General features: G+C 38.0%; 1 protein-coding gene across 3 annotated transcripts; it reads left to right on the forward strand.

Moving 5' to 3' along the window:
- Positions 1-9605: 9605 nt before the first annotated feature.
- ORC5 (origin recognition complex subunit 5) lies at positions 9606-91586 on the forward strand. 3 transcript variants are annotated; one of them, XM_047849609.1, is made up of 14 exons: positions 9606-9784; positions 13462-13554; positions 14672-14872; positions 24312-24386; positions 27773-27884; positions 33583-33713; positions 42365-42413; positions 42502-42592; positions 46503-46555; positions 47909-48021; positions 49146-49193; positions 55930-56040; positions 81631-81743; positions 90802-91586. In XM_047849609.1, the coding sequence occupies exons 1-14, from the start codon at positions 9713-9715 to the stop codon at positions 90845-90847; spliced, it is 1308 nt and encodes a 435-aa protein (XP_047705565.1). In that variant the 5' UTR covers positions 9606-9712; the 3' UTR covers positions 90848-91586. The 3 variants fall into 3 exon arrangements, with proteins under 3 accessions (XP_047705565.1, XP_047705567.1, XP_047705566.1); XM_047849611.1 differs by lacking the exon at positions 90802-91586 and adding an exon at positions 76956-76989; XM_047849610.1 differs by lacking the exon at positions 81631-81743.
- The last annotated feature ends 52593 nt before the right edge of the window (positions 91587-144179 follow it).

The following is a 144179-nucleotide window of genomic DNA, read 5'->3' on the forward strand; positions in this document are numbered from 1 at the left end:
ATTCCTTCTTAGTATTGCTTTCACAACATTCCTCAAGTTTTGCTATGAATTATTTTTGTTATCACTCAGTATGCAAAAATTTTTAAAACTGGTATTTCTTTGAGTGAAAAGTATGTTTTTATATTCTCAAACTTATGGATATTTTTTATCTTTTAATTATTAACATCTATTTTTATTGAATCGCAATGAGATCTTTATAATTCCAATGCTTTAAAATTTGTTTAGATTTGCCATGCCCTGGAACATGGTGGTCAACTTAAGTAAATGTGCTGTGTGTGCTTAGAAAGGTGAATTCTTTATTTTGTTGCATAGTTTTACGTATGTCTGGTAAATCAAGGTTGTTAATTATGTTTTTCAAACCTCCTATGTCCTTATTATTTTTGTCTTCTTAATCTAACAGTAGTTTAGAGAGGTTCAGTTGGAATCTCCTGCGATAGATTTGTTAACTATTCCTTGAATTTCTACCATTTTTGCATTTGACGTTTGATGTCATTTTAAGAGTTGTTTCATAATTTTGATGCATTAAAAAAGTTATAATAGGAAGATGGCGGCGTAGGAGGACGCTGGGCTCACTGCGCGTCCTGCTGATCACTTAGATTCCACCTACACCTGCCTAAATAACCCAGAAAACCGCCAGAGGATTAGCAGAACGGAGTCGCCAGACCCAAGCGCAGACGAGAGGCCCACGGAAGAGGGTAGGAAGGGCGGCGAGGCGGTGCGCACTCCACGGACTGGCGGGAGGGAGCCGGGGCGGAGGGGCGGCTCGCCGGCCAAGCAGAGTCCCCGAGTCTGGCTGGCAAAAGCGGAGGGGCCTGACGGACTGTGTTCCGACAGCAAGCGCGACTTAGCGTCTGGGAGGTCATAAGTTAACAGCTCTGCTCGGAAAGCGGGAAGGCTGGAGGACAAAGGGAGGGAGAGCTGCTGAGCCCCCGGACGACAGAGCTCAGTTTGGTGGGGAACAAAGGCGCTCGCCAGCGCCATCTCCCCCGCCTATCCCCCAGCCAAAATCCCAAAGGGAACCGGTTCCTGCCGGGGAAATTGCTCGCTCCGCCCAAACACCCCACTCTGTGCTTCTGCGGAGCCAAACCTCCGGCAGCGGATCTGACTCCCTCCCGCTGCCACAGGGCCCCTCCTGAAGTGGATCACCTAAGGAGAAGCGAGCTAAGCCTGCCCCTCCTGCCCCCGTGCACCTTGCCTACCCACCCCAGCTAATACGCCAGATCCCCAGCATCACAAGCCTGGCAGGGTGCAAGTAGCCCAGACGGTCCACGCCACCCCACAGTGATTCCCGCCCCTAGGAGAGGGGAAGAGAAGGCACACACCAGTCTGCTATGGCCCCAGCGGTGGGCTGGGGGCAGACATCAAGTCTGACTGCGGCCCCCCCCACCAACTCCAGTTATACACCACAGCACAGGGGAAGTGCCCTGCAGGTCCTCACCACACCAGGGACTATCCAAAATGACCAAGCGGAAGAATTCCCCTCAGAAGAATCTCCAGGAAATAACAACAGCTAATGAGCTGATCAAAAAGGATTTAAATAATATAACAGAAAGTGAATTTAGAATAATAGTCATAAAATTAATCGCTGGGCTTGAAAACAGTATACAGGACAGCAGAGAATCTCTTGCTACAGAGATCAAGGGACTAAGGAACAGTCATGAGGAGCTGAAAAACTCTTTAAATGAAATGCAAAACAAAATGGAAACCACCACGGCTCGGATTGAAGAGGCAGAGGAGAGAATAGGTGAGCTAGAAGATAAAGTTATGGAAAAAGAGGAAGCTGAGAAAAAGAGAGATAAAAAAATCCAGGAGTATGAGGGGAAAATTAGAGAACTAAGTGATACACTAAAAAGAAATAATATACGCATAATTGGTATCCCAGAGGAGGAAGAGAGAGGGAAAGGTGCTGAAGGGGTACTTGAAGAAATCATAGCTGAGAACTTCCCTGAACTGGGGAAGGAAAAAGGCATTGAAATCCAAGAGGCACAGAGAACTCCCTTCAGACGTAACTTGAATCGATCTTCTGCACGACATATCATAGTGAAACTGGCAAAATACAAGGATAAAGAGAAAATTCTGAAAGCAGCAAGGGGTAAACGTGCCCTCACATATAAAGGGAGACCTATAAGACTCGTGACTGATCTCTCTTTTGAAACTTGGCAGGCCAGAAAGAATTGGCACGAGATTTTCAGGGTGCTAGACAGAAAAAATATGCAGCCGAGAATCCTTTATCCAGCAAGTCTGTCATTTAGAATAGAAGGAGAGATAAAGGTCTTCCCAAACAAACAAAAACTGAAGGAATTTGTCACCACTAAACCAGCCCTACAAGAGATCCTAAGGGGGACCCTGTGAGACAAAGTACCAGAGACATCACTACAAGCATAAAACATACAGACATCACAATGACTCTAAACCCGTATCTTTGTATAATAACACTGAATGTAAATGGATTAAATGCGCCAACCAAAAGACATAGGGTATCAGAATGGATAAAAAAACAAGACCCATCTATTTGCTGTCTACAAGAGACTCATTTTAGACCTGAGGACACCTTTAGATTGAGAGTGAGGGGATGGAGAACTATTTACCATGCTACTGGAAGCCAAAAGAAAGCTGGAGTAGTCATACTTATATCAGACAAACTAGACTTTAAATTAAAGGCTGTAACAAGAGATGAAGAAGGACATTATATAATAGTTACAGGGTCTATCCATCAGGAAGAGCTAACAATTATAAATGTCTATGCGCTGAATACCGGAGCCCCCAAATATATAAAACAATTACTCATAAACATAAGCAACCTTATCGATAAGAATGTGGTAATTGCAGGGGACTTTAACACCCCACTTACAGAAATGGATAGATCATCTAGACACATGGTCAATAAAGAAACAAGGGCCCTGAATGAGACATTGGATCAGATGGACTTGACAGATATATTTAGAACTCTGCATCCCAAAGCAACAGAATATACTTTCTTCTCGAGTGCACATGGAACATTCTCCAAGATAGATCATATACTGGGTCACAAAACAGCCCTTCATAAGTTTACAAGAATTGAAATTATACCATGCTTACTTTCAGACCACAATGCTATGAAGCTTGAAATCAACCACAGAAAAAAGTCTGGAAAACCTCCAAAAGCATGGAGGTTAAAGAACACCCTACTAACGAATGAGTGGGTCAACCAGGCAATTAGAGAAGAAATTAAAAAATATATGGAAACAAACGAAAATGAAAATACAACAATCCAAACGCTTTGGGATGCAGCGAAGGCAGTCCTGAGAGGAAAATACATTGCCATCCAGGCCTATCTCAAGAAACAAGAAAAATCCCAAATACAAAATCTAACAGCACACCTAAAGGAACTAGAAGCAGAACAGCAAAGGCAGCCTAAACCCAGCAGAAGAAGAGAAATAACAAAGATCAGAGCAGAAATAAACAATATAGAATCTAAAAAAACTGTAGAGCAGATCAACGAAACCAAGAGTTGGTTTTTTGAAAAAATAAACAAAATTGACAAACCTTTAGCCAGGCTTCTCAAAAAGAAAAGGGAGATGACCCAAATAGATAAAATCATGAATGAAAATGGAATTATTACAACCAATCCCTCAGAGATACAAACAATTATCAGGGAATACTATGAAAAATTATATGCCAACAAATTGGACAACCTGGAAGAAATGGACAAATTCCTGAACACCCACACTCTTCCAAAACTCAATCAGGAGGAAAGAGAAAGCTTGAACAGACCCATAACCAGCGAAGAAATTGAATCGGTTATCAAAAATCTCCCAACAAATAAGAGTCCAGGACCAGATGGCTTCCCAGGGGAGTTCTACCAGACGTTTAAAGCAGAGATAATACCTATCCGTCTCAAGCTATTCCAAGAAATAGAAAGGGAAGGAAAACTTCCAGACTCATTCTATGAAGCCAGTATTACTTTGATTCCTAAACCAGACAGAGACCCAGTAAAAAAAGAGAACTACAGGCCAATATCCCTGATGAATATGGATGCAAAAATTCTCAATAAGATACTAGCAAATCGAATTCAACGGCATATAAAAAGAATTATTCAAAATGTCAATACTACCCAAAGCTATCTACACATTCAATGCAATCCCAATCAAAATTGCACCAGCATTCTTCTCGAAACTAGAACAAGCTATCCTAAAATTCATATGGAACCACTAAAGGCCCCGAATAGCCAAAGGAATTTTGAAGAAGAAGACCAAATCAGGAGGCATCACAATCCCAGACTTTAGCCTCTACTACAAAGCTGTCATCATCAAGACAGCATGGTATTGGCACAAAAACAGACACATAGACCAATGGAATAGAATAGAAACTCCAGAACTAGACCCACAAACGTATGGCCAACTCATCTTTGACAAAACAGGAAAGAACATCCAATGGAAAAAAGACAGCCTCTTTAACAAATGGTGCTGGGAGAACTGGACAGCAACATGCAGAAGGTTGAAACTAGACCACTTTCTCACACCATTCACAAAAATAAACTCAAAATGGATAAAGGACCTAAATGTGAGACAGGAAACCATCAAAACCTTAGAGGAGAAAGCAGGAAAAGACCTCTCTGACCTCAGCCGTAGCAATCTCTTACTCGACACATCCCCAAAGGCAAGGGAATTAAAAGCAAAAGTGAATTACTGGGACCTTATGAAGATAAAAAGCTTCTGCACAGCAAAGGAAACAATCAACAAAACTAAAAGGCAACCAACAGAATGGGAAAAGATATTTGCAAATGACATATTGGACAAAGGGCTAGTATCCAAAATCTATAAAGAGCTCACCAAACTCCACACCCGAAAAACAAATAATCCAGTGAAGAAATGGGCCGAAAACATGAATAGACACTTCTCCAAAGAAGACATCCAGATGGCCAACAGGCACATGAAAAGATGTTCAGCGTCGCTCCTTATCAGGGAAATACAAATCAAAACCACACTCAGGTATCACCTCACGCCAGTCAGAGTGGCCAAAATGAACAAATCAGGAGACTATAGATGCTGGAGAGGATGTGGAGAAACGGGAACCCTCTTGCACTGTTGGTGGGAATGCAAATTGGTGCAGCCACTCTGGAAAGCAGTGTGGAGGTTCCTCAGAAAATTAAAAATAGACCTACCCTATGACCCAGCAATAGCACTGCTAGGAATTTATCCAAGGGATACAGGAGTACTGATGCATAGGGGCACTTGTACCCCAATGTTCATAGCAGCACTCTCAACAATAGCCAAATTATGGAAAGAGCCTAAATGTCCATCAACTGATGAATGGATAAAGAAATTGTGGTTTATATACACAATGGAATATTACATGGCAATGAGAACAAATGAAATATGGCCTTTTGTAGCAACGTGGATGGAACTGGAGAGTGTGATGCTAAGTGAAATAAGCCATACAGAGAAAGACAGATACCATATGGTTTCACTCTTATGTGGATCCTGAGAAACTTAACAGGAATCCATGGGGGAGGGGAAGGAAAAAAAAAAAAAAGAGGTTAGAGTGGGAAAGAGCCAAAGCATAGGAGACTCTTAAAAACTGAGAACAAACTGAGGGTTGATGGGGGGTGGGAGGGAGGGGAAGGTAGGTGATGGGTATTGAGGAGGGCACCTTTTGGGATGAGCACTGGGTGTTGTATGGAAACCAATTGGTCCATAAATTTCATATATATAAAAATAAAGTTATAATACTTCAGGGCATCTCATTATCCTCACTCTTAAAGTCTGTGAGTAGAGACAAGGTTCCTTTCTAACCACTTTAACACCCCTGAATTATTTCCAAACACGATTACTATGAAGACTAACCAAGATGAGTACTGAGTAGAGTGTTTATAAATTTTAATGCAGCAGAAGACCAGAATGAACTCTAATGTAATGTAACAGGTGGTACATTAGTTTTCTACTGCTGCTGTAACAAATTACCACCCAAATTACTTTTCTGATAGTTCTGGAAGTGAGAAGTCTGAAATGGGTCTCACTGGGCTAACATCAAGGTTTCAGCAAGGCTGCATTCCTTTCTGGAGGCTCTCAGGAAGAATTCATTTTCTTTCCCTTTGCTGTTTCTATTTTTTTTATAAGTTATTTTTAGTTTTTATTTTTGAGGGAGAGAGAGAGCAAGGGAAGGGCAGAGAGAGAGGGGGACAGAGGATCTCTGTGAGGACAGCAGAGGGCCCTATGTGGGGCTTGAACTCCCAAACCCTGAGATCATGACCTGAGCCAAAGTTGGATGCTTAACTGACTGAGCCACCCAGGCGCCCAGCCCTTTGCTGTTTCTAAAGGCTGCTGCATTCTTTGACTCATGCCCCCATCCCTCTCATTTCGAAGCCAGCAACATCAGTCCAAGTGTTTCTCACATTGCCACATCTCTCATTCTCCTTCTGTTTACCTCTTCTCCTGACTCTTGTAATTAGATTGGGCCCATCTGCATAATGCAGTCTAATTGCCCCATGTCAAGGTCAGCTGATAACCTTCATTCCTCCTGCAAACTTAATTCTCCTTTGCCATGTAATCAATGTAACATACTCACAGGTTCTGGAGTTAGGTCAAGGCTATCTTCGGGAGACCATTACTCTGCCTATCACAGCTGGTAAATGGAAGGTGCAGAAGAGGTGGACATCATGCTTAGACTGAACTAGAGAGATTTATAATAAGTTAAGGTTAGAGAAGGTACATAAAATACAGCAATCTGCCTTAGTATGACATTGCTTTAAAATCTCCTTCATATTATGTTTTCTCCTAATATAAATGTGAACATACATAATTATTAATCAGTATTTATGTTACTAAAATATATTTATTTGGGGAAAAAATTCAATATTTGGTTTACTTTCAGATAATACCCTAAGCAATGTCCTTACCCACCTGGAGGGATTTTACAAAAGTGTAATGTGGTACTGAGGATATAATACCTAATTTCTTTCTTTTAATTATCTCTATACCCAACATGGAGCTCAAACTCACAACTCTGAGATCAAGAGTCACACACTCTTCCAACTGAGCCAGTCAAGCACTCATACATCATCCAATCTCTAAAGACCATGCTGGTCCTTCACATTCAAACTTCCTTACCAGTAAATGGCCAAAGGACCTAACAGTAGCTTAATTTCAGAGTAAACTGCCTAGATTTTAACCCAATTTTATTTATTTATATGCTTATTTTTTGGACAACCATTTATACTTTGAGTCTTCAAAGTAGCAAAAACTATTATACTAGACTGCTGAGTAAAGATGGGATGCCATATTTTAAGGCACAGAAAGCATTTTTGGAACTAAGACATTTGGGGCTTTTTATGATGTTTTACTTTAGCAAGAATTTTTCAATAGTTAATTTCATTAAGCAAATGTGGCTAAACATCGACTCTGTACTAGAACTCATGCTAGCTATTTGGAATAAGTCATTAATTAATTTAATACTTATTTATTAAGTTTCTACTCTGTACAAGGAACTTTTTTAGGTTCAGTTCCTCAGTGACCTTACATTTTAGTGAGAGATGGACAATAAACAAGTAAAATACATATTTAATGAGTACTGTGAATAAAAAAAAAAGGAAAAAAAAGGGGGGGGGAGTGGGCACAGCAGAGACTTAAGTGGTCAAGGAAAGCCCCTTAAGGTAACATGTGAGCAGAGACCCAAGTTGAGAAGTGAGCCACAGGAATAAGGTTGAGCAAATTGTCTAGGCACAAGAACTTGGAGCATGCCCAGAGAAAGCACGGGTGCATATGGTTGAAGGGAAGCAAGCTTCAAGAAGAAAAGCAGATAGGGGTACCTGGGTGGCTCAGTCGTTTAAGCATCTGACTTTGGCTCAGGTCATGACCTCATGGCTCATGAGTTCAATCCCCATGTCTGGCTCTGTGCTGACAGCTCAGAGCCTGCACCCTGCTTCAGATTCTGTGTCTCCCTCTCTGGACCTGCCCTTCCTATGCTCATCCTTTCTCTCTCTCTCTCTCTTTTTTTCAAAAATAAACATCAAAGGAGAGAAGCAGATGAGGTGAGCAAAGCAGTAGTAGGAAGGAGAGCAGGTTCTACAGGGGCTTGCACAGGGTGAAGATCTGGTGAAAGGGAAAATGACAAGGATCAGAAAAGGAGGATGACATTTTTCACAAAATTAGATTATCGCTCTAACAAAATATTGCGGTTTTCCATCTACATTAGGGCTTACTTCTAGTTTATCTGATGCCATGGCTAAATTCCACAACCATTATATGAGATTTTCTTTCTGCCTGATTACTTTTTAAACAACTAATATGTATTTTACTAGCCTGGGATGCCAGCATATCACAATGCATATTAGACTTCAGAATGGGATTGAAAAATAACCTGAAAGCACATTTTATCAGCCAATATTTTGGGACTAAAGCATCTATATTTGTTTGGTAAACAAATCATTTAGTTAAAAACTAGAGAATAACTAAAGATCCTTTTTGCCACCACAAGATTCTGACCATGATGTCCACAATTAATTCTATATACCAGACACGAAGTATATAACCTTTAAAAAAAAAAACACTAGTATTTTTGAGAGAGAGCGTAGGAGCAGCGGAGGGGCGGGCAGAGAATCTGAAGCGGTTTCCGCCTTGACAGCAGAGAGCCCTATGCCAGCCCCAACTCATGAACCACCCCCCTCCCCATCATGACCTAAGCCTAAACCAAGAGTCAGAGGCTTAACCAACTGAGCCACCCAGGTACCCCTAAGTATATAATCTTTTACTCCTAGCAATACCCCAGCTATTAGTATCCCCATTTTACGAAAAGAAAGTTGAAGTTCAAAATCAATGGTTCAACTTTTCCAAGGTCTCTCTCTGTTCTTAAGAAGAGTCAGTGGCCCCAACCTAGGGGTTTTAGGACCCTAAGTTCTCTTCTTCCACATTTGTTTACTTCTGTCTTTCATTTCCAAAATCATCCTGTATCTGGTTTCCAGTAGGTGTTCCTGGAATAAATACAGGTGAAAGCCTTATGCTAAAGGTAGCATTACTGTTGTTCCTGGCGTCCTCACCAACACACCTTGGAACTTCCTTCAGGAGGGAAAGGCATTGCCAGGTATGGTTTCAGGCTTGCACGAAGACTAGTAATTCCAAGTTGTATGTTCAACCCCATTTCACCCTTTCTTTGCACTGGAGACCTCTAATTTTGACACCCTCATAGGGGAAAAAAGGCCATCTTTAGCGATTATCTCAGTCCGCCTTCCTCATGCCCCTATAAGGAGAGGGGCCTCAGCTTCATGCCTGCCTTCTTTCCCTCGATGGCGCCTAAGGAACGAGAGCTCCTGGGACTCAAGGTTTTTGCAGGCAAAAAAATCAAAGCTACGGGGTCGCGGGTCCTTAGGAACCCGCAGTGCCCGTAGCTCCTTCCAGGCGTTTTTCGGTTCATCCATCCCCACGTGCTCTCCTGGCCTTTGGATGGCGAACACCTGCATACGAGATGCCCAAACACCAACAGTGCGCAAGCAAAACCTCACAGCTAAGAGGGAAAAGAAAGCCCCGCCGCTCGGACCTTGGAAGATGAGGGCGGGGTGACGTTTCGCGTGCGCGCTGCCGTCATGTCGACGCACGGGCACGCCGGCCCCGCCCACAACCTCGCAAGTCTGGTTTCCGGCGGGAGCCGGGACTGTGGGCGGAGGTGAGGCTGCGGCTTGGGTGCTGGAGCTGGACCTGGAGCTGGCTGGGTGCTGCGCTGCCCTGTGGTACTCGCCGGAATGCCTCATTTGGAAAACACGGTGCTTTGTCGCGAGTCCCAAGTGTCCACCTTGCAGTCCCTGTTTGGAGAGGTATTGTGTGAAACTATCTTTTCTCTTCCAAATCCCGGAGGCAAACGTTTCCGTGGCCTTGCGACATGTTCTAATTGTTTTTTAGTTTCGTGTTTGGATTGTGGGGCAATACTCCATATTTTTGCATTGAGAACAGGGGTTGTTGTAGGTCTATCCCACTCCTACACCCAAAGTAACTTACTAGTACCTTTACAAGAAAACGGCACAGGCAGCACCACAGGACGTTGGCCCAGGACGTGTTCGTTTACACACGCCACGCTTTTGAGATGGTTACCCCAAAGTAGCTACTGGAAGTTGCTTAGTATCTTACCCCAGCTGAACAAGACTTTATACAACAGGTGTATTTGCAGTGTTTTTTTTTTTTTTTTTTTTCCAAATGTAAGTTGGCCCGTTTCATTGAGGTAAATGAAGCCTGGATATAGGTGGTGGTTTGCAAGACTCGTGAGGGCCAAGGCAGTCTTCAGGTTTAAGACTTCAGTAACTTTTCCAGAATTGCAAAGCCTTGAGATCTCTGTCTAGAATTTTTGGCCAGCAGTTCAGGTGATGCTTGTGAGAGGAGGGTAAGTAAGTGCCATCTTTAGGAGGTAACGTTCACCAGTTCACAGTTTCATCTATTTGTTTTCTGGTGGCTTTTGGTGAGCCTTTTGCTTCAGCTTCATTAATTAGGCATGGAGTTAAGTTAATCAGACTTGGGTCTTATCTGCGAGGGGAGGAAATGAGAGTTTAGGCTTAGACTCATCCCTCCCTCTCAGCCATCTTCTGGTTTGCTTTCTTAAGTATTTGTATCCAACTAAGAATGTCGGGTGACAGTCTGAGTCTGTGAAGTATGGAAAAGTTCTTCTAAAGGTGCACAGTAGTTAGGGAGGTAAGAGGTCAATGACTGCATCCTCAGTTAGTATTCTGGTTATCATGCTTTCAGTTAGAGTTATCCATATCGTCACTGAAATACTTTCTTGGTTATGCTTTATGCATTCCTTCCTTGGAAGTGGTAAGCCCAGATCACCACAACTAGAAGCAGTCCTCTAGAAAGAGAATATTGGCCAACAGAGATGACTGGTATGGGTTTGGTGTTGGTCACAGAAAGGGTTTTGACCTTTGCGCTTACTACAAATCACATTTAACAATATTAATAATGGCCTTTTTTCAAGGTGCCGTGCATGTGCGAGATGCAAAAAACTGGAAAAAAACAAAACTAAACTAAAAAACCCTGGTTCATATTTCTAAGTAGATTTTTTATTTGCTCAGCAAATAAGTATTTACTGAGCCTCTTCTCTATATGAGGCACTGTGCCAGATCCTGGCCTGTTACAGTTGGTTAAGAAGATTTAAGCATGGCCATGAAAGGTTAAGTAACAGTGCAAGAGTTCAGTATAATTCTAGGTAACAATTGAAAGATGTTTAAAGGTGGAATATTACTAAGCCTTAAATAGTGGCTGCAGACCAATGTGGTAGGATTCTAGAAAAGGAGTGTTTTAGTGTAGTTTGGAAAAATTTTCCTGAACGATGTCTTGACGTTCTCTTTATAGGTATTTGGATAGTAGAGATGTTCAGCAAGCATGCATTTAATTCTTGGGATAGCATTTTTGAGCCAGTTAATTCACAAGATTGTTAGGTATAAACTTAAAGGGTTTGTATACTAAAACATCCATCTTAATTCTATTTTGGGGCTGCTTTTACCATGGAGATATGCAGTTAGAAAGTTTTTTCTGGGAAGGGTGCCTGGGTGGCTCAGTCGGTTAAGCCTCTGACTTGAGTTCGGCTCAGGTCATGATCTCACAGTTCGTGAGATCAAGCCCTGCGTCCGGCTCTGTGCTGACAGTGTGGAGCCTGCTTGGGGGGATTCTCTCTCTCTCTCTCTCTCTCTCTCTCTCTCTCTTTCTCTCTCTGTCCCTTCCCTGCTTGTTCTCTCTTTCTCTTTCAAAATAAATACTAAAAGTTTTTTAAAAAGTTTAAAAAAAAAAGGGGTGCCTGGGTAACTCAGTCCCTTAAGCTTCTGACTTCGGCTTAGGTCATGATCTCATGGTCTGTAAGTTCATGCCCCGCATTGGGCTCTGTGTTAACAGCTCAGAGCCTGGAGCCTGCTTCGGATACTATGTCTCTCTCTCCCTCTCTGCCCTCCCCTGCTCATGTTCTGCCTCTCTCTCTCTCAAAAATAAATAAACATTAAAATAAAAAATAAAAACAATAAAAACAACAAAAAAAGTTTTTTCCTGTGTAAATCTTAGTCCCTGATTTGTCTTGGAAAAGGAAATGTGTAACTTAGTGGCTAGTATGTAATAAATGTGACTGTTAATGCAGTGATGATGATGATCATAGAGACTCTACTTTCTTGTGGAAATTGCATCATCCAATTTTTTTGTGATTATTTTTTAAAATGATTGTGTCCCACTGGCCTATGAACTCTTCCAAAGCAGATTGTCTTTTAACAGGTATTTGTACTCTTCAATGCATTATTATAGTTTTCAACATTTGGTAGGTGTCTAATAAATGAATGAAACATATTTGTAGTATTATTGAGACCAATAGAAGGACGTTTGACAATCTTTACTTTTCACTAGGCACCTGACTCGTAACAAATTGCAGGAAGATCTTGGGACTATGTATTTTGAAATATATGCTATGTAGATTTCATCATTGTTTTATTTGATGAAATGTGTACATTTAGGCCAGGCTAAATGTAGTATGTATAATTTAAAAGTATCCTGTAAATTTTCCTAAGAACAGGAGACTCTTGAAATTCCTTCCAACTTTATGGGGCGCCTGGGTGGCGCAGTCGGTTAAGCGTCCGACTTCAGCCAGGTCACGATCTCGCGGTCCGTGAGTTCGAGCCCCGCGTCAGGCTCTGGGCTGATGGCTCGGAGCCTGGAGCCTGTTTCCGATTCTGTGTCTCCCTCTCTCTCTGCCCCTCCCCCGTTCATGCTCTCTCTCTCTCTCTCTCTCTCTCTCTCCCAAAAATAAGTAAATGTTTGAAAAAAAAAAAATTAAAAAAAAAATTCCTTCCAACTTTGTGATCATATATACTTATCTCCGAAGCTTTAAAATGTGCAGTGAAGTTGCAGACTGCAGGAGTATATTCTTTAAAGAGTTAAGATAAAAATGGAGTATGGTAAAGTTAACCTGGAAATATCTCTGAAATCTCCTGTAAATTTGAAAATATAAGAGTTCTTATATATGAACCTGCACAGTAATAAAAAGTATAAATACATATATACTGCATGTATAGCATATATATATGTAGTATATACTAAATATGCCAAGTATAGTTTTTCAGAAATTTTAATTTTTTTTTTTTTTTCCCTGAGAGAGAACATGAGCAGGGGAGGAACAGAGGGGGAGAGAGATTCCCAAGCAGGCTCCATGCCCAGCATGGAGCTTGATGCAGGGCTTGATCTCATGACCATGATATCATGAACACAGCTGAAATCAAGAGTCAGACACTTAACCGACTGAGGCACCCCAGAAATTTTAATCTTAATAGATAAAGTGCTTAATAGAGAATGTGCTTAGGATTGAACTCAAGTTAGTTCACAGTGTGAACATAGATCCAGTGTATGGTCATTGTTGAAATAATTTGGATCGAATATTTTACTTTACCATGAAAGCCTTTCTCCTGAGTAGATAATTGTTTATTTTCTGTTTTTTTAATGTATGGACTGATACTTGTCTTTTCTCTCTTAGAGACATCATTTCAGCTTTCCATCAATTTTTATTTATGGGCATACTGCCAGTGGAAAGACCTATGTAACACAAACTTTGTTGAAAACTTTAGAGGTAAGAATAACCCTGGGATCATGACCTGAGCCAAAATCAAGAGTTGGGTGCTCAACTGACTGAGCCACCGGAGCATTTCAGACTAAATTTTGTTTGGGATATTTTGGACTCTGGTTTGCAAGGGAATAGGGTAAAAGAGGCCTTATAAGAAGTATAAAGTAGCCTTAGTTACATTGTTACCCTGAAAGAGAAAGAAAGGCTTCCTTCTTGGTTGAAATTTGTGGAATGTCACTAAAAATAGTTATAGGTCCCATTATTTGTGCCAAATGCCAAAAGTTATCTTCCTCAGAATGATCAGTACTGCTTTTGTGATTTCATTTTGAGAACAGACTATATTTGTAAGCAAGTCTTTGTTTCCTTGTTACTTCTCGAATTACCTCCATTTTGATCTTTAAATGAAGAGCTAGCTTAATCCTTATAGGGGGATTACTGTGGTTTCAAACTCTTAAAATTCTTTTTGATCCAGGTTTGTTCATCATTAGAATATTACCTTAAAATTAGTGTGAAATTCCTACTAAGAGTTTTAACACGTACTTGGGGTTTTTTTGGTAAGAATTCTTTAGAGGGAAGTACAAGTTTGCTCTGAATCCTCGTAGGAAACAAATGGCAAATTCAAATAATTGAAGTGAGTTTAATGAAGATACTATTGTACAAAGGCTGAAGAAATGTTAAGGGAATCAATAAGGGGTGGTAAAGCACGGAGAGCTTTAGCCTTCCCTGGACCTGAATGGACCATAGGAGGGTGCTGTTACCAGCTCACAGCAAGAGCCGTAGCTTTAGATGAGGGGCTGCCAGGCTGAAGCTGTGGCCTTTGGTAGAAGAATGTAGCCATGGTGGAACTGTGGGCCACTGAGAGACAGGGTGTTAGGTAAGGGAATATTCATTTTCTATTACCGCTTCCTTCAGGCCCCTGGTTCTTCTCGTTGGCTGAATCCAACTGGAGCCAGAAAATATGAGAGTGTGAATGATATCGTCTGTAGTGGCTAGCCTCCTGGGACACAGAGCAGGTTGGGGAATGGTGGCGGGCGGAGAGATGTAGATCAGAAGGACAAGTGGAGAACATTGTTACTGGATATGTGTGTTTTCTGTTCTGTTTACATTTTGTTGTTGTTTTCAGCTCCCACATGTCTTTGTGAATTGTGTTGAATGCTTTACCTTGAGGCTGCTCTTAGAACAAATTTTAAACAAATTGAATCATCTTAGTTCTTCAGAGAATCGATGTTCTACCCACATAACCTGTGAAACATTTAATGATTTTGTTCGCTTATTTAAACAAGTAACCGAAGCTGAAAGTCTCAAGGATCAGACTGTATATATCGTAAGTAATTTAATTTCATTATATCATCTATTTGAAAACTGGTTTGTTTATTGGGTCAATTTCTGTATATTTGTTTTGAGTCTCATTATGTATAGCACACTGTGCAAGGGGCTTTTGGGATACAGAAATGTTTTAGATGTATTTTTTATCCAAAGGGAACTTCAGTGTAATGGAGGAGTTGTGACATATACTACATCTGATCATGTGTGAGTGTGGTAAGTGATAACCATGAGACGCAGAGTACTGATGAAGGCATATGTGGTCCAGCCTCATGAGGTGATAGCATTTGAGATAGACCTGAAAGGATAATTAGAGGATTATAGGAAGAAACTAAAGAAGGGGAATTGCAGATGTTAGGAATTATGTAAGGAAAGGCATGCAAATGCAGTGGAAGCCAGGGAATGAAAGTAGTCTGGTTTTGGTGGGTGATAATGTATGAAGGCAGAAAAAAGCTAGGAAGGTAAGGGAGGCAGAAAATAGAGTGTCTTGAAAACTACTAAAGTGCTCTATTTCATGTACTAGTTAGTGAGGAGGTAGTGGAGATTTTAGAGCAGCAAATATGTTTAAAATGCAAGTCATATTAAATAGATGGGAGGCGGTGAGCGATGACAGACTCAAGTCCAAAGGAATGATTTTTAGGCTTTTATAGCTGTTTAAATTAGAGGAAATTTGGGCCCGGACTAGACTTGGGGCAGAAGATGTAGAAAGGAATAAATGGAAGACACATCAACGGTCAAATTCTTCCACTGTGTACGGAGTAGGTTTGTGGGGAAAGATGAATCAATTGATTTTTGGTTGGCTAAGTTTGAATCGTAGTTGTTATATCAATGTGAAAATGATTAGCAGACAACTGAAAATGTGTACTGTTTCAGTGGATTTTTATAATACTTTAATCCTTTTTAAAAAAATGATTACCTCTGGAATTGGAATTAACTTTTAATATAATGCCTTATCAAAACCGCCAAGTTGTAAACTCCCTGAAGGGACCAAATCTTACAGATTCTTGCATCTCGCATCTCCTGAAATGTATAAAATAGTTCCTTCCACATTTTCATTTCGCTTATTTATTTATTCAGCAAATAATTACTGAGCACTTCCTATGTGCCAGGCACTGTTTTAGATACTGGAGATAGAACACAGAACAAATTAGAGTCCCTTGCCTTCCTGCAGTTTATAATATAGTTGAGGAAGATACATGAAAAGCAGGTTAATAGTAGTGTGTCAGATATAAAAAGTTAATAGAGTAAAGGAGAATCAATTGGGTGAGGGAGAGTAGTTATTTTTCTAAACGGAGAAGACAGAGAAGATCTCACTGAGATGATGGTAACTGAGCTGAAACCTGAAGGAAGTGAGGAGTAAGCCATGAAGATACGTGAAAAAAGAGTATTCCAGGCAAAGAGATGAACGTATGAGTACAAAGCCTGGAACATGCTTTGTGTATTCAGAGAATATTGAGGAGGCCATTGTGGTTAGGCTAGTTTAAGTAAGGGGGAGAGTGGTAATGTTGAGATCAAATGAAGAGTACAAGGATAGAAGCATGCAGACCAGCATTATGGGTTGAATTCTTTCCCCCAAAAATTCATATGGTGAAGTTCTCACCCCTGGTGCCTCAGAATACGACCTTTTGGAAATAGGGTCATTGCAGTTCTAATTAAGATGAAGTTAAGTAGTTTGGGCCCCTAATTTAGTATGACTGGTGTCTTTATAAAAAGAGGAAATTTGGAGATAAGACATGCACATAGGGAGGATGCCGCATAAAGATAGACGCTATGCTGCTGCAAGCCAAGGGACTACCAGAAACCAGGAGAGAGATCAGGAACAGTTCCTCCAGTACTACCTTTGGAGGAAGCATGGTCATGCCAACACCTTGATCTTGGACTTCTAGCTTCTGTAACCATGAGATAATAAATTTCTGTTGTTAAAGTCACCCTGTTGGTGGTGCTTTCTTATGGCAGCCGTAGGAAACTAATACAGCTGGTTCTGAGGCATTTATGATAATCTAGGCCAAACATCATGTTGGGTTAGACCAGACTGGTAGCAGTAGATGTGGTAAGAAATGGTCTGGAATATTTTGACAGAATTTTCTGATAGATTGAATACAGAGGAGAAGAGAAAGAACAAAGTTAATGATGACTCAGAAGTTTTTGTGCACTTGAAAAGATGGAGTTGTCATTATCTTAGTGGGATCTTGTTGGGCAGGGAAGGAGTGATCAGGAATTTGGTTTTGGGCATGTTAAATCAAGTACAGATGTTCAGTTGGCACTTGGACACTGGAGTCTTGGGTCAAGAGAGGTTCATTTTGGAACTACAATTTTGGAGTTATGAGAATAGAGGTAGTAGTCCTTTTTTTTTTTTTTTAATAAAAAAATTTTTTTTAATTTTTTTGAGAGAAAGAGAGAGCAGGGGAGGGTCGGGGGGGGGGGGGAATCCCAAGCAGGCTCTGCAGTTTCAGCATATAGCCCAATGTGGGGCTGAAACCCATGAACCATGAGAACATGACCTGAGCCAAATTAAGAGTTGGATGCTTAACTGACTGAGATCACTGAGACGCCCTTAGAGGTAGTAGTGTTTAAAGCTGGGGGGCTGTTAGCTCACCAAGAGGGTGAGTGAGTAGAAAAGAGGCGAGTCAAGTGCCTGAGTCTTGGGGCAACCCATTGGTTATGTGATGAGGAGGTAAGGAAAAACAAATGAGGACAGAGAAGAAATCAGTGACGTATAAAGAAAACTTGAGGAAGTTGCAGTGTTCTGGAAGTCTTGCTAGCCTCTCTCTTTCCTGGTCCTTTGACTAGGGAAACCAGGGTTTTGGTGGGGCTTTTTGGGCATATTTTCATTAGCCTTTCTGTGTTGCTGGCTTCTTCAGCTCTACATATGGGCTATGTGTGGCAAAACTCACCTCTCTAAGGTGAGTTGTCATTCCTCCGTCCTAGCTGGCCTGCCTTCTCTCTGCCTTTCATAACCCTGTTCGTTTTAGGTACAGTATTCAAGATTCTTAGTTTTACTTAGCAGGAGAAATAGGGAAAAGTATATACTTCATCTTCTCAGAGGCGAAAATATAATTTCTTTTAAAATGCAAGTGAATAAGTGAAGAATACAGCTACTACTAGTATAGTTTCACACCATTAAGTTGATTGATGCTAAAGCAACTCTAGTTTAACCCACCATTACTTGCACCATCAGTGCAAATATCAACATGGTGAAAAAGGCAAATAATATTTCAGTACTATTATGAAAATAGTTTTGACGTTGCCAACCTTTTGAAAGGGTATCAGGGACCACCCTTCCCACCCCCAGGGGGCCACAGGTCATACATACCTCAGAAACCAATGTTCTAAGAAATAAGTTGGTCTTTCAGTAAGATAAGGTAGGAGACAAGATCACTGGTGGAGAGGAATTTAAGGAATTAAGAGTCCATATCAGAAGGGGGTCATTAATGTGGGTTTTGAAATATCCAAAAAGTATAGGAGTTATATTAGAGAAGTGTTAGTAAGAAACTGTAATATTTAAAGAATGAAAGGGAATGACCTCAGTATATGTGGATGACAACAAAGAGAGTTGCAAAGCTGAATGTCTTTAGGTAGGAGGTTAGGTAGGAGGAAAAAATCAATACTGTAGAAACAGGGGCAGCTGGCTGGCTCAGTTGGAAGAGCATGCAGACTGTTAATCTCAGGATTGTGAGTTCAAGTCCCATGTTGGGTGTAGGGATTACTTAAATAAAACAACAACAACAAAAAATTCTAGGAACAGCCTTGATGAATAAGTAGGGCCCCACTCATTTTTTCAGATGCAGTGGATAAAAGTAGGTATTTAGTAAGTACTTGTTAATTGACTAAACATGAAGTGTGAAAAAGTTTCCAGGTGTTTAGCGTGGAACTTTTTTTTTTAATGTTTATTTATTTTTGAGAGAGACAGAGACAGAATGTGAGTAGGTTAGGGGCAGAGAGAGAGGGAGACACAGAATCCGAAGCAGGCTCCAGGCTCTGAGCTGTCAGCACAGAACCCGACACGGGGCTTGAACTCACAAGCTGTGAGACCATGACTTGAGCCAAAGTCGGACGCTCAACCCACTGAGCCACCCAGGCGTCCCTAGTGTGGAAAATTTTTAGGAGTACATTTGTAGACTGTTCAGCCTTCTAATATATGAATTGGTACGTTTCAATACTTAGAATAAAGAAAGGTGGGAGAGTATTTTCTAGTCAGTAAACCAACTTGCAAATCAAGCGTCTATTAGAGTGCTTTTGTGTAAATTATTAAGATAAATGTTTGGATCTGAATTAAAATTTTTTATCTCTCTGAATATTAGTTATCTGTCAACTGCTTTTGAAGAAGGATCGTTTATTAGAATATCATAAAATCATTATAGTGGGTTAACTAAATTAAATTAGAAGAATGAACTATTAATTTACTGCTTCAGCTTTGTGTTTTGCATTAAAATGGGCATAAAAACAGACCAGTTATTTGTATTAATCTGTGTCCTGGATTAGAGAGTTATTTAAATGGAGATTGATGGGGAAATTGCATAATTGCATAGTAGAGAAACTAATTTATAGCTTTTTAGCAGTAAATAATTTTAGCTTTATTTTGTCTAATTAGAAATGAGATATCTTAAGTTGATTACTCACATAGATTGTTTCAAGCTGTCTGTTAATTAATAAAACAGTTACAAAACAATTTGGACTACTTAGGGAAATAATATTATATTCTTTGCATTTTAATTTTATTCCTATTTTAAATTATCATAATTTCTAGTAGGATTTGTTAATAAAGTGTAAATGTTTTTTAAAAAAAGACCCCAGCTTTCTTTACTTCAGTTCTGAGAAGAAAACGCACGAGATAAACCTACAACATTTTGCCATAATAGAAAGCTAGGTAACTGTCATTATAACTAGGGTCATTTCAAAAAGACACAGAAGGTCACATATTGAAAGAATTAATATTGTTAAAATGTTCATAGTACCCAAAGCCATCTATAGATTCAGTGCAATCCTTATCAAAATTCAAATGACATTTTTCTCAGAGATAGAAAAAATCTTAATATTCGTGTGGAATCACAAAAGATGGAATAGCCAAAGCTGTGCGGAGAAAGAAGAAAAAACTTGAGGCATTATACTTCTTAATTTCAAACTATACCATAAAGCTATAGTAAAACAGTATGGTACTAGCATAAAAACAGACCAACAGAACAGAATTGAGAGCACAGAAATAAGCCTTCCCATATACATACGGTCAACTAATATTTGGCAAGAGAGCCAAGAATGCTCAGTGACGAAAGACTAGTGTCTTCAATAAATGGCAATGGGAAAACTGGGTAGCCACATGCAGAAGAGTGAAGTTAGACCCCTGTCTTACACCATTCACAAAAGTTAACTTGAAATGAATTAGAAACTTAAGTGTAAAAACTGAAACCATAAAACTCCTAGGGGAAAAAAAAAACAAAAAACCTAGAGGAAATGTTCGTTGGCAGTGGTCTTGGCAACAGCTTTTAAAATATGATACCAAGAGAGCAAACAACAAAAGTGAGAATAAGTAGGACTACACTGAACTAAAAAAGCTTATGCATAGCAAAAGAAATAATCACTAAAATGAAAAGGCATTCTACAGAATAGGAGAAAATGCTTGCAGTCATCTACTAAACAAGGGATTAATATCCAAAATATATAAAGAACTCGTACACTCCATAGCAAAAACAAACAAAACAAATCTGGTTAGAAAATGGGCAGAGGACCTGAATAGACATTTTTCCAAAGAAGACATACAGATGGTCAACAAGTACATGAAAAGGTACTCAACATCACTAATCATCAAGGAAGTGCAAATCAAAACCATGAGGTATCACCTCACACCTATTGGATGCCTATTATCCAAAAGACAAGAGATAAGTATTGGTGAGGATGTGGAGAAAAGGGAATCCTTGTGCACTGTTCTTAGGGGAAGGTTAATTGGTACAGCCACTATGGAAAAAACAGTGTGGAGGTTCCTTAAAACATTAAGAATAGAACTGCCATATGATTCCACAACCCAACTTCTGAGTGTATATATGAAGGAGATGAAATCAGGGTGTCAAAGAGATATCTGCACTCCCATGTTGATTGCAGTTTTATTTACAATAGCCAAATCATAGAAACAACCTAAGTGTCCATCAGTGGATGAATGAATAAAGAAGATTTTGTGTGTGTGTGTGTGTGTGTGTGTATGTATGTATGTGTGTATACATGCATATGTATATGTATATGCATACATACACATACATATACACACACATATACATATACATACATACAATGGAATATTGTTCAGCCATGAGAAAGAAGGAAATCCTGCCGTTTGTGACAACATGGATGGACCTTGAGGGCATTATGCTAAGTGAACTAAGTCTGGCAGAGACAATTCTATGTGGAATCTAAAAAGCCAAACTCAGGAACAAAGTAAAATGGTTGGTTACTAGGGACTGTGGGATAAGGGAAATGGAGAGATGTTGGTCAAAGAGTACATGCTTCTAGTTATAAGGTGAGTAAGTTCTAGGGAATCTAATGTACAACATGGTGATTATAGTTAATGCTATACTGTGTTATATATACTTGAATGTTGCTAAGAGAGTGGACCTTAAATGTTCTTGCCATGAAAAAGAAATGATAATTATGTGACGTGATGGAGGTGTCAGCCAAAGTTATGGTGGGAATCATTTTGCAGTATTAAGTGTATCATATCAACACGTTGTGTACCTTAAACTTATGCAGTGTTATATGTCAGTTATATTTCAAAGCTGGGGGGACAAAAAGGACCTAGAAACTAGTTTGAAGAGGCTTCCACTGGCCAAACATGGTATGGTTTGGCCATCAAAAAGAACAGTCAATTCAGTAGATGGAAGCACAATAGATGTGTTAAAATCCATGAATTCATAATGATACTAAACAAGTATATAAAAATCACAAAACCTCAGCTCATTGGTTACCATGAGAATTTCATTTACTAGGGCACTGCAGTAGGCTAAATAATGGCCCCTGAGGATATCAGGTCCTAGTCCCGGGAACCTGTAAATGGCCCCTTGGAAAAAAGGCCTTTGGAAATGTGATTAACTTAAGGATCTAGAGATGGGGAGGTTTACCAGGTTTATCTGGGCGAGCCCAAAATGCAATCACAAATGTTTGTGTAGGAGAGAGGCAAAGAGAGGTTTGACTAAACCACACATAAAAGAGGCGGCCAGGTAATGGAAGCAGAGGCAAACAGAATAAGTGAGAAACTGGAAGGTGCTGGCCTTGGATTATGTAGTGATGCAGCCACAAGCCAAAGAATACTGGCAGCCACCAGAAGCTGAGGGGGCAAAGAATGTATTCTACCTTAGAGCTGTTGGAGGGAGTGTAGCCCTGCAGACACCTTGATTTTGGCCCCACGAAACTGATTTCAGACATGGCTTCCAGAACTGTGAGAGAATAAATATTTAGTCTGTTTCAAGCCACCACATTTGTGTGATGATGTGTTACAGTAACCACAGAGGCACAAACTTATTTTGAAAGTTGGTAGATTAAAGGAAAGAATCAAGCATTTATCCCTTATGTCCTGTGTGGACTTTATTTCTGAGTAACAGATGAGGAGAAGTTCTTTCTAGAAAAATGTCCTCCAATAAATGAAGAAAGAATCCTAGAAAATTAGAGTGTTGCAGTCCCTAACAAAGTTCTAGATGTAGGCAGTGATCATCAGTTGAAATCATTTGGTGAAAGGCTGCTAGGGAACTTTATAATGGATGGATCAGGCTGACAATACCTGAAACTGTCAGTCAATCTTAACATCACAAGAGAGATAGTCATGTGTTGTGTACCTGCTGATGTGATTCAATAAGAAATATAGAGCACTGTTTGTGAAGTATTCTTGCCCGAAAGTTGAACCTGAAACTTATCAGACCCCTAGATTTATTGACTATTGTACAGGAAATATAGGGGATATAGGAACATGTTAAATGACACTACAGAGATGCCGTCAGCCAATTCAGAATATGGAAAAATCTACCCAACAGATGACCTGTTTACTTCAATGAATATATAACAGCAAAAAAAGGAAGGGTCAGGGGAAATGTTATAATTTAAAATTGACCAGAAGACAAACCAAATATGAGAATATTCAATGTATGAACCTTTTTGGATCCTGAATCAAATAAGTGAACTCTAAGGAGGCATTTGTGGGACAAATCGGGAAATTTGAATACTGGTTATTACATGACGTTACAGAATATTGTTAATTTTTTAGGCATGATAATGATACTGAGGTTATGTTTTTTTAAAAAAAGTCTTCACCTCTTAGATCTACATATGACATATTTACAGATGGAGTAGTATGTCTGAGGTTTGCTTTAACATAATCCAGCAAGATGGTAGAAGAGAAAAGTGGAGGTGGATAGAAAAAACAAAAAGTAAAACATAACAAAAAGTAAAAACAAAGGTTGGATTAAATAGATTAAATATTTTAGACAATGCTTTGAAGACTTTGATTTTTTTTTTATGGACTGATGGATGACTTCTTGAAGTAAGTTTTTTTTTTTTAACATGTTTTATCAAAATTTCAAACATATATAGAGAATAGTGTAATATATTCTAGTGAACCCATCACCCAGCTTCAGTTATTATTAACATGTGGTCACACTTGTGTCTTTATCCCATCATTGTTTCCTGCATCATATTATGTTATCCATAAATGAATATAAACATTCTATCTCTATATATCATATATCACCCATGAATATGTGCTAGAGCTACATATAATATGTATACTGTGTGTCTCTGGAAGATAAGTACCTTTTAAAATCATATAATCCCAATAGTATTATCATAACTGAACAAAAATTTAACTTTTATCAAATGTAATAAAAAATGCTTCCAGTTCTATGTCTTGTACACCTAGTGAGATATCCTTAGAGCATTGGTAATATACCTATAAAAGAAACTTTTTTTTTTTTTTTTTTTTTTTTTTTTAAATTTTTTTTCAACGTTTATTTTTTATTTTTTGGGGGGACAGAGAGAGACAGAGCATGAACGGGGGAGGGGCAGAGAGAGAGGGAGACACAGAATCAGAAACAGGCTCCAGGCTCTGAGCCATCAGCCCAGAGCCCGACGCGGGGCTCAAACTCACGGACCGCAAGATCGTGACCTGGCTGAAGTCGGACGCTTAACCGACTGCGCCACCCAGGCGCCCCTATAAAAGAAACTTTTAATGTGGCTGTGATTCATTTTCTATTTAGAAACTTGGGTTAAAATACAATGTAAGTAGTCTTTTTTAATTTGCTAATTTGAAATGTCTTCTACAAATGTAAATACCAGTTGAAAATTAATTCATAGGTTATAATTTTTCTTTTTAACATAGAAAATTGTGAATTGTGCAGTATATTATATAAATGTTTTATACAGGGCTTTGTAAATTGATTTTGACACTGCATTTTTTTTTTTTTAATAAGGTTCTAGACAAAGCAGAATATCTAAGAGATATGGAAGCAAATCTTTTGCCTGGGTTTCTTAGGTTACAAGAATTGGTAAGTAATGCATGGGTCTTTTCGCCCTATGACCTAATCAATTGATTGTCTTGTCAAATATTTTCCTTTTGCCAATCTGACAGGTGAGAAATGAATCTTAACATAATTTTAACTTGTATTTCTTTACTGTGAGTGTTGTTGAACATTTTTCCAAAGTAAAAGCACTTTTTGACTTGGTAACATTTATTCTTTATTTTAGCTTTTCATTTCTAATTGTGAAGTGACTAATCCTACTCTTTTATAAGGTTTTAGGTGTTTGCTGGAGTAGATGGTGGGAGCCTATACTTTAAACTTTCTGTAAGAATTTTAAAATTTTCAGTAATCTAGAGAATCAGTAATCTAGAGGTAGGTCTGTTTTGGGTCATCTGGCGTTCTCTCTCTTGGCCAGTGTCAGAACCAGCTTTGTGTTTGAATTTATAATTGTGTTGGTACTGAATAGTATTAATACTACTCTAATTGTTATGAGCTAACAAAAAAAGAATAGGGATGGGCTTAATATGCATATGTGTCAGGTCAAAACATAATAATAATATGGTAAAACCAGGATTTTACAGTAGTTTGAATAAAGAAAATTGGAGAGAGAATTCATTGTTCACCAACATCAGTTGGTATAGGAATACTAAACTCAACTGTGGCTGTTTCCCATTTGTACCAGAATTATGAGGGTAAGATTTAGTTTGATCAAAATACTATTATTAATCATATTCAATCACTGTTAATTTAAATTTTATTGATTTCGTAGTTTTGTATTTAACTTACAAATTTATTTTTGTTTTATAATCCTGTAAGTGCTTTGAGCATAAATAGTTTATACCTACCAGTTTTATGTCTGTATTTAAGTATTAAGTAACATTATAATGAAAGTTAGTATTTGGAGAGACCATGTTTACACCATTTCCAACTTTGAAAAGTTGAACATTTACTGAACACATTACTGAAATTTGAGAAACTTCCAGAAGTTCAGAGAGGCTTTCCAAGTGCCATTGAAATCATTGTGTGCCTAAGGTCGACTCCTAAAATTCACTTTTATTTTTATTTATTTTTTTGTAGTGTTTATATTTGAGAGAGAGAGAGTGTAAGCAGGGGAGAGGCAGAATAGGGAGGCAGAGGATCCCAAGCGGGCTCTGTGCTGACAACAGAGAGCCTGATGTGGGGCTTGAATTCACAAACCATGAGACCATGACCTGAGCTGAAGTTGGTTGCTTAACCGACTGAGCCACCCAGGCACCCCTAAAATTCACTTTTAGTAATAGTAATAGCAGGGGTGAGATGTTAGAGGACAGGAGGAGAGTTAAGTGTAGCTCTTGGTAACCTATCCTGGAAATTTCTTGCCACAGTCTAGCTTTTGCTAGTTTGATTAACTCTTGGCATTTTACTACTGAGACCAGTAACTCATCTTCTTTGAGTAGATGCCTCCTCCTTCACTTCTTTTTATTGTTTTGTTGTGTTGCTTGTGGATTATTTGTATGACCTCATCCACTGTCCCTGTTGTCCTGGGGTTCCCTGTCTGGTTTCCAACTATATTCTTGCTGTCCTCTTGCTCTTAAACCGTAGCTTATCTCAGTTTCCCCCTCATGCCCAGTCATGGTCATGGTGCGTCCCTTCATCGGAGTTAGGCCTTCCCCCCACCCCCCTGCCTTTTTTTAGTTGTAATTATGGAAACTGAAGAAAATTAAAAGATTCAAGTAATCTCAATTCTACCATAAAACAGAAGTATTATTTTGACATTTCTGGAAACATGGTTGATTTGAAAAAATGTATTTCATTTAGGAGAAATATAGTAAAGGCATTTCATGTTTTCTATTAATATATATGAGTACAATTAAGTTATGATATGAAGGTACTTTAACATTTGAGAACATTACCAGCTTAAAATCCTTTCAGATGGATAAATACCTTCTATTTTTTAGGCCTTTCTATTATTGAACTGGTTTTATCAAATGCTTTTATTTTTACTTATTTATTTAAAAAATTTTTTTTAATGTTTATTTATTTTTGAGAGAGAGAGACAGAGCACGAGCAGGGGAGGGGCAGAGAGAGAGGGAGACACAGCATCTGAAGCAGGCTCCAGGCTCTGAGCTGTCAGCACAGAGCCCAACGTGGGGCTCAAACCCACAAGCTGTGAGATCATGACCTGAGCTAAAGTCGGATGCCCAACCGATTGAGCCACCCAGGCGCCCCTCAGATGCTTTTAGATAATCATTTTTTATTATTGATTTGATTTGATAATCATTTTTGAAAGCACAACAACTTAATGCCTTGTATTCAAGATTGTATTTAGAGCATCCCTTTTTATCCCTATAGAAATAAATTCAAGGATTCTTAAAAATTAAAGAGTTTATAAGACAACATTTGAAAGTAGAAATCTTTTTCTCTTTTTCATAAAGATGCTAGATTTTTGTAGAATTATGAATTTATTGAACTCAGCTTTCTTTGTTAGCCAAAAGAATGTTTTTCTAAGTAATGGAAATTGGAATGTAAGATTACATGTAAGTTAGGAATCAATAAATAGTAAATCACCATCAGAGTATAATATAATTTATGTGATTGGATCCTAAGAATAGTTACAGAACAAAACAGCTATCATGCCTGCTCTGTCACCTTGGAAAATGTCAAAAAGAATAAGGAAAAAAATTAAAATTTGTGCTGAAATGCAGAAGTCTGTCTGCAGATTAATTCTAACTAGCATCCATAGGGCATTTGTGGCCACTCTGGAGGACAGCATACATGTTGCGCTTGTATTCTTAGTGCTTGTTTTTGTATACTGGTAATACATTCTAAATACACTTCAAAAGATTACTGTTTACCTAACATCAGTGTTTTATGTGTGTACTTAATGTTCTTAATGTCTATTCATGTTTTGCTCAATAATTTTTTATGAAAATAACCTTTAAAAATACTTAAAAATTTCCTAATATTATGGTTATATGGGATTGCATATCTGTTTTTCTTCAACTCTTATTTTCTCTCTAGGTTGCTGTAGCTATTTTAATGATGAGAGATACTAAGTTGTACATTTTTTTTGTTTATTGATTGAAACTAATGATTTCTTTGAAAATTCACATAAAAAAATCTTAATTATTAAGGAAATGTGTTTCTTCATTTCTATGAAATAAACCCTTGTGTGACTGTCCCTAGCGTTCATGAGTAACCGAAATGTCCGTTAACCTAAAAGTTTTATGGAAATTCTAAGTGATTATGTTTGAAAATTTGCAAGCGGATGAACTCCTTGATTAGGTTTTTGAAATAACACCTATTAATATGCAAATAATTTGTCATATATTGTAACTTTGCTGGATTTATTTGAAAGAAAAATTCAAATGGAATTGCTGCTCTGATTAAGATTTTTAAATGCAAAGTTACTTTTATTTTTCTTTCTTTTACAGACTGACAGAAATGTGACTGTTCTCTTTCTCAGTGAAATTGTTTGGGAAAAGTTTCGTCCAAATACTGGGTGCTTTGAGCCATTTGTCTTGTATTTCCCTGATTATAGCATAGGTAAATTTTAAAACTTTGTTTTGACAAATGATATTCACTAAAATACTTTTTGTTGTTTGAAAGATTAAGCTAGCATATTCAAATGGGAATACTTTGATGTCTTAATCTGTTCGGATTTGCTGCCAATCTCAAAAATGTAACTGTACTTACAGAGGTTTTAGTTTGAAACTGTGAAGGTTTATTCTTGTATAGTTGTTGAAATGTTTTGAATGAGTATTTCTCACATATTTGTGTTAATGGTGTATTTTCACATTTTTTAGTCAGTATAGTAAGATGTATATATTGAGATTGTAACTTCCATGCAAGTAAGTATCAGACTAGGTTGGCAAAGCACATTTAAATTGTATGAAATCTTTATTTACCATGTACTTGGGTTAAGTATTATGTGGAGTGTATCTTTTGCCTTGGTAAATCTCATTTTTCATTACTGTTTCTCTTACAGTACCAACTACTAGGCCTTGTGTTTATTTCTTTGTGGCTTGTATTTAATCTTAAATTTCATAGATCTTGATTATTTTTGTCTTTGGAAGAACACGGTGGCTTTTTGTATTGCTGAGTAGTTCCGTAGATTAGTATTGTGTTGTCACTATACAAACAGGATACTTCTGACTCAAAGTTTACAAGTGTGAAGCATAAAGTGATTAGCAGACTATGAAAAAATAGCATTTCTTGACCTTGGCCTCATTAACACTAGCCTCTGAACTAATCAGCTGTAAACATTCATTGTTAAGATAAACACATTTTTGCCTGTTTTCACAAGAACAGCAATCAAATAACACCTTGCCTTAGCTAATTAACTGAGATAGAAAAAAGGAACCCAAAATAAATGGAGCCCTTATTTTCAGTAGTTTCTCTTCCATGAAAATTGCAAAATAGGGAGAAGAGAAAAGGGTAGGAAGAAAAGGAATAAATCAAAGGATTTCAATAAAAAAATTCTTTGTACCTGTGTCATCACTGTTCAAAGTTAAATTTTTTCATGACCCATGTTAGGTTTAAGTACTGAAAAATTACTTACAGATTAAAAAAAAATTTTTTTAACATTTATTCATTTTTTGAGAGAGACAGTGAGTGGGGTAGGGGCAGAGAGGGAGACACAGAATCTGAAGTAGGCTCCAGGCTGAGCTGTCAGCACAGAACCCGATGTGGGGCTCAAACTCACAGGACTGCAAGATCATGACCTGAGCTGAAGTCGGATGCTTAACCGATTGAGCCACCCAGGCACCCGGTACTGAAAAATTATTTAGAATTTAAGAAAAGTAATTTTTTTTTTTTTCTCAACGTTTATTTATTTTTGGGACAGAGAGAGACAGAGCATGAACGGGGGAGGGGCAGAGAGAGGGAGACACAGAATTGGAAACAGGCTCCAGGCTCTGAGCCATCAGCCCAGAGCCTGACGCGGGGCTCGAACTCACGGACCGCGAGATCGTGACCTGGCTGAAGTCGGATGCTTAACCGACTGCGCCACCCAGGCGCCCCAAGAAAAGTAATTTTTAAAAAAGCTGGTTTTCTACATCTTAGTGAAGTGTAAAAGTATGGTATAATGAATTGTAGAATTTTATTTAAAATTTTAGACAGTAAAGATATGAAGCCTCATTGATGAAGAGAATTTGAGGACGTACTTAATTAAAGTGATTGTGCCAATTTCAGAGAGCATAGGCTAATAGTTTTTTGAAAAGTATATAATAATGGGGCCATGTATAATCTGATTATTTAATTGAGAGCCTTCTACATACCAAGATTTTTTTAAAAAGCAAAACCCCATAATCACACAAAAAGTCATTCAAAAAGGAAACATTAATTGATAAGCCAAATTATAGTTTGAGTAAGCATGGAGCAGGAACAAAGGAATAATCTTAGTGGCTAATGTCATCCAATCATAACTTGATACACATGCCATCTGTAAGAATGGTGTTTGGGGGCGCCTGGGTGGCGCAGTCGGTTAAGCGTCCGACTTCAGCCAGGTCATGATCTCTCGGTCTGTGAGTTTGAGCCCCGTGTCGGGCTCTGGGCTGATGGCTCAGAGCCTGGAGCCTGTTTCCAATTCTGTGTCTCCCTCTCTCTCTGCCCCTCCCCCGTTCATGCTCTGTCTCTCTCTGTCCCAAAAATAAATAAATGTTGAAAAAAAAAAATTAAAAAAAAAAAAAAAAAAAAAAAAAAAAAAGAATGGTGTTTGAAGTTCAAGATGCCCTCTCCTCTCAGCAGTGATGATTAGGGGCCCAGTTTGGAATTCTTGTTTTCTGATCTCTACCACATACAGACTACTCATCTTTTGGTAGAACATTTTTTTCCCCCTTCTGGTGGATTATAATTCACTTTCATCAGATGTTTGGTTTGGTTACTGTATCATTCATTCAGGATAAGTTATGCTCCAATAAGCAATCTGACAATCTCAGTGATTTATAGTTTCCCATTCTTAACAACCTTTGTGCAGTTGTTGTCTTATGTTTTACTTATACATTTATTATAAACCTCATATTAAATTATTATTTGGACTTGAAAGAAATAAAAAATATTTTATTGTTTATCCTGCTTGAGATGTGTTGAGCTTCTTGGATATATGAGTGTATAGTTTCATCACCTTTGGAAAAATTTCAGCCCTTATTTCTTCAAATAGTTTATCTTTATTCCCCCCACTCACTTTCCTTGCCTTTTCCTGAGACCGCATTACATGTGTATTAGACCCCTTGATATTGTCTCACCGAGTCCTTTTGCTTATTTAAATTTTAAATCTATTTTCTTTGTGTTTTATCTGGGATTTTTTTTCTCTGTGTCTTTAAGTTCACTAACTTTTTTTCTACAAGTGTCTAATCTGCGGTTAATCCCATCCAGTGGAATTTTTCATTACAGATCTCATGCTTTTGTTTTCCTTTGTATTTTTGAGATGATGAGCATGTTTATAATAGTTGTTTTATATCCTTGTTCACTGATTCCATAACCTCTTTTATTTTAGGTTTCTATTGACTAATTTTTACCTATTCTAGGTATTAATTGTATATGTAGTAATTTTTGATTGAATAATAGATATTGTGTTTTTTGTTGTTGTATGTTGGGTACTTTTCTAGGAAGCACTTAAGTTTCTTGAAGATATATCTGACTCTTTTAAGGTTATTTTTAAGCTTTTTTGAAGGGATGCTCTAGAGTAACCTTTATTCCAATGGTAATTTTAGCTCTACTTCTGTGACATAGCCCTACTGGGATTTTTACTGAAAACCACATGTGTTTAGCATAGTTTCTTCATTCTGACTGGTGGCAGTATGAATGATTTATAGTTCTCTGTGAGCTCTGATAATTGACTGACACCTCTCCACTAATTGTTTTACCCCAGAAGTTGTTTTTGCTTGGCCTATGGGGTTTTACTCTGTACATGTACAGATTGGTATTCAGACAGGAGTGAAAGGGAGCCACTGTGGAGATTTCTGGAGCTCTTTCTCTCCATAACTCTTTCTCGTACTCTACTTGGCAAATTCTAGCTACCTTAGGTCCCTCTACTCTGATCTTTGATTTCTCAATTCATTGGGATTAATGGCTCCTTTTGGAACTTTTCTGTATCATAGTTCTACAGTTACCTCTTGTTGGAAAGCCTGGCCTGGTGATGGCTCATTTGTTTCCTTTTTCTCAGGTATCACAGCCTTTTTTGCGTATTGTTTGATGTCTGAAAATAGTGTTTTTCTATATTTTGTCCAGTTTTTAGTTCTTTATTACAGGAGAGTATTTCTGGACTCTTCATGAGTAGAAGCTGAAGTCCCTCTTCAAGTTAGAAATGGTTGTTCTTTGTGTGTTAAATTATACTTTGATAGTGAAATTTTAAGACAACAGAAGACCAATCAAGTGGTTTCTGCTTCCCTTTATTTACTACCTGTTTGTGCCCTGTTTTCAGCTTTCCATTAGAGATGGGATTTTTCCATAAGTTTGAATACTCCCAGGCAATTAGAGCTTCCATAACATAGACTTGTACTCTGCAATTTTGCCTGTAGTCTAACTAAGCAACTGGTCTGCTTTTATAGCAACACAGTGAGATCTCTCATTCTTATTAAGACTTTTGTCAGGATTGGGCCAGTGGTAACATCTAATCAACTTTCATGTAAGGTACTCAGGGTCACCAATAAGGAGGATCTGGATAGAGATGGTCCGGAGGAGCTTAGGAATGCAGTCTGAGCTGGAGACCTGTTTTCTAGATTTCCTCATCTATGCATCTGTAGACCATCGTTTTGCCTGTGTATATTCATCTGTCTTACCATCCATCCCTTTTCTCTTTCCCTCTCTTCTCCTTTTTTCTATCTATCCAGTTATTTGGCATCTTATATATATAGATAATTTTAGCTCCGAGTCTTAAGGCACCTTTTAGAGATTTTCCTTGTATCATCAAATATTTTCCCATGCATAGTTTTAAAAAGCTTAGTAACATTAAATTTAAAAAGTCCTATTAGAATGTAAAAATACATAGACTCCGAAGTCAAGCTTTGGACTTTGTGTATTTTTCAGTGGTTGTGATATAAAAATGCATGTAGTAACACTCTCCTGTACAGAATCCTTTCAGGGTAATATTCTAAGTATGTAACTGGGCTTTCAAATGTGCTGCTGTGTTTTTTTCTTGTTTTTGTTTTTGTTTTTGTTTTTTTGTCAGCCTTATCTAAGAAGGACCCCCTTAATATAGCTATATCTATGTTTCCCTTTACTTGTAAGTATTGCAAAAATCCTGAACCTGTGGAACTAGGTTTAAAGTACTAGTCACAAAGATCTCCTAACTGAGGAGTCTAAAGAGACCATTGCACCAGGGAGTCAGAGAGAATTGCAATAGGAATGAATGACTAATTGATTCCCAGGTACTTTTACCTGGGAAATTTTGAATAGTGGGTGGTTGTTTCTCTTTAATTAAAAAAATTTTTTTTAATGTTTATTTATTTTTGAGAGATAGAGACAGAGTGTGAGCAGGGAAGGGGCCGAGAGAGAGGGAGACACAGAATCTGAAGCAGGCTCCAGGCTCTGAGCTGTCAGCACAGAGCCCGACGCCGCGCTCGAACTCATGAACCACGAGATCATGACCTGAGCCAAAGTCAGATGCTCAACTGACTGAGCCACCCAAGCGCCCCTGTTTCTCTTTAATTTTAATTGTGCTTCTACAATATGGTATTTCCAGCAGGATAAAATAAAGTTTAGGACTCTAAACGTGTGATATTGTATAAAGCGTTTAAGATATAAGAGAAGAAAAATAGAGATACCAAAGTTTTAGGAAGAAAACATGATTTATAAAAGGAGGAATGACAAGATAATTTTCATAAAAATACAGGAATTCTTTTTATTTTTTAAAAAATGAAGAGCATTTTCCAGTTTGGTGGTCATTTATGCAGTACCTCTTTTTTTTTCTAGTTGATTTACTTAATAGGCAGAAAAGTAGAATATGTATTATTTTTCACCTTTGATATTGATTTTGCTTGCAAAGGTTCTTGAGATTTTCTTGGATGTCATTGTTTAATATTTGTTTTAAGCAACATTTTGTAATTTTTAAAGAACAGTAGATTCTTAATTCTTTTACTTCAGTTTGAAAAGTTGTGTTACTTTCCTAATCTCAAAAGTTTTCTTACTCCTTAATAATTGCCTGGCCTGTATATTTATTGTTTTATACCTTTGTAATAAAATTCTAGAAGATATAACTGGAGTTCTGGGTTAGTCCTTAAGTTCATTTGTGTCTTTTGAACAGGGAACCTTCAAAAGATCTTGTCGCATGATCATCCTCCAGAGTATTCAGCTGATTTCTATGCTGCCTATATTAATATTCTTCTTGGAGTTTTCTATACTGTCTGCCGAGATTTGAAGGAGCTCAGACATCTGGTGAGTGAACATTTTACTTAAAAAAAAAAAGAAAAGACTATCTTTTAATAATTTTTCCATGTAGAAATGGTGTGAGGTAGGCTAGAAGCTGAAAATTTATTCTGGAAATTTGGATTTGGCCTTTTGAGGCTCACATAAGTAGGTGGAAGCCTGTGCCTTAGTATAAACTGCAATGGAATCAGAAAACCTTCATTCATCTTTAGTTATGTCTTCTTATTCTTCCTTAGGAGTATTTTTTGTTTCCTTCCTTCTCGTTTTCTAATTACAGAAAATGTAGAACTTCACTAAAATCAAAATGAGAAATTGAAAGGAGGTATAAAAGCTGAATAAGAAATTTAATATCTTTTACTTTTTTTTGTAACACATTTCTTTTAGGTTTTGTGTATGTAGCGATAGTGGTCTGGCATCTAGATCAGCTTGAGAATAGAAGCCTTAATTATAGGTTTTTCATGAGGCACTGACCTTGAGTTAGTAATATTTATATAAAAGGTTACTTTTAATATTTACATAAAAGAGTACTTAAGACACTTAAAAGAGTAGAAAAACTGTTTATATTTTACAGGCAATTTGGAAAGTGATCATATGTACTTTAATTTTTCTTTGATCTTTTGACTTTTTAATTGTCTGGATGTGTCTGGAAGGGGAAGAGGCAAGAATATCCGGTTTCTCTTTTAGAAACCTTCCATTAATACTAAGATTTTGTCTACATTTACAGAAAGTAGTAATATATCTAAGGCTGAAACACAGTTACTTTGAAAGGAACAGATTCTGTAAGTTTTAGCATATTTTCTTTTTCTCTTGCTCTGAAAAGAATCACTTAGAGGGATTAAGTATATGTTTGAATGTGTGTTCAAGACAATGTAGAAGAAGGTGACTGTGTAAAATTGTGTTCACATATAATATGTTTTTCTGAGTTTTAGATTTTAGGCTTCTGATTTAGATGTAGATTTCAAGCATCTTCTGAGTAGGGAAAAAACAAAAGGCAAACTTTTCTAGGTTCAAGCTCATCACTGACATCTCTCCAGCAATTGAATGTCTTGCATCCCTGGTGCCCAAAAGGAAATGACAACAGAGGGGCTTACAGAAAGGAGGGAGGGTCAGTACACGGTCCTTGCATGACATGTAGTTAGGAAGAAATACTCCTCTGCCTGCCATCTTGCCTGGTAACCTGTGGTTACCACAACCTAGATGTCCTTGAATCCTGTGCGAATCTGTGCCAGCAGCCATTTAAAGTAGATCATGAAGTGTAAGAAGAAGGATTAGTTAAGGAACTATTTCTGCAAAAATAAAATGTAAGAAAATATATGTATTTGAATACGGTATTTTATATTGTCCTTAGGTTTCACTAAGAAATGTTTAGGGGTGAGATTACAAAGTTGTTTTTGTTGTTGTTGTTGTTACTCTTCTATCATGTTCGTAAGCTTGAAGTATGGTTTAAGCTTTTACTACTACTAGTAATACTAGTAAATATAAGAAATAATCTGTAAGCACTAGAGAAAAAAATAGCAGTGTTCTTATTTTCCTCCTTATGTAGAACATAGCATAATAAAGATACATTTTCCTTCAAGTGGATACTACTCTTATTTGTTTCAAACTTTGTAAATGGCATATTTATTGAAAGTTTAATAAATCACCTGCAAAAATTCTTTTCAGGCATCTTTTCTATGTATATGCTTTTGAATTTGCCTTAGAAATTATTTCTTTAAGTATTATTTTTCTGGAGGCTAGGTCTGGAGGTAGCACAAGAATATTCATTTAGGTTTGTCTTCTCTGACAATCCTTAATGATATTCCTAAAAATAGTAATTAAAATTTTTAAAAGGATCAATTGAGGAAGTTATTTTTATACTTATATATAAATGCCAAACACAGAATGGTTCATTTTCTAAAATTTTCTTGCATGATCTTTTTATTTATTTATTTTTTTTTTTTTTCAATATTTATTTATTTTTGGGACAGAGAGAGACAGAGCATGAACGGGGGAGGGGCAGAGAGAGAGGGAGACACAGAATCGGAAACAGGCTCCAGGCTCTGAGCCATCATCCCAGAGCCTGACGCGGGGCTCGAACTCATGGACCGCGAGATCGTGACCTGGCTGAAGTCGGACGCTTTTAACCGACTGCGCCACCCAGGCGCCCCTTGCATGATCTTTTTAAAGCAAATCTGTCACACATCAAGTTTATTGTATTTTAAACTTTTTTCTCCCTAAATATCAGTATTCTTAGAGATGACTCAGAAAAATTAATTGCTTAGGTAGAGCTTAGTAATCTTTTAGAGTGCAATTCCAAGTTTCTGATGCTGTTTTTGTTGTTGTTTTGTGTTGTTTGGCCCTGTGGCTTGTGGTGTTGACTAGTGACAGTGGCTAAGAAGAGATGCCAGATAACTGAAGTATATTTGATGGAATGAGCAGAGGAGTTAAATTGAAATACCTTAGCTCTGCTGCTTACCAGTATGTTATGTATGTAATTTTATGTATTTCAGTTTCCTCATTTCTAAAGTTGTTGGGGGTGGGGGTGGGGGTGGGGGCGGGGGTGGGGGGGCGGGAACAAACCAAGAATACACGCCTCAGATGAGTTTTGTGAGTATGAAATGAAATACTTCCTATCAAAGTGCTTGTAAAAATGTTAAATGATATTATTGGTAACACTAAGCCATTTGAACAAATATTCTTCTTTTAAAATACAAATAGGGGGGCTCCCAGGTGGCTCTTTTGGTTGACCGTCTGACTCTTCATTTCAGCTCAGGTCATAATCTCAAGGTTTGTGGGTTCGAGCCCCGTGTTGGGCTCTATGCTGGCAGTGCAGGGCCTGCTTGAGATTTTATCTCCCTCTCTCTCTCTGTCCCTCCCCAACTCATTCTCTCTCTCAAAATAAATAAACTACAAAAATAAAATACAAATAATTTCTGAGAGGATCATTTACCTTTTGTGAATTATTTTAGTGATATTTTAACACAGCTGGTTTTCATGTAGCCAGGGCCCAGCAATTCCTAGGGAATAGATGGTTTGATCTTAGTTTTGAGCAGGGGTCCCATGGATATTTGGAGAGTGGGAAGAGGTGGGTACTGGGCAGCAGCCCAAGTGGAGGGAGCTGGTGTGGAGACCCTGCTCCGAGTACAGGCAGTCTTCTGCCTTGCGCATAACTCCACTGTCTCACATGCAGCTGACCAGCCTAACGTCACTTCTGCTTCAGTTACGACTCTCTCGAATCTCAAATTCTTTCATGTATTTTTCAAACACTTTTTTTTTTTAATGAGGAAGACATTGTCACAGTTCTGAAATGGTTGCAGATCTGTCCCCTTGCCCTCAGTTGACTCATACACAGTACACACGAATATGTTTTTCCTATATATTAGTTATTTACGATATGATTGTATGCTAGGGAAAAATGATCCCTGAGATCTAAAATGAATTAGATTATAAAATTTTGCAAATAAGAATCATGGGGTCTGGCTCCAGAGTATATGCTCATAATCACTATATTACAACTACCTCTTAGATAATAGCCAATTGTATTGAGTAGTTATTGTGTGCTGGGTACTGTTCTAAGCCTTTTTCCAATGTTGACTCAATTCTCAACAGCAACCCTGTGAAGTAAGGCATTATCATGAATCCTCATTTTACAGATGAAGAGACACAAGTTTGTCATTTACCAGCTGTATGTTCTTGGGCAAGTTACTTAACCTTTTTGACCTTGAGTTTTTTCTTCTGTTCAGTAGGTACAATACCTGCCTCAAAGGAATTTTGTGAGGTTAAAAAAAAAAGGGTGGGAAGCACATGTACAATGCCTGATAGCTGAAGGGGGAATAGTTAAATTTAGTTCTCTTCCTTCCTCTGATGAGCAAAGACTCATGGACTTAAAAATATGCTGTGATCTTAACTATGTCCAAGAACATATATCATAGCTTGGGAATGGAGACCGCTAAAACTGCTGTAGGTTTGTGTCGTATGTTAAAGTCATATATTGAAGAAATAGGAAGTTTGAGGGATGATCTGGCAGAACAGCTATCATTCCACTGATTGCAAGATTTGGTTTGACAAATGGCAGGGGTAGTGGGTGCCCTTCACCATTTTTTTATATTTTTATACTGATTGATTTATGAATGAGGATGTCTTCGACATAGAGAAGAGCTATTCTTTGGTTAAAAATACTGAAGGGGGAGGCAGAGTCTTTAATTAGGAGAAATAACCTAGTTAGGTTTGTTTTTCTTTTGTATTTTCTCAACTTTTTGATGAAAGTGTAACATAGGTATAGAAAAGCACAGAAACCATACCTATGTATCTCAGTGAATTATCACAAAATGAAAACACATGTGTAAATAAAACCAAGTCAAAAAGTAGAAAACTACCAACATCCAAGGAGCCCACTTCATGCTTCCTCCCAATCTCACCTCTTCTTCCTTCCCCAGAGATAATCACTATCTTTGCTTCTAACATTAAAGGTTAGTTTTGCCTGTTGTGGAACTTCATCTAAATGGAAACATACAGTATGCATTCTTCTTTAATCTGTCTACATTTGCTCAACATTTTGAGATATTCATCCATGTTAAATGAAACTGGAATATTTTGAGTAGTCCCGTAATCGTTTCTAGACTGCAAGAAGTGGTATTTAGCTGGTTTTCCCAGTTGGACCTTTATAGGGTGCCTTTATTTTTGGCCTTGAATAATTGAGAATTATTTTTATATCAGAACCATATTCAGTGGCACTGGCATGTTAATAGCTTGCTCTCATTATTTTATTAGACTATTTACAAGATGATGAAAATATTGGATAGTTTCAAAATTTATTTAAGAGCGATTTCTAATTTACAGAAAAATTACAAGTACAGTAAAAAGAACTTTTCCTCCTTTTTCCCAATCATCTGAGATTAAGTTTGTGACCTGATGCCCATCACCTCAAATACTTTAGTGTGAATATCCTAGAAAGACATTCTTCCACGTAAGTACAGTACAACTATCAACATGAGAAAATGGACTCCTTGCTACAACCCAATCCTTAGACACTAGTCAGGATTTGACAGTTGTCACAATAATGTGCTTCAGAGCAAAAGAATCCAGTTCAGAATCATATATTGCATTTAATTGTTAAATTTCTTGAACATTCATCTGGAACAGTTCTTTAGTCTTTGACTTTCATGGCCTTGAGGCCTTTGAAGATTATAGAACAGTTTTGTAGAATCACCTTCAGTTTGGATTTGTCTAATGTTTGCTTATGATCAGATTCAGGTTATGCATCTGACAGGAATATCACAGAAATGATGTTTCGTTCACATTACATCCTATGAGGTATTACAGGATTTCATGTTATTTCATCACTGATAATGTTCACTTTGATGATTTGATTAAGAGGTTTTTTTTTTCCTTTGTAATATGTGTTTTGTGGGGAGGTACTATAAAACCTTGTAAATATCTTGTTTCTCATCAGAATTTCAACTTAATCATTTTTTCATATCTGTCTGGCTTCAGATTATCATATGTTAAGATAGTGTGATTACCAAGGTAGGTATCACCTAATCACATGAGCCCTTTAAAGCAGAGAGTTTTCCATGGTTGATCAAAGAAGGGGAAATCAGAGATTGGAAGCATACTTTAACTTCTCTGTAAGATGGGGATGATAAAAATAATGTCTACCTCATAGGATCATTCAGAGGATTAAGTGAATGATCGTATAGAGAATGTAGAGCACTTAAAATAGTAAAACCTGACACACTGTAACACCTTGTTGCCTGATTGAATTAATGTTAATACAAATTTTCTCAGTTCTGATTTTCATTCCTTTTAATGTTTCAGAGATAAAATGTGGGTATTTATAAAAAAAGGCAGAAGAGTTCAGACATTATTTCTACTTGCCCTTGGAATATTAGAATATTTTTTACATTTATACTTCAACATGTGTATTAGTGTTCTATTACTGCATAACAAATTATTGCAAATTTAGTGGCTTAAAGCAGTAGACATTTATTAGCTCATAGTTCTCTAGGTCAGGAATCCGGGCATTATTGCTGGCTTCTCTGATCAGGATATCACAGATGAAATTAAAGTTTTGGCTAACTGTATCCTTAGCTTGAGGTTTTGGGGAAAATAGCTTCCAAGCTCATTTAGACTTGGCAGAATTCACTTCTTTTGGGCTCTAAGAATGAGGTCCAGAACTGTCTTGCTATCTGTCAGCCAAGTCTCAGACTTCCTAGAGAGCACCTGTATTCTTTACCACATGCCTTTCCATCCACCAGCTCGCAAGGGTGTGTTGACTCTTAGACACCCAATCTCTGACTTCTGTGACTGGCTAGAGAACACTTTCTGTTTTTGAAGAGCTTGTGTGATTAGGTCAGACTCATCTGATTATCTCTTTATTTTAACTCTCCCATAAATAGTACAGTCTTTGGGACTTTAATTGCATCTACAAAATTCTTTCACAGCAGTACCTAAGATAGCATTTGATTGAATAACTGAAAGAAGGTGTGTGTGTATGTGTGTGTGTATATGAGGGGCTGGCAGTCTTGAGGGGCTGTCTTAGAATTTTTTTTTACTACAATATACATGTATCAGATCATTTTCTAACAAGTAATTTCAAATGCAGTAATGGAATTTTGCTGAAAATCTCACTGAGGGAGAGTTTGAAGTTTTCTAAATTGCCTATCTCTGTCTTATGACAACCTAGTCATTATGCATAATAGATTATTTTGCCTCTTAAAGTAATACAAGTTTTTTTCTGCAATATAAGGGAAATAGTCTCTCGGTTTCACCTGAATCAGGCTTTGATAACATTGTGCCTTTATTGGTTTAGAAGTAAGTTCCCAGAACATCTCACAAATCCATGATCATAAATTCAGGCAGTGGAGTCTGTGTGTGCCTGTAGGCAGATTATATTTTGCTTTCTGGGTTGACAAGTGGGTATTATAAATGTGCAGTTGTCAGGAGTAAGTGAGATAACAGGTGGCCATAACTAACTCTTGATAATTTTGTTTCTCCTGTCACAATTATGAGCATAAATACTTGCTGAGCACACTGTCATTTCTTAATAAAGTTATCCCCCACCCTTTTCATTAATGCAACCAGTTAAGAGTAAAATATACGCTTAAAAGTTAAGGAATAATGGGGAGATAAAAATGGGAATGTTTGGTGGGAGTAAAAATTTATTATATCAAAAAATCATCTAAAAATTATTTCTGTTTGGGCTTTGGAATAATTTCTGTGATTTTATTAGCAGCCTTTTTATTTCCGTTCTCTGGGTGGTTGGGAGGGCAGTTTAAAATTCCCTTGGACCTGAAAGTAGATATTGATCTAAATAATACTGAGACCTGTAATTACTTATATTTGAGGATTAATATAGGAGAAATGGGTATAACATTGGAGAGCACATTTGAATGTTAACAACGAAAGTTGTAAAAAGTATTTTGTATTTGAACAGATGATTTTGTTTGTGAAACTCCATGTTAGTGTGGACTAGGATTTGTAGACTTACTTAAATATAGAGATTGTATTTGGACAGTTAAATTGTACCATTATAATCATATAGTTTTATATATTCAATAAGTTCTTATGGAATGACATGGGGAAAGTACTGACTTACTAATGTAAAACTGGAAAATAGTCTCCTAAAATTATCTTTATTACCTTTTTACCACCATTTGTAAATGATTAAGTCTATATTTTAATGTTTTGGCCAAGAAAAAAAAGCAGCCAAATTGTTTACCAGTTACTACTAACGTTATGACCTATCAGTGTTATTAAGCAGTGTTTAGATCTGAAAACCTGGAACTAAGTTAAGTGAGTTGGCCTCTCTATTGGCTTCATATTAACAGAATTTGGAAGATTTTTCTGCACTAAACATTTGCACTTTGTGGAGTAAAATAGGAAAAACTGTTTCAAGGATCAGTTCTTAGCTCTCTATTATCTTCTGAATTTGAGATTGTATAGTTAATGCATTTATGTATATCTTTCTCCAGGCTTCATTACTGAATCATTTTAATGTGAAATATTTGTGATCAAATTAATATTAATAAATGGCAACAGCATGTTTTTTTTTTATCAGTTTGCTTGAACTACCTCTCAGTAGAATTCCAGTGTTGATTCATGGAAAACTGTTAAGTAATAATGATTAATTAGTGCTTTCCAAACTTCGGAATACATAGCATTCCTGGAGTGATTGTTAAAACATGGATTCCTGGATGTCATTCTTAGCGATTGTGATCTAGTATGCCTGGCATGGTGCCAAGAATTTGAATTTATAATAGTCTCAGGTAGTGTTGCCAATCACATAATTTTGAATTGTACTGAACGAGATGATGTTTGATGTGTGAGAATGTTCAAACCTTGGAAAATAACAGGTTAATTCTTTGGGCTCATGGTATTTTATTGGGTCCTTTGTGGCATAATTAATGTGCTAAAATTACAAATTATGCTTTGCTATATTACTTTATATCTTGAGGTTAATACATTAGGCAGTATTTAGCCAATTAAGGAGTATTTTACATGTTGTTTTACTATCATTTTTGATATTTGCTGTTTTATTATTATAATAAGCTATAAAACATTTTACTTGAGTGCTTATATTGAAGTAAAATTGCCTAAATTCTAATAAAAATTATACTTGGAAAATAATTCCTATTTGTGGTGGATAAGTACCTTTTTTCTTTTTTCCCCTTTATTTACAGGCAGTACTTAATTTTCCTAAATATTGTGAGCCTGTGGTTAAAGGAGAAGGTAACTATGTAATTTTACTTGTTAATACTTGTTTTGAAAGAATTTGTGTAAGATCTGAATTTTTGTAATTTTCTCCCATTTGGGGTAGCAAATGAACGTGATACTCGCAAACTCTGGAGAAATATTGAACCTCATTTGAAGAAAGCCATGCAGACTGTTTATCTCCGGGAAATATCAAGGTAATTTTCTATTTAATGTGTATATAATATTTCTATATCTTTAGTTCGGATATTTTGTCTACTACAGTGTTTTCCTTTACCTGCTTCACAACTAGGAAAAAATTCATGAGTTTTGAATCATTTCTTCTTATTTTGGGGAAAAAAATTTTTAACCAGTATGTTACACAATTTGAAACAAGGCTTATGTCTCACAATTAGTAATTTTTTTAAGTCTGGAAAGCTACAAGAAAATCAACTTCAGCTTTGTTTTTTATTTGTGTTAGATATTTGAATAGTATAATGAAAATTTGATTATTAAAGCAATGTGTAAATTAAATCACATGTCTATATTTGTTATTAGACTTTCATAGTAATGAAACAGGAGATGTGGTGACATTTAGTGCAGGTGGAGGAACAGGGTTTTGATTTCCATCTCAGCCATTTTCTGCCTTGTGTGGTCTTAGTCTCCTAAAAACCCTCTAGGCCTCAGTTTCCTCCTCTAACAATCCTTACAAGATTTAAATTATTTGTGAATAGTAAATAGGTGATAGGTTAAGCCTCAGTTGCAAAGCAATATAGTAGTATAAAAACATCAACAGCACTGTGTGCACTTCTCACTTTCTGGTCAGTAGTGTTATCATTTTTCTCTCATAAATATCTTGGTCTGTAACTCCTTTTCTTTACTAACTTTGCTCATTTAATTAGCTGGTTAAACTGTAATTCAGGTAGAAATGTAATCGTTTCTGAATAAATAGAAAAATTACAAACATACTGTTATTCCTCTTTTCAGTAAAAAGTCATTTGAGGGGCACCTGGTGGCTCAGTTAAGCATCTGACTTTGGAGTTTGAGCCCTGTATTGGGCTCTCCACTGACAGCTTGGGACCTGGAGCCTTCTTCAGATTCTGTGTCTCCCTCTCTCTCTGCCCCTCCCCTGCTAATGCTCTGTCTCTCAAATAAAACATTAAAAAAATGACATTTGATGAGGATTTTCACAAGTCCCAGAATAGAAAAGCTTGTGATGTGCTCTTTTAAAGATAGAAAAATTTGGATGCTTGTTGGAATGATTTTTATGTAATGCTGGAAGGACTTAGAGTTTCCCATAGGACAGTGATGGCCACATAAATCCGGTTTTCTTCACAAGATCAATAAGGAGAGCAAATAAAGTTTTTGCTGGTGGAGGGAGGGTCTTGAGGTTGATGGCTGCTGATTGGTGGTTGCTGTGGGATGGGTGTGGCAGTTTCTTAAGACAGCTGTGAAATTTGCTGCATTTTGTTGACTGTTGTTTGGTATCATTTTACCCACAGTAGAACTTTCAGAATTGGAGCCAGTCCTCTTAAACCCTGTTGTTGCCTTATCAACTAAGTTTATGTAAAATTCTAAATGCTTTGTTGTCATTTCAAAAATCTTCCTAGCGTCTTCACCAGAAGTAGATTCCATCTCAAGAAACCACTTTCTCTGCTCATGTATCAGAAGCAACTCCTCATCTGTTAAAGTTACATCATGAGATTGCAGCCATGCAGCCCCGCCTTCAGGCTCCACTTAACATCCTAGTTCTCGTGCCATTTCCACCCTGTCTGCAGTTATTTCTTCCACTGAAGTATTGAACCCCTCAAAGTCACCCATGAGGGTTGAAATCAACTTCTTCCAAACTCCTGTTCATGTTGATATTTTGTCAATGAGCAGTGAGTCACATGTTGAAAGGAATCTTTTCTGAGGAGATCTCAACAGTAGGCTTAAAATACTCAGTAAACCATGCTGTAAATAAATGTGCTGTTATCCAGGCTTTGTTATTCCATTGACAGAGCACAGGCAGAGTTGATTGAGCATAATTTTTAAGGGCCTTAGGATTTTTGGAATAGTCAGTGAGCATTGCCAGCTACATTAGCCCCTAACCAGAGAGTCAGCTCTCTCGCTATGAAAGTCCCAGATGGCATCTTCTTCCAGGAGAAGGCTGTTTCACCTGCACTGAAAATCTGTTGTTTAGTGTAGCCACCTTCATTAATGATCTCAGCTAGATCTTCCGGAGAGTTACTCCAGCTTCTACATCAGCACCTTTTGCTTCACCTTGCACTTTTATGTTATGGAGACAGCTTCTTAAGCCTCTTGAACCACTTCAAGAGCTTCAAACTTTTCTTCTGTAGCTTCCTCGCCTCTCTCAGCCTTCATAGAATTGAAGAGAGTTGGGCCTTGCTCTGGATTAGGCTTTGGCTGAAGGGAGTGTTGTGGCTGATTTGATCTTCTGCCCAGACCGCTAACACATTCTCTATAACAGCAATAAGGCTATTTTCCTTTCTTATCATTCATGTGTTCACTGGAGTAGCAGTTTCAGTTTCCTTTAAGAACTTTTCCTTTGTGTTCAAAACATGGCTGTTTTGTGCAAGAGGCCTGGCTTTTTTCAGCCTACCTTGGCTTTTGACAAGACTTCCTCACTGAGCTTAATCATTTCTGGCTTTTGATTTAAAGTGAGAGATATGACTTTTCCTTTCACTTGACCACTCAGAGGCCATTGTAGGGTTATTAATTGGCCTAATTTCAGTATTATTGTGTCTTAGGGAATAGGAAGGCCCAAGGAGAGGGAGAGATGAGGGAATGGCCGGTCAGTGGAGCGTTTAAGTTTCCCATCTTATATGGGCACAGCTTGTGAACCCCCAAAACAGTTACAGCAGTAGCATCAAAGATCATAACAAATAGTGACGAACAAATTTGAAATAGTATGAGGACTATCAAAATATGACACAGAGACATGGAGTGAGTGGTTGCTGTTAGAAAATTGGTGCTGATAGACTTGCTTGATGCAGAGTTGCCACAAGCTTTCAACTTGTAAAAAATGCACTATCTGCAAAACACAGTAAAGTGAAGCATGATAAAATGAAGTATGCCTGTATCTCCGTAATTTTCAGCTCTGCTTGCAGATTTGGGATATTCAGTTCTGATCTGGCATTTATTTTTATATTAGCATTTTAAAAGCTGAGTTAGAGAGTTTGAGAGGGTCCTTACAGATCATTGCATCTAACTGCCTTATATTTTGGTGAGAAGTATAATAATTTATTCAAGGTCATACAGCTAAAACTTCTGTCTCCCAGGGCAGTCTTTTTACTGCACCATAGTGTGTTTCCTAATGAATTTGATTTGTCATACTCTCACTTCATATTCTTAACAATATTTGAGACTGTTTAATAGTTTTAATTGCAAGTAAGGTCAGAGGGGGCAGTGGAGATGGCATGAACTTTGCACGCGTTCTACAAGGAATCAGGTCTTAGCTCCATTACTGACTGGCTGGGTATACTTGGGCAACTTAACCTGTGGGCCTCAATTTTCTGCTGTAATGGTACTTATTTTAAGAGATTGTTATGGAGTTAGAAATAGTGTATAACAGTTGCATCTAATATTCTAACTGAAACGTGGGGAGTTTTACTGAAGGATAGGTGATGTTATTTATTTTTTGGTGCTTTCTGATAGCTTTAAAATTATGATCAGGAAAAGAGATTAAAAATTAACATCTGAGTATTGGGGCACCTGGGTGGCTCAGTTGGTTAAGCATCTGACTCTTGATTTCAGCTTGGGTCATGATCTCACAGTTTGTGAGTTTGAGCCCTGCGTTTGGTTCTGTGCTGACAGCGTGGAGCCTGCTTGGGATTCTCTCTCCCTCTCTCTGCTCCTGCCCTCCCCCTCCCCCCGCAAATAAATAAATAAATTTTTAAAAATAAAAAAAAAATTAAAACTAACATCTGGGTGTTGTTATGTAAGGTTATATTCTAATATACACTCAATGATTTTGTTGGACAGGTATATATTGCATATATATGTTATTTGTAAGGAAATTGATTATTTTCTTAAATCAAATTTTTAGTTTTTTCTAGGACTGTCTTAAGTCCAGTATATTGATTTCATATATTTTCAAATCATTATTGCTCTTCTGTCTTCTTTCAGTTCACAGTGGGAAAAGCTACAGAAAGATGACACAGATCCAGCACAACTGAAAGGTATCCAAGGAAGTGTTGAGACAGTTACCAGAGACATTTCTTTAATTGATTACTAGTAACTAAGATACTGATGTTAATACTAAATTTAGCATCAGTCACTAAACAGTGTGACAGAAAAGACTTTACAAACTACAGTGATATTTTAATGAATGATTTTTTCTTAACTGAAGCTCCAATTAATGAGAGGAAATAATTCAAATACCAGTTTCTTTTTTCTAAATGTTGGATTGCATCCTGTAAAAATCAAGCAGTTTAGTTTCTTTAAATGCTTTTGTTCAGTTGTATGACACAGTTTTATCTCAGTATATATGTACTTCATGAATTTTATGTTAACCCAGTTTGGAGGATGCAGTTTTGTTTAAAAAGCTTTCTGCTTTTCTTTTCTTTAAAGAAACTATCAATTTGGATTTATCTCCATAGAACAACTTTTACTTAAAAATTAAGCGAGTATCAAAAATATTCTTATTAAAAAAAATAGATCACTGGCTAAAGGTTGGAGAAGTGGTGTAAAATTAAGTGGTGTTGCAATTCTGTTTTATCTGTTTTGGTTTCTAAATGCTCTAGGTGCCATACAAGTGATTTCCAGTTGTGTGTTCCGATGGAAAGAAGTAGATGCTGGCATTAGAAAACCTGTAGTGATTGGTCTGCACTATTCCCTGACTCTACGAGCTTGAGTCCACCTCAGTGTCCTCATCCAAAGAATGTCTAGCTTTAAGTAACTGCAAAGATTCAGAGACACCTAAGTAAGGCACCTAGCACAGTGTCTGACACATACTAGATATTCAGTAAATAGCAGATTCCTTCCTTTTCTGTACAAATCAATGCCATTTGACTGGCTCCTTTGTTTTATTTATCAGTTCATTTAGTTTTTTTTCCTTTGTGCAGGATACTTTAAGGATACCACAAAAACAGGTATAGTTCCTTCAGCAAAGAGTGTAGCTTGGTAAGAGATATAATTTATGTATAATTAACTACTAATACAAGGTATAAAGTTACATGGGCCATGAGTTAAATACTCAAAGTAGGAATTCATAGTAGGGACAGATTTTCTACTTTTGGTGTGATAAGAGAGCTTCAGGAAAGGCTTAATGGAAAATGTGGCTTTGAAGGGCTGCATGGATAGGATTTAGAGTTCAGAATAGGAGGAGCTAAGCAAAAATAATGAAATGAGCAAGCATATGACTAATAGTGATATTCAGTACCACTGCTGCCATCATCATTATATTGACACAGGGAGTAGGTCATTTTTATAAGAGAATACCATATATGGAAGTCAAAAGGTAAGTGAGAAAAGATAAGAGAAACTTAATGGTAGCCTCTTCAATGTCTTCATCAAAGTTTTTCGTTGTGTAGGTCTCTCAGCATATACTCATGTGGAACTTCCATATTACTCCAAGTTTATTCTCATTGCTGCATACCTTGCTTCATACAATCCAGCAAGAACTGACAAGAGGTTCTTCCTTAAGGTAATAATTATTTCTTTGTTTCTGAAGATTTTAGGAATGTTTTGAAATTTCTCAACACCTGTAAATTTCTCAGGGGTAGAGATTAGAATAAGAGATTGCTAAATATGTGGGGCGCCTTGGTGGCTTAGTTGAGCATCCACGTCTTGATTCTGGCTTAGGTCATGATCCCAGGGTCATGGGATCGAGCCCCACATTGGACACTGGGTTAAGTGTGGAGCCTGCTTGAGATTCTCTCTCTCCCTCCTCTCCCTTTGCCTCTCTCCCCCGCTCGTGCTCTCTCTCTCTCTCTCTCTCTCTCTCTCTCTAAAAGAAAGAGAGAAAAAAAAGAGATTGCTAAATATATATTTAGGACATATTCTTTAAAGGCTTTAAATTAAGGTCATAATCTGAATGGGAAAAATAGGTAGTTTCACAGAAGAGTTCACGTATACCTTAGGTAATAACTCTAGGTTTAAAAAAATATATATAAATAAGGTTTTGTTTAAAGTATGAGAGATGGGAATAGTTTTAAGGGTGGCATCTACTCTGTACATTGATATACGCAACATTCAGAAACCCCTTCTGCATGTACATTAGTTGGAGAAATTCCATTTTGGAATTGTTTTCTTTTTGAAAACATGTATGCAATTTGATTTATTATTAAATGTATTTGTAATAAGTTTTTATTTGTTGTTTTGTTTATCTCCCTACTAGTTTTTAGTTTCATGAAAGCAAAGAACACATCTTTTTTTCCCACTACTAAATCCCAAGTGCCTAACTAAATGTTCTCAATCAGTGTTTCTTATGCGAATTAGCAGCCTGCCTTAAGGGATGAATAAAAACCCATTTATCTTTGGAAGTTTTTTTTTTTTTATAGAAACGAATAATGCTATACTAAGTCAAAATATTAAGTAGTTTTAGGAAGTATCACTATTTTATTTTAACACCTTATTTCTTTACATGCATAAGTAATCTCATATACAATCTAAACCTAAGTCAGAGCAGCCTAAAATATGTTATTTTAGGTGGTAATAAATAAGAAAGTCTAAGATAACGAAATTAGTACCATGTTTTCCATTACGTTTTCTGTTTTTATGGAGTATTACCTTTTTTTCTATCTTAACAGTTATTTTCCTTAATTGCAGCATCATGGGAAAATCAAGAAAACCAACTTCCTAAAGAAACATGAAAAGGTATTTACATTTTAACATCTCTGTTAGAAAGAACTCATGAATTCAGGATACGATAGGAAGTGAATGTGTGCTTTTAGTAGTCATTTGGATGTAAGAAGTTATTTATTGATAAGGTTCCATATTTTGTTATATTGAATATAGTGACAAAGGCATATTCCAGTGAGCTGATACTAGAGATAAAAGTGTGTTGACAAATTCTTTTAGAGAATTCATAGATGAGAAGATTATCCTGGAATCTTTAACTAAACAGTTCGTTTTCCTCTTTTCCCCTTTGACACACCCACAAGAACAACATTAAAGAAATACAGAAGGTGAATGAAAAGATAAAGAGTAAATGTGAGACCTGCACAGTTTGGAACTGTGTTACAGGTACACGCACAGGTGACTAAGCCTCCAGACAAGGCTGCCACCTAAGCCCAAAGCAAGCAGATTTGACCAAGGAGTCTGGAACAGTTTAGGAATTAGAGGCTCTGAGCACCTTGAAGGGAGGGGTGTGGGACCAGATCGAAGTTGGTGGAAGGAGCACTGGGCCTGCTCAGATCACTTGTTCCACTCTCTGTGCATTTAAACCACTGCTACTTTTCTTGGCAAAAGATGAAGTTTGACCTGTAAACTTTGTATCACAGAAGCTGTGAGTTTTGTTTCCCACTCCCATTCTCACAAGCAGTTTTCCTCAGCCTCCTAAATTGATAGTGTTTTCTCAGGACTTTGAGGACATCATTTTGCTGTCTTCTGGCTTTATTGTTGCTGCTGAAAAATACACTGTTAGTCTGTTATTCCTTTGTTGATATCTGTGTTTTTCTCTAGCTGCTTATAAGTCTCTTCTTTAACTGTAGTGTTTTTTGGTTTTTTGCTTTTGTTTTTTTTTCTGTTTCACTGGTCAATCTGGGATTGAAGTTTTTACTTGGGATTTGTTTTCTTTCCTGAATTTGAATAATGATACCTTTATTCAGTTCTGATGAATTAACTCTTCAAATAGGGCCTTGTTCTCTTTCTCTCTAACATGTCTTCCTGAGGCACTGATTAGATGTAGGTGAGACCTTCCCACTGTGTCCTCTTTGTTTCTTCAGTCGTTCTCATTCTTCATTACCTTTGGTCTCTGTGTGCTGTGTTCTGGGTGATCTCTTCACTTCTGTGTTCTGACTCTCTGTTTGGCTTTGTCTATTTTGTTTACATCATCTTTGTGACTCCAGTAATTTTATTTATAATTCTTAGATGTTTCATTGGTTTATTTCAAGTCTGATGACTTTTATATTTTTCCTAGTCGTATTTTTCTTTAACATAAATATATTTTATGTTCTCCTTATAGTCCAATATTAGAAGACCTTATTGGTCTACTAATTTTCCATTTTCTATTTTTGCTGACAAAATGCCTTGTTCCTGAATATTTTATTATTTTTAATTATTGACCAAACTTGGTCATTTGGAATTTTTGAAGCCTGAAGTATGCTCTTTAGAAAGGTGTTACATTTACTTCTGTGCAGGCATTTAAGAGCACCAGTAACCTGTGATCATTTGAAATTCAGTTCTTAGCCTTGTGGGTGGGATTTCAGACTGCAGAGATACTGTGAATTATACTCCCACTCCCCCCATCAGCATTAAGCCCTACTTTCTAGTTGAAATCTCAGAGAAGACTTTTTTCCTCTCTTCACACAGAGTCAGAGTTTGACAGGGAAATTTCCTTACCGAATACATTTGCTTGGCACGGAAAAATTCTGGTATTGCCTCTTCACTGAGACATCTCTGATTGGGTTTTCCACTATAGGCATATTGTTGATTTTGTACCCTCTTTCTTATGTGTGTGGTTACTTTGGGTCATAAAGGATTGATAGGAGAGAGTACTTACAGCTGGGGTGGTCAGGGAAGGATTTGTGGTAGGCCTTACATATGAATGGGTGCTCAAGAATGGTGAGGATTGGATGTGCAAAGATGGGAGAAGAGGCCATGCCACTTGAGGAAATGATTGGGGCGAAGAAGCAGAGATAAAAAATGTAGGGTATAAAAGAAATAATGAAATGTAATTGGCTAAAGTGTCCGGTGAATTTCAGACAAGTCATTTGAGGCCAGATTATGGAGGAGTTTTGTCAGTCTCCAGTTCCTTAAGCTTAAGGGAAGGAATCTTATCTCTTCATTTCTGTATCTGAGGACTTGGTGGTTATTTGCTGGGTGTTTACAAATGAAGAAAATTGAAGAATGAATACAAGACTGAGAGTTTTAGGCCTATTCTTTAGACTAGGAAAACCATTTAAAAATTTTGAGGTGGAAGATGTATGCGTGCTGGTCATCAGTGAGGACTGTGAAGAGCTAGCGCTCAGACCGCCCCTGTGGAATGAGTGGATTTGTGCAAGTCCGTGAGAAGGACAGTCTTGACGGAGGGAACTGTATGAGCAGAGACCTCCTGAAAATGTCTCTAGTTGTAAAGGAACTCTAGTTCTAGCAGTAGTAGTAGTTGTTGTTGTTGTTTTCCTCTTCCTCTTCCACCTCCTCCTCCTCCTCCATTTATTTCTTCTGAGAGAGAGTGAGCAAGTGAGTACGAGTGGGGGAGGGGCGGGGGGGGGGGAGAGAGAGAGAGAATCCCAAGCAGGCTCCATACCATCAGCACAGAGCCCAACACAGGGCCTGAACCCACGAACCATGAGATCATGACCTGAGCCGAAATCAAGAATCAGATGCTCAACTGACTGAGCCCCTTAGGCACCCCTGAACTCTAGTTCTTCTTACTGACTTGAATTTTATAATAGCTTCTTTTGTCTTTGGTTCATGTCGTTTTAAAATCTGAGCTTAACTGAAACTGTACAGTTTTTAGTTTATATTTTTGTTCCCTCTCCTCCTGAAATCTTCATTGAATGCTTATTTTATGCCGAGCACGCTGCTGGATGCTTATGGATATTGTGGAGAGCAGAACAGCCATTGTCTGTGCCCTCCTGAAGCTCTCAATCTAATCAGGGCATCAAACCTTAAAAAGCAAACCACATGAATAATTATTGTAACAGTTGTTTTGAAAATATTACAGATCTTCAATTGTGTAATTCTGTGTATACTCAGTTGACACTGTTTTTTTAAGATTTTAGTTTTTAATTCAACTAATGCATATGCGTGATATCAGATTACTCGCCAGTTGGTTTACATAGAAAAGCAACGGTTTTTCCGCTCTCCTCATCCATAGTCCCATTCCTCTTCTTTGAATTGTTTCTAGTTTTAATTTTTCTGGTATAGATATCCATAACCCTAAGTTTCTGTCTCTACTTTTCTTTATGTAACTTGACACCAAATTTGATGCCATTTAACGCCTCAAAAATTGATTTGATTTCCTTTTTTGATTTTTCTGTTCTTACAGGCCTTCCTTCTTGAGCTCTATAGTGAATTTATAGGCATTTCTCAGACTTCGTCTTCCCCTCTAGATAGGAAGCCACCTTGCATTTATAGCACACAAAACCAGTTCAGTGAGGAAGATAAATTATATGGCTTGCATGCCACTAGAACACTTTAATTTTAAATTGGATATGTGTTTTCTAATCAGAAAATTTAAAAAGTGAAAATCAGAGAAGTAGGTTTTCATAATGCGATTCTTAGGCCGAATTGCATCCCACGTGATTCTAACACTTCTGGAATTTAGGAACTAACCTCAAGTCATTTCTAAGTGTTAATGAGGACAGGGACACCAATTCCATTTAGATATCTCAGCATTTACCTTAATTTTTTTCTTTCTTTCCTTGAACATCATTTCATTTATTTATTCATTATCCATTTATCTGTTCATTTATTTAATGATCCCAAGTGCTAGGGATAAAAAGGTGAATAAAACATTTCCTGTTTTCAGGGCAGTTATCTAGAAAAGAAAAAGAACACAGAAACAAGTATATCTATATCATGATGATTATATTAAAAGCTGTTGAGCATTTATAAGCCAAATACTGTGAAGCTCTGTGTTTGATCTTATTTTAGTTCTCAGAGTGACCTGTTGGCATGTGGTTACTGTGATTGTCTTCATTTTCTAGGTGAGGAAACTGAGTAACTATTAAAGAAAAATTAATTCAGTAACTGGCACAAAGTTATGTAGTTAAGTGGTAGAACTAGCATGCGCTTCCAGGACTTTCTGACTCCAAAGCCTACCATGTTAACCACTGTCATACAACTGACAAGTGATTAGTATCTAGATTTTTTTAAGACTTACTATACAAACCCGTAAGAAAAAGGCAAAAATCCAATTGATAAATGGGTAAATGATACAAAAAGGAACTTGAATGTCTAACAAACCTGACGTGATTATCAGTCTCATTCACTAGTGAGAGATGAGACTTTAAACCACAGCGGATGTTTCATGTTCTCGGATTGGCAAAACTAAAAAAAAAAAAAAAAAAAAAGTGATGCTTTCAAATGTTGCTGGTAATGTAGAAGAATATGAGCCTGCGTATTCTGTAGGTTGGCGATAATTAAAGTTAATACGTGAATGTACTTTATATTTGTCAGGATAGACCAGGGTATGCTGTTGTACAAAAACAAATCCCCAAACCCTCAGTTGACTTCACATAACAAAGGTTTATATGTTGTTCATGACACAACTGAGTATGAGTTGGGTGGCCCTCTTTTATAGTGATGCCAAGTGAAACATGGTGATTTCCAAAGTTGCCACTGAAGGGTAAGAAGATTAAAGGATTAAAAGAAGATTAAAGGTTTGAAAGGCCAGATTTGGAAGTAGGTTATATCACAGTCACATGTATTCATCCAACTGCAGGAGATACTGAGAAATGTAGTCTTCCCATGTGCCCAAGAACAAAGTGTGGGTGAGCACACAGCATTGTCTGTGCCCTCTCCTTTAACTTAGCAATCCCATTTAGAGAAACTCACACATGAACACAAGGGGAAATGTACAGGATTGTCCATCACAGTATCATTTGTGATGAATGATAGTGATGAATTTTTAGAAGTAGATAATGATGGCATTCTGTAGGGTAGTTTGTAAATGGGATTAAAGTAGGGCACCTGGGTGGCTCAGTTGGTTGAGCGTCTGACTTTGGCTCAGGTCATGATCTCCCAGTTCATGAGTTCGAGCCCTGCGTTGGGCTCTGCTAATAGCTCAGAGCCTAGAGCCTGCTTCATATTCTGTGTCTCCCTCTCTCTTGGCCCCTTGACTGCTCGTGCTCTCTCTCTCTTTCTCAAAAATAAATAAACATTAAAACAATTTTTTTATGGGATTAGAGATGCATGTATCAATATGGATAAATCTCAAAAACATGTTGAAGGAAAAAAGCAACTTGGCAGAGTGATAGTCCAAAATAGTATCATTTATATGAGATTAGATGTTGCAGATAATGCTATATATTATTATTTATGAATACATATGTAGTACTGATATAAAACCTGTAATGAAAGTGGTAAAAACAAATTCTGGATAGTGGCTCCTTCTAGGGAGAAAATGAGATGTGAGAGGGGTCTAAGGGAGCTTCATTTTATCTATAATGTGATCTGATGTTTTATTTCTTTGCACATACTGCATAATGTCAGGGTTTGATAAAATTGGGTACTGGGTACATTGTTATTTGTTATATCAGCCTCTGTATATTTTCTAAGGGTTTGAAGTGTTTGATGAGAAAGGATATAGAGTTTAAGACCTGGAAAATGATTTCTGAACTATTTTTTAGATATAAATAGCTGAGGTAAACGTTTTGTATTTCCGTGTAGGCATTTTTCTTTAGACATTCTTATTTATTCTTCTTTAAAGAAATAGTTATTCTCTTGCATGTAAGTGAAGATTTCCATTTATTTGCCATTGCTTAATATAGAGTACTTAAATTCTAACAGTGCTACTAAAATTATCTTACCAAGTGGACCTTGAGTACTTCGGTTTTCTTTTTTTTTCATGTTTATTTGAGAGAGAGAGAGAGAGAGGGAGGGAGAGAGGGAAAGAGAGAGAGAGAGAGAGAGAGAGAGAGAGAGAGAGAGAGAATATGAGCAGGGGAGGGGCAGAGAGAGAGAGGGAGACACAGAATCCGAAGTAGGCTCCAGGCTCTGAGCTTTTAGCACAGAACCCTATGTGGAGCTTGAACTTGTGAACCAGGAGATCATGACCTTGAGCCAAAGTCAGACTCTCAACCAACTGAGCCACCCAGGTGCCCTGAGCACTTCAGTTTTCTAATAACAAGTAACTGTATCATGTGACTTTTGTACACAAGTATGAACGTTTTATAATTTTTCAGTTTTTAAATTTTGTGTTTCAGGCTGACAGCGTATTCACAAATTACAAAATATTTTATAAGTTTTCTAAGCTAGTATTTACTATAACTGATCTTTTTAGAATTACTAATGTGGAACAAATGTATTTTCCTGGTGATGGAACACAGAGGAGTGAATAGTGAGCAGTAAGGAGTAAGTTCTATCTAGGAGTTAGGAGCTAGACCCTGGTTTTGGATATGCACTGTTTTGACAAATGACTTGGCTAACTCACTGAACATCTAATTACAGCAGTAAAGTAGGTGTGATATTCAGGATGTTCAGGACTGAGATGGATGAGTTGTCAGTTGTCTTCTTTAATATCTGTTTATGCTAAGTCAGAAAAACTTGAAGGAAATGTTGAAAGAGAATTCATGATCGTATCAGCTAAGGTTTTAAGGTAGAGACTGGAAGTTAGAATTGTTAGGGTCTTTGGGGAACAATATACATGTTTTGTTACAAGGAATTTGTAGTACAGAAAGTGTACTGCTGTAAAAATAAAATCCGTGTTCTTTTGTTGTTACAGACAAGCAATCATCTTCTCGGTCCAAAACCATTTCCACTTGACAGGTTATTAGCAATATTGTATAGTATCGTGGATAGCAGGGTTGCTCCAACAGCAAACATCTTTTCCCAGGTAAGCTTACTGATAAGTTATTATCTGTCATCTTTATTTTTATGGAATTCTTCTGGTAGTATAGTTGGTATAGTTCCAAGCATTTAGATTTTTAGTCAGGGTATGTTACCGTTTTAACTGTGGAATGAACTTTGTTCTTGGTAAGTACTTGAAAATTCCAAATACAGCATTTTTGAGGGTATCCCTGAATTTGCTTCTATTTATAGGTATAACTTGATGACAAAAACAACTTGATATTTTTGGATGTTTTCTTTTTTCAATAAAGGAATTATTTTAGTGTTTATTTTTTAGTGAATAGTGAGCGGGGGAGGAGCAGAGAGATTGGGAAAAAAGAATCTCAAGCAGGCTCTGTGCTAACAGCCCTGACGTGGGGCTCGAACTCATGAACCGGGAGACCATAACCTGAGCTGAAATCAAGAATTGGATGCTTAACTGACTGAGCTACCCAGACTCCCCTCAGTAAAGGAATTTTTAAATTAAATGATTATAATTATCTTGCTGATTAAATAAATAAGTGGCTTCATGATTAAATTGAAGAATTATAATGTAGAAATATAATCTAATGAAGACAAAATGTTTAAAAACTTATTTGTAAGAAAGTAATCTGTGATATCCTTATTCCTCATATATGTATCTTATAAATTGACAGAATGATTTAAAAAAATGTTTATTTTGAGAGAGAACGAGTGGGAGCATGAGCAGGGGTGGGCAGAGAGAGGAGACAGAGAATTCCAGGAGGCTTGGTGTTTCAGCACAGATCATGGTGTGGGGGCTCAATCTCATGAACCATGAGATTGTGACCTGAGCTGAGCCACCCAGGTGCTCCCACAGTATGATTTAAAAAAAAATAACTTCGGGGTGCCTGGGTGGCTCAGTCGGTTGAGCGGCCGACTTCAGCTCAGGTCATGATCTCGTGGTCTGTGAGTTCGAGTCCCGCGTCGGGCTCTGTGCTGGCAGCTCAGAGCCTGGAGCCTGTCTCAGATTCTGTGTCTCCCTCTCTCTGACCCTCCCCCATTCATGCTCTGTCTCTCTCTGTCTCAAAAATAAATAAACGTTAAAAAAAAAATTTTTGAAAAAAAAAAATAACTTCCCAGAATGGTTAAGTTCTCAGAATTTTCACTAGATGGCAGCAGTAGCATAAAAATATGAAATACGACTTTTTTTTTTTTTTTAAACAAAACAGTCATTAAGGTTTTTATTTCAGTTGACATTTTAAGAAAAACCTATTAAAAATATGGTCACAATAGATTTCTTAATTGGCACATAAAAACAATTCTTACCACATGGTATGAATGACTAGAAGATAAATGAATGATGTGACTAATATTAATGAAAAGCATTCACCTCAGATTTTGCAATGAGCATTTTGTTTTATGTATATTTAGGTTGAAAAATATGTAACATAATAACATTTATGTTACGGATGGTGGTAACTTTTAAGTTTTCATTTAAAGAAGACTTTGAGAACCAAAAACAGATATGTTCTCGACATTCTCCACCCTGAAGTTAGATAATTTTTGTATGTCAGAATTTATAGAAAATTCTTATCTACATTCATTGTGTTCTTGAAGAAAGGTATTCTAGTTGGTTATTAGGCTATGTAAATAATAGCTTAGCTAGATTGGTAGCCTTAGTGCTGTTAATTTTAAAAATCTAATTCAGTTTTAATCTGTATTACAGGGTTTTTTTTTTTCTTATATATTTTTAAAAAACTTTGTCTGAAATTACTTTTTAAATTTTTTTTTAATGTTTATGTATTCTTGAGAGAGAGCACAAGCAGTGGAGAGGGAGACAGAGGGAGACACAGAATTTGAAGCAGGCCCAAGGCTCTGAGCTGTCAGCACAGAGCCTGATGTGGGGCTCGAACTCATGAAACATGAGATCATGACCTGAGCCGAAGTCGGACACCTAACCGACTGAGCCACCCAGGCACCCCTGAAATTACTTTTTTAATCAGACTTTGCATTTTGTTAATAGCTTTCTACATACACTACATGACGTTTTTGTTTTTTTTCTGCTCTTTCAATAACTGTGAAACAGAAAACAGGTATTATGAACTTTATTATAAGGAATTGAGCCTTAGAGAGGTTAAATGATATTCTCAATATGACACAATGAGTAGATCTTTGAGAGCCAAAGCCTAGAGAAGTGAGGCAGACAGTTCTAAACAGAAAAGGAAGGCATTTGCATCACATGTGATTGTACTTCACAGATGCCCCAAAATTACCTTGTTGGGGAATGGAAAGAAAGATAATAAGTGGTTTTTTTTTTCCCCTTCAGAGATCTTGTAATTTATTCTAGGAGGGAAAAAGCATGTACATAACAATAATGCTGTAAAGCTGTTAAGTGGATGCTAGATGGTGCTGCTGAGAATTTTAGAGCAGAGAGATCACTTTTGGATAGGGCAGGATGAGAGAAAGATCGCTTCGCAGAAAAGGCACAAAATGGAGCTGGGCTGTGCGCGATGAGCAGGGTTGTTTTCTCTGTAAGGATTTCTAGTTTACATAAGTGATACGTGTTTATTGTACAAAAATGAGAAAATGGATAAATAAAAAGAAAAAGTAAGAGAGAAAGCAGACATCTTACTTCCAGTGAGTAGCATTCAGTTAGACTAGAGATTTAAGGGGGGGGGGGGATGATAGGAGCAAAGGTGTAGGACTAAGAAAAAGCAAGACACGTTCGTGAACTGTGGCATCGGTTTCATTGAAAGTGGATGGTGCTGCATAGTAGCAGTGGTAGTAGTCACTGGAGTTGGGAGCCAGTAGTCTAGCTCTGCCACCACCGCACGTCGTGCCTTGCTGTTGCTGCCTTATGTATCGTACCTTACGCTGGTAGAGCAGTCTTGCGCATGCTAAGGTAATTGTTATAAAGGAGAAGGAACTGAAGCTCAGAATGCCTAAAAGATCTGCCCAAGATCACACAGCAAGTCACTGGCAGCATCCAGATTTAGATGCAGCTTGTCTCCAGAAGTATGTCTAGGTTTATAGGGATAGACAGTCCAAAGCACCAGGAGGTTGCTGACGTAGAGATTTACTACTCTGAGGCTTTGATCGTAGATGAACAGTGTCACCAGTTTTTATGCTTTCAACAGTGTCTAATGTAATTAAGGCCTAAATGTGTCTTTCTGTTTTTAAGGAAGTTAATTTATCTTCAACCTTAAACACCTAAACAAATTCTTGTTCTTTATTTTTTCTCACTAGCATTAATCAAACTGGTAATTTTGTATGTTTAAAACATGGTTTTAAATGAATTTGTGTTCATTTGATGACAGCTCATTTTGGACTTGATCTCAGTGATTCCCATTTGGGATACAAAGGGTGAGGGAACACAGATGGATAGATGTAACTAACCCTATTTGCTTGGTCAGTGAAGTAGCCAACAAAGTCAAGTAACATACAAACCCTGTTTAAGAACAAAATGTGGGGGCGCCTGGGTGGCGCAGTCGGTTAAGCGTCCGACTTCAGCCAGGTCATGATCTCGCGGTCTGTGAGTTCGAGCCCCGCGTCGGGCTCTGGGCTGATGGCTCAGAGCCTGGAGCCTGTTTCCCATTCTGTGTCTCCCTCTCTCTCTGCCCCTCCCCCGTTCATGCTCTGTCTCTCTCTGTCCCAAAAATAAATAAATGTTGAAAAAAAAAAAATAAAAAAAAGAACAAAATGTGGCTGAAATCACATTCAGAAAAAGGGTATTTCTCCCACATGCTTATTTTTTTCCTTCCCATGGATTCCCAGATCCTTTTGTATTTTCTCCTTTTCATTCATCAACTATGCTCTTGCCCATAGGAATCACAGTTTACCTATGCACGTTTAATTTTCTAAATGAAAAAAATAGGACATTTGTATTGGCATGGCTTACTTGATATGGACACTAGATGGCAATATTGCTGCATTCTAGCTTTAAGATGCACTAGGAAAACCGCTTTGACTCCTTTATATAGTCTTTCATGTTTAGAGAAAGCTGTTAATTTCAAAACCTGGTTTATTTGAACAAAAATACAATTGCCTGAAGATGGAAAATGAAATATGTGTGTGTGTGTGTGCACATATGTGTACACGTTCATGAAAATGTAAAGATTGGTAAAGAATTGTGTTGCGTAAGTATTTTCCACTTAGAAGAAAGTTATTTTCTTTTGGCTGTAGTGTGTCTATATGAGATGATAATGTATTATTTTTCTACTCCCTTATTCTGTATCCTTTAAGGATTTATTTTATAGTAATGTGCTGTTACATGTTACATAATTATTTAATAACTTTTTACATATGATAAATTGATCAAGGGGCACCTGAGTGGCTCAGTTGGTCTAAGTTCGGCTCAGGTCATGATCTCACAGTTGGTGAGTTTGAGCCCCACATCAGGCTCTGTGCTGTCAGCACAGATCCTGCCTTGGATTCTTTGTTTCCCTCTCTCTGCCCCTCCCATGCTTGTTCTCTCTGTCTCTCTGTCAAAAAAATAAATACAAATTAATTTAAAAAAAGAAGGAGAGGCTTGATTCTACTCCTGTTAAAAAAAAAATTGATCAAATGTGGCATATATGTTCATAATTTCTTGAATTTTATTTCCATTGCAAGATTTCAAGTCCAGTTAAATCTAATCTGTAAAAAAGCTATAAAAATAGTAGGTTAAGGAATCTTTAAAGTTGTTAAAATTCCAGTTAAGAATGATAATCAAATTCATAATGGGATTAGTAATAGTAGTATTGTAATTGTTATTCTTCTGAATATGTTCTTTATCAAATTTTAGACAAAATTCTATTCATTAATCTTTTAGTCTCATAACTAGGTAAAAGAATATTACCACATTCAACATTTTACAATAGGTTAATGCTCAGATTGATCAAATCGAAACATGGTTTTTAAATTTTTCTGAGACTTTCAAATATGTTTAGGCTTATGCAATTTAATATAATCTTGTAGTCAGGGACGTGGATCATTTTAAAAATTTTCACTTACCTAAAACAAATATATCTCTTATATATGTATCTGAGCTTTGTGAATGGCAAAGCATTAATTCTGATGTTTTCATTCTTTGTCAGTGTGGCTAGAATGGATAAACTATGCCATTTATATATAGGAAGTGGTCAAGGTTATAGGTATTACTTTCAAATTTTAATTTGATTAGATATGTTATTTAAGACCACTTATCTTTAGAATAGATACTACTGAATTGTCTTTTTTTCAGAAGCATATGAGAACCAGTTATGCTTCTTCATCTTCTTTTTCTTTGATGAAGAATGGTAATTTGGAAATTTTTTGCACCGTCTTGTTCAAACTTTTGATATTTCTGTGTCTTCTCTTAACTCATCCTTGCCCACCTCCTCCATAATCTTGTAGTTAGGTGAAGATAGTGGGAATACAGTTCTTTAAGATTGTGGCCATGTGTATCACTTATTTTAAAATATTAAGCCGTATTGCCTTCTCTTTTCCCAGAGGATAAATTTGCTGAAGAGTGTATTTCTGAAATTATTGGTATAGGTTTTTAAAAAATTTTTTTTTTCAACGTTTATTTATTTTTGGGACAGAGAGAGACAGAGCATGAACGGGGGAGGGGCAGAGAGAGAGGGAGACACAGAATCGGAAACAGGCTCCAGGCTCTGAGCCATCAGCCCAGAGCCCGACGCGGGGCTCGAACTCACGGACCGCGAGATCGTGACCTGGCTGAAGTCGGACGCTTAACCGACTGCGCCACCCAGGCGCCCTGGTATAGGTTTTTAAAGTGACTTTTAAAAAGGAAACTTGTATTTAAAAATTTAAGGACATTCAATTATACATATATTACATATTATCATTGATCTTATTTGATCAGTTAGCATTTTGAAAAATTATTTTTAAAGATAGTTCACTGTAATTCCACAATTCAGGAGTTTTAAAATAATATAATTATTATATTGCTATAAGAAACAGTGCACTCTAAATTAATGTCAAGAAATAGCCGAAAGATATGAAAAGGAACATACATTGTTCCTTTAAAAAATAGTTCTAGGGGCACCTGGGTGGCTCAGTCGGTTAAGTGTCTGACTTCTACTCAGGTCATGATCTTCTGGTTCGTGGGTTCGAGCCCTGCATTAGGCTTTGTGCTGACAGCTCAGAGCCTGGAGCCTACTCCCGATTCCATGTCTCCCTTTCTCTTTGCCCTTCCCCTACTCATGCTCTGTGTCTCAAAAATGAATAAACGTTAAAAAAAAATTAAAGATTAAAAAATTAAAAAATAATAGTTCTATGTGCCATACTGACAAATTGATTTTTTTTGGTAATTAATATGTAATTTCTGAATGGCTTCCTATTTAGGTGTGCATAATTTGAGAGGAAAAAATTAAATTAAAATGTCCTTATAAATTGGGGCACCTGGGTGGCTCAGTCGGTTGGGCGCCTGACTTCGGCTCAGGTCAGGATCTCACAGCCTGTGAGTTCAAGCCCCACGTCGGGCTCTGTGCTGACAGCTCAGAGCCTGGAGCCTGCTTCAGATTCTATGTCTCCCTCTCTCTCTGCCCCTCCCCTGCTCATGCTCTGTCTCTCTCTGTCTCAAAAATAAATTAAAAAAAAGTTTTTTAAATGTCCTTATAAACTTATTATCATTTTCAAGAGTATAAAAAAGAAAAAATTTGAGCAAAGTATAACATACAGGTATATTTTTTAAAAAATACACATTTCCATTTCTACTTTCTCTGCTTTTTGAACTCATGTCATGATGCCTTATACATATTGGAATATATTTGGACTGTATTTCTACATCAGTTTAATTTTTTGGTCATGAATCAACTTGATCTTTCCCCACAAATGTTGCATTAATTGCAGTAGCATTTAGATAACTTCATGCTTTCTACTCATTTAGTTGTTGGTTTATAAGCTCTACGGGATATATTTAATAATTTTTATAATTTCCAGATAATTATCATCAGAATGCAGAATGATAATTTAGTTATTTTACCTGTGCGAGTTTTCTGAAGCAGAGGCTTCACCTCTAATTTATCATAGCTGGAAGATGTTTTTGCTGTACTTGTTAGGACTGCTAACCTTTATTCAACCAAAATCAGATTTTTGGCATTTTTCTTCAAATATAGGTAGATGTACAGTAAATTTGTATAATTTCCTGCTTTTTTAAAATATAGAAGGGATTTTGTTAATATTATTTATTTCAAAAACATTTAAAAATAAAAATTTTAGGGGCGTCTGGGTGGCTCAGTTGGTTCAGCATCTGACTTTGGCTCAGGTAATGATCTCACTGCTTGTGAGTTCAAGCCCAGCTTCTGGCTCTGTGCTGACAGTTGAGCCTGGAGCCTGCTTTAGATTCTCTGTCTCCCTTTCTTTCTACTCCTCCCCTGCTTGTTCATTCCCTCTCTCTCTCTCTCTTTCAAAACTAAACATTAAAAAAAAAAAATTAACAAACGTGTTTGTTGAATCTTTCCTTTTGACATGCCTTGAACTTAGTGTTGTGGAACATGATTGTTTTATACCTGGTCATAATTAAATTTTGCTAATATCAAATTAAATTTAGTTGTAAGTAAATTAGACTCAATTAGTTGTGTTTATTGGTATCAAACAATCCCAATTAAGACTTGAAACTTGTTATGGACAAATAAGCAGTGTATTATATTCGGCTTATTATAAACTAGGTGGCTCTTAAAAAGTCAAAAGGGTATATATCAAATGCTTGGTGATTATAGATTATACTATTACATCTGTCTTTTATATACAATATTTCAAACTATTTTTGTAAACTTTTAACGAAAACTACTTTAACCAAATAAACTGATTTTATAGATTTTACTTATAATTATAAAACTTCTTTACCTTAAAAAATTAGTTTGCGTATTTTATAATATTATAGTTGTTTGATATATATTTTTACAGGAAAAGTAATAGCATTTATTAAATGCTAGCTAGTCTCCTAGCATCAGAAATCATAGTTGATGAAATACTATCCCATAGATATACTGATTAGATAAGAATTTGAACCTCATACACATAAAGAGTAATGTCCTAAAATCTAGCTATAATATATTATGAAGCGAGTTTAAGTGTGATTATTTTCTATTTCTATATATTAAAGGTAGCGAAGAAAACAGTTTTCCTGAAAATAGATTCTCTGCATAGTAGAGTATTAGAAAGTATGAAAAGCTATTTTTTGGTGATTTGTCTGTGCTTCATTTGGCTTGTAATCACATTCCAGTGTCTCTGTCATATCCAGCTTAAATACTTGATGCTATTAAGGTAAATTATATAAATCGCAGAAAATATCTTGAATGCTAACATTTTCTAATAATCTTACTATGTTTTTTTAAACCACAACTGAGATTGTGGGACATTTCATTGCAAACACGGTTAGGAGGCTTACTTAATGTCTGCTTCACTGATGAATATAGGTCAGCAGGGGTGATGTTTGACTGAGGCAGGCCCTTCTCTAGCCTTGAAGAGCCTGACTGCCATGATGCTTAGTCTCCACTGGTGCAGTAAATTAGATTCTCGAATCCACTACTACCCCTAGTGTGGATGTATTACTATTCTGCCATCAGGCCTCTCTGTAGTAGGTGCTTTTTTCTGCAGATTTTTAAAAAACTATTTAGGGATGTTTCATATTTCAAAAGAGTCAAGATCCTTCTGTGGTAAAGAATACTAATATAATCATTACCAAAGATTAAAAAAAGAAAAGGGCGCAGTATATTTTACTCTATTGCCCAGGTTGAATTTCTTGTCATCTGTAAAAGAACAGTGTTTACCCCTACACTACTCTTCTCATGTCTTCCCTAACTCTGGTATTAAATTTCTTCAGTGTAGCTCCTTTGCCTTTGTGAATATATCAGCCCAGCAGTAGGCATTTTTATTGAACTCTAGAAAAATGGAACCATTGCTTAAGGGTGACATGTAAAATACTGCCTAAGGGATAAAAAAATGCATAAATTATGCTTTCACCTTTTGAGTAAAATAATATATTGGTACCTTATTTTCGTAGGCAATATTTTATAACTACCTTTCTCAAAGCTTAGTAGTGCCTCTAATAAGTATACCAAATGTATACCCTTTGTTCACATTTTGGGGGCAAATGCATTCAACACCAATAAATTTTATTTGGCTTGGCAGAATTTTTTGCTGAAAACACAAAGGAATGTATGGAAATGTGCCTTCCCATGCCTATTTAAGAGAACCTGTATTGTTAATATAGTGACTATTCTAGCAAATGCATACCTTAATTAGAGCTTTATGACTAGTTTGTCTTAATGAGGAAAGGAGTTTCAATAAGAATAGGTTAGGAGTTAAATGATTTGGAAAAATCTACATCATGGAAATGTGTGCTACATATTAAAATACTTTTACAAAAAGATGATTAGAAGAAGCGTTGATGCTTAAGGGGTTTTCCAATGAGAAATTGTCTTGATTCCTTGTCAGCTCACAACTAATTAGAGTCTTTGGGAGGACGTTGGCCTCACCTGCCCATACAAAGACATATTTCAGTAGCTGATGCTGCAGAAAAGTCCTTATCCTTTCCCCTAGGTGAGAAATTGGGGTTCTCAGTGCTAAGTCATCCATAGAACCTAATTGTTCCCTCAACTTGGACTCTCTGAATGTGATAGAGTTGAATTCTTAGAACTGAGAGTAGTCATGCCCTATTGATAGTTAGGAATCAGAAAGGGAAATAAACTTACCCTGAACTGTCTTATCTCCTCCCTTAACTTCAAATGCTGTGTGTCTGCTGACATCTTTTCAGTTCTGTATTTCTAGCCCTTATCCTAGCTCTGGACCCTAATTGCCAACTGAACAGTCATACCTCAATGTGCTGTGGTCATCACACACTGAATGTATCCAAAACAAAAATTATTCCCTAAACCTCTTTCTGTTTTTTCAGTGTTACCTAGATTTCAGAACTAATCATTTATTTATTCAGCCTTTAACAAAGCACATACTTTGTGGTATGCACAATGTTAGGTGCTAGAAACACAAAGATAATATAGGTATTTTTTAGTTCAATGGAGAAATCATCTCTGAATGCTTTTGTCTCCATTTACTTGGTCACCAAGTCCAATCTATTTTTCCTCCTACATACAGATGGTTCTTGGATATATTCCTTTCTTTCCCCATTGCCATGACCTTAAATCTATATTTTCTTTGTCTCCTAGACTATTGCACCATTGTCCTAACTGGTCTCCCTGTCACCAAGTACTTTTGAATTTATCTTCCATACGGTCGTCAGCATAAATCTTAAGTAAATTTGATCTTGTTTTTCTGCTTACATTAAAAAAAATTTTTTTTAAATGTTTTTATTTATTTATTTTGGGAGAGACAGAGCACAAGTGGGAGAAGGCAGAGAGAGAGAGAGAGAGAGAAAGAGAGAGGGAGAGGGAGACACAGAATCCAAAGCAGGTTCCAGGCTCCAGGCTCCAGGCTCCGAGCTGTCAGCACAGAGCCCAATGCTGGGCGCAAACTCATGAGCCGTGAGATCATGACCTGAGCTGAAGTCACACGCTTAACTGACTGAGCCACCCAGGCGCCCCTCTGCTTGTACTGTTTTAAATGAGTTACATTATCTGTAAAATCATTTCTCTATTCCATAGCATTTCCTGTAAGTTTCTTCACAAACTGGCCCCATTTTCTGCCACTTCCTTTATGGCCCTCTACACCATTCACAGTAAGCTGTTTCCTCTCTGAAAGCACAACCAGTTTTTCCTTTATATTGTTGTATGTGCTATTCCCCTACCACTGTTGAGCTCTCTTTTATGCTTTGTGATCCACACCCCCAAATGCCATTTCTCAATCCACATTTTGCCTCCCTCCCTATTATTCATTCTCTTCTCTATAATCAGATAGTTGTGTTTGTACTTAACCACTCGCCCCCTCTCATAATTGTGTTATTACCATTTTATTATGTGTTTATCTTCTCTGATATCTTGAACTCTTTGAGGTTGCAAAGACCTTGTCTTTTCATTTTTGTGTCTCTCACATAGTGCCTTGAATGTGAGATTCACTCATTGAATGAATGGTTTCCCATTCTCTTAAGCTTGCAGTTATGGTCTTCTTAGAGACTAAAGATTTGCAGTCATTTGTGTGCTGATTAAGTTCTAGGGATTATAGGCATTATCTTTAGTTCCTCTATGTAAAAACATACATGCCAGTTTTTGTTTATCTGAGCATAATTGGAGACTAATAGTCCACTCCCCACCTTTTTTTTTTTAACTAAAAATTCCAAAGATGAATTTCCAGAGATGATGATTTTAAGTTGAACAGCTTTGACAGCACTTACCTATCGCTTCTATTGCCGCACTCATCATCTCCACCTCATGTGTGGAGAACTGTCAGTTGAACTCTCTTGATGTATGCCACATGCTCATGAACTATCACGTCACCTGAAATCAGATCAAATGTGCTTGTTGGGTTGTGTGAACCTCATGCATTAACATATCATATGTTAAGTTCTTTTATTTAAATAATTTAATATGTTTCAAGTTATAAAGCTCCTCCAGGACAAACAGGACAGGGTATTTCACAAATCAATTGACATAGATATCAACCTATGAAAGTATAAAAATAATGAGCATGTTAAAAATTAATTACAGTTGTAAATTGATTTCCTTTCGTTGGCAGAAAGAACATAGTTTATTAGCCCAGGAGCAGGTTCACACTGTTTTAACATCAAGCACTTCCAGCTGAAGCTTGTTAGTGACTGCCTCTCAGATTAAGGAAAAAAAAACCTCACTGTGGTACATGAACTCCTCTTGTTAAGACATAAATAATCAGCTCATCCCCTACATGGATGAGAACAAAGAACATAATAGTATACAGAGCAAAGATTAATTAAGTAAATATTGCACGACCCCATTTAAGATGTTAATTAAAAAATATCCAAGTGTAAGGAGGTGTTCACTTTTAATTTTTCTTTGTGAATGCCTCTGTCATGACATAGGTGCTATTCACAGGAGAAAAATACATACTTTGGCACTTGAATTAGGCAGATTGATTATTTTAAGCTAAAGTAAAATAAAATTCTTTGTGGTTAGTATGTTGCTAATGCATGAAAGCTAGGGAAATAACATTCTTTTTTGATAGTAAGATGCTTCAGAATTTTAGGGGTTTTGTTTATTAAAAAAATTTTTTTTAAGTGTTTATTTTGAGAGAGAGAGAGACAGAGCATGAGCAGGGGAAGAGCAAAGAGAGAGAGAGACAGAATCTGAAGGAGGCTCCAGGCTCTGAGCTGTCAGCACAGAGCCCAATGCGGGGCTTGAACTCACAAACTGCGAGATCGTGACCTGAGCCGAAGTCGTATGCTTAACTGACTGAGCCACCCAGATGCCCTTTGTTCATTTTTAAACCAAGGGCTAAAAACCAGAAATTTTATTTTGAGGAAAAACATCGGTGGCAACATATGACTAAAACTTAACACTAATATTAACTAGTTCCCAAAGCTCTTTTTTCCCCTTTTCTCAAGTTGTCTGTATCTTCATCTAGATCCTGACTTATAGTCCCCTCCACCTTTTTTTTTTTTTTTTTTTTAACTTTATTCTGTATTCCTGGCACAAAATCCAAATTCTGACTTGGAAAAACCGACTCCCTAGGCTACTTTCATGTTCGTTTGAATTTCATTCATCTAGATTTGAGCTTGACACAATAGACAAGCAGCTGTGGAAGACAGTACGTAGTCTCCTAAAATCTGGAAATTATTGGCAAAAGAATATGCTTTAATAGGTAATAGAAACCAAAAAGTGGGGGTAAATGATTTCCATACAAAAATTTAAACTTACTTAAATAATTAAAATGACACTTCTTGAGAATGATTTCAATATTTCAGGAAAGACCTTTCCATTACCTTTGCTTTTTAAAAGTTTAATGTTTATCCTAACTTAATTTTTTCAACTGTTACATGTTTTGTATGATTTAGTGTCATAAATTTTTCTGTAAATGATCTTTAATCCACAAATGTATAAGAAATGTTGCATTGGGATACCGTTTTTAACATTACCTAATTTTAGATTTTAAGAAATCATGCAATTTCCCCACCTTAAATTATCTTTTAAAAATTAAACCTTAAGGGGCTCCTGGGTGGCTTAGTTCGTTGAGCGTCCGACTTTGGCCCAGGCCCTGATCCCGCGCTTCATGGGTTCCAGCCCCGCGTTGGGCTCTGTGCCGATGGCTCAAAGCCTGGAGCCTGTTTCAGATTCTGTGTCTCCCTCTCTCTCTCTCTGCCCCTCCCCCACTCTGTCTCCCAAAACAAATTAAAAGATAAATAAAAATTAAAATTAAACCTTAAAAGCAATGATTTTATATCTAATGTAATGTGCAGTCTGGTTTATGGAAAGTTAACATTTCATTAGGTTAATAAAGTCCACTTAATATTTTACTTTGGTGAATCACACCCCTGACATCTGATCATTTGTTCACATGATTGTTGAATAGTAATTCTCAAGGCTGTTACCTGTATCCCTAGGGCAGGACATTTGCCTATGTGGACATATTTCTTTATCCTTTCTGCTACAGTTTCATTAAGGTCTTTGTTTTGTCTGTAGTGGTTTTCCCGCTGGGTTTCTAACTTCTGGCATATTCACAGGACCTCCTTCCAGGGTGTAATGCTTCTAGAGTTACCATTTTACTCCCCTCTTCCATAAAGCTTTCTTGAGTCTATCACAACAAAGTGACCTCTTCCCTGTGTACTGTAGCTCCCTTTTGGGGGTAGTGTAAGAAATATGGGCTTTAGATTCAGATGGTATTCAAATTCAGTGGTGCTCTTATAACTGTTAGCTCAGTGACCTTGAACACTTACCTCTTTGAAGTTGTTTCCTTATCTGGAAAAAGAGGTTTATGTATAGTACCTAACTCATGGTGGGATTGTTGTGAGGACTGAAGAAATTAAAGTGCCTACCACAGTGTCTGTATTTATAATCTATCAGTGCTGTATCTGATCTATAGAGCTGGGACTCAATAGTAGGTTCCAGTCCCCATATCACTAATTACCCATGGTATCTAATATTAACCAGTCCCATGGCTCTCCCCCACCCACCCTCAAGTTTTGTCCATATTCCCTGCTAGATCCTGAAGGAAGAAAGGAATGCCAGGTTACATATGTGTCATTCTCAGAAATTTAGAAGGACTCTAGAAGAAAAGATAAAAGTATTGACTGGGGTCTTTAGCACAGTAGTTAATACTCTTTGCAGACCACCTTGTAATATTCATCAGCACCCAAAGTGAGGCATTATTTTGGCTAAACATTTTTAATATGTTAAAGATTCTTAAGACTTAATATGTTAAAATTCTTAATATGTTAAAGATGCTTAATTTAAAATTTATTTTTGGAACTCTGAAATGTTTTTTTGTAAATCTCCAGCATGGTATAGGTGTTGTATTCTTTTTCACTGGGACTTTTAGAGTAGATAATTTCGACACATATGCTAAAGTGCTTCAACATATTTGTTTGGGGTGACTGACCAGGGACTGATAATGTCATTCATCCTTTTATGATGTCTGTTTTCTCATCCATAAAATGAGGCATTGATCTCCAAAGTTTTCAGTACTGATGGATTAGCTCAGAATTTTATTTTATAGTCATTTTTATATTGAAACATTTTAGTTTTTAATAAGTTTGAAACATTTGGTTTTTATAGCCCCCACATAACTGAAAAACCTTCAGTTTTAAGATATAGAAATAAAAAGTAAAATTTTGGAAAATGTAAATCCCAACCTGGGATTTGCATAATAATAGTTTTGCTGTTATAATTTTATGTTCTAGAGAAATAAGTTGTACAAGCCACAGATTTATAGCAACTTTGTGAGGACTTTATGGGCCCAGAGCATGAAACCAGCAGCTTTAAATCCTTTGTTGCTGAACCACAAGTCGTAACTAATCATCTGGCTTTCAATAAGAAAATCTGTAATCTATATGCTTTTTAAAATCAACACAGGCTCACCACAGCACCATATCAATGTTGAAATAATTAACATCTCTTATTTGCCCATTTTAAGCAATATTTTATCAAGTTGGTTTAAATCCCTGTAAATATGAGTCAAAAACTGTTTTTATTTCTCTAAGTAGATACCTAGCTTCGTAGGTACTTAAACATTTTGAGAACAGATTTATTCAGGCAATTTATAAAGTCTTTCTCAAAGCTCTCTATATATTGTGTATTTTATCAGTGTATTTATGTATGTATATGTGTTTTTATTGAGGTATAATTGACTACAACATTATCTTAGTCTCAGGTGTGGAACACAGTGAATTGAGATTTGCATATATTGTGAAATCACTACAGTAAGTCTAGTTAACACTTTTCACCATACATAGTCATAATTTTTTTCTTGTGTATTTGTTTTATTGAATCTTCTATATGTATTTTTTTGTAGGTAATTGGGTTATTCTAGATTCGCATGTAATTGTGAGAAATAAAATGGAATCTCTTCTCTTGTGTGCCCTTTATTCAGTTTCCCCCCAAGGTAACATCTTATAGAATTATAGTACCACAGGGGCGCCTGGGTGGCGCAGTCGGTTAAGCGTCCGACTTCAGCCAGGTCACGATCTCGCGGTCCGTGAGTTCGAGCCCCGCGTCGGGCTCTGGGCTGATGGCTCAGAGCCTGGAGCCTGTTTCCGATTCTGTGTCTCCCTCTCTCTCTGACCCTCCCCCGTTCATACTCTGTCTCTCTCTGTCCCAAAAATAAACAAACATTGAAAAAAAAAATTAAAAAAAAAAAAAAAAAGAATTACAGTACCACAACCAGGAGGTTGACATTGATACAATCCACTGATCTTATTCAAATGTCCCACTTTTACAAATATTTATTTTTGTGTGTATCTGTGCATACTTGCTTATGTGAAATTTTATCCCATGTGTAGGTTTGTATATCCACCACCACAGTCAAGATACAGACCAGTGACATCACTCCAAAGACCCCTATTTTATAACCACACCTACCTCCTTCCTACCCCCTCTACCAATCCCTGGCAACCACTAATCTCCATCTCTAAAGTTCTATGAATTCAAGAATTTTTAGAAACAGAATCATATAGTATACTGTTTTGAGATTGGCTTTTTTCACTCAGCATAATTAACTCTTTTGAGAGTCATCCAAGTTTTTGCATGTATCATAGTTCATTTTTTTTCTTCGTGCTGAGAGGTAGTCCATGATAGGGATGTACCACACTTTAACCATTCACTCATTGAGGGACATGTGGCCTCTTTTCCATTCTTTGTTTTGTTTGGATAGTTTTGGTTTTGGCTATTACAAATAAAGCTACTGTGAACATTCATGTACAGGTTTTTGTATGAACATGCAATTCTCTGGGATAAATGCCCAGTGGTGCAATTGCTGATAATCTAATAATTGCATGTTTAGTTTTATAAGTGATATCAGTGTTTTACCACTTCCAGTGAAGCATGGTAACCTTACTTCCAGTTAGACCCCTTTTCTTTCTCCCTTTTAAAATATTACTGTCTTGAGTATCAGGTTGGTGGAATAATTTTTAATCAGAGATGATATAGAACACTCACAAGGAGATGGTCTATTTGATTTATCGTGTTTCTGCTCTTTCCATTGTTTTGTCTTATTTCTTGATGCCCAAGGTTCCTTCCTTTATCGTTTCCTTTTTTTGTTTAAAGAACTTACTTTAACCATGATTTAAATTTTTTTTTTTTCAACGTTTATTTATTTTTGGGACAGAGAGAGACACAGCATGAATGGGGGAGGGTCAGAGAGAGAGGGAGACACAGAATCGGAAACAGGCTCCAGGCTCTGAGCCATCAGCCCAGAGCCTGACGCGGGGCTCAAACTCACGGACGGCGAGATCGTGACCTGGCTGAAGTCGGACGCTTAACCGACTGCGCCACCCAGGCGCCCCAACCATGATTTAAAGGCAGGTCTGCTAGTGACAGATTCTTTAGTTTTCCCTCATATGAGAAGCTCTTTATTTCCACTTTATTCATGAAGGATAGTTTTTTGAGACATAGAACTCATAATTGCCAGTTTTGTGGTGGTAGGATTCCTGTTCCAGTCAGGGAAGAATAGACCTGCCTGGGTAGCTTTCTGTTCTGGATTGGGAATTACGGGATGCTAGGCCTGGGTTACTTTGTGCTTTTGGGTGGGGAGTCATAGGACTCCCTGCTTTTATATTGTTCCTCTAGTCCTGGGCCCATAAGCAGTCTGCGTTCCCCTTTGCACCTTTCAGAATCCTCCTTTGCTTGCTTCTTATTGTTTCCAGGGTGGATAGTTGTCCAGGGAAAGATAGTAAATATGAATCGATGCCATCTTGTCTGGACCAGAAGTTCTCCTGTATTTTTATTTTTTTACCTTTTCTTTCCAGCCCTACTTTCTAGGCTCTTTGTTAGTATTTGTTTATAAAGTATATTCAATGGTAGGGGCACCTGTATGGCTCAGTTAAGCATCTGACTCTTGTTTCGACTCAGGTCATGATCTCTTGGTTCATGGGTTCAAACCCCTTGTTAGTCTCTGCACTGACAGCATGGGACCTGCTTGGGATTCTCCCCTTCTCTGCCCCTCCCCTGCTTGTGCTAACTCACTCTCTCTCTCAAAATAAATAAACTTTAAAATATATATGTATATTCAAAGGTAATTGCAAAGTTGAGTTGCATGAGAAGCCTACTGTAAATTAGTGCTAAGTTTTTTTTCAGTATCTTCAAATATATTTTACCATTATTATTTAGAAAGTTTATCTCCAATAAAGATTAAATTCTTCTAAGACATTAATTTTATTGACCGCAGTATATTTCAGTTTATTCTTCTTTGCTAGAAACAGAGCCTTACCCAGAATCACTTCCTGCATTTGGGGCGTTAACAATGGGAATGATTCTGACAACAGGATTGGTTGCTGCAGCAGATAGGAAAGACTCTGGTCCCATCTCTACCTTATGCATGCACGTGCATACACAAAACTGAGACACTGTAATGCATCTGGTCCTGAGTGCCTTCACTGTCTAGAGACTTCTGCCATATTCCCACCAGCCATATCAAACCACAGGTATTAATGCCAACCTGGAGGTACGATTTCACTATGTTGTTATGAGCATTTAAACTTGTGCAAGGAAGTAAATCAGTTTTTTCTGTGGTCCTGTTTATCTTTGAATGCACAGTACCTAGAGCAAGTCCTCAAGAGTTTTGTGAATATACAATTAGAAACAAATATTAGATAATTTTTAAGAATTGGCTAGTGGAGAGGAAGGTGGATATTCTTGAACTTTATGTATAGAAATAATTTTCCAAAGTTTCATGTGTTTTTTCCTACAAGTTTTCATTTAGGTATAAGTTCATATGTTTGAGATTCAAAATGTTCACCCCACAAGTTAATCTTTGTACATGATTTTTGTCAGTTTTACTCTAGTAATATTTTAATAAACTGGCAGAGTACTTTTAAATTGTTGGTACATTTGTACACTGCTATATGTAATGTTCTCTTAAACTCTGTGTGTCTGTTCTTTTTGTTCATATGATAAGGTTACAGAATAAAAAATCTCTGAAATTAGTAATTTTTAATTTATTTATTTATTTTTTTTTTTTTTAATTTTTTTTTTCAACGTTTATTTATTTTTGGGACAGAGAGAGACAGAGCATGAACGGGGGAGGGGCAGAGAGAGAGGGAGACACAGAATCGGAAACAGGCTCCAGGCTCCAAGCCATCAGCCCAGAGCCTGATGCGGGGCTCGAACTCACGGACCGCAAGATCGTGACCTGGCTGAAGTCGGACGCTTAACCGACTGCGCCACCCAGGCGCCCCAGTAATTTTTAATTTAAAAAATCACATCCTAATTTAATTGCTTCATTTTGGTTTTGGATTTTTTTGTGTGTTAGTTTTTCCTGAATCCTACCTTCCCCTCCTCCCAAAGTTGAGCAGCCATCTTATTAACAGTTTGGAAATACCTTTTGACTGCTACATCTTAAAGTGATACTGTTTCCTTTGCACAATTTACATGATTATCCATGGAATTCTGGTAATGATTTTCAGGGGCTCTCTGGTTCAATTTACTGCCTTTGGAAATTTGTTGTAACTAATGTGATAAAAGTAATAACAGCATAGGCTATCCAAAAATATTCTTGAAATTCTAACTTAAATAGATTAAAGACAGATTTGTGTGTTTCTTTTGAAAAATGCATAAGAGTAATTTAGCATACAATTTGAGTTCAAGGATTAAGTATATGAGGGTATTTGAATCATAAGAAAGTAGAAGTTATAAGAAATATAAGGAGATGCCACTGGAAGAAAAAGGTAATTAATGTTTTTTTCTATTTTAAAAATACTAAAAAAACCTGTGTTTAATAATAAGGAAGATTAATGTGTGAGTTTCAATTGGCTATTACTAACCTACTTTAGCAAATGAATCCCTTACAGAAAAATAGAAAAGATTGAAGTTAATGAATGCATTTTGCCACAAGAATCTATGTTAACTCTTCTATATATCCATAAAATTTCAGGCCTACTTTCTCATCATGATTCCTACCTGCTTCCAAAATAGGAAGGATAACACGTTTGTCTTGATGTTCAGTAATACTTACCCCATCCCTTCATAGTAAAGATCTCAAGTTGGGGCGCCTGGGTGGCGCAGTCGGTTAAGCGTCCAACTTCAGCCGGGTCACGATCTCGCGGTCCGTGAGTTCGAGCCCCGCGTCAGGCTCTGGGCTGATGGCTCAGAGCCTGGAGCCTGTTTCCGATTCTGTGTCTCCCTCTCTCTCTGCCCCTCCCCCGTTCATGCTCTGTCTCTCTCTGTCCCAAAAAAATAAACATTGAAAAAAAAAATTTTTTTAGAAAAAAGATCTCAAGTAACTCATCTCATAAGAGATACGAGCACGCAGGGCCTGCATGTTCTCATTATTAAGTTAACCTTTCTTTAAACTGCCTTTATTTTTTATTTATTTATTTTTTTTAAAGAATAGCATACTTTATTTTTTTTTTAATTTTTTTTTCAACGTTTATTTATTTTTGGGACAGAGAGAGACAGAGCATGAACGGGGGAGGGGCAGAGAGAGAGGGAGACACAGAATCGGAAACAGGCTCCAGGCTCTGAGCCATCAGCCCAGAGCCTGACGCGGGGCTCGAACTCACCGACCGCGAGATCGTGACCCGGCTGAAGTCGGACGCTTAACCGACTGCGCCACCCAGGCGCCCCTAAACTGCCTTTAAAATCAGGTTTTATTTGTGTTGATATACCTTCGTGTTTCTTTTTAGTGTTTGATGTATCTCATTCTGTCCTTTGACTTTTCACTTTTCCATATTCTTCTGTTTTAGAGGTATCTCTCCCAAACAGTAGATAGTTGGATTTATTTTTTTCAATCAGTCAGTCTTTGTTTTTTATTTGCAGCAGTTAGCTTACTTATGATTACTAATGTAATTTTGTTTATATCTATGATTTTATACTTTCAATTTCACCTACCTATTTTTGTTTCTTATTTTCTTTTGGATTATTTTTATAATTCAGTTTTTCCTCTTTACTAATGTAGAAGCACATACTCTTGTTTTTATTCTCTTAGTTGTTATTCTAAAAATTATAGCATTCATACTTATTGAAGTCAAAATTTAGTAAGTACTTTTACTTTTCTCAGATACCATGGGACCTTAGAACATTTTAACTTCATTTTCGATACTCCCAATTTACATATTACTGGTATTGTGCACTTTACTCTTATTTTTGTTAATTAATTACTTCTCATGTTTATATATTTTGAGAGAGAGCATGAGCAGGGAAGGGGCAGAGAGAGAGGGAGGGAGAGAATCCCGCACGGGATTCTGTCAGCACAGAGCCCAGCTCAGGTCCTGATCCCATGAACTGCAAGTTCGTGACCTGAGCCAAAATCAAGAAGTGGACACTCAACTGACTGAGCCACCCAGAAGCCCTGATCTTATTTTTCTCCCCACAATGCATTATTATCATTTCTGCAGGCAAATTCATTTAGATTTACCATCATATTTTCTGTTCTCTTTATTCTTCATTCCCTCTTGCATTTCAGACCTTTTGATGGGATCACTTCCCTTCACCTGGAGGTATGTTTTAGGAATTTCGTTAAGTAGGGATCTTTTGGCAGTAAGCGTTTGGTTCTGTTTGGAACTGTGTTTAATTCATCTTCAATATTAAAACATTTTTTTTTCTGGGTGTACAGTTCTGAGTTATTTTCCACCATGTATTGAAGATACCTTTTCACTGTTGTATGGTTTTCATCGTTCTTAAGAAATCTGTAGGTCCAACTGCCACTTGTTGGAAGATACTGTGTTTTCTTCTCTAGCTATTTTTTTTTAAGTTTATTTCTTTTGAGAGAGAGAAAGAAAGCAAGAGAGAGGCAGAGTGAGAGAGAGAGAGAGAGAGAGAATCCCAAGCGTGAGAGGCTCAGTCTCATAAACTGTGAGATCACGACCTGAGCCAAAATCAAGAGTCAGATGCTCAACTTACTGAGCCACCCAGGTGCCCCTTCTTTTCTAGTGAACTCCTCTTATCTTCTGTGTGCTACACTTTCACGATGATGTATCTAGGTGTGGATTTGTTTTGATTTCTCCTTCTTTGGATTTATTTAACTCTTTAATTCTGTGCTTTAGTGTTTTTTCATCTCCTCAAATGAATTTCCATCCATTATCTCTTCAGATAGTATTTGTACCCCTTTTTGTCCAACTCTGTTTTCCTTCTAGATCTTTGATTAGGGGTATGGCCTTTGTCTTCTCTATTTTTTAACCTCTTTCATATTTTCCCTCTTTGTATCTCTTTAGTCTGCATTTTGGGTAGTTTCTTCAGAACTGTTCTCACATTCCTTAATTTTCTCTACATCTGGCCATATAATTTTTAACTGGTTATGTTTTTAATCTGCAGGTAATTTTAAATTTTATGTTTTCTAAACAAGTTAAGCATGGTATATGTTTAAGTAAGCTATAGGAAATTCAGTGTTTTTAAGTAATAGTGTGTTTTAACTAAATGAATGGGCTGTTAGAAAATAAACTCATTTAATTTGAAGTTGAAAAATAATGCTGATAGGTAGTAACAATATAAATAATACCTCATATTACCGAATACTGTGTCCCAGGCCCTGTGCTAAGTGCTTTACACATGGCCTCATTTGATCGGCACATCACTATTTCACACATTTTTAACAACCAATTTAATTTTAATCATTTTTGTTTCAATGAACTTAATTCCTAAACTAGATAAGTGGACACTTATCTTTTGTAAAAATGTTGAATGACATGATTTGTTTTTTTACCTTTCATTAACCTTATTCATATGCATATAAAATATTACTAAGAAAATCATAACTGAACTGTGATCACAGCTAAGAGAGCTAACGTCTAATGAGTTGTATTAGACTGTTACCTCATCCAGTGAAGATATAAGGAAAAGTAAAACTGATTCAAGGCAGAAAGCACTACATGCTTTTCAGAGGTTTTGGAGTTGTAGTTAGGAAACCTAAATCCTAGCCATTTGAGTTTCTGGTACCATCCAGTCATTATCACTTTGGGCAAGTCAGTGAGCATCTTGATTTCCACATTGGTTAAATCAGTCATCTGAACCTAACAGTTTTCTGATGCAGGGGTTGGCAGACGTTTTCAGTAAAGAGCCACATTGTAAATATTTTAGGTTTTGCAGGCAAGGAGGCAAAATGGAGGCTATATCATGTAGGTACTTATGCATGAGAGAAGACTTTTATCTCATTCCATCTTGTTTGCCTGGCGTGAGGTCAGTACATTTTGTGGGTATGTTTTGTGCTCACTTGCCATCGACTGGAGACATTTTGAGGACAAAGAGAGAAGAGGCCTGGCAGCCTGGACAGGCAGGGTGACAACTGTGGTCAGTTCCATTCTTTGTCACAGTGACATTCAGGTCCCTGTGCACTCTTCTTTCCTCCTGGAGAACCCAGTTGTCTCAACAAATGTCAAGGGATTGCTTAGTATACAGACCATATCCTGTGATTTCCAGAAACCACCCCTCCCCTGAAAAAAAACCCCCAAATTTAAAAATACTGGAAAAACTTCATGAGTTGGAAATTAAAGAAGAATTCTGGGGTGCCTGTGTGGCTCATTTGTTTAAGCGTATGACTCTTGGTTTTGGCTCAGGTCATGGTCTCACAAATGCTGACAGTGCCGAGCCTGCTTGGGATTCTTCTCTCCAACTCCCCCTCTCTGTCTTTCTCTCAATAAAATAAAATAAGCATTAAAAAAAAAAATTCTAAAATAGCTTTGGAGCTAAAGAAGAAATCAAAACAAATTAGAATTGGAGTATATAACTACTTTCAAGATAGTAGAACAAACAACAGAATGGAAGAGTGTTATTTAGTGCAATGAAAGACAAGACACAGAAGAACAAATAGAAGGGTAGACATAGGGTGCCTGGATGGCTCTGTCGGTTAAGCGTGACTTCGGCTCAGGTCATGATCTCACGGTTTGTGAATTCAAGCCCCGCATTGCGCTTGCTGCTCTCAGCACAGATCCTGCTTTGGATCTTCTGTCCCCATCTCTCCCTCCCCCGCTTGTGCTCGCTCTCTTAAAAATAAATAAAACATTTAAAAAGTTAAAAAAAATTTTGAAAAGAAGAAAGAAAGGTTGACATACAGTGGTAGAAAGAAAAATTTTAGAACATCATTACAATAAAGGCAAATGGAGCAAGGTAAAGATTGTCAGACTGGCTATAAAAAAAAATTGCACTACATGTTGTTTACATGAGAACTGTCTAAAACTAAGAAAATTAAAAAATTGCAGGGCGCCTGGGTGGCTCAGTTGGTTAAGTATACAGTTTTTGATTTCAGCTTGGGTCATGATCTCATGGTTTGTGAGTTTGAGCCCTGCATCCGGCTCCGCACTGTCAGAAGGATTCTCCTTCTCTCCCTTTCTCTCTGCCCCTCCTCTGCTCACGTTCTGTCTCTCAAAATAAATAAACTTTAAAGAAAAAGAAAATAACACATTTGAAAGGAAGATGGTGTAAAAGGAAAACATTATCACCTAAAAGAATGTTGATATAGGTATATTAATATTAGAAAAAAATACACTGTAGGCAAAGGCGTTACTGAAGAAAGCGACCATTAGATAATAATGAAAAGGTTTAATTTGCCAACAAAACAGTGATTTTTAAGTGTATGCATTTAGTAACAGGTTCAAAAACATAGAGCAAAAATTAACAACTACAAAAAGGACAGACTCCTCAAAATGGGAGAACTTTAATTCCTTTTGTAAATTTTGGTAGATGAAATAGATAAAAAATGGAGTATGTAAGATTTCAGCCATGTAAATAAGCTTGATCTAATAGACTTGAAAAACAGTGTATAACAGCTGCAGAATGCAGAACTCTTGAACATTGATAAAAAAGATTTCAAGACTTAACCTAATTTGTGATATTGAATTAGAAATTAAAGTCTTAACTTTTTGAGTGCAGAGCTTCATATTTGGATATATTAACACAAAGTGTTTTTCTAATTAGCAAAAATTTTTCATATTTGCTAAATATAGAATTTTCTGTATATAAAATACTGTGGTATCTACCATCTGTTCATTTTTTAATTTGCTAATAAAGCAATGACAGCTGACTGAACACTGCCTAACACTTTTCTCCTAAAAATTGTAATGGGAGGAGACTCCAGTCTGTATGGTGTAGTAGGATGAGCAGGGACTCTAGATTTGAATTCTTGCTAAGCTGCCCACCAGCTCTAGGATCTGGGGCAAGTTACTTACCACCTCTAAGGCTCATCACTAAGTGAGTGTAACAGTGTCCACCTTCTAAGGTTATGAGGAATAAATGAGATACTGTGTATAGAATACTTGGTACCAAGCAAATCATTACTGCTATTACTGTTTTTAATCACTCATGGAATGTTTACCAAGCATCTGTAAAGTTTTAGTCTCAAATTAAGTATTTTTAATTCCTAAGACTTGTCACTAGGTATTACAGGTTTTAAAAAATTCTTATCCCTTCAATTGCCATGAAGCAAGTCTCCAAATCTTTTCTTGTTGCCATTGCTGATCTCTTCTCCTATTGTCCAGGAGATGAGGAGAAGAAATAGGGAGAAGAGAATGGGCTGCTCAAAGAATTTCACCTCTTGAATCAGCTTTCTTTTTTGGATTTTATCATACTTAATACTTTTGTTGGCCTTACAAATGTGACATTGTCTTATATTTTGATTTGACCTGTCAGAACGCATTTTTGTTTCCACCAGCACTAATCCTTCTGGTATTTTTCTGACTACCCAATTCGTGATCAGTTTTAAAGTAAGACTAAGCCTAGGCCTGAAGGATGTATTTATCTCTCATTTAACCAGCTACCGCACTCTAAAAAAGGCCCACATCCATATTGTAACTGCTCAATTCTCAAGGCAGTACAGATTTGATATTCTGAGATATTAAGATAGAAACCCCATAAAATTCCGAGTAGAGAAAGAATGTGCTTTATTAGTATATTTTAAAGGTTAGCAATTGTGTGAGTCATTAATGAAACAAAGCTGTCTCTAATGGAATCCTTAAAGCTTCTTGTTAGTTTAACCAGGACTTTAAGTATATGTACAAATATCTGTATACAAATTCAAAGTTATATTCTTTGCAGATTTTCTTATGAATTCAGTTATATATCTTTACCACAGGAGCTGTAAAATGTTTTAGAAATGAGGTCATCATGTAATCCCATTAAAACATCTCATAAAAATGTTTTCTTATTTTTAGATTACCTCTCTAGTGACCCTTCAGCTATTAACCCTGGTTGGTCACGACGATCAGCTTGATGGACCAAAATACAAATGCACTGTATCTCTAGATTTCATCAGAGCTATTGCTAGGTAAGCATAGAATCATCATTAATGTAAAATGTCTTGAATTATGTAAATGATACACTAAATATAAAAATTAATGTTCTTCCTAATGTAATGTCATTAGTCATTTAAGCAAGAGAAGATCATTTAAGTGCCAAGAATGAAAAAGTTTCACTGTACGATGAACCCTCTTATCAAATTTACAAATGACACAAAATTGGGAAAATTAGCTAATATATTAGATGGCAAAAAGGAAGATTCTGAGAGACCTTACCAGACTGGAATAATGGTCCCATAGCAGCAATGTAGGATTTAATGGACAATTGACTCCAAAAAAACCTCAAATGTACTAAAACAGGGTGGGAGAGACCTGGCTTAAGTCCTGAGCATTTTAGCTGGTGTCTCATTCAAGGGAGGTGATAGGTCTCCTGTGCATTGCCATAGGCAGAACAAATCTGTTGTGCTGTCCTGTGCTTGGCGTTTTAAGAGGGGCTTTGACAAGTGGGAGGTGCCGGTGTTGCGGGGAGAGGGCAGGATGAGAGTGGTGGAGTGAGACACCATGTCTCATCCCTAAGGGATGAGAGAAAAGCCTTAGGAAAGATTTGGTAACCGTCTCAAGTATTTCACAGCCTTTCATGTACAAATGGATGAAACTAATTATGAGTACTTCTAGAATTTTAGAAGTTCTAGGGAAGAAAGTATGTCTGTCAAAACCAGAGCTTCTCAGGGGCATCTAACGCTGTGGACCACTCTCTTTTTTAAAACTCTGTTTTCTTAGAGCCCATGATTCCAGTCTTCTGGTTTTCCTCTTTATTCTTTGGTTGTGCTTTCTAAGGCTTTTTTGCCAGTTTTTCCTTTCCACCTGACCTTTAAATCTAGCTGGTCCTTGAGGCTAGGCTCTTTTCTCTTTTCATATTGTACTTCTTCCTTAAGCAAATTTAGCTATACCCATGACTTAACCATCTCCATATTAATAACTCCCCAGTTTTTAAAGGCCAGACCTTTTTTTCTGATATTCTTGACCTTTATTGGATGTTTCTCAGCTCTATCAATATATTTCCAAAACTGAACTCAGGAATTCTAACCTCTACTTCTGCCTACCAACAAAAAGGAATGTTCCAGCTCTCCTCCAGGATTCCCTATTTCAGTGGTTAGCACTGTAGTCTGCCACATGGTGCTGGCCTGAGACCTAGGAGTCATTCTTGACTTTACTCTCTCCCACACTCCCAGCATCCAAGCATTAGTCCTATTGATTACCAAGTCCCTCCTATATATCTCAGATTCATTCACGTATATTATTTGTTACCTCTCTAGACCAAGCCACCATCATCTTTTCTCTAGTAGCCTCCAAATTGGTCTTCTGTCTACTCTTATCCCCTTAGAATTTGTTGTCCACACTATAGCCAGAATGATCTTATAAAAATATAATGTCATCCTCCTACTTAAAAGTCTTCAACGTATCTTTTTGAATTAGTGTTTTTGTTTTCTTTGGATAAATACTGCATAGTGCAATTAGTGGATCATATAGCATTTCTATTTTTAATTTTTTGAGGAACCCCTGTACTGTTTTCCATAGTGGCCGCACCAATTTACCTTCCTACCAACAATGTTTGAGGATTCCCTTTTCTCCAAATCCTTGCCAACACTTGTTACTTCTTGTATTTTTGATACTAGCCATTCTGACCAGTGTGAGGTGATACCTCATTGTGGTTTTGATTTGCATTTCTCTGATGATTAGTTGAGCATCTTTTCACATGTCTGTTGGCCATCTACATGTCTTCTTTGGAAAAGTGTTCAGATCCTCTACTCATTTTTAAATCTCTTTTAATCTTTCTAGAAAAATTCCTTTTAATCCTCTGCCTACTTTTTAATTGGATTGGATATTTTTTTGGTGTTGAATGATGTAAGTTCTTTATATATTTTGGATATTAATTCCTTATGAAAAAATCTAATTAGAAAAGATATATGCACCACTATGCTTATTGCAGCATTATTTTCAAAAGCCAGGGTATGGAGGCAGCCCAAGTGTCCATCAATAGATGAATGGATAAAGATGTGGTACATATATGCAATGTGATATTACTCAGTCATAAAAAAAGACGAGTTCTTGCCATTTGCAATAACATGGATGGATCTAGAGAGTATAATGCTAAGTGAAATAAGTTAGGCAGAGAAAGACAAATACCATATAATTTTATTTATGTGTGGAATCTAAAAAAGAAACACTTTAAACAAATTTTTTTAATGTTTATTTTTGAGAGAGAGAGAGACAGATTGCAAATGGGGGAAGGGCAGAGAGAGAGGGAGATACAGAATCCAAAGCAGGCTCCAGGCTCCAAGCTATCAGTACAGAACCCAATGTGGGGCTTGAACCTACAAACTGCGAGATCAAGACCTGAGCCCAAGTCAGACGCTTAACCAACTGAGCCACCCAGGCATCCCTAAAAAACAAACTCTTAAATACAGACAACAAATAGGTGGTGGCCAGAGGGGAAGTGGGAATGGGATGAAGAAGTAAAAGCTTCTAGTTACAAAGTAAATAATTCATGGAGATGAAAAATAACAGGAAATATAGTCAATAAGATGGCAGTAATGTTTGGTGACGGATGGTGACCTCACTTGTGTGAGCACTGAGTCACATATAGAATTATTGAATCAATATGTCTCGTACTCCTGAAACTAATATAACAGTACATCAATTATACTTAAAAAAAAAAAGTCTTCCAACAATTTCCCATGACTCTTAGGATAAAAAAAAAAAACCAGGAATCTTTAAAGTATCCTACAAGACCCCAAGTGATCTGGCCCCTGCCACATCACTTTGTTGCCCAGGCCACATCTAGTACAAACACTGCTCTTGGTATTTGCACTTTAACCCAGCTGGCTTTTTTTTAATTCTTCATATTCACCATTCTGCTTCCCATCTTTGCAAATGTAGCACTTTCCAACTCCTCCACTCCTTTATCTAGCTAACTGCAGCTTAACCTTTAATGTCATTTTAAATGAAAAGTGTTCTTAAACCACCATCATCCCCGCCCCCCCCATCACACTATACAGGTAAACTGGTCTCATTCTTTTCTTCTGTTACTTATCATAGTTTTAATTAAGTAATTAATTCAATAATTAGATTTTATCTTTCTTTCTACCATATAAGTCCACAAAGCTCAAAGCAGAGACTGTATGTCAATCGCTGCCTTACCTCAAACTTAAACACGATGCTTTAAAGTTAGTATGTGCGGAATATATAAATAGTACATATTTTCCTATAATGATTAGCAGTAAAACTTCTGATGAAAAGGAACCATTGTGGGCTTGTGTTTGGGGGAAGCAACAAGAAGGGGGCTAAAGAGACCGTTTCATTCCAAACTGAGGTATGGTGGAGATAAGAGATCGCAAGGATAGTTACCAAAGAAGAGGTAGGTGTGTCTGTTGCTGACACCTGTGGTAGAGAATGAATTATTAGATCAGAAGACACAACCTAAATGTTCAAAACAAGAGAATGGATTGCTAATTTATTGTATGTTCTTATTTTTGAAAAGTACTGTGCAGTTATTAAAAATCATACTTTTGAAGTTTGGTAAAAACATAAAAGTACTCTTGATACAGGCTTAAGTATCCATTATATATGGAGTATATAACTCCATTATGTATGGAGTTATATACACAAGAAAAGTAGGAAAACCTAAAGGAAGAGAGTAATGGTCAAAACTGGCAATTGCTGCCAGGAAATCAAACATCTGTTTTAATGATAAAACAGTCATTTGTAACTTTATTGGGAACACTTACAGGACTACAGTGGGTTAGAAGTCAGAGATTATAGTATTTAGAAGAAAATTGATGCAGCAAATAGAATGCTTTTAATTCATTTGTTCATTTAACATTTATTATGTTGCCCATTATAATCACTGTGCTAGGCTTTGGGGGATATAGCAACAAGTATAACAGATACAACCTATCCTCATTAGCCTGTATTCCAGTTTATTTTTGTTTGTTTTTTGTTTTTTTGTTAGAGAGGATTTTTATCTACTAAAGGGGTTGTGAAGTTGTGAGAGGGGTATTATTATTTAAATATTTGAATATATTTAAATGCTTATGGTAAAGGGGTAATAGAGGAGAATCAATGATACGAGAGACAGAGATTAAAGCCTCAAGTCCTTGAAATGGTTTATCAACATGGCATTTAGAAACGAGTTGAAAGAAATAGCTCTGGATGAGCTGGATGAGGGAACTCTTCTTGCGTTATAACATGAAGAAAAAGTGGATTCAGATGGAGCTGAGTTTGGAATTTGGTGGCAAGAAGTTGAGGGTATTCTTGTGTCATCTTTTTTGCCTGTAAAGAAGGAGGCAAATTTGAGACCAAGGACAGAAGTAATAGCAGTCTGAGAGGAACATGGGTATTTGAAATAACTGCTGTGGGGAATGGAAGAAAGTGCTACCAGGAAAAACAACTTGCTGGGAGTATCGAGGGCCTATTTAAGGTTCCTGACCTTGAATTTACAGTGGTACCAGTCTGTGAAACTTGTGATCCTCTCCAGTAGCATTCCATATGTCTCTGGTACTGGGACAGCAAAGGGACATTATTGAAATCACAGAGGATTGGGGTTTTGCCAGGTGAATTTGGTGGATGCTAGCAAGTGAGTACTTAAAGTAAAATAACCATGGAGTCTGAGCTAGGAAGGGAAGGAAGGAAGTGAAGCCAGTAGAGGGCCAGTAGTTCAGTGCCTAGAATGTAAGACTCATGAAGTATTTGTAGATCAGGAGAAAGTGAAGGGGCTTGTGACCTGTTTCAAGGTGTTCCAGATAGCTTAAAGAAAGAGCCTGGGGATCAGAGGATAGAATGCCTGAATTTATGTTTTTAGAGGTGGAATATTTCTGAGTGTGATCATAAGAGTAGAAAAGAATGTCATTGGGGTGCCTGGGTGGCTCAGTCGATTCAGTGTCCAACTTGGCTCAGGTCATGATCTCACAGTTCCTGAGTTCGAACCCTGCATTGGACTCTGTGCTGACCACTCAGAGCCTGGACCTTGCTTTGGATTCTGTGTCTCCCTCTCTCTCTGCCCCTCCCCAGATCGCGTTCTGTCTCTCTCAAAAATAAAACAGATATTAAAAAATGTTTTTTTTTAAAAAAGAAAATGCCATTGAAGGTAAGTAAGACAGGTGTGCCGTGAAGTCACTAAGGCTGATACAGATCTTGGGATGGAGAGGAGGACTGAACTGGGTGCTATAGTTTTCAGTGACTAAGAGATAGTGGCAGGGCGATACAAGGTGGTGAGTGGAATGATCTGAGTCTCAGAGGAGCAGAGCTTTTGGTACCAGGACACCAACCCCACCGAACAGGACATTGGAAAGAACTGAAGAAGAGGCAAGGTCCTTCAGGGGGAGCCAGATTTAAACCCAGAAGAGAAAAAACATACATGGGAGAGACAGAAGACATAGAGAACTTTATTGACCAAGGAACAGTGAGAAAGTTTGGACAGAGAAGCAGTTGGAGGCTTTAAAGAAGTACAAAATATGGAGGTAGTATATGGGCAAAGACAGCTGATGAGAAGCTTATTAATTATTGTCCTTAGGATGTTCTTAGTGTGAATGGTAGTTTTAAGTTTCTTTCTTACATAGTCCTTGGGAAGACAATACAAGATAACAAGATTGAAACTTAAAGTTGTCTGGTTGCAAGTTATCAGAAGAACCAAACTAAAAAATCAAACTGCCCACAAAAGTAAAAGGAAATAAAATAGCATCCCATGAGAAAAAAACATATTTCAGGGTAGTAAAAGAATCAACAAAGTGAAATAAAAGGATAAAGGGAAAATTAAATCTTTAGACATATGCCATTTAACTAACTTGTATTAGAATATTCTGAATTCTGATTTAAGAATTAATACTCCTAGAAAAAAAAGAGGACAACTAAGAAACAGGCTCTTAACCATAGAAAACAAACTGATGGGTACCAAAGGGGAGAAGGTGGAAGAGATGGGAGAAATAGCGATGGGGATTAAGGAGGGCACTTGTGTTGAGCACTGAGTGTTGTGTATAAGTGTTGAATCACCGGAAACTAATATTATACTCTATGTTAACTAACTGGAATTTAAATAAAAACTTGGAAAAAAAGGAACTGATTGCCCCTAGGCAAATTGTCACTAACATATTGTCATAAACATATTATTTATGTTTATCCTATTTTTTTCTGTATGCTTACTTTAGAAAATAATTCATTTCTGGGGTGCCTGGGTGGCTCAGTTGGTTGAGCGTTTGACTGCAGTTCAGGTCATGATCTCATAGTTGGTGAGTTTGAGCCCCTCTCTTTGCCCCTCCCCTGTTTACTCTCTCTCTCTCTCTCAAAAAATAAATAAACACTTAAAAAATAAAAAAAGAGCAAGTATCTCTTGTACCTGTACAAAAACTATCCAAAATCTTAAAATCATATTTATATGAATTTGATTTATATAAATTTCATGGCATCTGAAGCCATGAAAAGCCAGAGAAAGTATGTATAAAGTACATAACACTCTTCGTAAGTTAAAGCATTCTTTACAGCAAATTGTGTTTCCAAGTCCTGTAATCTTTGGAACGTGTGACATAAGTTTTGATGTCCTTGTAGTTATTCTTTCAAATTCTGCCACTACAATAAGGTATGTGGGGTCAGTAACCAAGTCACCTGTTTACATTGGAGGATGGAGAGATGATGGAGAAAGACATTTATACATCTTGGGCGTTCAGTGTTTCTTTTTCCTTCTAAGACTAAACATTTTTTTAAATGTTTATTTTGAGAGAGTGTGAGCAAGGGAGGGGCAGGGAGAGAGGAGACAGAGAATCCCAAGTAGGCTCGCACTGTCAGCGCAGAGCCCGATGTGGGACACGATCTCATCAACTGTGAGATCATGACCTGAGTCGAAATCAAGAGTCAAATCGAAATCAAGTGAATTAACTGACTGAGCCACCAGGCTCAGTAAATGTGTCTTAAAGGAATGATCTTATAGATTCAATTCCTGAGTAATTTACTGCCTTGAAAAAGTCCAAAAACCTTAAGGGTGTCATTCAGTTTGCTTGAGTACTTCCCAGTGACAAAGCAAAGAAATGGGCTGTAGTGAAGCTTTTATAAATGGATACAGTCAGGTAGTGTAGTGTTTTTAAGTCTGTCCATTCATTCTAGCAAAGAAAACTTTTCCACAAATTATGCTAAAGTTATACAACTAGATTGAGTAAAATAAAGGAGTCCTGCCACTAACGAATCACCGTATTTCATTTGTTTGCATTTTCTTCTGGTCCTAGTCCATTATACAGATGCTTGTCCTGAGTGGTCAGTGCTGAGTTGCAATTCTGTCCTCCTTTTCCCTCTTAGTGTTTGTAGGTATGTCTTCATATTGGTTGTTTTGTATGACAGTCCCATATTTTATCACATAATACCCTCTAATCCTGTAGTTTTAAATTTTAAATGTTTTAATCTTGGCTTCTTCTAAATTTCGTTTCCCACTCAATGTCAAAAAACCCAAAAGCCCAAAACAATAAAACTTAACATTAAATCCACTTTACCTTGTCACTTTAGGTTTGTAACATTAAGACTCAAAGTTACTGTGGGGATAGATGCCTGGAGAAATGAACAGTTCCCCTTCCCTTTTTGCCTATGGTTTGAAATAGCCTTTTATATCTGTTTCCTTCTAAGATCCTCTAAAAAGGATCTGATTTTCGACCAGCATGATTTATATATATTTTTTGACAGTTTTGTCCAACTGGAAGTTTGTACTTTTTGTCATTTGGGGGCAAAAAAAAAAGGTTAGCGTTACGCTGTTGCCAGTAAATTTGGGAAGTCCTGGAATTGAGCAGAAGAAAAACATAAAAATAATATAGAGTATGATATAATATCCATACAATTTGTGTCTTTATGCCTGAGATTTTTTTTAAATTTTAGTAGCTACTTTTAGTTGTTTAATTACTGTTAATGATAATAGGATTGTCCTGGCATTGTTTTTATACCATTTGGAAAGGTTTAGTATTCTTCAAAGGAACTATTGTAATGAAACAATTAAGGTATTCTTTGGTCCTACATTAGGTGCCACAATAGCCATAGCGTCTCATTTGAGCTATTTTTAAATGTGTTTTCATAAGCAGCATTCGCAGTTCCCCATTCCAAATTTCAAACAACATTTGATATGTCAGTCATTTGCTTAGAAACTTTTTTAGAAAGTGTATTACAAAATGATAGACAAAAACATTAATTGATGATGGTTTAATAAATAAGAGCATGTAATTACTGAATCTTTAAAAGGCTGTTCTCACATGGATGATTATTTTTGCAGAATTGAATACTTTAAAGCTTTAATTTTATATTTATTGCTAGATCATTATATCTAATTATTTTGACCATTTATTCAAATAATAAACCTCCAAGTCTGAATATTTATGGTGAAGAATGAGTTTGGAGAAAGGAAAATAATTATATGTCTCTGTCCCTCTGCTATTTTATTCTGCCTGCCATCAGAGTACAAAAATATACATTCACATCGTCTGTTTGTTGTACCATATTCTTGGATCATACAGATTTAGTTACAATACGCACGCAGGTCACCCAGTGTTGAAAGACTGAAAAGAATGAAAACTACAAATGAGGACAGATCAGCTATGCATTATGTAATGATAAAACAGGTGTTTTGGAAGATAAACAGTGTTCAGAAGCAGAGAAGATTTAAATACTTTTGCATCTCTAATTACTTTATTCTGGTTTTTAGACAAAAAGAAGATAGCTTTCAAATGAAATCGAAACTTTCTGTAGGATAATTGAAATAAAGAATGTTGGATAGTTCTAACTTTGTTTCCTTTTTTTTTTTTTTCCAGAAAAGCAAACTTTATGTATGGGTCGGGGTGGTGGGGGGGGGGGGGTGCAGAAAGGAAAGTTTTTAAAGAAACCTCGTTCCTAGTGACGTTTTATAAAATGAATACCATTCCTATCGTGGTGCTTTTCATAGCCCTATAGGATTGGTTAGCGTTAGTTGTGAATAATTTTGCATGTGCTTTCCAGAATCGTACATAACAAAGCTGAGCAGTCTAGGGGGTGAGGATACTAACATATATTATCTATTTTTGTTTATAGGACGGTGAACTTTGACATAATAAAATACTTGTATGATTTCTTGTGAAAACAAGCTTCAAAGCCATATGGACACTGTGACAATGACTAAGCCAAGCTGTGTTCATCCAACTACTTAGCTGGCCAGGGAGAGGAGTTCTTTGGCTCTATTGGATTTGTCCAGACAGGTGCTGGCCCAGCATGGAATCTGATGAAAATACTCTGATTGGTCTGGGTGGATGTGAGCAGAAGACTATTTACCAGGGACCCTGGAGTATTTGGAAGCAACGTGTTAATTATAAACAGCAGGGTTTGAGCACAATCTGTTCTACTCTTAATGATGTTATCTTAACACTGAAATTGCCTGAAACCCATTTACTTAGGACTACATTTTGCTCTGTGAACTATCCCCTGCGCTTTGAACGTGCCAGCAGCCCTTGTATATAAGCCCAGTCTTTTCACTTCCTCTCCACAGGAGCCTCTGCAGTTGCTTGCCAAAGCAGATTTTCCTAAGGCCACCGTTTTAAAAGATCATAGTTGCAAAATATAATAAATAGAAGGTTTTTTTTTTTTTAATCCAAGCTTGTATATGCTTAGCCTTCACCCTGATTTTCTTAAAAGGCCCAAGGTAGTTTGATCAGATATAGGCCAACTTTCCATCCCCAAGCCTGCTTGATAACTGCAGTCTGCTTGTGTGGGGTTTTTCTGGTCACTCTTGCAATTAATCACCCAACCTAGCTTTTTAATCCGTGTTTTCTTTCTTAAATTACTGGACTTTAAGAGTTCCACAATAAAAGTTTTTCCTGTTATATCAGTTATGAACCTTGGGTCTGATTTTTTTGTCGGTTCATATTTTGAAGAAGCTTTCTATTAGCAGTTGAATACTTGAAAATTGTTCTGAGCAGATTTAAAGTGCTTGATTACAGAGCCCAGTTTACATTTCAAGGGCATTTTATTCTTTCCTTCCTTTTTTGAAGAAAAATTCTCAAAATAGTCACTGCCAGATAGGAAACCTCTTCATGTGGTTACTGCCTGCCACTTTCTGGATCAAAGAACGCAAGCAGTTCTGTTCTTGCATTTGTTTGGAGGTAATAAGAGGGAGAGAAGGAATGGACTTCCTGTTTGCCTCCCAAAGGATAACATCCACCTTACCTGAGATTTCCCACAGAAGGTGGTGAAATTTTGTGTTGCGGAAGATGTTTGGAGAAACCAGGACCAGGGGAGAGCCATGTGCATTGCAACTTCAGGCGTAGGTTTCCTGCACAAAGAAATCCAGGTATCATTGAAGTAGAAATCAGCTTGGGTAGCTGATTCAAGGAGGAGCAGTGGTGGGAGTTTTCAGCCCCTCATAGTTTACTGTAAAGTGGCAGGCCTGCAATACAGTCTTCTTGGATAGGCTGGGCCCAATCTGCATTTCGAGGGAAGAATTCTGGAATGTCAGAGGGAGAAGAGATTATCAAATAGGGAACTGCCGTGAAGGACGGAAAGGAGGCAGAATACACTTAGAGAAATGTAAGTGACTCTGCCTCCTCCTCACTGCTGGCCACCTGTCCCGCAGCACCTTGCCTCTCCTGTACCTGCTCCACACAGTGCTACCAGCCCCACAGGAGGCTTCCCTGAAGAAGACCTTGTAACCAGAGTTTCCCTGCTCCTGACTGGACCATAAGACCTTCTCTGTTTATAATTCAGTTTCTAATGGCTTGGTAAATGACTCACTAACTAATTTGATTAATTTATTTAAATGAAGGCTAACAGAGCTTAATATGGATATTAGCATTTTAACAAGGGTCATCCGCAAATGAATTGTGTAATTGGATGATAGGAATCTCCAATTACAGGAAGGAGTCTAATGATGAGAATTAGGCTGGCTGGTGGGCCAGATATTTCCATGAAGAAAGGAGGTGCTTCGAGAATGGGAATCGGTGCAGCCACTGTGGAAAACAATGTGGAGTTTCCTCAACAAATTAAAAATAGAACCAGCATATGATCCAGCAATTCTACTTCTGAGTATTAATCTGAAGAAAATGAAAAATAATTTGAAAAGATCTATGCACCCCAATGTTCACTGCAGCATTGTTTAAAATAGCCAGGATATGGAACAACCTAAGTGTCTATCGATGGATGAATGGATAAAGAAGATGTGGTACATACATGTGATGGAGTACTACTTTGTCATAAAAAGGATGAAATCTTGTTATTGCAGCTATGCAGATGGACCTTGAGGGTGTTATGCTAAGTGAAAAAAGTTAGAGCAAGACAAATACTCTATGATTTTTTTTATATGTGAAATGAAAACACTAAAATGAAACCGAACTCCTAGATACAGAGAGCAGACTGGCGGCCAGATGGGAAGGGCATTGGTGGGGGCGGGGGGTTGTGAAATGGGTGAAGGGAGTCAAGAAGTACAAACTTCCAGTTGTTAAATAAATAAGTCATGGAGATAAAATGTACAGTATGGCAACTGCAGTCAATAACCTTGTGTTGCATATTTGAAACTTGATAAGAGAGTAAATCGTAAAAGTTCTCATCACAAAAAATAAAACTTTTTTCAACCCTAATTTTAATATACACTATAAACATCTTAATTTCTAATGCCAAATATAAAACATACAAAATATACTGTTGAAATTTATCAGGAAATCACTTTGTTATGTAACTAAAATAATGTTCTGTTGCATTATTTGTAGAAAGAGGAGGTATTTAAATTATGTTCAGCATTTATTCTGCCTAGATCTAAAAATGATTAGGTGGTAGAAGGAGAAAGTTACCACGCTGTAGGTTTTTAGAGTTTTAATACATGGATGACCATACATTTGAAAAGTGTTTTCTTTGAATGGCTGTGACCCACGTATACCTTGTTAGGTGGAGATCTTAGGCCCTCTTCCCTCTTGCTTTCAAGTTAGTTTTCAGTCCGTGAACCAGTCTTCATTGCAGAAGCAAATTGCTTTTCAATAGCTCTGGAAGGGATTCTGATCCAACAAGCTTATTCTCATTAAGCCCTAAGGTTAGAAGGGGGTTGACTCTAGGATAGCAGTTAAGAGTTGGGGCTCTGGAGTCTGACCACTTTGGATCAAATACCAGCTGTGTTTCTACAAGCTGTGTGACCTTAGGCAAGTTGTTGAATTTGCCTGTGCCTCTGTTTTCTTACCTGTACAGTGGAGGGCAGAATTTACCTCCTGGGAGAGTTTGGAGGATTAAATAAGTTGATACAGCTGAGCCAGTAATTCTCAACTGAGAACAGTTTTTCCCCACCATGGAATATTTAGTAATTTCTGGAAATATTTTTAGTTGTTATACTCTGGAATGCATGGAGGGAAGAGGGATGGAGTGCTGCTAAACATCTTACATGCATGTCCCGCACAGAATTACCTGGCTCATGATGTCAGTAGTGCTGAGGTTGGGAAACTCTGATCTAAGTAAGGTACCTGGCATAGTAAGTGCTCAGTAAATGTTGGCTATTGCTATCATAAAATATTTGTGGCCTAGAAAAGAAGTAAATGAAGGAATATAGAAACAGTCCAACTAAAAAGGAAAGAAGTACTCTTCCCTAACCATACCTAAAGAAAATAACTCTTGTTGGAAATTTTGGAATTATTCAAATGGACACAATATCTTGGATTTTTATTTTTTTTTAATTGGAGGATTTATAAGCTGGGCTCTAGTTCACACACAGATTTCATTACTTATTTTTCAGGATTTTATTGAATAGTGGAAAGCATGAGCTCAGTGATCGAATCAGAGAGCAAGTGACATACACTTTTCCTTCAAGGTGTGATGGTTGAGCAATTAGTGGTGTACCTCCAATGGATTTAGTTAACTGACAACCGTTTAGTGTAATTAAGGTCTGGAGCTTGGAAAGCTCCAGTGTAAGAAGTAACCTCTTTAGTCTCTCCAAGGCGTGCACTCCTGTGTATACTGTGCAAAGAAAAGTAATGCATCAAGTCCAGGAATAGTGCATCCCTTATCTCATCAAGTACTAAGTCTCTAAAATAGTTGAAATGCAGCAGCTGCCCCCAGGTGTGCAGTTAGGGCTGTCATGGTGTCCTCTAGTGCTAGCTGAACACTCACACTGTTGTGTATCATAATTGGTTGCATTTTATGCCTTCAGCCATGAACAGAGACTTGGAAGTAATTAGCCCAGAGGTTGATGTTATTCGGCTTCCTCCCCTACATTTTGAAAGCTTCATCTGCTACAAAGTGGGACTGTCTATCATATGTAAATCGTTTTGATAATTTTGTATGTAATTTCAGTCTGCTGACACATTTTGCTTTCAAAAATGCTTAGTAGAGCTCAAAGAAATCTTTCCTATCAAGATACCAACATTTCACTCAAATTTGCTATTAAATGGCCTGAATACACAGTTAGTGTTCATTTTCCAGCAGTGACACATTCATGAAGCACAGTATGAGAAGTAGAAATTTGGTAGAGCAGAGAAAATTATAATCAATTCATTCATTTAACTGCATGTTGATGCACAATAATGATGGGAATTTTAGAAGGCATTCAACTGTTTGAGTAAATAGTGGTAGCTTTGGCATGAGCAGAGTCTGGATTTTAGAGATAGTGAAGGTTTGCCTGGGTTTTGGATGAACCACAAACTATTTCACTGGTCTTTGAAGAGGCTGAGAGTCTAATGACATTTCCCATACGAATATTCAATATTCATCCGAAAAATATCAAGTACCGGCTGTGTGCCAGGCACTGTGTTGGGTGTACAAGGTACCGCAGTGGTCAAAGGAGTCAGATGTCTGGCCTGGACAACAAGTGCTCTCAGCATCGGTAGGGCCATTCCATGAGAGAGGAAATCTTGGGAGAAGGACTAGATCTGTGGGATGAGGAAGATCATGAGTTCAATTTTGAACATGTTGCCACTGGAGTGCTTAGGTGGAAGTGTGACGTAGGTGGTTGTATCAAAGTTAGGGATCTGAGTACAGCCAAGTATAAATGTAGACTTTGTCAGAATAGGGCTATACAGTGAGTTAGAGGTCTTAGTTCTTAAAGTCGTGTCCCTGACATGGCGAGGAAGAAACCATCTGGAAATGAGTTAAAAGAAAATATGTAGAAGGTGGCCATAACTATTGCTCTTCAATTTGCCACAGAGCTGCAGTTAATTTTATTTTATTTTTCAAATGAGAATTCTTCACTGTTAATATACACCACATTCCTTCCAGTATATGAAGCAGCAGCGAGAGAAATGGGCTAAGTTCCATTTAGTATCTGGTCCCAAAAGGAAAAATCAGACACCCTTAGAGTCTTACTTCTGTGGAGAACGTTAGTTCAAAACACGTGATTTCATCACTTTTGGCCGACTTTCATAGTAATAGGGGCACTGCTGTGGCTCAGGTGTGCCCTGGAATTTCAGAGCCCTTTTAGGTTCACTTCCTCTGGGTTGGAGCGTTCAGCCATCCTAGCTCCTGGGACTCATCCAGCTGGAAATGAAGAGTGCCTCGGAGGAACTGAGATGTACCAATCCCATAGACATCTAGGAGGAAGGAAGCTGAAAGAGAAACCCCTGCTACTTTCTACCTCAGTCTTGTTAGTTGAACAACATTGACTAACTGAAGCCTGTCATCGAGTGGATGAAAAGACATGAGAAAGAGCCACGTGTCTCAAGAGATAAAACAGGCAGCTGCTACAAATACCTCAATGTAAAAACAATAAGCCGAAATGACCTACAGAGAAAGGAATAAGTAGATATGAGTAATTGCGTTGGTTTTTATTGTGATATTTTAACGAAAAGTTATATGGGAGAAGTGAAACGTATCAATAAAAAAGAAATTGTATGATACCACTAGAATAGGAGGGACATGAAAGGAGCCCCCAGCTTAGTTACAAATAAAACTTTGGAACCGTTGAATGGAAGTCAGTACTGTCCACAGCTCCATGCAGCATGGGCTGGTTGCCATAATTCCTTTCGTTATCAAAGGTATGGGTTAAACAAGAAAGAAATTAAGAAGGAGAGGATGTGAAAAGACCTCCACCCCAAAGAGAAAATGCTCTAGAACATGTTTTTCATAATGCTACTTTATATTATTAATCAGTCTTTATTATAAAAGTAACACAAGTTTACTGCACAAATTGGAGGCAGTCATGAAGAAGTAAAAATCGCCAGTTAGCAACCTTCAGAGATGGTCTCTGTAAGTAAATGTGTGGCATTTTTACTTCTGGTTGCTATATTCTTATAATTTAAAGAAAACCCCTCAATGTGTCTTTTACCCTAGGAAAGAAAGGACAGGTCAGGTGGAGACCAGTGGTGCATACAACAGCCTGTGAAATATGGTTGGTAGGAGTTAAGATTGGAGCTTCTCCAAAAATGTTTAGAATGACAACATTATATATATTTAATACACACAGAGTAGTTGAAATTGAAACCGCATCAACATCATGAAAAGTGGTATGTCAAAGACATTGCATCAAAAACCAGTTCTTAAGTGTGTGTGGCCAGTATGTCTCTTTTCATAGACATCCTTATTTAAAAATGCTTATCATGATAATAAAATGGGAGAAAGAACAAAAGGAACTCTAAAGAGAAGGAAGACAAAAGGAATTGAAGGATGGGAGGAGGAGGGCAGCGAAATAGATACCAACTTGTAGAAATATGAACCACAAATGGCACAGAAATGGGATGTTCCAGTTAACCTACGGCTGGATAACAAACCACCCCAGACTTCATGGCCTAAAAACATCAGTCATTTGTTTTGCTCATGGATCTGCGGTTTGGGCAGGGCTCGGCTCCACACTGTGTCTCCTGGGGCAACTTGAGCGGAGTCGCAATCACCTGAAGGCTGGCTCACTGATGTCTGGAGATGATGCTGGCTGGTGGCTTTCACCTGGAACATCCACACGTGGTCCCTCTGTGCACTCTCTCCACTTCCTGACGGCATCACTTTTGCAGCATTGTGATTAAGGCCTGCTTATATTTATTTATTATTATTTTTTCAATATATGAAATTTATTGTCAAAATGGTTTCCATACAACACCCAGTGCTCATCCCAAAAGGTGCCCTCCTCAATACCCATCACCCACCCTCCCCTCCCTCCCATCCCCCATCAACCCTCAGTTTGTTTTTAAGAGTCTCTTATGCTTTAGCTCTCTCCCACTCTAACCTCTTTTTTTTTTTGTTTCTTTCCCCTCCCCCATGGTCTTCTATTAAGTTTCTCAGGATCCACATAAGAGTGAAAACATATGGTATCTGTCTTTCTCTGTATGGCTTATTTCACTTAGCATCACACTCTCCAGTTCCATCCATGTTGCTACAAAGGGCCATATTTCGTTCGTTCTCATTGCCCTGTAGTACTCCATTGTGTATATAAACCACAATTTCTATATCCATTCATCAGTTGATGGACATTTAGGCTCTTTTCATAATTTGGCTATTGTTGAGAGTGCTGGTATAAACATTGGGGTACAAGTGCCCCTATGCATCAGTACTCCTGTATCCCTTGGGTAAATTCCTAGCAGTGCTATTGCTGGGTCATAGGGTAGGTCTATTTTTAATTTTCTGAGGGACCTCCACACTGTTTTCCAGAGTGGCTGCATCAATTTAGGCCTGCTTATATTTAAAGGGAAGGGAACTAAAAATAGAACTACCCTATGGCCCAGCAATTGCACTACTAGGCATTTATCCACGGGATACAGATGTGCTGTTTCGAAGGGACGCATGCACCCCCATGTTTATAGCAGCACTATCAACAATAGCCAAAGTATGGAAAGAGCCCAAATGTCCCTCGACGGATGAATGAATAAAGAAGATGTGGTATATATATACAGTGGAGTATTACTTGGCAATCAAAAAGAATGAAATCTTGCCATTTGCAACTATGTGGATGGAAGTGGAGGGTATTATGCTAAGTGAAATGAGTCAGTCAGAGAAAGACAAATATCCTATGACTTCACTCATGTGAAGACTTTAAGAGACAAAACAGATGAACATGAAGGAAGGGAAACAAAAATAATATAAAAACAGGGAGGGGGACAAAACAGAAGAGGCTCATAAATAGGAGAACAAACTGAGGGTTACTGGAGGGGTTGTGGCAGGGGGGGATGGGCTAAATGGGTAAGGGGCACTAAGGAATCTACTCCTGAAATCATTGTTGCACTATATGCTAATTAATTTGGATGTAAATTTAAAAAAAGAAATAAAATTTAAAAATAAAATGGAAAAAAATTTTTAAAAAATAAGGGGAAGGGAATTAGGCCCACCTCTCTTGATAGAAAGGCTAGCAAAGAATATGCAAACATGCTTTAAATCCCTACACAGAACATAATAGGCTGAAAATAATAATATTATGGAGTGCAGCTGGAATATATCTTATGTCATCTCAAAATCTGAATTGGTGTAGCAGACTGTTGGTGTTCTCTTGCTCCTACTAAGTATCTCCTCCCCGCCCTCCCCCCCCCCCCTTCTTCCAAAGCACAGGAGCCTTGGCTGCAAAGGAGGCCAAAGTCCTTAGAGCACAGGGAGCAAAGGTAACTGTGGTGGGAGGTAGGATCAGAGAGGAGATGACCACAACATGTGTGGCCTTGCAGGGCACTGAAGGACCTGGTTCTTACTCTGTGTGAGGTGGAAGAGTTTTGAGCAGGGAGTCCCATGATCTGGCTTAGATTTTGAAAAGGATCACTGGATAATACATTGTTAATAGACCATAGAGGAGAGGAGGATGGAAGCAGAAAGAACAGTTAGAAGGCTGTCAAATGATCCAAGTGAGAGATAATGGTGGCTCACATAAGAATATTAATAGTGGAGGTGGTGAGAAGTTGTCAGATTCAGGATATATACAGGACTTGCTAATTAATTAGGTATCGATTATAAAAGAGTCAAAGATAACTCCAGGGTTTTTGACATGAATGTCTGGAAGAGTGGAAGGGAGAAAAGATCAAGGGTTCAGATGTGGTAAATTGGAAATTTATTTTAGGTATCTTAAGAGGAGAGGTCATGGAGGCAGTTAGGTAGATAAGTGTGGAGTTCAGGCCAGAGACAGAAACCATAGGGGTTGTCAGTATCCAAATGAAAGCATATAAGGGAAATGTGCATATAAAAGAAATATTGTTGCCTCTTCTGGGTTAGAAAACTTCCTATTCACTCACCTGAGCTCCTGTGCAGGAGCATTCAGACCCCTCAAGAAGGTAACTCCACTCCTTGGGGAGTTGCTAGTAAACTGTAAGGAAATTTTGGTCAATCTTTTCTATGGGAAGATAGGATTCATGATTCAATTACAATTTGTTTTATTTAAATACTGAAATTTTGTAAAATTTCAAATGGTCATTGCAACATTAAAAAGAAAACTGACTGGCAAGGCATGAGTGGGTCATAGATTTAATTATAACAATGTATGCCATGCCAGCCTGGGCAAAATTACCTCTAAAATACTGAGTTCACAGATTAAATATGCTAATTAAATTCCAAAAGCCCATTGTTGTAAAGCTGTTCCTATTACTACACATTTGCTTTCTCTCCATTATAGAAATAAAATTGTATGCAGAATTTCTCCATTATATATAAAGTTCCTTTTAAATGGATCTAAGTGTGGAATACTTGGTTATTAGTACCTATTTTTTTTTCTGGAAATATCCATCCATCTTTTGTTATATACTTTTTTATTGTAATCTTGATAAATCTATCACTGAATCCCACTCAGAAGAGGACATGCTTGGTGGTGTGGCTCAGGCTGTTGGATTGGTTTGCCTTGGCTTCCTCTTACTTGCAATTATGACCAATGGTGCTCATTAGCAAGACAGTCATAAGGCTATAAATATGGTTCCATCATCATCACACAATAACTAAGAGCTACCTGAATAAAGAAGATGAAGACAAAAGTTACAGGGATTACTAGACACATAGTGCCCTTTGAGATAGAAATTGATTTTTCTTCTCCTCTTTTACTTTTCACTGTTAAAACTTTGTGGTAATAACTACCAACTGAACATTTATGTGCCTGACACTGTAATAGATAATTCACATACATCATCTCTAATGCTTATGTATTTGGGTGAAAAAAATATGTATTCACTGAAAAGCTGACACTGGAATGCCCCTTAGGGAAGAAAATATGTTGGTGAGCAACTCGGAGCAGAAGATGGGAAAGAAGAAGCAGAAAGGGTAGAGGATGAGACCCTGATAGTTCCTTGGAGGAAGTAAGGCAGCAGGAACATGACTCAACTCTTCTGCATAAAAAAATAATTTATTTTTGCTCTTGAGGATCAGGGCAAGAACATACACAAGAAGAATCTTTTTTTTTTTTTTTGAGAGAGAGAGAGAAAGTATGCGTGCACGCATGCATGTGAGCAGGGGGGTGGGCAGAAGTGGGGAGAGAGACAAAATCTTAAGCAGGTCCTATGCTCACATGGAGCCCATGCAGGGCTCAATCCCATGACCCTGGGATCATGACCTGAGTTGAAATCAAGAATTGGATGCTCAACCAACTGAACCACCCAGGCGCCCCACAAAAGGAGTCTTTAAGCTGGGCCACTGTGCGAGTGATATAGCCAAAGAGAAATTTTAAGTTATTGCTTTACAATTCAAGATGTGACCATTTTTTGGAACTCATAAATTTCCTGTAATACTCTGCTACATGCAGCAGCCATTTTTTGGAGAAGATCATCAAAAAGAGGCAGTTTCCTACTAATGGATTGATATTAGAGTAAATTTCTTTTAAAGGATACCAAGTGGAAACTACAAAGTTAGCTGAATTTAGAAGTTGTTTAGAAGTGAAGATTCAAACCCTTCCCTCCAGACAAGGAATTCACATGCATCTGGGGCGTGACAATCCCAAGCAAAGAGCATCAGACGCTTGCCCGCCCTTCCTTCCTTCCTTCCTTCCTCCCTTCCTTCCTTCCTTCCTTCCTTCCTTCCTTCCTTCCTTCCTTCTTTAAATCCTGCCTTCCTGCCTTCCTTCCTTTTTCCCTCCTTTCTTCCCTCCCTTTCACTCTTTTTCTCTCTTTCCCTCCCTCCCTATCTACTTAACTTTTGAGACTTCACTTCTGTTGGTGGTAGAAACTAACTGGCAAGTTCAGGATTAACTTAGTGCCTTCTGGTTTAAACTCAACTTCCTAGGATTCCTTTCCTTTCCCTCTACCCATATTTGTTAGGCCCTTGCATAACCTGAATCTCTGATACTCCTGAACCCATTGTGCAGCACTGGAATAGCTAAGTACAAAAGCTGGCTGGTGTCTTCTGACACCATTCTTTCCACATGGTGATTTAGTGCATCCTCTGTATCTGGATGCAGAAGATCCTCACAGTCTGTGCCCACTCTCGTATGTCCCTCTACCTGCTTTTTCCATGGACTTCCTTGTTCCTTATTCTTCAGTCTTGTTCCTTGTGGGTTTCTGACCCACCAGCCAAGCCATTCACCATTGCCCCTGAGTCTGACTGTAACCTTACCTGGGGCTACTTCTCTCTCCCCATGAAGTGTGCTACCACTCAAAACTGTCCACTGGGAGGATTTCAACTCACTAGTGTCTTTCAGTTCCACTGAGTGGGGTTCTAGTGCAACAACAGTCCATTTCCAACTTGGCACTTCCATACAGAGTTCACCCATCCATGAAGCAAAGCCAGCCTTTTTCCTTCTCCATCAGTTGATTGTGGGGGAAACACCCCATGAAGCCATAGGTATGAACTGAGGAAGAGGCATTGGTGCCACAGTGGATCTGGACCACCTGTTCCTGCAGATGTTCTCTGGACCTATTTGAGATTAATCCCCAATGTGTCACTTCAATTTTAAAATGGATAGCTGCAGGTGAATTGGTAGGTCTGAGAATACACACTTCATCATAATGGGTAATTTTGGTCATGTGACACATGATGTCCCATGATGAGATGCTCAGCTTCTACCAGGGCACTGTAGCATGCCAAGAGTTGTTTGCCTAAGCTCTGAAGGGCACTCTGCTATTGGAGCTTGCCAGAGGCTCCACCCAGCACCCTTCTCTTTCATCCAGAGGCTCCACACAGCATCCACACAGATCTGTGTAATCATGGGATGCTGGGTTGTATGGCCCAGTAGGCAGGGTTGCTTGTACTGCTTGCCTAGATCCTCTAAAATCCTCTTTCTTGCTCTGCTCCCCATTCAAAAATAGCAACCCTCCATATAGTGTATGTTACCACCAGAACCTGAAGAAGCCTGTAAAGTATTGTGTTTCTTTTGTTCGCAATAGGAGATGCAAGTGTGATAGCTTTACCTTTACTCTGGAAAGGATGGTCCATCATATTTCAGACCACCAGACCCCTGATACTTCACTGATGTGGAAGCCTTCTGAGTCTTCATGAGGCTTTCCCAGCCACCACACGGAGGACATGTGTTGTCATACTAAGGCATCCAGATTCCTTGCAGGTTCTTGCTCAGTTGGCTCAATTAATACTATATCATCAATACATCAACATTTATTGTGATACCTAGATGGTTCAGAGCCCTTTGTCTGTATTGCAACAGAAAGCAGGAGAATTGGCATAATTCTGGAGTAAGACTATGAATATATATAGTTGTCCCTTATATGTGAATGAGAAGTGCATGTGATGCTTCTCCCTGATGAGTATTAAAAAAATCTGTTAGACCAAAAGCTGTGTATTGGGACTTTTAGCTTCTGTTTAGAATGTAGAAAGTCAGAAAGCTTTCCCAACCTTGCAACAGGAAAACGTGTGAAAAATCATGACTTCTCTTGAGCCCATCAAATAGTTGAGATAGCAGAGCAACCAACTAGCTTGAAATTTAAAGAAAGATAGGTGACTTGAAATCAAAGAAAAACAGGACACAAGCATGTACTTACCTGGGCCAGATGCTGGGTGTCATATAGAATTCAGCTAAAACTTCTAACAAATTACTAAAGACTGAATGTGGGCTGGTATGAGAATATAGAATTCCTGGGAGATGCAGACACGAGGACAATTTACATGCATTCACAGTCTCTTCTCAAGTGTTCACGAGAAAGATTGGGAGAGACTGAAGAAATCCTTCATTGTGCAAGCCTGGGGTGGGGAGAAGCAGCTGCTGTGGAAAGGCATGAAGCCTCCGTCATATGTCGCTCTCCTTTCTCTGTATGAAAAAAAAAGGCATAAACCACTGGCAGAAAGCATCAAATCCGGTAATCTTTAGGGGCGCTCTGTGGCTGGGGGAGAGAAACATAAAGAATCTGTCTACCATTGGGGGGCGGGGGGAGATCAGCCTAATTGATAAACCTCTAGTCAAGCTAACCAAGAAAAAAGAGAAGACACAAATTACTGTAAGAGAAGAGATAACCACTGATTCCACAAACATTAAAAGGATAAAAGAGAATATTATAAACAATTCTTTGCCCATAAATTTGATTATTTAAATGAAATGGACCAATTCCTTATAAAACATAGACAACCACAACTTAAGAAGAAATAGATAACCTGAATAGCCAGGTCCTTCACTAATAACTGTAATGATTATTTAAGGGAGAAATAGTACACAATTTCTATTCTGTGCAAATTCTTTCAGAAAATAGAAGACATAATAAGAATACTTTTCAACTCATTTTAGAAGGCCAGCATAACTGATACTAAAGCCAAAAACATAACGAGAATTTACTGGACTAATATCCCTTATTGAGAAACACAAAAATTCTTAGCAAAATATTCATGAATCAAAACCAGTAAATATATAAAAATAATTATACATCATGACCAAGTGGAGTTTTCCAAGGAATACAAAACTGATATAACCCTCAAAAACCAATCAATATAATTCATCATGTTAGTAGATTCAAGAAAATCACATGATTATTTTCATAGTTGCACAAAATTATTTGACAAAATCCAACTTCCATTAATGATTAAAAAAACTCTCCATGTAAATGAGAAATTAAAGACAAATTTCTCTACTTGTAAAGGGGACTTGTGAAAAACCTACAGCTAATATCATACTTAATGTTTAAAGATCTAATGCTTTCTCCGTAACATCACAAATAAGGCAAAGATGTCTACCTTCACTACTGCTATAAAATATACTATCATCATTTCTATTAAATATAAGCCTGATAAATAAATAAATACACTGTATGTTCTAGCCCATGCAATAACAGTGTAAAAGGAAATAAAAATCATGCAGATTAAAAAAGAAGAAATAAAACTGTCAGTATTTGCAGAGATCTTTTATGCAGGAAATCCCAAAGCATCTACAAAAAATCTTCTAGAACTCGTAAGTGAATTTAAGAGTCAAAAATTCATGTATAACTTTTGACTCCTAAAAACTTAACTACTAAATAGCTTACTGTTGACTCAAAGCCTTACCAATAACATAAACAGTTGAATAACATAATAATTTGTATGTTAAAAAAATTATATGCTATATTCTTACAATAAATAAGCTAGGGAAAATGTTATTAAGAAAATCATAAGGAAGAGACAATACATTTACAGAACTGTGCTGTATTTATTGAAAAAAAATCAACATATAAGTGCAAACACTTCAAACCTGTGCTGTTCAAGGGCCAACTGTATACTGTGTTCATAAACTGAAAGACTCAACTTTGGTAAGATGTCACTTCTCCCCAAATTAATATATAAATTCAATCCAATAGCATTCAAAATCCCGGCAGGATTTTTTTGTTGTTGTAAAAATTGACAAAGCTGATTATAAAATTTATATGGAAATACAAAGGAAGTAGAATTTTTATTTTAAAAAATTATTTTAATGTTTATTTTTTGAGAGAGAGGGAGACAGAGTGCAAGTGGCGGAGGGGTAGAAAGACAGGGAGACATAGAATCTGGAGATGGCTCCAGGCTCTGAGTTGTCAGCACAGATCCCAACACGGGGCTCAGACCCACAAATTGTGAGATCATGACCTGAGCCAAAGTCGGATGCTCAACCAACTGAGCCACCCAGGTATCCCAACAATTTTTCAAAAAGGAGAAAAAATTGGAGACTTTACATGAACAAATATCAAAACTAAATATAAAGCTACAGAGTTTTATTTTTATTTTTATTTATTTTTTCAAGGTCATTCATTTTGAGAGAGAGAGAGAGCGAGCAAGCAGGGGAAGGGCAGAGAAAGGGAGACAGAGATTCCTAAATAGGCTCTGCACTGTCAGTACAGAGCCTGATGTGAAGCTTTGAACTCATGAACCATGACATCATGACCTGAGCTGAAATCAAGAGTAGGACATTTAGCCAACTGAGCCACCCAGGCGCCCCTAAAGCTATAGCGATTTAAAAGATAGTGGGGTATGGTTGGGGCACCTGGCTGGCTCAGTTGGTGGAGTGTACAACTCTTGATCTTGGGGTTGTAAGTACCATGCCCATGTTGAGTGGAGAGATTACTTAAAAATAAAACCTTTAAAATGTATGAATGAATGAATGATAGTGGAATATTACTGAAAGTATGTATACATAGGTCAATGAAACATAATTGAAACTCCAGAAATACACATTGTGTATACTATAAGTATATTATAGATTGACTTTAGGTAGGTAATAGGTAGTAAATAGATATTAACTGAGGTTTGACAGAGGAGCCAAGATAATTCAGTGAAGAAAGGATAGTCTTTTCAATTAATGATATGGGCACAATTGGACATTGATACACACATACAAAAGAACCTTGACACATAGCTTGAATAGTATGTAAAAATTAACTTAAAATGTATTGTAAATCTAAATTTAAAACCTAAACTTTTTCCCCAAGGAAACATATGAATAAGTCTTTGCAGTCTTGGGTTAGGCAAAGATTTATTAGGATACAAAAATCACAAAACATACAAGGAAAAATAATAAGCTATTCTTCATCAAAATTAAAATTTTGCTTCTTCAAAGAAGAAATGTGTTCTTTGAATGTCTTATGTCTTCTATTTTCTGTTAAGAAATTAAAAAGACAAGCAGCAGACTAGCAGATCGTATTGGCAAAACACACAAGGCTGGTTATCCAGAATATGTAAAGAACTCACACAACTCAAGAAAATAAACAATCCATTAAAAATTTGACAAAAGATTTCAATAGACATCTTGTCAAAAAAATATATAAAGAGGGTAGAAAACACATGAAAGATACGTAACATTATTAAGCAGTAGAAAAATACATGTTAAAACAATGGTGAGTCTGGGTGGCTCAGTCAGTTGAGCGTCCAACTTTGGCTCAGGTCATGATCTTATGGTTTGTGAGTTTGAGCCCTGTGTCGGGCTCAAACATGTTTGTGGCGAGGACCTGGTCCGTTCCTCATTAGAAGCTTTGCCGTTGAGTAGTTCAGAGTGGAAGTACAATCCAGAAGTTCTTACATGGAGAAGAGGTGGGGGTTGCTGACTGGCTCAAGCCACACATGTCTCCTTCCCACTGGAAATGCTCTTGGGTCATGGTGAGGGGCTGCTGCTGGAGTGTCTCCCCCTGCAATCGATCTCAGCTGGGTTTTCAGTCTTCTTGCAAGTCATGAGCAATCAGTGGGGCTCAGTTGTCATGGGAATCTGTTTTAAATGCTGACAGGGAGAGGAAGAAAATGCATTGAGCATGATGTGCTACTTTAAAAATCTATTATTTGTGACGCTGAGACAACATGATGGACTTATTAAGAACACAGCAAGGGTTTGAAAATTATGTCCTGAACATTCTAGCCAGGTATCTGTAAATTCACAAACTTATTGAACGAGAAGAATCATTGTATGTCTTTATCAAAATAGTCATCTGAAAAAAAGCCTTGCACAAACTAGTTTTTATAAACTGATACATCTAAAAGTGCACTGATTAAAATATTAAGCTCGTAAAAGGACAATTCAATAGCAGCATCCTGACAGGTGAGGATTGCTCACTGGAGGCTGGGGCTTAGGTTAGGGCTCCTGTTTGTAAATGTGCTCTATGGGGTAAATGGAGCATTTGTGGCATTTGATAATTACTCTGGTTGCAAATCAGTGTCAGCAGCAGTGAAATTAAATTATCAATGGACAGGAGAGAAAAATATATATAGGTGGAAAATAATTGATATTAGCAGGTAATAGCCCAAATGAGCATTAAAAAAAAAAAAAAGAAGACAGGTGGGTTAAGAGGGTTTCTTAATCTGACACAGTCACTTACTTTAGGGATCATCCAGCCATGTTCTTGATAAATTCAGGATGTTGCTTATAGACAATATCTTTATAATCAAGTCTACCGAATATTTACTGCTGAGTGCAAGAACACAAAGAAACTAAAATGCCAAAATGCATGCTGGGTGATGAGGAACGATAATTATCCTTACCATCTTACAGTGGCACAGTACTGGTCCAAAATGTTATGCTTGGGGCAGAGGTAGGGCTTGGTATGGAGGACATGTGATTAGTCCAGGTGATTCTATTCCTTTAGAATTTTCCTCTACCTGTTCTCATAGCAGGTGAAGAGGAGACTACATTTCTGGCTCATTGTTTGATGAAGGATTTATTTTTATTTATTTTTTATTTATTTTATTTTTAATTTATTTATTTTAATTTACATTCAAGTTAGTTAGCATATAGTGCAACAATGAATTCAGGAGTAGATTCCTTAATGCCCCTTACCTGTTTAGCCCATCCCCCTCCCACAACCCCTCCAGCAACCCTCTGTTCCCTATATTTAAGAGTCTCTTATGTTTTGTCTCCCTCTCTGTTTTTATATTATTTTTGCTTCCCTTCCATTTTGTTCATCTGTTTTGTATCTTATAGTCCTCATATGAGTGAAGTCACATATTTTTCTTTCTCTGACTAATTTCTCTTAGCATAATACCCGCCAGTTCCATTCACGTAGTTGCAAATGGCAAGATTTCATTCTTTTTGATTGCCAAGCAATACTCCATTACATATATATACCACATGATGAAGGATTTTTTTAAGTTTATTTATTTATTTTGAGAAAGTGGGGAGAGGGTGGGGCAGAGAGAGAGAGAGAACCCCCCTGTGCTGATAATCCCCCTGCCCAACATGAGATCATGACCTGAGCCAAAACCAAGAGTCAGATGCTTAACTGACTCAGCCACCCAGGCACCTCTGATGAAGGAATTTTGAAGTGAGGATGGTTGCTTACATTTGGTGTTCATATCCACAGAAGCCTAAATGAGATACAGAATTAAAGCAACCAGTATCAAGTGAGAACTGGTTTGACAATCAAGGTGATATGTGACTCTTTGTTGGGTGACAAGGCCAGAAAACCATTTGACTCTAACAAATGATTTAGGGCCTTGTCATCTATTTTTAATTTTTATTTTTGTTAATGTTTTTATGTATTTTTGAGACACAGAGAGACAGAGCATGAGCGGGGAAGGAGCAGAGAGAGAGGGAGACACAGAATCTGAAGCAGGCTCCAGGCTCTGAGCTGTCAGCACAGAGCCCAAGGCGGGGCTTGAACTCACAGATCGTGAAATCATGACCTGAGCTGAAGTGGGACCCCTAACCGACTGAGCCACCCAGGCGCCCCAGGACCTTGTCATCTATTACTTTGTATTGTTCAAGATTATTCTGTCTATTGTTAGGCTTGTCACTACAACAGTCAGGCTTCTTTAAGATTCTTAGTGTCTCTGGAGAAATTCTGAGCTAGAATAGATTTGGGGTAGATTTTTCATCAGTTTATGGAGGGCAGCTGAAGTTCTGACCATGGATGAAATCCTGCAGAGAGGAACGGTGAAAAGAAAGGAAGACCAAGGTAGACACCAGAGAAATTTGGGTCATGGATGCCAGCGAGAATGTCACCCAGAAGAAGTATAAACTCTGTTAAATGATAAAGATTGAAAAGCGGTGAAGGGCAGATGACGGTGACTTGCAGGGTACATCCCAGACAAAGGACCCCATTGATGTGCCTTCCTGAGACACCCATGAATGCTGCTTCTGATGGCTCTTTCCTCCTAGGCAACACGCCTGGTGGTGGCTTCCCTCACTCCACACAGGGGTACAGAGCATGTGGGTCAGGCACCGTGCTGGGTCTGGAGAAGCAGCAGCAAATAAGACAGACTCAGACTCAGACAAGGCTTGCACGGCAGCAGGAAGGAGGGCTGCTGGATGGGCAATACTGGTGAACTGACCGGGGATGGCCTGGGACTTGTTGACCGCACATGAAGTCTGTGAGAGCCTGCAGGCAGTGCCGAAGGGGGGTGTCCCAGCCTCTCTTTGGGAAGCAGCCTGCTCCCTAGCACCACTGCCTCTGCCCACGCAATAGGGAAATAATTCTGGGTTTGTCACTGTATTAAATACAAACTTTCCTCCTCAAGTGTAGACTTTCCTTAAACAATGTCTTCCTCCCTTTGGGCCAACCCTGACCTCAGTGGTGGTAGGGTGGGACGTGGCCTCCGACGCTGTGGAGACATTTGAAAGGACCTGGAAGATTATGTTAGCAGACACCTTGTTGCTGAAAGGGCATTAAGGGATTTCAAAGGAGTATTCCTTTTTTTTTAAAATATATGAAATTTATTGTCAAATTGGTTTCCATACAATGCCCAGTGCTCATCCCAAAAGATGCCCTCTTCTATACCCATCACCCACCCTCCCTCCCTCCCCCATCAACCCTCAGTTTGTTCTCAGTTTTTAAGAGTCTCTTATGCTTTGGCTCTCTCCCACTCTAACCTCTTTTTTTTTTTTCCTTCCCCTCCCCCATGGGTTCCTGTTAAGTTTCTCAGGATCCACATAAGAGTGAAAACATATGGTATCTGCCTTTCTCTGTATGGTTATTTCACTTAGCATCACACTCTCCAGTTCCATCCACATTGCTACAAAGGGCCATATTTCATTCTTTCTCATTGCCACGTAGTACTCCATTGTGTGTATAAACCACAATTTCTTTATCCATTCATCAGTTGATGGACATTTAGGCTCTTTCCATAATTTGGCTATTGTTGAGAGTGCTGGTATAAACATTGGGGTACAAGTGCCCCTATGCATCAGTACTCCTGTATCCCTTGGGAAATTCCTAGCAGTGCTACTGCTGGGTCATAGGGGAGGTCTATTTTTAATTTTTTGAGGAAGCTCCACACTGTTTTCCAGAGTGGCTGCACCAGTTTGCATTCCCACCAACAGTGCAAGAGGGTTCCCGTTTCTCCACATCCTCTCCAGCGTCTATAGTCTCCTGATTTGTTCATTTTGGCTACTCTGACTGGCGTGAGGTGATATCTGAGTGTGGTTTTGATTTGTATTTCCCTGATGAGGAGTGGCGTTGAGCATCTTTTCATGTGCCTGTTGGCCATCCGGATGTCTTCTTTAGAGAAGTGTCTATTCATGTTTTCTGCCCATTTCTTCACTGGATTATTTGTTTTTCAGGTGTGGAGTTTGGTGAGCTCTTTATAGATTTTGGATACTAGTCAAAGGAGTATTCCTTAAGGCTGCCCAGGTGCTCACCTGCCCTGGAGGGAGAGGCCCCTGACAGCTGAAGAGCAGACAGGATGTATGAGTTTCCCATTGCGGCTCTAACAAATCACCACAAATGTAGGAGCTTAAAACAGCACAGATCTACAGTTCTGGAGGTAAGAAGTCCAAAATGGGTCTCACTGGGCTCCAGTTTATGTGTTGGCCAGCATGAGATCCTCCTGGAAAGTTTGGAGAGAATCTGTTTCCTTGCCTTTTACAGGTTCTAGAAGCCACCTGCATTCATTCCTTACTTTGCCGCCTTCCTTTGTCTTCAGAGCTGGTGGCGTGGCATCTTCAAATCCCTCTCTGACTCTGACCTCCTCTTTGGTCATCTCCTTCTCCTTCTCCTGCCTGCCCGATCCCTCAGGAGAACCTTTGTGATCATGTTGGGCTCACCCAGATAATCCAGGACAGTTTCCCCATCTCAAGTTTCCTAACGATATCTGCAAAGGCGCATCGGCCATGTAAGGCAGCATATACACAGGTTTTGGTAAACAGGATGTGGACATCTTTGGAGGGTTATTATGCCTCTCACACAAGGACTCTCACCTTCGTTAAGGGAGAAAAGGAGCTAGATTCCTATACACAGATGTTCATCACATACCCACCTGGGCTTGGTGCTGAGCAGGGGATACACAAGGAGGGAGACCCCAGCCTTGCCTGCTCAGAGGTCCATGTAGCAAGGGGACAGGACCAGGATGCACACACCATGTCATGTCTTGACCAACGAAAGTGCTGAGGGGTTTGGGAGAAGGGAGGGTTCAACATTGACTCAGAGGCTCAGGGGAGGCCTCCTTCCACCTGGCTGGGGTAAGTGCGGGGATAGAGGTGCACAGGGCAGAGGAGTGCGGAGGCGATTGATCCAGCTGGACAAACTAGAGACCGTTCGGTGTGTAGGGACAGCACACGGGGGAAGCAGCAGCATGTGGCCTGGGCACTGAAGAATGGGTAAGATTTTAAGGGGAGGACGTGGAAGCCAAGCCTGGAAGCAAGGAATGCTTTCTTCTTCAAAAAGACTGGGGGAGAGGTCTGGTTGACAGGGGAGCCTCACCTAACAGGGATGACACTATTCTTGGTTAATAAACAACTGTCGTGAGATGCTTTTGACCGCTGCTTTGAAGATATGGTACCATATCTTTTTTTAAATGTTATATTCATTTTTTTTTGAGAGAGAGAGAGAGAGAGAAGAGCACAAGAGGGGGTGGGCAGAGAGGGGGACACAGAATTTGAAGCAGACTCCAGGCTCTGAGCTGTCAGCACAGAGGCTGACATGGGGCTCGAACTCACAAACTGTGAGATCATGACCTGAGCTGAAGTTCAATGCTTAACCAAGTGAGCCATCCAGGTGCCCCTACGATATCATTTCTTTTATTTTTTATTTTTTGCTTTTATTTTAATTTCATTTATTTAAAAAAAATTTACATCCATATTAGTTAGCATATACTGCAACAATGATTTCAGGAGTAGATTTCTTAGTGCCCCTTACCCATTTAGCCCATCCCCCCTCTCACAACCCTTCCAGTAACCTTCATTTTGTTCTCCATATTTATGAATCTCTTCTGTTTTGTCCCCCTCCCTGTTTTTATATCATTTTTGTTTCCCTTCCCTCATGTTCATCTGTTTTTTCTCTTAAAGTCCTCATATGAGTGAGGTCATATGATATTTGTCTTTCTCTGACTGTTTTCACTTAGCATAATACCCTCCAGTTCCATCCACGTAGTTGCAAATGGCAAGATTTCATTCTTTTTGATTGCCAAGTAATACCTTATTGTATACATATATACCACATCTTTATTCATCAATAGACGTTTGGGCTCTTTCCATACTTTGGCTATTGTTGATAGTGCAGCTATAAACATTGGGGTGCATGTGTCCCTTCGAAACAGCACACCTGTATCCCTTGGATAAATACCTAGTAGTGCAGTTGCTGGGTCATAGGGTACTTCTATTTTTAGTTTTTTTGAGGAACCTCCATACTGTTTTCCAGAGTGGCTGCACCAGTTTGCATTCCCACCAGCGGTGCAAACGAGTTCCCCTTTTTTCACATCCTCGCCAACATCTGTTGTTGTCTGAGTTGTTAATTTTAGTCATTCTGACTGGTGTGAGGTGGTATCTCATTGTGGTTTTGATCTGTATTTCCCTGATTATCAGTAATGTTGAACATTTTTTCATGTGCATGTTAGCCATGTGGATGTCTTCTTTGGAGAAGTGTTCATTAATGTCTTTTGCCCATTTCTTAACTGGATTATTTGTTCTTTGATAAGTTCTTTGATAAGTTTGATAACTTCTTTATAGATTTTGGATACTAACCCTTTATCTGATATGTCGTTTGCAAATATCTTCTCCCTTTCTGTCGGTTGCCTTTTAGTTTTGCTGATTGTTTCCTTCACTGCGCAGAAGCTTTTTATTTTGATGAGGTCCCAGTAGTTTATTTTTGCTTTTTGTTTCCCTTGTGTCCGGAGACGTGTTGAGTAAGAAGTTGCTGCAGCCAAGATCAAAGAATTTTTTGCCTGCTTTCTCCCCTGAGGATTTTGATGGCTTCCTGTCTTACATTGAGGTCTTTCATCCATTTTGAGTTTATTTTTGTGTATGGTATAAGAAAGTGGTCCAGATTCATTCTTCTGCATGTCGCTGTCCAGTTTTCCCAGCACCACTTGCTGAAGAGACTACCTTCATTCCATTGGATATTCTTTCCTGCTTGTCAAAGATTAGTTGGCCATACGTTTGTGGGTCCATTTCTGGGTTCTCTGTTCTGTTCCATTGATCTGAGTGTCTGTTCTTGTGCCAGTACCATACTGTCTTGATGATTACAACTTTGTAGTATAGCTTGAAGTCCGGGATTGTGATGCCTCCTGCTTTGGTTTTCTTTTGCAAAATTGCTTTGGCTATTTGGGGTCTTTTCTGGTTCCATACAAATTTTAGGATTATGTGTTCTAGCTCTGCGAAGAATGCTGGTATTATTTTGATAGGGATTGCATTGAATATGTAGATTTCTTTGGGTAGTATTGACATTTTAACAATATTTGTTCTTCGTATCCAGGAGCATGGAATCTTTTTCCATTTTTTTGTGTCTTCTTCAATTTCTTTCATAAGCTTTCTATAGTTTTCAGTGTATAGATTTTTCACCTCCTTGGTTAGATTTATTCCTAGGTATTTTATGTTTTTTTGTGCAACTGTCAGTGGGACCGATTCCTTGATTTCTCTTTCTGTCGCTTCATTGTTGGTGTATAGGAATGCAACTGATTTCTGTGCATTGATTTTTTTATATCCTGCAACTTTGCTGAATTCATGAATCAGTTCTAGCAGTTTTTGGTGGAATCTTTTGGGTTTTCCATATAGAGTATCATGTCATCTATGAAGAGTGAAAGTTTGACCTCCTCCTGGCTGATTTGGATGCCTTTTGTCTTTGCGTTGTCTGATTGCAGAGGCTAAGACTTCCAATACTATGTTGAATAACATAGTTATTCAACTTTTGATTGTTGCAAGAAAGATCATGTTCCTGATCCTTAGCAGAGGCTAAGACTTCCAATACTATGTTGAATAACATAGTTATTCAACTTTTGATTGTTGCAAGAAAGATCATGTTCCTGATCTTAGGGGGAAAGCTCTCAGTTTCCCCATTGAGGGTGATATTGGCATTGTGTTGTTCATATATGGCTTTTATGATCTCGAGGTATGATCCTTCTATCCCTACTTTCTTGAGGGTTTTTATCAAGAAAGGATGCTGTATTTTGTCAAATGCTTTCTCTGCATCTATTGAGAGGATCATATGGTTCTTGTCCTTTCTTTTTTTCATGTGATGAATCACATTAATTGTTTTGTGGATATTGAACCAACCCTGAATCCCAGGTATAAATCCCACTTGGTCGTGGTGAATTATTCTTTTAATGTATTGTTGGATCCGGTTGGCTAATATCTTGTTGAGGATTTTTGCATCCATGTTCATCAGGGAAATTGGTCTGTAGTTCTCCTTTTTAGTGGGGTCTCTGGTTTTGGAATCAAGGTAATGCTGGCTTCATAGAAAAAGTTTGGAAGTTTTCTTTCCATTTCCATTTTTTGGAACAGCTTCAAGAGAAGAGGTGTTTACTCTTCCTTAAATGTTTGGTAGAATTCCCCTGGGAAGCCATCTGGCCATGGACTCTTGTTTTTTGGGAGATTTTTGATACTAGTTCAATTTCCTTACTGGTTATGGGTCTGTTCAAATTTTCTATTTATTCCTGTTTCAGTTTTGGTAGTGTATATGTTTCTAGAAATTTGTCCATTTCTTCCAGATTGCCCATTTTATTGGCATATAATTGCTCATAATAGTCTCTTATTACTGTTTTTATTTCAATAAAACAATTGAAATAAAATTGTTGGTTGTGGTGTTGGTTGTGATCTCTCCTCTTTCATTCTTGATTTTATTTATTTGGGTCCTTTCCTTTTTCTTTTTGATCAAACAGGCTAGTGGTTTATCAATTTTGTTAATTCTTTCAAAGAACCAGCTTCTGGTTTCATTGATCTGTTCTACTGTTTTGGTTTTTTTTTTTTTTTTTCATTTTGATAGCATTAATTTCTGCTCTAATCTTCTGCTGGTTTTGGGTTTTATTTGCTGTTCTTTTTCCAGCTCTTTAAGGCATAAGGTTAGGTTGTGTACCTGAGATCTTTCTTTTTAAGGATTGCCTGGATTGCTATATACTTTCCCCTTATGACCACCTTTGCTGCGTCCCAGAAGTTTTGGGTTGTGGTGTTATCATTTTCATTGGCTTCCATATACTTTTTAATTTCCTCTGTAACTTCTTGGTTAGCCCATTCATTCTTTAGTAGGATGTTCTTCAGTCTCCAAGTATTTGTTACCTTTCTAAATTTTTTCTTGTGGTTGATTTTGAGTTCCATAGCATTGTGGTCTGAAAATATGCATGGTATGATCTTGATCTTTTTGTACTTGCTGAGAGATGATTTTTGTCTCAGTATTTGGTCTATTCTGGAGAATGTTCCATGTGTACTGGAGAAGAATGTATATTCTGCTGCTTTAGGATGAAATGTTCTGAATATATCTATTTGTTAAGTCCATCTGGTCCAGTGTGTCATTCATAGCCATTGTTTCCTTGTTGATTTTTTGATTAGATGATCTGTCCATTGCTGTGAGTGGGGTGTTGAAGTCTCCTACTATTATGGTATTACTATCAATGAGTTTCTTTATCTTTGTGATTAATTAATTTATATATTTGGGTGCTTCCACATTTGGCACATAAATGTTTAGGTCTTCTTGGTGGATAGACCCCTTGATCATGATATAATGCCCTTCTTCATCTCTTGATACAGTATTTTAAAGTCTAGATTGTCTCATATAAGTGTGGCTACTCCGACATTCTTTTGTTGACAATTAGAATGATAGATGGTTCTCCATCCCCTTACTTTCAATCTGTAGGTGTCTTTACGTCTAAAGTGGGTCTCTTGTAATCAGCATATAGATGGATCTTGTTTTCTTATCCATTCTGTTATCCATTGTCTTTTGATTGGAGCATTGAGTCCATTGACATTTAGAGTGAGTAATGAAAGATATGAATTTATTGCCATTATGATGCTTGTAGACTTGGAGTTTCTGGTGGTGTTCTGTGGTCCTTTCTAATCTTTGTTGCTTTTGGTATTAATTAATTAATTAATTAATTTATATTTTCGTCTTTTCTCCCCTCAGAGAGTCCCCCTTAAAATTTCTTGCAAGGCTGGTTTAGTGGTCACAAACTCCTTTAATTTTTGTTTGTCTGGGAAACTTTTTATCTCTCCTTCTATTTTGAATGACAGCTTTCTGGATAAAGAATTCTTGGCTGCATATTTTTCTCATTCAGCACATTGAATATATACTGCCACTCTTTTCTGGCCTGCCAAGTTTCTGTGGATAGGTCCGCTGCAAATCTGATCTGACTTCCCTTGTAGGTTAGGGACTACTTTCCCTTGCTGCTTTCATGTTTCTTTCCTTGCCTGAGTATTTTGTGAATTTGACTATGATATGCCTTCTTGGTTGGTTTTTATTGAATTGAATGGGGGTCCACTGTGCTTCCTGGATTTTGATATCTGTGTCTTTCCCCAGGTTAGGAAAGTTTTCTGCTATGATTTGCTCACATAACCCTTCTACCCCTATTTCTCTCTCTTCCTCTTCTGGGACCCCTATGAGTCTGATGTTGTTCCTTTTTAATGAGTCACTGATTTCTCTAATTCTTAAATCATGCTCTTTTGCCTTAATCTCCCTCTTTTTTGCTGCTTCATTATTCTCCATAAGTTTGTCCTTTATATCACTGATTTTCTGTTCTGCCTCATCCATCCTTGCTGCCGCGGCATCCATCCATGATTGCAGCTCAGTTATAACATTTTTTATTTCATCCTGACTAGTTTTTACTTCTTTTATCTCCACAGAAAGGGATTCTAATGTATTTTCGAGTCCAGCAAGTATTCTTACTATCATGATTCTAAATTCTGGTTCAGACATCTTGCTTGTATCTGTGTTGGTTAAATCCCTGGCTGGTCGTTTCTTCCTGCTCTTTCTTTTGTGGTGAATTCCTTTGTTTTGTCATTTTGAAGGGAGAAAAGAAATTACTGAAGTAGAAAAATTAAAATTAAAAAAGTATTAAAATTAAAAAATTAAAAACACACAGACAAAATTGAATAAATGATGTTAGATCCTAGGTGTGTTTTGGTCTGGGTGTTGAAATTTGCTTGATAGATTAGAGAAATAAAGGGGGAAAGAAAAAAGAAAAAGAAAAAAAGGGAATAGTTTAAAAATGTGAAAAAATGAATACACTGAAGTAGACTAAAGTGAAATGATGGAAATAAAACAGAATTTGAAAAAATTAACACCAAAGTAAAGAGTATACTAGAAAATAATTGAAGAAAAATATTTTTAATAAAAATTAAAAATATAAATGAATTTTTTCTCTTCCTGTACTCAAGAAAAAGAAAAGAAATGAAAAAGAGAAAAAATAGACAGAAAAAAAAGGAAATCATTTGAAAATTTGAAAAAGTTAATACACTGTAGTAGACTAAATTAAAATGATGGAAGTAAAATAGAATTTGAAAAAATTTACACGAAAGTAAAAAATATAGTATAAAATTTAAATAAAAATATTTTTAATAAAAATTTAAAATAAAAATGAATTTTTTCTCTTTTTGCCTTCAAGAAAAAGAAACGAAAAAGAGAAAAAAGAAAAAGAAAAAAAGGAAATCATTTGAAAATTTGAAAAAGTGAATACACTGAAGTAGAATAAAATAAAATGATGGCAGTAAAATAGAATTTGAAAAAATTTACACAAAAGTAAAAAAAGTAGTAAAAAATTTAAAGAAAAAATTTTTTAATAAAAATTGAAAATAAAAATGAGTTTTTTCTCTTTCTGTATTCAAGAAAAAGAAAGAAATGAAAAAGAGAAAAAAAAAGAAAGAAAATTGAATAGATTTTAACATTGAAATACAACTGAAATTACTTTGTTTTCCCCTAGAAGTCAAACTATGAAGCTTAAACTATAGTCCTTAAACTAAGCAGGTGGTGAGACTTCTGTTCTTGAAGAGCGAGGTTGGCCCATTTGGGCGGGGCTTAGTGTAAGGTCTCCGTTCTCCACTAGGTGGCGGTGGTAGCCTACTGGGGTGGATTGTTGTGGCACTCATAGGTGTATGCGCATGTGTGGGAGTGGTGAAAGTGGTGTCACCCAGCTACCCAGTCTCTAGTATTGGAACTCTGTTCTCCCCAATCAGCAATCGCACACCTGTCTTCATCTTTCGTCACTCCCTGCTTTTACGCTGTCCGTGACCAAGCACCAGGTAGTAGTACCTTTCTCCTGAGTTTTGTCTCACATGTGGCTTTTTTCCCCGGCCCCTTACTTCTGGGGGACTGTTGCTTTGACCCGTTGTGCCCCTCTGCAGAGGGTCTCACCAAGCAATGGCTGGGTGCCAGCTGCACCCAGGAATGCTTGCTGGACCCTGCTGCTACTGTGCCCCGAGACTGCAGCCAGGTGCCAGCCTGCACCAGAAAAGGTTTTCAAAATAGTGTAGCAGCAGCGTTTCAGGGATTATGGAAAATCACAACACACATCTGGCACCAGGTTTCACCCTTAACAGCCTTGTTCCAGCTCCAGCCAATGTGGCAGTTCTCTGGGGTCTGCTGGTACCAAATGGCCTCAACATTCTCTACCAAATGTCCTTCCAGCAGTGGAACCGCTTCTCCCTTTGTGGCCCAAGGACCTCCCAGACCCCACTCTGCTCCTGGGGATTTGCCCTTCCCGCCAGAGCACTGCCAGGTATCAAGCTGTGGAGTTTCAGACTCTGTATTCCCCTTGTTTACAGTCTTAATGGAGTTTAAACCCTCTCCTTTCTCCTTTCTCCCTTTTTAGTTTAGTCCTTGTGGCTATTTCCAATTTTCCACTTTCTCTCCAGCTGCTTTTGGGGAGGGGTGCTTTTCCCGTATTCTCTCCCTGTCTCCGTCTTCTCTCTGCCTGCAAAAGCGGCTCCCTGCCTGCCCCTGGCTTCTCTCTCCCCAAGTTTACCTCTCTGCTCTGAGTACCTGCTGAATTCTGTGGTTCAGTTTGTGCAGATTGTTGTGTTAATCCTCCAATCAGTTTTCTAGGTGTGCGGGATGGTTTAGTGTTGGCCTGGCTGTATTTCATGGACTCGAGACACACAAAACTTCCATGCTGTTAGCCATTTTGGTTCCCCCCACCACACACACGGTACCATTTTTAAAAAAAAATATTTTTTTAACATTTATTTATTCTTGAGACAGAGCATGAACGGGGGAGGGTCAGAGAGAGGGAGACACAGAATCCGAAGCAGGCTCCAGGCTCTGAGCTGTCAGCACAGAGCCCGACATGGGGCTCGAACTCATGGAGCGCGAGATCATGACCTGAGCCGAAGTCAGCTGCTTAACCGACCGAACCACCCAGGCGCTGCCTCACACGGTACCATTTCTTAAGGGCGTGGCCCACTCCTCCCCTTGGCCTGCTTTGGATTTTGTGTCTCCCTCTCTCTCTGCCCCCTCCCCTGCTCGTGCTCTGTCTCTCTGTCTCTCCCTCAAAAACAAAAACAAAACAAAAACATGTGTATGTACAAGGGACTTTCGTTTGATAGAATGGAGAATCCTCAGGGATGGGCCCCCTGCCAACACTCACTCACTCACCTCTACCCACTCTCTCCCTCTTCCCTCTGTTCCCACCACCCTCCTCTTATACTCTCTCCAGGCCAGCAAAGAGGCTCTTGTTTCAGATCTTTGCCCTCTCTCTCCACCTGGCCTGCAACATTCTTTCCATGGGTCTCCATCACTCCCTTCACTTAGGTGTCAGCTCAGACATCAGAGCAACCTTCCCTGACACCCCCATCTGTAGTGACACCCCGCTTCACCCTCACCCACCCATCCTGTGTCTCATGGTTTGCTTACTGTCTGTCTCCACTGTCTCCTGATTTCATCTCATTCACCACTGAACCCGACACCATGTTGAGGCTCCGTGAATCACCCCTGAAGGAAGGAAAGAAACTTAAATTCCTCAAAGAACTCAGGGCACCAAGAACTTATCTAGCTTGGATAGGTATGAGGATTATTTTCTCAAAGGTGGGAAAACCATTTTCTAGAAATCTGAAATGCATTAAAAATTAGGACTTTTATCATTATCAACTTCTCTTCTTTGTTAGACTAAACTACCCAATTTTTGGAGTTGCTTACTCTCCTTGGGATTTATCTCCAGTGATGCTGCAAAGAGAGCTTCAGGTTTTGATATGTTGAACCCCAGGAGCAGTTTGACAGTTTCCTTACTGCTTACAACCCACAGTTCCCTACAGAGGCTCCCTCTTCACCACAGCTTGTGCCAGCTGGTTGTCACAGCATTCTTTAAACTGCAGGAATAAAGGCATTGCATGCCATTTTCTATATTGGATGCCTTCATGCTATGGACACATCTCCATGGAGAAATCCTGTACATAAAGTGAAAACCAATGCCTGATAACTTTACAAAAGCTCAATCAGGGTATTATTAAGAGGAGAAATTGCAGCACACTGAATGTGAAGTCTGTTGCTTGCGTCATATTTTATAAATGCCTAGAGAAGTATGAGTGTAATACCGTCTTTATTTTTCTAAATTATATTTCTACTTCCTGGACCCCCAAAACATAGTTGGTGATTAAAAAATGGTCACATCAGGGATGCCTAGGTGGCTCAATCCATTAGGCATCTGACTTCAGCTCAGGTCATGAATGAGTTCAAGCCCTGCCTTGGGCTCTGTGTTGACAGCTCAGAGCCTGGAACCTGCTAGGGATTCTGTGTCTCCCTCTCTCTGCCCCTCCCCTGTTTGCTCTTTCTCTCTCTCTTTCTCAAAAATGAATAAACATTTAAAAAAATGGCCACATCCTTTTATGGATACCATCCTGATTATTACCGTATCCAGGCAATAGACTCTTAATTGCTGCAAAATAAGAGAAATATGTTGGCCACTACATCCATACATATGGATAAAACTTTAGATGTATTTTAGATGTTCCCAGATATCAGGCATACAAACTATATTAGGCAAGCTTCATTTTAAGAAATATGTTTTTAGTAATAGCAAGTATAATGGAATATAAAATAAAATTAAAAACCAGTGGTCTTGCTGTTCCCCAGCAGAAGAACAAAAGACTTTGGAAAGATAAGTCTTTATCCCCACATTCCAAAGGTCAACTCACTGGGCTAGAATTGGCAAGAATTCCACAGAAAGCCTCTGGAAGCTTTTTCCAGAAAGAAATTGTGGACAAAGTTAGCAGAACACATAGGCCACCCCTCATTAACCTAAAGGCACAAGGGCAGACTGAGAGCCTATAGGGTGAGAGAGGAGTGAACCCTGAAGTGGAGTCTAGACTGGCGCTCTTCAAAGCGTGTCTCTCCCAACTGTCATTGCACATCCACCATGATGTAAGTGTAGGAATTAAGTGTTCAGAATTTGTATAGCAGTTTGACAAAGTAATTATATTTCCATTGAACCCAATAATAGTATATTTTATTATTTACTCAATTCTTTTTTTAAAAAAATTTTAATGTTTATTTATTTTTGAGAGGGATACAGAGCATGAGTGGGGGAGGGGCAGACAGAGAGGGAGACACAGAATTCGAAGCAGGCTCTGGGCTCTGAGCTGTCAGCTCAGAGCCTGACACAAGCCACAAGATCATAACCTGAGCTGAAGTCGGATGCTCAACTGACTGAGCCACCCAGGCGCCCCTCAATTATTATTCTTATGTGACTATTTTTTTAAGTTTTTTTTAACTTTTATTTTTTATTTTTTAAGATTTACATCCAAATTAGTTAGCATATAGTGAAACAATGATTTTAGGAGTAGATTCCTTAATGCCCTTTACCCATTTAGCCCATCCCCCCTCCCACAACCCCTCCAGTAACCCTCTGTTTGCTCTCTGTATTTATGAGTCTCTTCTGTTTTGTCCTCCTCCCTGTTTTTATATTGTTTTTGTTTCCCTTCCCTTATGTAACTATTTTAAAATTTTATTTTTCTAGTAATTAATTTTTATTATAATGTTTAAAAGTATTGGTCCACTGCAGATTGTAGTTAAAAAAAAAAAAAAGAAACCTTCACTGTAGATAATTTTAGAAGCACTGGTCAAAATCAAATTGAACTATGTAACTAAATCCATCGCCAGACAGTCAACTCTTAGCAGAACTGAAGTTAGAGCATAGATGTACAGGTTGTTCTCAGTTTGTGTATTAAATGCTTCCTGGTGAGTTTGAGGTAGCACGTGAGAGGTCAGGTTCTTGATAAGGTGTCTAACTACCTTTGTTATGTGAGTATTTCATTTGACAAATATGTATTGTTAAATGTTCCAGATGCTTAGAATACACTAGTGAATAAAATAGCAAAAAAAATGGAGTTTACATTCTAGTGGAAGAAGATGAAGAGTGAACAATGAACATAAGAAGCAAGTGAATTACCCAAATGTAGAGCGGTAAATCAATGAAAGAAAGGCAAAAGTGGGGTGTACCAGAGCACCGGAGTAGGGGTGTGTGTGTCTCTCTGTGTGTAATGATGATGATTTAAAATACTGTAGTAAGGGTAAGCCTCAATGAGAAGGTGGCATTTGAATAGAAGTTTGAATATCATGAGGGATTAGTCCTGTGGCTTTAGGAGGAAGAATGGTCCAGGCTGAGGGAAGGGCTAGTGCAAAAAGCCAGGGTTAGGGTAGCTGGGAGGATGGGTCAGGGAAGAGGAAGAAGCCCAGTATGGTAGAGGAGAGAGGTCAAGGGAAGGGGATAAGAGATGATGTCAGAGAGGTAATGGGAACCCAGACTTCTTAGGGCCACTGGGAGTACTTTGGCTTGTGCTGAGTGAAATAGAAAGCCATGGCGTAGAGGGCCTTGAGTGCAGGGGCAATCACTCAAGCTGCCGTGTTTGGAATAGAATAGGATGGAAGACCAGTTTGGAGGCTAGTCTAAGTGAGAGATGATGATGGTTCGGTCTATGGTGGTAGTGGGAGATGTGATGAGAGGTAGGTAGATTCTAGTTATATTTTTGTGGTAGAGCTAACAGGATTTCCTGACCTGTGAGGAAGTGGCATCCAAGCGAAAAGAGAAATCAATTGTTTTGATCTCACTTGTTTTTTTTTTCCTTCCATTATAACTTTAGAGCCATATTAGTTATGATTTCTGATTTTTATTGGAATTCTCAGTTTGAAGAAACAAAAGGATGTTCTTTTTTAGAAGCACCCCTCTGTCAGTTAGAGTCTGGATCTTGGTGATGGCTCAATGAGCACAGAAGGTTCTCACACACATACTGTCTATTGTAGAGGTGATGGGTCAAGTAGGCCTTTGGCTTTCCAAAAGATCTGTTCATCAGACATGCAGCCAGAAGCTACATTTTTTTCAGTTTCAACCATACCCCTTCTGAAATGTAAACTCCAATTGGACTTGAAATCTGACCCCTTCAAAAATCTGCCTTTTATTGAGAGGGCCCTGACATCAGCAAGCTTCTGTTTTTAGCACCAGAGCATCCTGGGGTTTTAAAACAATACTATACAATGAGGAAAGTACAGTCTCCTCGATAAATGGTGCTGGGAAAATTGGACAGCCACATACAAAAGAATGAAACCGGGCCACTGTCTTATACCATATGCAAAAAAGTAACTCAAGATGAAATAAGTCTTGAATGTAAGCGGTGAGACCATAGAAATCCTAGAAGAAAACATAGGTGGTAAGTTCCCTGACATTGGTCTTGGTGATGATTTTTTGGATTTGACACCAAAGGCAAAAGTAAAAAAAGTGGGACTACATCAAACTAAAAAGCTTCTGGACAGCAAAGGAAACAATCAACAAGATGAAAAGGCAACCTACTGAATGGGAGAAAATATTTGCAAATTATATATCTGATAAGGAATTAATATCCAAAAAATATATAGAACTTATACAACTCAATAGCAAAAAAACAGTCTGAATAAAATAGGCAGAGGACCTGAATAGACATTTTTCCAAAGAAGACATACAGATGGCCAACAGGTACATGAAAAGAGTCTCAATATCACTAATTATCAGGGAAATGCAAATTAAAACCATAATTAAATATCACCTCACACCTGTTAGAATGGCTGTTCTCAAAAAGACAAGAGATTAAAAATGTTGGCGAGGATGTGGAGAAAAGAGAACCCTTGTGTACTGGTGGTGGGAATGTAAACTGATGAAGCCATTATGAAGAACAGTATGGAGGTTCCTCCAAAAATTAAAGCTACCATAGGATCTAACAATCCCACTTCTGGGTATTTATCCGAAAACAACAAAAACACTAACTCGAAAAGATATATTCACCTCTGTGTTCATTGTAGCATTATTTACAAGAGCCAAGATATGGAAACAACTTAAGTGGCTATTAATGGAGGAATGGATAAAGAAAATGTGATATATATGTATATATTTATATATAATACACGCACATACACACAATGGAGTATTATTTGGCCATGAAAAAGAATGGAATTTTGCTATTTCCAACAACACAGATGGACCTTGAGGACATTATGCTAAGTGAAATAAGTCCAACAGAGAAAGACAAATACCATATGATCTCACTTACATGTGGAATCTAAAAAATCCAAAATCTCATTGATACAGAGAACAGATGGTGGTATGTATAGCCTAGCAACTATAGTTAATCCTACTGTATTGCATATTTGAAAGTTACTAAGAGTAGATCTTAAAAGTTCTCCTCACAAGAAAAAAAGTTCTGTAACTGTGTGGTGATGCATGTTAACTAGAAGTATGGTGATCATTTTGCAACATACACATGTATCAAATCATTATGTTGTACACCTGAAACTAATATAATGTAAGTCAATTATAACTTGATTTTTAAAAATAAAAAAATGTAAAAAATTAAAAACAGAATCCCTTTCAGAAGAGATATAGACATAACTTCCCTGAGGAGCTGTCCCAGGCCTGTCCCAGGCTTGTCTCCAGCCTACAAGGCCTGCGTTACCATCCCAAGTGACACACTGGAGAACAAGCTTTGGTGTAAGCAACTTGCCTACAGTCACCCAACTCATTGATGCAGCCAGGATTTAAACTCAGATGGTTTCACCCGAAGTCCTTTGATGTTCACCATCTCAGTACTCTGCCTCTTAACATAACCTAACACTTGCCAAATGACAGTCACATTCTGTCCTCTGGAACAGCAACTTTCCCCTGTGGAAAACCCCATGTAAGACAGACCAGGACTATGTCTTCCAATTTCTATAGTTTTCCAACCCAGGGCATTCATCTTGCCTGGATTGAACTTCAGCCAGTTCATTTTCAGCCAAGTCTCCAATTTAAGCAGCCAGTGGGTAAAATACAAAACCCAACCCTGTTGGAATCAGATGAAAAAGAAAATACAGGCTGGGAATTCTTGGCGTAATGATGAAGCAGGAGGTCCAGGTCCCTTGCTGGTGTTTTAAATGGTCTCCTATTGACACCGAACAGGGAGCATCACTCTGGCAGGAGATGCAGGGGCAACATCCTCTCAGTGGACGAGCAATCACCACAAACCACCTTTTGGGTTTTTGGAGAGAAGAATATATTTGCTGGAGCCAAAACCAAACAGAGCTCTATCCACTCCACCTCAATACCCGAAATTGAATAGTGCTTGGCGGTGGTACAAGGAGCACAATAAATATTAAGTCAGCCAAACTCAATTCGATTGACCATAGTGCTTGAGTGGGAAACCATAAAGAATTGATTGAAATGGTTCTGCTCATCCCTTGTGTCTATCCTGCACCCACATCGAACCTTCTCTTTATTGATCCTTTCCACCTGCTCAGTCACAGCCACCAGGAGTGCTGCAAGCCCACTAAGCTTAAGGAAGCCCACACAGGACGGTGTGTGGACAGAACATGGGGATGGAGAGCACAGACTTTAGTCCTTTGTCTCCTCTCACCCTGGAAGCAAGGGTCAGTCAGGAGGGAAGGATCCAGAACAGGTGTCCCCTGGGGGACGATGGAGGGGAAGAGCCTGAAGATTCTGAAGGGGGGTGACCAAGGAAGAGGGGAGAGCTTAGAGAAAGGGAGAATAGAGGGAGGTAGGGGTAGAAAAACTAAAAAAGAAGCGAGGATGGAATAAGCCGAATGGAAAGGACGCCAGCAGAAACCCAGGAAGCCCCTCCAGCATTTGTCCAAACAACGCTATTCTGCCTTCCTACCTTTTCTACAAGACCTTAGAGAATGTATAACAGGTATGAAGACAGATGCCTGGAGAGTCTTTTTAACCTATCTACTGAATCCCGGTGGGACTGAACCCTATTTACTTGAAGCCCCACTGCCTTCCTTCATGGAACGGCTAACAGGCACCTGCCACCACCTGCTCAGGTGTGTGCCCCTCCCCCCCACAATCTGAAAGACTGTCAAGGGCAGGGATTGTTTCTAGTAGGTCTTTAAGCCCTTGCCCTTAATAGGATTCCTGCCTCATGGCTGTTACTTAATAAATAATAAATGGAAAACCAAAATCCCATAAAAGCCAGATCATTGGGCAGACACAGAATACACCCTGTATTATTGCATGTATAGAAAGTTCCAAAATGGACAAAATTAATTGGAGGACAGTAGAATGTGGTATAAGGGGCTTCTAAAGAATGATGATGTTCTATAGCTTGATCTGGGTGGTACCTGTCTTGTGTTTCCTTTGAGAAAATTATTGTACACTTATGATTTGTGCACTTTTCTGTATGTCTGTCATGTGTGCTTCAATACAAAGTTTACTAAAAGAAAAATCAAATGATTAGCTACTCCAGAGAGACCCTATCAAAAGAAATTGATGTGGATGAGAGATTCAAATCATACAACGAGCTTTCTTTTGTTGAGTATGAATTGAAATAGCTTGCAAATTAGGACATGCCTCACCAGCACCTCCTAAACACAATTACTCAGTAGCCTATCTTATTGCACTGCTGATTGATCATTGATCCTTAACAGGTCAACAAAAAGAAATGCATCCATACGTACGTACAAATTACAATCTAATTAAGGACCTCTACAGTACCACGTTTTATATTATTGATTCCCCAAAATGTTGTTACACTGGAGGCGAACAAAAAGACTTCTCTGCATCAGTAGGCTTCCCGGATGTCAGACACTGAAAAGTGAATTGTGCCTCTGATTAATTGATTTTAATAATAATAATTTTATTTATATGGAGACCTTGCCAAGGTATTCAGGGAGCTGTAAAGCAACCCATAATCCATGATTAAAGCATTATACAAGCAATATATAACAAGACTTCCTCCTAAAGTAAAACAAAGGGAAGAGATGGATGGGACTGAGATATGAAGTTGCAGGAGAGGCAACAGGCCATAGATTCAGTGTGGAAAGGGTGATAAATGCTTCATTAGGGAAAGAGGGGAGTTTCCTGGGTTCGGCAAAGGGGTGTGATTTAACAGAGTTGTATTGAAATAGTGGCCTGTGGGGAGTGAGTCCTAGCCCTGCAGAGATGTGTGCGTTTCCTCCTCCATGAGCCTGATGGAGGGAGTGCAGATACTAATCACATCTTTCCTGCCAACTGCATCCTACCTGTGAGTGGGATTTTTCATAATGACCCAAATAACAGAAGTTAAGGAAATATGAATAAATTATTCCTCACTTCTTGACATCGGCAAAAGCTCTAGGTAATGTTCTTTTTATCAGAAAGTCCTAAACTAAGTCCTGGAAAATACAAACGTATGTGAAAGGGACTGTGACGGTGCCTGAGTGTCAAAGTTCTGAGAGAACCACAGCAGGAGCTGGGAATTAGGAATGACTATTGGGACTTCATTCCTCCACAGCCCCTTCCCCATCCCCACCCTCAGTTCTTTCCCTGCCCCCAGGCCAGCACAGCTCTGCCCACGGCCACCCCCACCCCACACCTGACCTCTCCCCACCCTTGTTTGTTTCTGGCTTTCTTTTACTGTGACTTCAACCATGGATGGACATTTAAAAAGTAGTGGAGGGGCGCCTGGGTGGCTCAGTCGGTTAAGTGTCCGACTTGGCTCAGGTCATGATCTCACAGTCTGTGAGTTCGAGCCCTGTGTCGGCTCTGTGCTGACAGCTCAGAGCCTGGAGCCTGCTTCAGATTCTCTGTCTCCCTCTCTCTGACCCTCCCCCGTTCATGCTCTGTCTCTCTCTCTGTCTCAAAAATAAACAAAAACATTTAAAAAAAATTTTAAAGTAGTAGAAAGCAGAGAAAGATATTAAGAAGTAGAAAAAAATTTTCTCTAGTCCAACCACCCAAAAGCAGCAGCTGTTTTTGAGGTTTTCTGACTGTGTTCAAGTGTGTGTGTGGGTGTGGGTGTGTGTGACATGTACATGAGAAAAATGGCTCTGTGGATATGTAAATTGTCAGTCATTATTTCTAGGTTGTGGAATGGCAGTTGATTTTCTCTTTTATTTCTATGTGCTTTTAATTTTTTTTGTTTATGTATTTATTTTTTGAGAGAAAGAGAGAGAGAGAAAGCCGGGGAGGGGCAGAAAGAGAGAGAGAGAGACAGAAATCTGAAGCAGGCTCTGCACTGTCAGCACAGAGCTTGATGTGGGGCTGGAACTCATGAACGGTGAGATGATGACCTGAGCTGAAACCAAGAGTGGGACGCACAACCAACTGAGCCACCCAGGCGTCCCTTATTTCTATATTTTTATATCATATTAGGAGAAATTATATGCAGCCATCTTTTAATTAAAATCAGGGAAAAAATAATAAAGTGAAACAGGTGAAGTGGGTGACTTCTCTGTTGAGTTTTGCCACCTGATATGTCCATCTTTTTTAGATGTATTGACATAATAAAATATGACATCCAGAAAGATGATATGGCTGATGCTGAGACAACGTTTTTGAACACAAGCTGATGATCTAGTTCTGCTCCATTCTGGGTTACGAGTCTACTTCGTGGTTAGTTTGGCCATGTGAGTAACAGGAAAGGAAAGAGTCATTGTAGGAAAAGGAAAAGTAATTAACGAAAACTGCAAGTGATGAGGTGAAGACTGGGAGTGAGGTAGCCTCACCAGCAAGGTAGGGTGTGCAGTTAAACAGAAAGACTGAGATCACCAAAGGGAATTTTCCCACAGCCAGAGCCGGGGCAGAAAATTCCCTGTGGCTCGATTAATTTCACCTAATCCCTGGGCAACTAACATAAGGCCTTTATCTTATACTGGGTAGATACAGTGACTAATATGTACCCAATAGACTATGATGTTGTCTGTAATGAAATAAAAAAAAAAAATTAAATCCGTCTTTTGTTTCATGTTATTCTTATCTTGGTTGGCTATGTAATCATGTGCCTTTGTTGGATGAAAGCTAGAAAGATGTTCTGGCCAGGGAGGAAGGGGAGCCAGAGTTTACTGGGAATCCTTGGGCAATGAGTGATTGATTAGCGGGTGAGGAGTCAAGTGAGAGCTAGTGCCCTGGATTGAATAAAAGAGCTTCCATTATTCAGTGAGCACTAGGGAAGGATGGGGAGAGACTGCATGGAAGGCTGCCATGAGTCTAAGAGAAAAGCAACTTTCTGGGAAAAAAGCAGACATTAGTGCAAAGAAGGCAACCGTATTCTACCCACGGAGCAAAAATTTGACATTACAGAGGACAGAGGGTAAGAAATGAGTCTAGAGAGAGACAGATTGGAGAATGTTAACACCATACCTATTTTGCTCTTGTGGGTCTATGTCTCCTTCAGTATTTGCCCTTCTCTTGATTGCTGATTACATAATCACCAATTTTATAGATTGTTATGTTGGAGATGATGGATTTTTTTGAAAGCCTGGGTCTGACGCTACAGGATTGCTCAGTGTTATCTCTTTGCATGTTTGTATTTACCTGCAGTACATGGCATGTGAGACTGTTACGGAAGAAAGACAACAGGAAAGAATGTAAGCCTTCTCTGTCACTCACAGTGGGGTAGCAGCCGAGTCAAAGCTGGGGTTATCAGGCCACAAACTGAAGTCCGATTCTTGGATTACTCTGGTGTGATAGGACTGTCTTTCTCTGAACAGTGTTTATCAAACCGCAAGTTGGGAACCATCATTCAGTTGTGAAATCAGTTGGGTGGATTACTCAGCATTTTTACAAAATTAAAGAAATAGAATAGGAAGCCTCAGAATGCATAGCATGTAGTAAGGGTCAGTGCCTTTTCATTAAAAACTGTCATTTCACACACACACGTACACACTTGCAATATAAAATATGTATTTTATGTGGGTCAGAGTAAAAAATAAAGCTTCAAATCTACTATCATAGAGTTTAAAAGTTTGGAAGCATGAAAATCCCAATTCTTTAGAAAGTGTACTTTATTATAATAATTTCCCACCAGGATTTTATAGCGAGGAAAGCCCAGGCTTGAGTTGTTTCAAGCTAGACTAAACCAGGATGTTCTCAGAAACTGTACCTAACTGGCCAGTTAAACCTTTCAGTAAAGCGAGTAAGGGTGAATGTATCTGTGTGTGATTGGTTATTTGACTTAACATATGTTCCCTTTTGAAGTCCAAACACGTTAAATCCACATATGTTCAACTTGTGGTGATTTAGGATAATACATGGGAGGCTGGTGGATCAGAGAATTTAAAATACTAGATAAGAAAAATATCACTTGTATTTGTTTTGGAATATGCCACTTGAGTTTTCTTACTAGATTTACTTCACTACGGCCATTTCCTATGTAGTCGTAATAAAATGAGTTTCCTCCTCTGAACATAGACTCTGACAGTGGAGGTAAGTAGGTGACTCAGAAACAAACCCGGGTAATTGAAAGTTGCTACACTGAGGTTAAACTTTGTCTCATATAATCCATGAAGTAGCTATTTTATAAGAGATTTTGCAGTTGGCACAATTCACATTGATGAAATATGTATATACATATATATACATATATACATATATACATATATACATATATGTACATATATACGTACATATGTGTATATATATATTTGAATATTATTTCTTCTATTGCATAGTATTTGCTGTAGAGAAACACTTACTTTGTCTAAGCAAGCTTGAGTCCTGTTGAAGATGAATTTGTCTTAGAAATACCAAACAATTTTTTATTATTAGGAAATTGTACCCCTAAGTGTGTCTTGTTGTACAGTGAGTAGAGGGTGGAGAGCATCGTATCTCAGTATTCATGCACATATGCACCCAAATTGATCTGTACACACCCCCAACTCTTGCCACTTTCTCAGGACATAACCCAGGGATTTTGATGTAGAATGAGTTCATAGTGACTTCAGTGTAAGAAAATCAATTACTTAAGTAATCATGTATTTTATGTTTATTTTAAGATACTTTAAAAAATCTGTACTTGAAATTCCCTGAAGAAAAAAAAGTAAAAGGAAGCAGTCAGTGAGTATGAGATGGGAGTAAGTGATGAAGAGGCATTGAGGAGGAGAAAGGGGCGGGTGGATTCAGTTGCAAGGATTTGGCACCAAACTCATAAGGAAGCATTTTTAAATCTTTTTCTTTGACGGTATTGCTAACTGAAATCCCAGGCAATCAGGCTCCTATAAAGTCGCATTTTAAGAGCTTACACCAACAGATTGAAGTGAGGTTGTTGCACTTTGAATTTTCATTTGCTGAAAACTCATCTTTCAGTCTATTTCTCACTTAGCTGTTGGAGCTATGTAGTACTCTCTTTAATAATTGGCAATCAGATTTCTTCAAAAGGAAAAAGAAATCCCATGCAAAATTATCTTTTTTTTTTTTTAAATAAAAAAGTTGCTGATTAAAGAGCACTAGTTCTTGGTAAGAGTGCTGTAGATCACTTGGCTGCACACATCTTTATTCATGAACACCCTTTGAAATTCAATTTTGCATATATTTAATGTATTTTTCTTCAAAATGAATGAAATTATTTAAAAAATGAGAATAAATACCCCACATTTAGTCTCTGAAACAATTAAAATAGTTAAAAGTGATTGTCCTTGAAAAACCTCTTTGCTTAGGAAAAGCTTATTGGCTATCACCTAAAAGTCACTCTTTGTAAGTTCTAAACATAGGAAACACAGTCTCCATCAACAACCCTAGCAATTGACAAGCTGATATTAAAATTCATTTGGAAATGCAGGGGATCCAGAAGAGCCAAAACAATCTTAAAAAAAGAAAAGCAAAGTTGGAGGACACAGGACACAATCTTAACAATTTTAGAACTTACTGCAAAGCTACAATAATGAAGACTAGCATAAAATTAGCATATGTTTAGACACAGAGATCAATGAATAGAAGTGAGAGTCGAGAAACAAACTCACACATTAATGGTCAACTGCTTTTTGACAAGGGTGCCAAGAGAATTCACTGGGGGAAAGAACAGTCTTTTCAACAATAATGCTGGGACAACTGGATATCCACGTGCAAAAAAATGAAGTCTGACCTGTACTCCACACTGTATACAAAAATTGTTCCCAAATTTATCCTAGACCTAAACACATGAGCAAAAACTATGAAGCCCTTAAAAGAAAGCATAGAGGCAAATGTTTGTGACCTTGAATTAGGCAGTCATTTCTTAAGGACATATAACAAAAGAAAAATTAGTTTATTGAACGTCATGAAAATTGAAAATTTTGTGCTTCAGAGGATAGAATAAAGAAAGTGAAACTGCAGCTCACAAAATAGGAGAAAATATTTGCAGATCACGAATCTGATAAGGGTTTGAAGTCCAGAATATATAAAGACTGCTCACAACTCAACAATAAAAGAAAATAGCCTAATTTTAGAATAAGCAAAGAATTTGAAGAGACAGTTCTCCAAAGAAGATATATAAATGGTCAATACGCACAGGAAAAGATTTTCAGCATAATCGTCATTAGGTAAATGCACATCAGAACCACAGTGAGTTACCACCTTACATGTGTTAGGATGGCTATGATCAAAAGGATGGACAATCATAAATATTGGTGAAGATGTGGAGGAACTGGAACGCTCACTATCTCTGGTAGGAATGTAAAATGGTTTGGCTGCTGTAGAAAACAGTTTGGAAGTTCCTCAGAATATAAACAAGAGTTACCATATGTCCCAGTAATTATACTCCTAGATCTAGACTCAAGGGAGGTGAAAATATATATCCACAGAAAAATTTGTAAATTTGTGTTCATAGCAACATTATTCATGAAAGGCAGAAACCAGAATCAACCCAAATGTCCATTCCATGGCTAAACAAACAGTATATCTATACAATGGCGTATCATTCAGCTATGAAAAGAAATGGAGTGCTGATACATTCTACCACATGAATCAACCTTGAAAGAAGCCAGCTATAAAGGCCACCTGTTGTATGATTCTATTTACATGGAATGTCCAGAATAGGCACATCCACAGAGACAGAAGGTAGATTAGTACGTGGCAGGGGTTGGGGGTAGGAGAGAATGGAGAGTAACTGCTAATGAATAAGGGGTTTCCTTGAGGGGGCAAAAATATTCTGGAATTAGATCCTCATGACGATATATACTAATATCACTAAAATATTTGCTATGAACAATGATGAATTTTATGGAATGTGAATTATAATCAGTAAAAAACAAAAGCAAAAAAAGACCTTTAAGGGGACAATTGTGGAAATTTAGACACAGTCTAAATATTAGACAATGTTGGGGAATGATTTCTAATTTTCTCAGGGTGAGAATGATATTATGGCTGTAAAAGAAAAATGTCATTATTTTTAACCAATGAATTCTGAAATATTTAGGGATAAAGTTTGTGATGTTTGCAACTTATTTTCATATATATATACACACATTTTAATGTTTACTTATTTTTGAGAGACAGAGAGAGAGAGAAGAGAGAGACAGAGTGGGAGCGAGGGAGGGACAGAGAGAGAGGGAGACACAGAATCCGAAGCAGGCTCCCAGCTCTGAGGTGTCAGCATAGAGCCCCTACAGGGGCTCATACCCACAAACCATGAGATCATGGCCTGAGCCAAAGTCAGACGCTTAACCGACTGAGCCACCCAGGCGCCTCTACAACTTATTTTCAAATGGCTCAGCAAAAGAGAAATATTTTTATGCATGTAGAAATAAAGCAAAGTTAGCAAAACATTAACAATGGTACAATCTAGGTGGTTTGCCCTGTACTCTTCTTTCGACTTTATTCAAAAACTTTTATAAAATAAAGTTGAAGAAAAAGAGAAAAAACATAAGCTCCCCCAAATTTCATCAACTGTCAGTCACATCGTCAGTACGAGTCCTGTCTCCTTTATGGCTTGGTTGTGAGATTATCAAGAGCTAGTCTGTAAAATGCTACACAGATTTTAATGGTTTCTGTTTTAAAAGTCTGCATTTTGAGAGATTGGAGTGTCCATCACCAATGGATTGTAACAAATGCTAAAAACCATTATTTTCTGATAAGTCAATTTTCTACCCTCATTCTTGTATTTTATAAACTTAAGACATGCTTTACTTTTCTATTCAAATTCTTCTTAGAAATATTTCAGGGCCACTTAGGGTTAGATGATGAATAGTTGGCACTAATTACTTTGATGGCTAACTTTATTTTTCAAGGTGCTGGGAAAAAAATTCATCAGGGCAGTCTTCAGAGAGTGAAAACAGAAACATTAGATTCAGCTGGAAACTCATATGAAATTCTTGAGAGGAACAGCACATAAGTGAATATTAGACATCTTGTAAGTAGGATCGACCAGCCAACTGAGTCAGGAACTAGTGAGGAGATAGAACTTACTGTGCCTTTGTGTTAGTAACTTGTGTGAACAGAACAGACATGTTGCTTTGAATTGCTGTTGCTTGGGGGTGCCTGGGTGGCTCAGTTGGTTAAGCGTCTGACTTTGGCTCAGGTCATGATCTCATGATTTGTGATTTTTGAGCCCCACATGGGGCTCTGTGCTGACAGCTCGGAGCCTGGAGCCTGCTTTGGATTCTGTCTGAGGGATTCTGTGTCTCCCTCTCTCTGCCCCTCCCCTGCTCACACTCTGTCTGTCTGTCTCTCTGTCTCTCTGTCTCTCTGTCTCTCTGTCTCTCAAAAATAAATAAACATTAAAAAAATGAATTGCTGTTACTTGCTTTGTGTGCCTATACAATTGTTCTCACTGGATTTTCAAAGGACAGGGGCAACTCATTCTTCCATTTCTACTGCATTTCATTCTTCCTTCACCACCTTGAAGTTGGAGCTTTGCCGAAAGCAGGTAGTCCACTATGGTTGATCAAATGTGAGGGCTTATGACAATGCAGTGTCACTGTGGCCTCCCTCCCCGCTCTCTTGACTAGAGGCCTGCTGTGATTTCCTCTTTCTGAAAGAATTCTGTCCAATTCCTCCTGTGGGGTGGCCAGGCCTCTCAGATTTCCTCTTGGTTCAGCGACTAAGTAACCCCGTGAGACACTGAGCAGTCAGAGTTGACTCTGCAAGGCAGGACTTGGGCAACATTGGGTTCTTTCTAAGCTCCTGTCCCTCATCTCTCCTTCTTGGGGTGTGTTCTTATTCTTTCTTTCCACTCGACAGGATCTGAAACTCATGCAAATAGGATACAAACAACTGATGAGATTTAAAATGTCTCCTTTCCTTACATTAATTGCAACTCAACCTAGCAAAGTCTTAAAGTAAGGAGTGAAACTCAAACCATGGAATTTCTGATATCCTGCAAGAGGAGAAAGCATTTTCTGGCCAGCTTAGTTTCTTCACTGATCTCAGCACACTTCTTAACTTACATCTAAAGCCAGCATGCTCCCAGGAGGCCACCAGTTCATATCTGAAGTTGGCATTTATTGTTGCCTGCTTGGTGACAACTTGATGTTTATCTGAAATGAAGTGGTAATTTCATTTCCTGTTCCTTGTACAAAGCTGCCCAATGCACAAACTTCATCTAACAGGTTTCTCCCAATAATTAGCACTCTGTAGGATATCAGACACAGGGGACTGAATAGCCTGGAGGAAAGAGCCTCTCTCCCTTGAGTGCTTCCTTTAACAAAAAGTTGACACCTTCTTCGGCAGGGAAGGCTGAAGGGAAGGAGAGAAAAAGCTTAACATGCAACTTTCCAACCTGGGCTGGGGATAAGTTGGGTAAGCATTGGAATTCACCAGAATCTGAGTTTCTAATCACCTCGAGAAAGCAGCTTATAATTTTAACATGAATTTAGAGATGCTCTTGCAAGGAGAACCTGGCTGCACAAGTGTTATCTTTTTGATTTACAGCTGCAGTAGCAGACCCTGCATGTATTTTAGATGATGTGATCATATCCTATCCAACTCTCCAGCTCTTGCGTGAACTCTGTGTAGATCATTTATAGACTCTCCTGATAATAAAAACATCAGCATATGGACATTTCTTTTTTGGGGGGAGCATAACAGAGACAGACACTGTATCCAGCTGTAAAGCTGAAATACTGCTGTCAATCATTCAAAATAGCTTGGACCACTATAGAAGTTAATCTGGATCCAGGTAATAGAAGTATTTAAAGCCAGAGAATTGAAGTCATCAGTTGGAAGTACCAAATATCACGAATCGTTCCTGAAAGTTTCTGTGTCTGAAAGATACTGCTTTTTAAAAGAAAACCACATCTCTGAATGGTTATTAAATCACAATAATATGGAAACTTCCCAGGCTAATTTCTTCCAAATAATAGTAATGCTTTACATACATACAGTGTTTTACTCTGTGTAAGGCAACATAGTGCAGTGATTAAGGATACTGACATTGGTAATTACTACCTATGTGACCTTGGATAAATTTCTTAGCCTTTCTGCACCTTGGTTTTTTCATCTCTAAAATGGGAATATGAGTAAGATCTACCTCCTAAGATTGTTGTGTTTGATGAGTGTGTTCAACAGTTAAGTGCTTATAATGGTGTCTGACACAGGGTAAGCTTTTCATAACTGTTAGCTTTTAATACTATTTTATTTTTCATACCTTACATTTAGTTGTCATTCACAACAAGCTTTGCAGCATTAAAGTATATTGGTGTGGTAGCCAGTGATAGAACTAGTTTAGTAAGAGAGACGATTTATTGATTTATGGAACCCAAGGAGATTGGACACCCTGAACTGTGGGAAGATCCCAGATGTATCTCATGTTCAGGACCTCTGGAATCAGGCCCTGAATGCCCCTGGACATGTTCTTGTTTTTTATTCCTGCCCCTCTCTGGGATACACTTAATATACTTCTCATTGCAGACTGGCTTTCTTCCCGTGGGATGTAACAGCTTCCAATTTCAAGTTAGGCTTACCTCTAACAGCCTCCAACACTGATGAAGAGTTGACTGCTTCTTTACCTCTTCCCAAGTTTCAAATCATGGAGAAGGATCCTGATTCCTGGAGGTTTATAGGGACCAGTAGATGGAAGCCAGGAAATAGTGTTTCATAAAATACGATGATCTTATTAGATAGTTCCATTTTGATGGGGTCAGGGGATGGGAGGTGGAGAGAGGCAACTTTAAGCCCACCAGAGTCAAGGAGAGTGAGAAGTTGATATGCACTATACCAAGAAAGATTTTTCAAATTTTGTTGTCATTGTAATTCATATATCATCAATTCACCCTCTTAAGTGTACAAGGTGGTTTTTAGTATATTCACAGAGTTGTGTAGCTATCACTGCTGTCCAATTCCAGAACATTCTTCTCACCTCCCCAAAAAATCCCCTCACCCATGAGCAGTTGCTCCTCGTTCTCCTCTCTCCCTAGCCCCTACCAATCACTAATCCATTTTCTGTCTCTCTGAATGTGCTATTCTGGACATTCATATAAATTCTTAGAAATTACCATACATTGTATAGCCTTTTGTGTCAGGCTTCTTTCACTCAGCATAATGTTTTTAAGGTTCATCCATGTTGTAGCATGGATCAGTACTTTATTCCTTTTAGTAGTCTATCCACTGAATGGATATACCACATTTTTTTAATCCATTTGTCAGCTGATGGACATTAGGGTTGATTCCACTTTTAGGCTATTATAAATAATGTTGTTATGAACATTCATGTACAAATTTTTGTGTGGACATACGTTTTCAACCCTCTTCATTCTATACCTAGGAACTTAATACTGGGACGTATGAGAATTCTATGTTTAATATTTTGAAGAACTGCCAAACCATTTCCCAAAGCACTGAATCATTTTTTACATTCTCACCAGCAATATATGGGGTTCCAGTTTCTCCACATCTTCAACACTTTTGATTGTCCATCTTTTTTTATTATAGCCATTCTAACATGTGTAAAGTAGTATCTCATGGTAATGATGTTGACCATCTTTTCATGTGCTTACTGGCCATTTGTGTATACTCTTTGGAGGACTATCTATTTAAATCTTGGTCTCATTTTTTAAATTGGGTTGTCTTTTTATTGTTTAGTTATTTTTTTATATACTCTGAATACTAGGCCTTTATTAAATATATGATTTGCACATATTTTCTCCCATTCTGTGGTCTGTTTTTTCCCTTCCGTGATAGTGCCCCTTGAAGTATAAGTTTTTAATTTTGAGGACATTCCTTTTTGTTTGTTTGTTTGTTTAGTGCTGTATCTAAGAAACAATTGTGTAGTCCGAGGTCACACAGATTTACCCCTCTGTTTTTTTTTTTTTAAGAGTTTTGTAGTTTCAACTTTTACATTTAGGTAAAATTTTGAGTTCATTTTTGTATATGGTATGAGGTAGGGGGTCGAACTTCATTCTTTATATGTGAATACCCAGTTATCTCAGCACTGTTTGTTAAATACCCAGTTGTCTCAGCACTGTTTGTTAAAAAAACTATTCTTTCCAAATTGAACTGTCTTGGCACCCTTGTCAAAACCTGTAAATGTATGGATTTATTTCTAGATTATCAATTCTATTCCATTGACCTATATGCCTGTACTTATGCCAGTACCACAGTCTTCATTACTATAGTTTTGTAGTAATGTTTACAATGGGAAGTATGCATCTTCTAACTTTGCTCTTCTTTTTCCAAATTGTTTTGGAAGACAGCTAAGACTTTAATAAGGATTGCATTGAATCTGTAGGAGAATTGCCATCTTAATATTAAGTGTTACATTGCATTGACATGGGATGCCTTTCTCTTTACTTAGATCTTCTTCAATTTATGTCAACAATATTTTGTAGCTTCTAGTGTACATGTCTTTCCCCTTCTTGGTTAAATTTATTCCTAAGTATTTTATTCTAATTCTATCACAGTGGACGTATTTTCTTAATGTACTTTTTCAGATTGTTGATTTTTGGTGTACAGTAATACAACTGATTTTTGTATATTGATCTTGTATCCTTCAACCTTTCTGAGCTCATTTACTAGCTCTAACAGTTTATTTTATGTGTATGGATTCCTTAGGATTTTCTATATACAAGATCGTGTCATATGTATAATCCAAGAGAGAGAGATAGTTTTACTCTTTCCTTTCCAATCTGGATGCTTTTTATATCTTTTTAACTTTATATCTTAACTGTTTTCCATGGTAGGATAGATTTTGAACCATATTTTATATATGGGAAAACTGAGATTCAAGGGAGTTACATAGCTTCTTAAGGTTTCTGTGTACTTAGATAACTTGGGTTTTAATCCTGATTCTGATAATAACTTGCTGTATGTCCTGGACCTCAGTTTACCATCTATAAACTTTAGGTATTGAAAAAAAAAAAAAACAAGTCAATAAACATACAAGTACAAATAGAAGTGATAAGTGTGCTATGAAGGATATGAAGAGGATGCTATGATAGGAGAATACCAGTGTGTGTACAGGGACAGGGGCCATTTTTGAAAGAGTTGTTAGACCAAGCCTCTAGCATTTCAGCTACAACCTAAAGTTTCAGAAGGATACTTTCATTTGAAGTTTCTTGTAGGCCAAAGAAACAGTATTTGTGAAGGCTCAAAGACAGGAAGGAGTCTTACTATCTCTGCTTCTAGACTGAAACTTGTGGAAGGGAAGAGACCAATCTGTTTTGATTCATCAGTTAGTCACCAGAACCTGACACTGTAACGGGAACATTGTATAGGTTCAGGAAATACTTGTTGAGTGAATAGATGATTGAATGGATTTATAAAGCAGCTAATATGGAATGTTCTTTTGAGCTCAGATATTCTACCTTTTTTAGTGATTAGACCTAAGTTTAAGACTTCAAATTTACTGTGGCTAGACATTTCATTCCAGTTCATTTTTTACCCACACAACAGGGTGTTGATTTAGCCTCTCTGTGTTATTTCTGAGTTCTGGTTACTGCCAGCCTGTATTGTCATTCAAAGACCTCCCCTTGCAGGTTTTTGGGATACCCAATACTTGGGATAGAGTTGGTGAGAACTGAGAGAGTGGGTGGCATGGTGTTTTGGGATAGGAGGACTGAACAAAGCATGGGGAAGATGCCTACAATCCTGGTGTCCAGGTCAAATTGCTCTGGTCAAACTGCTTTTTTTTCCCCTTCCTTGTCTCTCATCAGCCAGAGTCCTTAACCTTAAAATACAGTCCTTACCAGTCTTGGAGACTGACCCCTGGCTCACTGACATTTACCAATGTCCCTCCATGTTTGTGAATGAAGAAATCAGTGCTCCCAGAGTCTCCTTCCAGTGATTACCTTGTCCCTGACCCAGGAGCATCTCCTGTCTACCACCTATAGAGGACTCCTTCTGGCTGAGGCTGTAGCTCTGGTTACCTGTATTATAAATGAAGTTGATTGACAACCTGACATGCCACCTCCTTTGTGCCTCATTGTAACTCACTCGAACTGAGTTGATTATACTCTTTAATCCTTGCACGCCAGCATCATCAGTCTGTGCAAGGCCATCTTTGTTTTCTTTTATTTGATCGTTTTTCTACTTCATTCCTTTCTCTTCCCTTTAAACACCCTTACTGTGTGTGTGTGTGCACGTGAGTGTGTGTGTGTGTGTTTGTGTGTGTGTGTGTGTGTGTTTAGCTTTGCTGCATGTGTTTTTAAAAACAATGTGTTCTGTAATTGGTCTGCTAGGACTGCCATAATAAAACACCATGGTCAGGGTGGCTTAAACAACACAAATGTATTTTGTCACAGTGTGGAGGCTAGAAGTAAAAGATAAAGGTATTGGGACGCCTGGGTGACTCAGTCGGTTGAGCGTCCGACTTCAGCTCAGGTCATGATCTCGCAGTCTGTCAGTTCGAGCCCCACGGTGGGCTCTGTGCTGACAGTTCAGAGCCTGGAGCCTGCTTCAGATTCTGTGTCTCCCTCTCTCTCTGCCCCTCCCCCACTCATGCTCTGTCTCTCTCTCTCTCTCTCTCTCTCTCTCTCTGTCAAAAATAAATAAAACATTAAAACAAACTAAAAAAAAAAAGATCAAGGTATCAACAGGTTTGTTTTTTCCTGAGGCCTCTCTCCTTGGCTTGCAGATGGCTGCCTTCTTGCTGTAGTCTTCACATGGCCTTTCCTCTGTGCAGGTATATGCCTGTGTCTCTTTGAATATCCTAATCTCCTCTTAAAAGGACCCCGGTTGAACTGGATTAGTGTCCCATCCTAATGGCCTTGTTTTAACTTAATCACCTCTTAAAGACCTTAGTTATCTCCAAATACAGTTATATTCTGAGGAACTAGAAATCGAGACTTCAGCATATGAATTCAAGCAGGACAGAATTCAGTCCATAACATACTGTGTATCTCATTATTTCTTCTTTCTCTCTCAACATGCTGTTTCTGAGATCTCTCTATGTTATTATATGCAATCTAGTTTGTGATTTATGACAGATAGTTCCATTATAGGGAATATGCCATATTTTATTTATCCATTCCCAAAAGATGGACCCCCTAATTTTCCCCAAACTTTTTGCTATCACAAACAATGATGCAAAGAACATGCTTGTATATAGCTCCTTGTGGGCCTATGAAAGAAATTATTTGGATTATATAGCAGAGTGCACACATGTTCAGTATCAATAGCTACCTCCAGATTGCTTTCCAGAATCATTGGACCAGCTGTGGATGAGGATTCCTCTTTCCCAACATCATCAGCAGCACTTAATGCCACTTTTAATATTTCCCATTTTAATGTGCAAAAAATTATGTCATTGTTATTTTTAGCATATTTTGACCACTACTAAAGTTGAGGATCTTCCCATGTATTCAGTAGCCATTCAGGTTCCCCACCCGTGAATGTGTATATACATACTTTGCTTATTGTCTTATATTTTCTTGATAATTTGAAAAGTTCTTTGTATATTCTAGCCATTAATCCTTGTTAGTTTCTTGCAAAGATCTTCTTTCAGTCTGTCACCTCCTCCATGGGAAACTTGACTGATAGTGCCCTCATTAAGGAGGTATCTTTACTTTTGCTGTAGTATAATCCACCCATTTTCCTCTTATGGTTTGTTTTTTTGATGTTTAGTTTCTGAAATTCACCTTCTTCCCACTGCCCCAGTATCACAAAGATATCCTTCTCTATTTTATCATCTTATTATATGATTTAATTGACTATATCGCTCATATTTATATCTTTAACCAACTTGGAGCTTACTTTTTTTGCAGTCAATATTGAATAGTTATTTCTCAATATTCATTCTCCTCTTGTTCTTTAGGCATATAGCCTCAGATTTTAGATGGGCATATTGCTACCCATAATAAAAACTACATTTTCCAGACTTCTTTACATTTAAGTGAGGCCATATGACTTAGTTCTCAGCAATTAGAATTAACCAAGAGTATGTGAGATAGTCCTGGGAAGACTCTTTAAGATGGAGGAGACAAGTTCCTCTTTTTCTTCCTTTGAATCTTTCTGTCACCAGCCTAGACTCCTGAAATGATGCTGGAGTATCAGCAACCGTATTGAGCCATGAAGGGATCTTGAGGATGGATACCATATGCTGAGGATGGCAGAGCAGAAAGCTAGAAAGACTTTGATGGTATCACAGAATTCCTATATCAGCCCTGCCTCCTCCCTCTGGACTTCTCTTACAGGAGAGAGAAATAAGCTTATACCTTATTTAACCACTGTTATTTTTGTGGGGAGGAGTTGTATATATATTACAACTAGGTTTGGTGCTCACTAGTGCTCACTAGTATCGTATAGAGGGCCAATCTTATTTTTTCTCCATATAGTGAAGCTGTTTTTCCAACCCCATCTACCAAATGATTTATTTTTTTCCCACTAGTTGTGATATTACCTCTATCATGTATTAAGTTCTTATATATTCATGAATCTATCTGTTGCTAGGATCTCAATTTATTAAATCTTGTTTATGCTTGTTTTTTCTCCATCGGTATCTTTTTTTTTAAATTTTTTTTTTTCAACGTTTATTTATTTTTGGGACAGAGAGAGACAGAGCATGAACGGGGGAGGGGCAGAGAGAGAGGGAGACGCAGAATCGGAAACAGGCTCCAGGCTCTGAGCCGTCAGCCCAGAGCCTGACGTGGGGCTCGAACTCACGGACCGCGAGATCGTGACCTGGCTGAAGTCGGACGCTTAACTGACTGCGCCACCCAGGCGCCCCTCTCCATCGGTATCTTAAAAAATTTTTTTTCTGATGTGTATTTATTTATTTTGAGAGAGAGACAGAGCATGAGCAGGGAAGGGCAGAGCGAGAGGGAGAAACAGAATCCAAAGCAGGGTCCAGGCTCAGAGCTGTCAGCACAGAGCCCAATGTGGGGCTCAAACTCAATGACTGTGACATCGTGACCTGAGCCAAAGTTGGACACTTAACTAACTGAACCACCCAGGCAGCCCCTACATCAGCATCTAAAGATTGTCAGAAATGATTGGTTCCTCCTTCTCCCCTCCCCCAA

This window comes from Prionailurus viverrinus, chromosome A2 (assembly GCF_022837055.1).
Source record: "Prionailurus viverrinus isolate Anna chromosome A2, UM_Priviv_1.0, whole genome shotgun sequence".
Taxonomy (NCBI): Eukaryota; Metazoa; Chordata; class Mammalia; order Carnivora; family Felidae; genus Prionailurus; species Prionailurus viverrinus.

Bases quoted from the DNA above. Each gene is read 5' to 3' on its own strand.
- ORC5 (XM_047849609.1), top strand. From the start codon at position 9,713: ATGCCTCATTTGGAAAACACGGTGCTTTGTCGCGAGTCCCAAGTGTCC. The intron at 9,785-13,461 runs GTATTGTGTGAA...TTTCTCTCTTAG, and splicing joins TGCAGTCCCTGTTTGGAGAG to AGACATCATTTCAGCTTTCC. The intron at 33,714-42,364 runs GTGAGTGAACAT...CTTTATTTACAG, and splicing joins TGAAGGAGCTCAGACATCTG to GCAGTACTTAATTTTCCTAA.